Raw genomic sequence first — 144,179 nt, forward strand, 5'->3', positions numbered from 1 at the left:
ACGGCTTGGGTCCTGGCTACCTGAACGAGCGCTTACGTCCGTATATGCCCGACCACCCTTTGAGATCTGCAGGAGAGTCCCTTCTCCGGGAACCCTCCATGAAAGAAATTAGGAGAGTAAGTACCCGGAGGAGGGCTTTCTCTGCGGTGGCGCCCAACCTATGGAATTCACTCCCCAAAGAGGTCCGCCTGGCACCGTCGTTACGGGTTTTTCGGCGCCAGGTCAAGACCTTTTTATTTAAACATCATTTGAATTGTTAAAACATATGATCTGGCCAGGGCAACTTCTTTTTCCTTCTCTTTCTCCTCCTATATTTTTATTTACTTAATTTATACTGATAATTTTAATCTTATATTTGTAAACCAATGTATTTTTTGTATTTTGTATTTAATGGTAATTTATTATGTGCTATTGTATTTCATTGTATTTTATTGTGTTGTAAGGGGCGGCATAGAAATGTTATAATAATAATAATAATCCAGCAGCAAATACGTGATACTGAGCTGCAAAATCAACCAGCCCTGGCTATGGCATATCCTGGTTTCTGCCTGCAAATTATTTGGTGAATCTATCTGTTCCTAAAATTAGAAAGGGATTTACACTAACCAGATTTAATGTTCTACAATCTGTACCTCTAGATGGAAGATTTAGGAAGGGTGCCCCACCAAGAACAAAGACGTCCTCAGGAGACATGGCCCCTCTACAAGCTTATAACTAAGTACAATTTAAAACCCAAGGAAAGACCACAGGAGGGATGCTGGAGCATCAATCAACAGGAAAAACAAGAAGGCTTCTGTGGGTATCATACACAAACTGAGGAATGTGGCGACCTCATTGGACCTATTTCTATGATCCTCTAGATAAAGGCCGATTGAGGCTCTGATCCATATAGATTGTTGAAGAAGTAACCATCCTGATTTCATTCCAACCCTTTTCCTTTTTCTCTTTTTTATTCCTGGTTTTGCAATAGCTACCTTGCCATTACAATACTGTCAGATGGAGATCAGCCAGGCCAATTATTGTTCATTGACTATATTGCACTAAATTAAGAAATGATACATAAAGAAGAGAACAGCAGGTGGTGCTACAGACTGAAGAATGTGGGAGTGAGAAATGCAGGAGGATTGAATGTCTCCTCTTTTCAAAGAGAAGAACAGATCACACCAAAATGGGCTTAATAAGTGTTTGGTACCATATTTAGATGGTTGATGAAAAGCATTCTATATGTGTTGTGTCTCCAGCCATGGATAACAGAAGCACAAGGGTGGAAAGGACCAGAAGGACCATTCACACCACACAGAGGAACCCAAAAAAGCAAATCATTTTTTCACTGGGTGCCAAACAGGTGAAATTTATCCAGGACCAACAAATGGTTTTAGGTTCCAGGCAGGTCTTGAAGAGTCCTTGGGCAAGGATTCTGAATGGTTCCCCTCCCTCAGTGAATCTGCCTCCTCCATGGCTCTTACTTCATCTCTTCTTTCTCAGCATTGTTAGTACTTGTTTGTTCCACAGGCAGACAGCCAGCAAACAGACTTCTCCTCCTCCTCCTCCTCCTCAGCATCACCGTTGTCTGGACCAAAGCAAGGGGAAGGTAAAGCAGGTTGCAGTGCTTCAGAGGGCTTGTCAGTGAGTCCCTCCTGGAGTATAGGCCCTTAGCAAGTGCCCCTCCATGCCTACCATGATGGTGGCTGACCAAAAGCCATAAGCCTCAGTGCAAGCTTCTCCTCTACTGTCACATTGTGTGGTCAGCCTTTCTGTTGACTCAGGAATAGAAGCCTGTTGTTAACATTTATTTTCTGAGGTTGCATGCTCAAATTGGTTTAGCCATTAGAGTTTAGACATCAACTAAAGCTTTATTGATTAAGAGATCAGTTACAACTAAAGAAGGCAAACTGATGGAACTGAGAACTTAAAGGAGACAGATTTATTCTGGTTATGCATATAACAAAGTTAGGTCATTAAAATAAAGATGCTCTTTCCTTTTAACAACAAGTGGAAGTATTTGTCTGTTAATTAGTACTGTTTCTTATGTTTCCGATGTCTTTTTAAAAGCAGTTGCACTGAAGTTTGGGCAATATGCGTAAGTCTTAAGGCCTTCTCGAAGATATTTGGAAGCATGGGATGAAGTGAAGTCTTGAATTGTTCTTGTTGAGTGTTAAGAATTGCTTTAGATCTATGTGTATTTCTCCCTGTGTTGTTTGTTTCTATGTTTGTCTGTGTATGGGTTTTGCAAAATATTTTAAAAGTTTTAATCTTTATGACCAGCTAGAGAACTTTGGCTTTTCAGTGGCATAAAAATGTAATCAGTTAAGCAAATTGAGAAATCATTCCTTGATGGAGGCTCCATCTTCTCTATAGTCATTGCTGTAGCAACTTTTCTATCATCCTAGCATTTCATGGAATTAAATCACTTCTAAGCAATCTATTTGGGTTCATGGATCAGGCTGGGCAACGAGAGAGCAAACATTGGAGTTATGTCAGCCCGACCTACCTGGTCTACTTTCTTTCTGGTTTTGGTATAGTCTTGAAGCTTTCAGCACTTGCAACCTGTTTTCAGTGCCAGCTTCTCACTTCATCAAAGCTTGCATTTAGACAAGATGATCAGGGGCACAAGTGTTTGTGTGATCGAGGCAGATTCCTTGGAGCCTTTTGTTTAACTCTAACATTAAAGAGAAGGAAAAAGACAACTATGTTTTGAATTTGTTAAGAGAATCGTTAAATACTGAAGACACTGGAGAAGTCCTCTCTCTATGAATAAAGCATATGATAGTTCCTTGTGCATCTAGGAAATTGCAGTGGCAGATGCTGCCTTTTTATCCTCCTTCTGCCAATATAAACCAAATGCTGTACAAAAAAAAGTAACCACGTATCTGTGAGCTATGCAGCTCCATTATGCTCTAAGAATTTGATGCAACTTATACCATTTAAAGAATCTGACCTGTTTTGTTTAAAATTCATGTTTGTCTATAAGGGACATTCCGTTCCTGTTCTTGTTTCTTATGGTGCCTTTCAGTTCATATTTTTAAAAATAAAATAATAAAATAAAACGGGAAGATTCTCAATGCCACCACCTCAATGAACGTTAGATAACTATGGCTACAGTCCTAAGCTCACATACTAGAGAGTAAAACCTGTTGAACAATCCACTGCCAAATTACCAAAACACCGCCAAATAATTGTTCGTAGGATTGAACTTTCAGGATGTGTGTTTCAGCCCAAATGTTTTGGAACCGAGTAACTTCTCAGGTATATGCATATGAAACAGGAATAAATAAAATATTTATTATCAATGAAATTATATTACGCATTTATTTAAGCACTTCCATTTACCAGCACAATTCTGTGCAGGTCTACTCAAGGCTTATTCTCAGGTTAGTGGACATACAATTTGCAGCCGAAATCCACCTGGCAGCTTGGGTTTCCGTTAGGATTTGCAGGCCTGACTTCAGGGATCAGTATGACTGGGCAGTTGTTTGTTTATTTAGTTATTTAAAGCTTTTATAGACCGTCCTTCTACTGGCATCTTGGGTCTGTTTACAACAAGCAACAGATAAAATAGGGCAGAGCATCCAGTAATTCAATAATATAAAACCACATTAAAACCAGTTAAACATTAAAATAGCAGGAAAATAAAAAGGTTTTCACCTGATATTGAAAAGAAAAAAGCATTGGTGCTAGGAGAACCTCTCTGGGGAGCATATTCCATAATCAGGGTGTCACCACAGAGAAGGACCTCCTAATCTCCTAAACCATCCTCCTAATCTCTTTCAAGGAGGCTTCCTGAAGAAATATCTCCGCCTCAGATCTCAAGGGTGCGAGGGCATATAGGGAAGGAGGTGCTCCTTCAGCGATCCAGGACCCAAGCTGTTTGTTGAAGGCTCTATGGGGCCTGGGCATGATGCTTCCATTAGTGCTGGAGCACAGGTGGTTGTTGCTCATGCCTGTCATGGGACTCAGCCACATGGCCACTTCCTAGCATCACTCCAGACCAAAGCTATAGCAAGTCACAGCCGCTCCAGGGAAATGGAAAAGGTGGGCCCCAACAGTGCCTTTGGATGCTGCCCCCAAGCTAAGGGCCTCTGCCACCAAAGGGCCCACCCAGCATGGCACCCAACACCATGCCAATCCTGTGCCAGCCTGAGGCCTTCTTATTTAGCCTACCTGTACACTGCTAGATATCCTAATATTTCTAAGCAGTTCACATGAAAAAGAAACATACAGTACAATATAAATGCATTATACCCTTATGCAACCTTAACTATTCAAGGTTCAAATCATGTCATAAAAACAAATCCAGAGTCCATCCATGCAGGTCAGTTCTGGAACAGGTAGATATGAGTCTCCAGCATCCTGTGCGTGGGAAGCAATATTTTCATAGACATATCTAGTGGCGCCCGTTAGACTCCCTGTCCCTGCTGATTTTTATTTTATTCCCAAACATTTTAATTGCTTTTCTAACTGGAGAGCTGAATGATGACAAGTAGAATGAGGCCGTCTAGTGCCATGTTCATTTGGGTTCAAAAGAGTAGCTTTGTGTTTTGCCATTCAGACTCCACTCTGCTTCATCCTCAGGATCTTAGACAAGTGCCCTGGCTCTCAGCCTTCCCAGTTGTCTTCTGCAAAATGAATGTATTATGACTGCCCATGACTACCATGGTAGCCACTCCTGAGTGGGTAAGAGCACCTATACCATTTTGTGAGAGCACCCTTGGTACCTCCAAATTCCAAATGTGGCCACACAGATGTTCAAGCGAGGAAGTCCTTCGTGCATGTAAAAGACCGTTCCTCTTGCTCACAATGCCAGGCTTTTCCAGAACTGGATTAATTTGATGTTCAAAACTATTTTAGCTCCTAGAGAAACTAAAGAGAGCCGCAGGCCCCAGGTGTACTAAACCCCATATACTCTTTGAGTTACACTTTAACTGCTACTTGAAAGTAGGGGCCAACAGGTGAAGCGTGTAGGCTGAAGAGCAACAGTCCCTCGAAACGGAATGCCATTAGTAGGCATGCTACATAAACCGGCATTCTTCTCTGAATGAAAGCTTACGGCCTGCGACGCACAATATGGCAAGTGGCAAATGACATCCCTTGGGCATGACAGTACAAAATATGTCCTCTACTAATTCCAGATTGATGGGTGATTTCATCTTTAACAGCGCCAGGTAGGTGCTTGCATTTAAAAAACAACAACCTTTATTTCTTCCTCCCTTCTTTCATTTGTGTTTCCTTTAAGACACTGTCCTGGAGCTATGATCAGCTGAACTGAACCTTAAGTTTAGGGTTGTCTGATATCATTAGGCTGCAGTTAGAATCACAGAATAGTAGAGTTGGAAGGGGTCAGAAGGTCACTGGGTCCAACCCACTGCTCAGTGTAGGACGCCAGGTAAAACCATCCTTCTCAGCTGTCCAGGTGCATCTTGAATGCCTCTAGCATCTGCCTCCCTAGGTAATTGGTTCCATTGTCGTACTGTTCTAACAGTCAGAAACTTTTTCTTGATTTCTACTCAGAACCTGGTTGCCTGTAACTTGAGCCCATTATTCCATGTCCTGCACTCTGGGATGATCAAGAAGAGGTCCTGGCCTTCCTCACTTTTAGCATAAAAAATGGGTTATGAGGCAAACTGCATCTGATTAAAGAGTGCTACTTGTTTGTATTGTTTCCAAGACCATATTGATCCTCTTGGTACTGGAAAATATAATGGGAAAATGTGACTGCTAGAGGATGATGCGCATTATGCCAATGCTAGAGTCTTGTTAGGAGATTGGTGCTTGCACACTACATGCATGGAGGTATGAGTGGAATTGGGAAAAAGTAGCAGGTGGGATGGACAGCAAGGATGTTTCAGGCCCAGTCCAGAAGTATTGAGTTGGGAGGGACCTCAAAGGCCATCTAGTCCAACCCAATAGAGGTGTAAGAAATCCTAGTGATTCCCTCATGGGTGACCACCCAACCTCTGCATTAAAACTTCTAATGAAGGACAGCCTACAACCTTTTATTGTCAGCCATCCAGAGACCTTCTGTAGGGGATGGGATAGAAAAGCTTTTAATAAATAAAAATAAATAAATAAAACCTCAGAGGCCATCTGTTTGACTATCAAAAAGCTCCCACCACCAAGAAGTTCTTCCTAAAGGTTATGCAAAATTATCTTTCTTGTAATTTGAACCCTTTGGTTCAAGTCCTACTCTCTGGAGCAAAATTTGCTCCATTAACCACACAATAGCCCTTCAGATAACCGTATTGCTTCTTAATCGACACCACTCCAGGCTAAACAGGCTCAGTTCTTCGACCCTTTCTCAGAGGACATGGTCTCCAGGCCCCTTAACATCTTTGCCTCATGTTCCAGTTTGTTAAGTTCTTTCTCCTAAAAGGGTTGCATTTCTTTCAATGGAGGAGGGTTCTGCATATGAAAAGTCCACTTTTAAGTGCTTGGCATCATGCAGCTTTTGGCTACAATCTGATGCACACCTGCACATTTTTAAGTCCCTTTGAAATTAATGGGGCTTAGGCATGTCCACCTCCATGCAAAATTATAACCACTGGTCTCTTAAGGCTGGCAGTCAAACCTGATTTGCATAGAAGTCAGGCAGAAGCTGACCTACTAGGTGTTTCTCCATATATCCCAGCAGACATTGTTCTGTCTGGAACCAAGCCAAAGCACCTAGCTGAGGTATAACATTCCCATAATTCACCTTTTCTTTTTAAAAGAAATCCACAGGCCACCTTCAAGTTGTGTTGAAGATTCAAGGCTCCAGTAAGACTAATCAATAAGATAATGGAGGTTAGGCTGCAAGGGCACCAACATGAATATAATGTATCAGGTGGACAGGAATCAAAGCAATATGAGCTTTTGTATTATTTTCTTCCTAAAAGACATAATTAATCAGATTTCCAACTTAGCAAAGAAACAGCCAGTTGCTGCTTTGCTCAGATGCACAGTACAGTCAGCAGACCAGACTGGGAGACTCCGTAGCCTGACACATTTGAGCACATTCAGTTTTTCATTTGTACTGGCAGGGCAGAAGAGAGTCAGAGGTGTGTTACCCTGATGAGTGGAAGCCAGCAGACTCTGTTTTGCTGTGGTTTTGTACAACAGCTTCCGAGTAGGTGACTGGATGACGCTGTGGGAAGAACAGGAAAAATCAGCCCCAGTTCCCTTAAAGACACTGCTGTCCTTCCTGCTACAGGTTCTGGGAGGGGCATAGAAGGGAATTGGGAGCTACCCCCATGTAGGTATGGCAAGTCAGAGCACTGAACGTGATAGAGCAGTACCACTGGGGCGGCTGGATTTGAGACGGAGGGTTTTGTCTGTGAAATATGTCCTTTAAAATTCAAGCATGGGAGATTCTCAGAAATTGGTTACCACAGTCATTGCTGAGAAAGTGACTTTAGCCCATGTGATGTGATCTTACTAAGTTATTTGAACTCAAGGCAAAACCAAATGCATCTTGATGACCTATAAAACTCTCAGGAAAGTTATCTTCATATAAGTAATGGCATGCGCTAATTATATCTACTTGCCTTTCCCTTGCCTACAGCTGTCAAAAAGTTTGCAGGCTGCTGAGGTTTGAAAGGCAGAGATGATAGCAGATCTGACTGCAGGGTTTCTTTTCTTAAAATAGGTGAACACTTCAGGAAGTCGCGTCCTTTCTTTGCCCCCTTCAGCAATAATGATGGTCTTATACACCGGATCTGCTTTCATCTGACATTTCAACCTTTTCTTCAGAAAGGAGATTCCATAAGTAACAAATAAAAAACCTCCTTATCCACCCTCACTGTTTCTCTCTGACACACATAACGAACAATTGCTGCTGTTTCAGAAACCCAAAGTTCTTACCTGATGCAGTCAGTTCCTCAGATCTAGGGGAAGTGGTATGTTTCAATCTACATCACTGGTCTTCACATTGGACCCACTACTGAGTCTGGACCTGCTACTGGAGTCCAGGCTAACCATACAAATATATGGCTGCATTATTCCTTTCCCAAATTGTACCCTTAGGCTAAAGGTGGGTTGAGAAAGGTTGAAGGTGGTTATCTAAACTGATGGGCTGCTAAATCCCATGATTTATTTATCTGCTTTATTATCACTGATGGTACTGTATCAAATAAATACATGCCCAGCATATGGCTAGCCATCAAGAGAAAAGCTGTAATGAGTGTAATTGGCAAGTCATGGAAGATCAGGTGGAACAAAGGAACTGGATTCTTCAGCTCAGGGGGCTGAACTTAATTTCACTCTGCTTCCACCAGACCCCTCAGTTCCTGGCTTTTTCCTCCCGCTCCTGAAAAGCCCTCTCCAATAATCCATCTGTTCATTTCCCTTCATCCTGCTGCATCCCTGTATAAAATTCTGAATGCTCTATGCCGTCAAAGGTTGCATGTAAACTCATATCTCCATTTGGAACCTTGATTCATCCATGTGGCTGACTGAGAAAGTATGAAAAAGCAAGGGAGCAGAATTAGACTTATAGGTGCTAAGATAAGGCTGTGGCTACTAGTCATGATGGCTACATATTACTGCCAATATCAGGGCAGCAGGGCTTGTATGTATGTATGTATGTATGTATGTATGTATGTATACTTAAAACTTTTGAACCCCGTTCACCACTGACATCTCGGGATGGCTCGTACAACAAGCTTGCATGCTCTCTGCTGCTAGAAACAAAGGTGGGAGGGTGTGTTGCCCCATACCAGCTCCAGAGGTGTGGGGTCCCCTGGGCAAGCCCCCTTCCCTCCATGAGTCGGCTCCCTCACTACCACTGCCACCAGCTGCTATTGCTCTGTCCTATCATTGCTGCTGTTTGCTCGCTTGGCAGGCCAAGAACCAAGGACCTGCAGGCAGGTACCTCCACCTCTTCCTTCTCCCCAGCATGGCCGCCTGGGCCAGAGCTGGAGGCAGGTGAGCAAGCGGATTATAAGGGTGAAGAGGGGAGAAAGGCCAGGGACTGTGCTCCGTGGAGCTGGGATGTGCTTCCTCAACAGATGCTCGGTCTTGATGCTGGCCCTGCTGTTGCACTCGCGTTCTGCCTGCAGGCTTCCCAGCGGCATCAGTTGGCCAACGTGCAAGCAGAGTGCTGGAGAAATGGGCCTTTGCTCGGAAGCAGCATGGCCCTTTTGATGTTTTCTGTCTTGCGAAAGAAAAACCGGGAGAAGCAAATTGACCCCCCAAAGCCTGCCCCTCCCTCAGGTAAACATGGGGCCAGCACATGGATGCTACCGGTGGGCGACCCGGAAGCAGAGGCTGATGAAGGAAGGCGTGAAGAGGTTCGTGAGTCATGCCAGTGGAGAAGGAAGGAGAGGGAACACGCATGTCAGGCTGAGGGGAAAGGGAGCTGTCGCCCAGTGAGCCAGTTCGATGCCTGGCAGGGGAATGCTCCTGTTGTGTTGGCAACAACAACTACTGGGTCCCTCTGGGAGCAGATGCAGCGGGAGAGCTTGCGCCCATCTTTCTCAACCCAGTGTCCTCCAGGTGTTTTGGATTACAGCTCCCATCAGTCCTGGGAAGGCGCCAGCTGGGGAAAGGCTGGACCAGCAACTCTTGCTGCGATGATTCTGTGTCCCAGGAGCTCCTGAGGCAAGGCAGGATCAACCTGGCTTCCTCAGGTCCTTCTGCCTCCTGACTCCAGGAAGCTAGTGCACACAAGGACTGGCTACGGCCGGAAGGCTGCAGCACCTGCAGTGACCGCGGAGGTTATTGTCAGAACCCCCCTGAGCACGGGCCTCTGATCCTTATTGCCACCCCCGTTGCCACAATCTCCCTTAATACATGCCTGTTTTTTTTCCCTAGAAGAGCTGAGAATTCACTCCCTCGGCAGACCAATGTGGAATGTAGCATAAAGACTGCAGCATTGTATGTGGAAGGGGAGACTGGCACATTTCTTCCCCAGACTGCTCATTACTGGCACAGTCCAACGTTGCCTAAGAGCGCCACTTCACCCGGCTTTCCTGGAATCCACTCAGCTCTGGAGAAACTTGCCCAGGCCTTTGCCATAAGGCAATCATTCCTGTGCACTGGGCCACTGAATGCCTCAAGGCCCTGGCAAAAGGAAGAGGCGCACGCATGCGAATGGTGTGCCAGAGGCCTTCCTCATCTGCTGCTTCTTCAAAGTTGGCCCGGGCCCCTTACTTTGAGGGGAAGCAAAAATCGGTTATTTGCAAGGAAGAGCTGAAGGAGCAGCAATCCCTGAGTTGCAGGCCAAGGAATGTGTGAGCGTGCAGCTTGCTTGAGCGTGTCTGCAGCTTTTGGGCTCTGCAGTCCTCTTTCTGGAGTACACCTGCTTTTTGCATGATCCGTGTGGCTATATTCTGATGGGTGCAGTATCCTCCTTGGCACAAGGGGTTTGCACTAGGGTAGAAAAAAGGTGAATCGATGTGGGAGGATGATAGGAGCATCTTGCTTCCCCCGCTTCCCCCTTCCTTCCTTCCTTCCTTCCTTCCTTCCTTCCTTCCTTCCTTCCTTCCTTCTTTCTTATTTATTTCACTGAAAAGCCACACCATCGTCTGGCACACTGAAGACATAGAACTGCTTGTGACATAATAAGCATTTGTGGGCAGGAGTCTACTATCCAGAACATCATGTTGATAGTTGTTGCTTTTATGTTACTGGAAAAAATGATACTTTCTGAAATAAAGGTACCTGGACCCTGTTGCATCTGACACCCCCCCCTCCCCGATGTGCTTACTTTTCACCCACAAGCACTTCCCCTCCTACTGCCTCCCTTAAAACTTTCCACCTGAGGCATTTCTCTGAAGTCAAGCAAAGAACAGGTGGGGCTTGCACAAGGGGCTTGCACATCTCTGAGCAAGCAGATGATCAGAGAAGTAAAGAACGGTTTGAGGAGCACATGCTAACAATACCAAGGCTAACAGTAAAGAATTCTTTAAATATTTGAAAGAATATTAATATTAATATATATTAAAGAAAATGGCTATGGAAGCAGTTGGGCCATCGGACAATGGTGGACTTAAAGGAGCGCTCAGTGGGGACAAGGGGATTGCAGAGAAGCTGGATGAATTCTTCTCATCGGTCTTCACAGCAGAGGATGATGAGCACGTGACTGTCCCTGGCCTTCTGTATTCCGGAAGGGAGTCCGAGAAATTAGGGCAGATAGTAGTGACAAAAGATGAAACCGACAACCCTACTGACAAACTGAAAGTCATCAAGTCTCCCTTTGGTGGCAGCTCTCTCTATCTCCTCACCTGGTCTGGGCCCCAGGAGCAGCAGAGCAATGTTGTAAGCCGCCCCGAGGCTTCGGCGAATGGGGCGGCATAAAAATGTTTTAATAAATAAATAAATAAAATAAATGCTCTCTTCTCCCAAAGTCTCTGTCCACTGCTTTTGTGCTTGTTCATGATAGGAGGGGGAGAGGAAGTGGGAATTCACTAAGAAAGAAATCCCACCATGTTTTATGGGGATTCCTTCCCAATAGCTGTGAAAGTTTGCAGCACTTTCCCATGCTCTGGTTTGCCACTGTGCTGTTTTCATTCAGTAATTAACAGGGATGTTTGAAGTCCCATGCAGTGCTTTGCTGGTCCCAGGCACTCCACATCTGGATTTCGCTTGAGAAACTAAGAAAAGACCATTAATCAAGGGCAACTTTTGAGGAAGCAAAACTTGGGACATTCCACAGTTATGTCTTGAAAGATAAGAAGAGGTTAATTAATTTGTCTGGTATAAAATTAAAAGGGGTGTGTCTGAAAAATCAGTGTAAGCTTTATTTATTCTTCTCCTACCATTTTGTATTCTGACTTAACTTTCGCCCAACAGAATTAGTTTTCACTGTGTTAGTGGTGCATAGGAGGCAAGGTCAGCCGATCTCTTGTGTCGGTTTTCATGACTCCATGGCTCCAAATACATGTCTTAAGAAGGACCACATTTTTCCATGCACAAGGTTATCAGCCACAGTGGGGGAAAGCTAACACAGAAAAGGCCCCCATTTCTACATAAAGATTCTGATTGATGTGGAAATTCTCTAATGAAGAGGTTACAACCCTGCCAAGATTCTCAATCAGCTTACATTCTAGCACTCATTTAGGCCTGGAATGCAAAAGAACCAGTTACGGGAAGGCCGCTGGAGGACATTTTGGTCCCCTGAACCAAGAAATGGCACAGAGAAGGAATGCCAGTCACCAGATAGATATCTCTGAATGGGGGAGCTGATGCAAGTAGACTTCTTAGAAAAATACATTCCCAGGGTTTAGGGAGCATCTTGTTGGAGTTTGCTAGAGGATGCACTAACAAATGTGTACTAACAAATGACAGTCACTTCTCCATATGATCATGGAAGCACAGTCACAGTTGCAGGCTAAACCATGCTATAGCTCTTGATGGACTAACACCAAGTGACTGCTAGAGGTAAGTTGCTGTTCTGCTTGTGTGTGGATTGTCATTGTTGTCTATGAAAGAGAAATACAATATTCCCCCAGGTACAGTTGCTGCCAGAGAAATTTTTTCCCATGCTTGCAATCAGTGCTTTTGTGTCTGTACAGAGAGGGGAAGGGAGATGACAGAACTCTTCCATTTGCACTTTGAAAATAAAGTTGCTCAGATACGTCATGAAATGGACGACACAATTAATGCCATTCCACAAGCAGAGACATCCAGAGCACTGTCCGGTCCAGTTTTATTGGATAAGCTTCAGTTACTGAGGTCCAAGGATATGGACAAGGCACTTGGTCAAGTCCAGCCCACCGCTTGTGTGCTCAGCCCTTGCCCCTCATGGCTATTGCAACAATCAAGGAAGGGATTTCTACCTTGGTCCAGGAGGCTGTAGACACTTCCTTGAGAGAGGGAGTGGTGCCAGCCTCTGTGAAAGAGGCTGTAATTAAGCCACTCCTGAAAAAGCCTGACCTAGACCCAGAGAATATTAATAACTACACGCCAGTGGCCAACATCCCCTTCTTGAGCAGGTGATGGCTGAACAGCTCCAGGTACTCTTGAATGAAATCTATTTCAGTCAGGCTTCAGGCCTGGTTTTGGAACTGAAACTGCCTTGGTTGCTTGTGTGGTGACCTTTGCCAGGCAAGAGACAAGGCGAGTATAACCCTGTTGATTCCGCCAGACCAGTGGCTTTGATACCATTGACCTGGTATCCTTCTGGATAGGCTGGCAGGCTTGGAGTCGGAGGAACTGCATTGGTACCACAGGGTTCTGTTTTATCCCCTATGCTATTAACTTCCACATATATCTGCTGAGGGAGGTCATTCAGAGGTGTGGGCTGAGGTACCACCAATATGCAGCTCACACTCAGCAGTACAACTCTTCTTCATCAGACCCAGATAAGGCAGTGGCCGCTCTGAATCAGTGTCTTGAGCAGTTGAAGCTCAGGCCCAATTCAGGGTGCTAACACTGACCTTCAGATCCCTAAATGGCCAGGTTGCCTGAAGGGTAGCCTGCTTCTATATATATCTACTTCTTCTCTGAAGTCATCTTTGGGGGACCTTCTCCAGAAGCCTCTTCCAAAGGTCTGAGACAGGTGGTGACCAGAAGCGGGGCCTTTTCAGTTGTGGCACCTGGGTTTTGGAATGAGGTGCTTCTGGCATCTACTTTAGATTCTTTTCAGCACCAGTTAAAGACCTTTTTTATTTTACCAGTATTTTAATAGTTCAACTTTTAGACTCTGTTTTTATATGTTCTATTTTATTATGTACCACTGTTATGCTTCTTTGCTGAATCACAGTGATTGCAATTGCTAATATGGTGCTGTTCTTTTAAATTAATTTGTGTGTTTTTTAAAACTGTTGTTGAATGTTAACTTTAGTTAAACACCCAGAGATCCTCAGCTATTAGGTTGTATAAACATGAAATAAATATTTCATTTTTTGCCACATATTCATAGCAAAGTTGGCAGTGGTCTGTTCAAATTGCAGGTAAATGGACATGAACATACAGGTAGAAGCAGTCCAACCAAACACTATTCTTCAGGTGTGTAGAAGGGCTGGAATCAACATCAAGCATCCAGGGGAAGTGGAGCCCATCCCAATTTCCCAGCAGAACTGCACAGCTAACAACTACCTGACCCCTCCTGCTGAACATTTCCGGTGCTCTGATTGAGCTGCCCAACTAATTTCCCATAACACCCCATCGGTGGGAATGTGAGCTTTAAAATGTCCACTAGACCTAGAGACTTGAAGCTGCTTGGAGCACTATTGCCTCCACTGAAAGGCGCTCCCACCAAAGAGTTCTTTTCCAGACACCTTCAGACCTGGAGTTGACCATAAAGATGAACAAAGCCTCTTTCATGGCAATCAGTGTTGGAAGAATATAGATGACCGGTCCCTTAGAGCTTTTGTGCGCTAGGCTGTTCATCCATAGTATGTGTTTCATCACAGCACTAACCTCAAAGTGTGCTTGCTTTTCTGCCAAATAACCTCTCTGTGACACTTCGATGTGGGGAAAGTGGGGATAGCATTTATAGTGCATAATAGTGGGGAAAGCATTTTCTTTTGCTTGCATTTGCCAGAGGAGAGGAGAGGAGAGGAGAGGAGAGGAGAGGAGAGGAGAGGAGAGGAGAGGAGAGGGAAAATCTCATCAGAAGTGTTCTTAGGCACAGAAGCAAAACTGAAGGGCCACTATCTCATATCAAGATGAGTGAACAATAAATGCTTCATGTACTTATTTGTGTGTGTGTGTGCCAGTACATAATTCTAGCCAAAAAGATGCATCCTCCCAGAAAATAAGCCACACTTGCAGGAGTGATCTGATGATAGAATTGATATTGCACAATGTCTGATCGAGCTTCTGCCTTTCCTCTGACTAATCTAGAGCATTCCCATTTCCTTCTCTCCTCTGCCACAGAACGGGTAGTATATCCTGCCTCCCCTTGCAGCAGCGGGGGCAGGGGGGTGGGCACCTGGCAAGGCAATGGTCCTCTTCAGTCATTCTCCATCTGTGCAGAGGCAGCACATGAGGAGGAGAAGCTCTCCAGCCTCTCCTCCCTGCATTACGTTTCTCATCACCTTGCGTGTGTGTGGGATTTTGGCCCAGAGAGGAGGGCTCCCACAGCCATCCAGACTCTCCAAATGGCTAGGAAGGGTGACCCTCCTGGGGACTGCAGAGCATTTTCCTCTGCCACAACAGGGAAGATCAGGGCTGGGGCTCTGCTTTTTCTTATTCTTCACAGACCGATTCCTCCACGGATGAAGGCTGGCCAAATAGGGTTAAGGTGCTGCATGAAAATGACAGAAGTGATTATTCATCTCCATGGCGGTGGCCATGGGCAGTTACACACCAGGACGACTGGCATGATGGAGCATAATTAACTTTTTATAGGAGAATTCTTTCAACTGTAGTCGTAGATTGCCCAGGTGCAAAAATAGATCACCTGCCTCAATGTACTTGTATAAAAATGTTTAAAGGTGCATTAAATTCCCATAAAAGGCAATGCTTCTAAGGGAAACCTTTGCATGTTCCCTAAGCAGATTGATTAAGAATGATGGACAGCTTGTTTAAGTTTTATGGCCTTTGGCTTGGAAGACAATGTTCAGGAAACTTTTTAACAAGGCAATAGCAACACACGAACCTTGGCAATCAATATCCAATGCAAATACAGTTTCAAGCACCTCCAGATGATAATTTTCTCAGTGTTTGTTCTGTTTCTAGAATACACTGATCTGTGAAGTTTCCTGGAAGTACATACTTCCTGGAGCTTGCCCTCTTCCAACCCTTTACTCAGACATGTGCTCTGGTCTTCCATACATTAGAAACAGAGTTCATGTGTGATAAATTGCCCTGAACTCTCCTCTAACATCAAAAGGGCCTGCCCTGCTGCAACTTTGTGGCAGCCTTCAGATGTAATTTATGAGGCTGGGGTTTGAAGAATGGAGAGTTTGCATCAAACTGCAAACTTTGTTCATCACCACCGAGAAAGGAACTGAGGGCTACCAACTTGCCCTCTTGCAAACTAAATGACTTTTAACAGAAGGAAAGAGAACCCTGATTGATTCGGGTGTCAAGAATTCCCACCCCTCTGATTTGCAGGGATTGCTTCCAGATGCAATTTTGTTGTGTAGTTGCACTGCATCGTATTACAACAAGGAACAGGTGACACCTTCCCCCTGTAACCTTCCCCTATTTCTCCCCCTCTCTTTCTGTCTTTCTTTTTCTTTCCATCAGCAGACAGACAAACATATGAAGGCAGAAACAATGCAATCACTGCGCGTTGTCTCTTGAGAGGAAGCCCCGCAGTTTTCCATTGCAAAGCACACCCTTGTTCCAATGGGACAAGTCCAGGGGGAGCCTGGAACTGTCCAGCCTGGGGGCAGAGTTGGCAGACAGAAGGGAATTCCCTGAAGCATAGTAAAAGTATATGAAAAGGATGAAATGCAGGGAGGATGAGAAGGGTTACATTTTCATCCTCCTTTTTCTCCTCTTCAAGGAATGGGGGTGGCATGGGGGGATACATGGTTCAGTCGCCAAAGAGCCACGCAGGATCACCCAATGCAGCACTTCACTTAGATGGAGTTCCTTCCTGCCCAAGCTCCCCAGATGCTGGTGTACCCAGGCATGCTTGCTGCTCCTGGTACCTTCGGCAGCAGGTAGCCATTGGGACTAGTAGCCACTGATAGCCTCCTGCTCCATGGATTTTTCCAATCCTCTTTTTAAGCCACCCAAATTGGTGTCCATCTCTACTTCCTACGGCAGGAAATTTCATCATTTAACTAAGTGCTGTGTGAAGAGGTGCTTCCTTTTATCTGTCCTGAAACTCCCACTGATCAACTTCATGGTCTGACTCCTTTGGGTTCTAATATTATGAGAGAGGGAACAAAATGTCTGCATTTCCTCCACACCATGCATAATTTTGAACACCTCTGTCATGTTTCCCCATACTCACCATTTTTCTAAGCTAAACAATCCCTGCTGTTGTGACTGTTCCTCTTAAGGGAATTGCTCCAACCCACTGAGTATTTTAGTTGCCCTTCTCTGCACTTACCCCAGTGATATAATGTCCTTTTTCAGGTGCAGCAACCAGAACCGTACATAATATTCCAAGCGTGGTCACACCAAAGATTTATCTATGGGAGTCCAATCTTGACGGCTTTATTTTCAATGCCTTTCCTAATTGTCTCTAACTTGAAGTTTGTCTTTTTCATAGCAGCTGCACACGGTTCTGTGCACTGCCAAGATTCTCATTGAGCTGTCAACCACAATCCCAAGATCCCTTTCTTGACTGGCCAGAGCTGCCTCGGTTCCCATCAGCCTATACTTGAAGCCGGGATTGTCCAATATGCATTACTTTAAATTGCTTGCACTGAACTGCATTTGCCATTTTGATGAGGAAACTTCTCAAAGGGGTCGAATTCTGCACAACCCAGTAGAGAGGCCTGTCTTTGCATTCTGTCATAATTCTGGAACGGCTTCCTAAGGGATGGTCCTCACCCCACCCACTCCAGCACCATTTCCCCAGCTGGAAATATGGTGCACTCCCCAGTGTGGCTACTTTATTGGCTCCTGCAGGACAACTGTAATTCCATAGCATGAATCGCACACACACTCAAGTGAGACCTGGCTGTAGGCTCTGGACGAACAATGAGCTGAATATGATTTACTGCACACACGCTTAGAGTTAATTTCCCTCACAAATTCCTTGGAAATGCCTACTATATCTGGGATGTACTAGATATGCCCTGGGCAGTTTAAAGAAGCAGCCAAGTGGCAGCCTTGAACTTTTTGAGATTCAGATGAAAGAAGGCTCAAGGTAAATGTGGCCAGAAAAGTCTGTGTGTATTTTTCATGCAACTTGCAAGAAACAATGGCATCCTGGTCAGGAGAGTAGCAGGACCTTTACCTTGTCTGCCCACTTCCTGCTTGCCAAATGGTAGAGTCTATCCTAAATCCCGTTTGTAGTTTTGTCCCAAACTTCTTTCCTCCTGCCTGCTTTGTCCACCTCCTTTAGGCACCACGTCTCCCTTCACCAACCTGCCCAGCCCTCTCTCATTATCTTTTTCTAGCCTCAGTGCTCTCTCTCTTTTTTCTCAAGCTTCATTCTCCAGCACCCTTCCTGCAACCTCCAGTCCTTGCTTCTGGACTACCTGTCCCTTATCCAAGATCTCATTTCTCAGCTTTTACTTCCCACCAAACTGATCAATTTCACTGCACAGCAGCTACTGTGATTTGCTTTGTCCTGACCTATTACATCAGCTTGTTCAATCGGTGCCGGAGATTGTACTGTTGCAAAAACAATACAATAAAAAAGGTTCTTGCAGCGTACTGAGTCACACTGTTAACAGTGCATTTTTATCTGTCCACAATTATACATTTACACTGATCTCATAGGTCCTCTCTACCTTCCAAGAAAAGAAAAGAAAAGAAAAGAAAAGAAAAGAAAAGAAAAGAAAACTAACCTAACAGCACTCAGTTTTAAATTATCATCTTTGTGTTGTTCCATGTTATCTTTATTTGGTTACTATGTGTTTGTTGTTGTTACGTGCCATCGAGTCATTTCAGACTTACAGTGATCTATGAGTGAAAGCCCCGAAACGTCCTGTCCTGGACAACCCTGTTCAGCTCTTGTAAATTCAAGGCTGTGGCTTCCCTGATGGAGTCAATCCATATTTAATATTTACCTCTGATCACCCATTATCTGTGAATACGTGAGCTGCCTTGGAGGACTTTGCCCTGAAAAGGGACATTTAAATATCAGAAGGAACAAACAAACAAACAAACAATCCAAATTGTCAAATCATAAAAGGAAAATCATGGCAACAGTTCCATACCCATTGAAACAGAGGCGTGCGATCCACGGTCCTTGGCAACTTTCCATGTACTGTAACATTTCCCCATCAACATTTCCCAGCTGCCCAGTTTAGCAGCCATCAGTGGGCTGATGGGCATCAGACTGCCTTTCTGGGACAGCTGGTAGCCACAAAGAAACAGCATTGTGGAGAGAAGCTTTCGCCTTCCCCCATGCAGCTTTCCCAGTGTATCCAGTAGCAGTGGAGAAACAGCCCTTTTTATTTGGATTATGGAAGGCGGGAGGAAGCTGAACTCTCCCATATATATTTAAAGCAAATATTTAAGAAGAACTGATTTAGGTTCGTAGGAACATAACAAGAGCCATGCTGAATCAAAGCAAGCCCACAAGGAGGTTATGGGCGAGCCTGGTGACAGCAGTCATACTGTATACTGACCGAATTGTTTTCAAACGCCCATGCAAATTTCAAGTGTGTGTACCCATAAATCTCTTTCACACCCCACCTTAGCAGCTTTTGCACTGTGGAATTTACGCTGCATGCTGTTCCCTAAGAGTCCATAAAATGGTTTTATGATGGGGCATTTGCAAGCGGCATTTGCTGTCTGTGATACGTGTTTGCAAACCCAGCAGAGGCGCTTGGCATTTGACCTGGTCTCTTTACTGAATCAGCACCTTTGTGGAATCAGCGATCTGTTCCATAGGTGAACTGCAGCTGGGGGATGCGAACTTTGGAGCACCACAGAGCAATTTCTTGGGCAGAATTGTTTTATCTTCAGTGGGGGCGGACCGCCGCCTGGTCCAAATGCTAATCTGCCTTTCCAAACAGATTGCCAAAAATTGCCCAGGTGGCCTCAGCCTTTTACCAGCTTCAGCTGGTTTGCCAGCTATGGTCATTCCAGGGCCATCATGGTTTAGGCACTGGAAACCTCAGGACTGGAGCCTTGTAGTGTCCGAAATCCTGGAGCTTCAGCTAGTACAGAAGGCAGCTGAGCCTCTGCTGCAAAGGGGCCTCTTGGCTGCAGCATGTGGCACCTCTGCCAAAAGAAGGGCTCGGGCTGCCAATAGGCCACTGGGGCAATTTGAAGCGCCCGCTGTTCAACTGTAAAGCCCTACATGACTTGGAACCAGGTTATTTGAGGGATCACCTGCCTCCTTCTGGCCTGGACTAGTCCTTGTGGCCCTCAGAAGGAGAACCTGGGGCAAGGCCATGTGCCTGAAGTTGCCTCAGGAGTAACAGAGCATTTAGTGCTGCAGCACCAGGCCTGGAACAGCACCCCCCCCCCCCCCCCCGCCCGGCCCATTTTCAGCTTTGAGCTTTAGAAACCGGATAAGACCCACCTCTTTTTTATTTTGTTATTGTTTTGATAACAGTTATATTTAAAGACAAGCAAGAAGAGCGAATAGGAGGAAAAGAAAGGAAAAAGAAAAAATAGCAAAGAAACACCAAGGGATCTTAAACAAATATTACATAGAATGTCAAAAATAAAAGATTTCTCTGCAAATGAGTGGTTATTATCCTTTCATTTCAATCACATTTTTTGAAATTCAATTAAAATTCATTGAAAATTTCTTCTAAATTGCAATTCTTTAACTTATTCTCTTTTCTTTTTGACTGAACTTACTAGAATAGCACATTAATATAAACATTAATCTATGACATATTCTCAGAAGTTCTATTCCATTTATATGCCTATTTTCCCCATTAAAAAGTAAGTTATGTAAGATATGATTTCCACTTATCATTAGATTCTTTGGCTATTACCTTCTTTACATAATTAATCAGACTTGCCCTTACATTTATTTACCACATAGTCAGCTAACTTATTTTTCCAATCTTCCATAAATGATTTTTCTTCTGCTTTCCATTCTGAAACAATTTTAACTTTAGCCGCAATTATCATGTACTTAAATAATTGTATTCATTAACTCAACTTACTATAACAATGAACATCAGTGCAAGAGTTTATCTCTAACAATATTTTCAAAAATTCTATTCCATTTGTATAACTTTACTTGCTATAACAGTGAAGGATTTGTGTAAACATTAATTTCTGATAGTATTTTCAAAAATTCTACTCTATGTATAGATTTTTCTCTTAATATTATAGAAAAATATTATAGTTTCCACTTATCATTGAATTCTTTGGCTGGTTTTCTATTTACATAATTAGTAAACTTTGGCATTACTGCATAATCAGAATAAGACCCACCCTCTTCATGCAGGTTCTCTCAGCAAACTTGGTTACCATATTACTGATTAGTGATTGTTTTATTGCACCTCTATTATTGTATTTTTGATTACATTTTCACTGTGAACCACCTTGATAGTTCACTAGGAAGCTGTATATATACCTTGATCATTAATTTTTTTATCATATAGGAAATCATTCTTGCCTGCCCACCCCAAAGGAGAACCATCAGTTGACATGGAGTGCATTTCATTGTCATGGCAGCTTCCTGCTTACTTTTGCTCACAAGAGACTCTCCCAATTTACCTTCCATGGGACCATTTTGGGTCGAATATGCCAGCACAGAACCATGGGCACGGGGAATCAGAGCTCCTCCATTCTGTGCACTTTTTTTAGCAAAACTAATTCCTAGTCAGGGGCATTGTAGCAACTGTATCATTCTTTTCGATTCAATTACAAAGCCTCAAGTCCTGGCTCTGGCTGTACAGCTGAACAAATATGCTCAGGCCTCAGCAGTGACGCCACACTATACTTTGAAGAACAGGCACTCTTGCACAGATATATGCATTTGCATACACACAGATGCACACCTGAACAAGCAGCAGTACATGTCGCAATCGCCTGTGTTTTAGGACCAGCGGGCAACCATCAGGTGGTGAGCTGGCCAAGTGCAGTGTCAGGGCTAGCTTGCTGGCCCCCTTGGCTAGCAAAAGAACAATATAGCATGTTCCCAAACACCTAAAGATCTCTAGTTCTATTTTTGGTTGGAGCTCCATTTGCCACTGCCAGAGAGAAACATTTGATCTCAATGCCAATGAAGCATTCTAACCATTTTATTCTCCACCAGGAGCAGGTCTTTTGAACATTTTATGGAACCTGGTGGCCCACTCAAGACCAAGCTGCCACCCTTCCCTGAATCACCAAGTGGCATATTAATTATACTAAGCAGTGTGTAAGTATTTCCAATAAATAAATAAATTGTATTTGCATTGCAATTGGCGAAGCTCATGGCAATAGGCTGCTGCTGGGAAAATCCATTTTCCCCCAGCGGCTGTGAGGATTGCAGCTAAACTCAGAGGAAGCAGGAAAGCTGGTGGGCAGAGGGTGAGGGGACAGATCATGACATCCTTCCTGCAAATCAAATGATCTTGGGGTTTCAAAACTTGCAAGCCTGGACCTGAGATAACAGAGATAACAAGCGCTAGCAAGGTAAGCCCTGCCATTGGCACAGTGAGGTGGCCAGACCAGGCAGTGGGCTCTGTGGACAGGGAATGGGTGTGAGAGACGTGGGAGACAGAGAATTATGTGCCGCGTGGCTTGCTCAGAGCCTTCGGAGCTATCCTGCTGGCTTTGGGTACAGAGGCTGACAATGTCCCTTGGTTGGTGTGGAAACAAGGCTCAGCTGCCAGGCCAGTCAGCTTCTGTGCATAAAACACAGAGCAGAGCTTCTGCCTTGCTTTTGGCTTCAAAAGCAAATGCCTTGATCCTGGGAACTATGGATAAAAGCTGCAGGCTGCAGCTTAGCCAGATTCAAATAATGAAGGAACTGGCCACTACTAGTTAGCAGGGGAGGCATTGAGTAAGAGGAAACGAATTACTCAGTGACTAGCTCAGAAATTCTAGGAAGCACTATGAGGAAGGGGCTTAAATGGCCCACCCTGTCCACAGCTTCAAGGTCTGAAGGACTATTATAGACTGCTGAGGCCAAAAAGAAACTCTTGAAATGCAGAAATGGAATAAATGCAATGAGCGTAAATGAAATAAAGAGTGTACAAGGTGATAGTGAAGGAATCGGAAACTAATAAAGAGCACCATCATGCAGAAGCATTAGCTCCAACACAGGGTGGGGGCTCGTGGGGGCAATGTCAGTGGGGTTGTGTATCCACACCAAAATCCATGCTGAGGAGGAGAGAGCTCAGCACCATGGATAGTGCTCAGCATGACTACGCTCAGCGTGACTACGCAGCCATGCTGACAGTGGAGCCACTGCTGCCAACAGAGACACTTTCTAGGCCCCCTCAGTGTATACCGAAAATTTGCAAGGAGGATCAGTGAAATATTCAGGAGATAGACATTCAGTTTGTAACATGATATTTTAAGCCGTTCCGCAGGCGCCCTGCATTACCCATGTGATAGGATGAGCTGAGAAGGTCCACCTGGCACATCCGGAGCCACTGTCCTCTTGGAACAGCAGAGTCGTGCCTCTGATTGCAAATTGCCGCTACACTTGATTCATTTAGGTGTCATTATGAATTATATATTATAATACAGAAATACGATTTCAGACAAAGAGGGGCTCTTCTCAGGCAACTCCCCACGGCGACTGAAGACACAGTGGTGGGATGGCATTCCCACTGACCCAGCCATCTGCACGTTCATCTGAACCTGTACACCAAGTCCATGAGCGAACAAGCTGTACAGACCCTGTAGATTCTGTCTGCACAACGCATACCCAGGATGCTCATTCACACAGACAAAGGAACTTGCCTTCCACTTGGGGGACGGGGTAGTAGCTCATAAGTCAGTGGGTTCGCTATCTATTTCAGCTTCTAGTTTGAGCCGTACAGGAGATAAGTGAACTCCATCCCCAGACTGAGTCACCAGCCTCCTCTGCAAGTCAGATCTTTGGTCCATCTAGCCCAGTATTGTCAGTACTGACTGGCAGCAGGTTTCCAAGGTTTCAGGGAGGGGTCTCCTGCAAAAGCTCCTCTCATGCACACTGCAGCCAGCTGGGGGAACTGAAGGGGAAGGAATAGGAGAACAAGCCGCAGCAAGTCCCATCCTCAGTCAAGCCCACTGTGATGGGGGTGGGGGGTGCTTATATCCAGGGTGGCTTAGGGAAATATGCCAGCCCTCCCAGAAACTAAGGCTTGGAGAGGCCTTCAGCCTTTTTGAACATGTGGAACCCTGCATGAAATCAGAGAGGCCACCCTGGGATCATTGGTGGGGAGAGAAGGGCTGACGCCTGCTGAGGGGACACAGCCACTGGAGAAGCACGGAGGCAAGACTGGGACCCCAGAAGGTCTAGGTTTGGCCCTGTGGGCCTGCCTGAGATCCCTCCCCCACTCCAAATACCCCCAATTAACCTTTCAGATCTTCCGAGGTGGCCTTCAAGGCCATTCCACCAGCAGGGGAATGTTGCTGGGCAGCCTTTCACCGCCGTGGCCCCCACCCTCTGGAACTTCCTCCCACCTACAGGTGAGAAAGGAGTTGCAAAGGGCTTCAGAAAAAGCATTGGTTTCCCAAGGCATTCCCTGGCTAGTAACTAATTATGGCATTGCTCTGTTTTATTATTCTTGCTGTGGGTTGTTAACTCTTTATTTTGCTGTATGGTATTAGGTACATTCTGACTTCGTCCTGACTTTATTGTGTGTAAACTGCTGTGGAATTTGATATGAGATGGCTTATTATACTTTAAACCAAGGAAGCGACAGTACTCAGGATCTTGCCATGCTCAAAGAAAGCCTTAGACAATAGCTTTCCTCTAGGAACAGATGAGCTGAAGTCCAGAGGAGAGCACTGCGGGGGATTCCACTCGGCCACGCAGCAAGTCCATAGTCCTCCTGGCCTGGGAAGTCAGGTGATTTCAAAGATCCTCCCATTGAAAAAGTTGCTCCCTGAGCTTTGGTTCTATCCATTTCTCCTTCTCTGCCATTAAGACTACGTACAACCTTCTAGGTTACTTTGATTCTGCCTCAGGCCTGAGCACCTAACAATTATTCCATGCCCTGTTGATGAATGTCCCTGCGGCACCTGCCAATCAGTAAAAAATGCTGAGCTAAGGAGGATAAGCCTGGACAGTAATTATCTCATTCATCTTCACAATAATGTTTTGAAATGGGGCATTAACATTCCCATTTTGCAGATAAGAAACTGAGCCTGCAAGCCACCAAGTTCAAGAAAATGACCCAGTTCATTGCTGCTGAAGCTGGATTTGAACCCAGATTTCCAAAATCAATGCTCATCATCCACAGGTTCTCACTGGTTGTTTTGTCCCACAGGAAGTGATGAAATGCATCGCCCTGTCCCATACTCCCCATGCAGTGGCACGCATTAGACTTAACAGGGTTTGCCTGCCCGTTGAATGAATAGCACAGAGTTTTTGCTTAGCTGCAGAGTTTTTCTAGACACTACGGCACCATTTAGGCCAGTCTTCCCCAACATACTGCCTGCCAGATCTTTTGGACTACAATTCCCAGGATTGCTGGTGATTGGGCATCCTGGTTTGGGTCAACAGGAGTTGGTTTTAAAATATCTGGAAGATACTAAGCTGAGGAATGCTGATCTAGGCAAGTGGAGTCCAAGCCAACTGGGCATCTGCAAGTTTGCTTATGAATCTTATTTTCAAATATTACTCCACTTGTCTTGCAAGTGTCCCCGAGATGATCTTGTATGCATGGGCTTAACACAGAGTGGCAAGCTGTGCTCAGAAACATGAATATAAGAAATGCCCAGACAAGGAGCTGCCCCATGTGGCATCTGGGTCCTTGCCGAACACAGTGACCCTGACTTTCTATGGCTGACCTATTCCAGCTTCTGTTTCCACACCCACAGTCTGAAATGAAACACAGCCCAGTATACAGACCACACCAAGCTTCTGCTAGCTTGTTTCAGATTTCAACCAACTACAAAAACAAATCTTGTGGAACTGAATTCAGTGAGATGCCATTTCCCTATGCTCTCCCCCACATAGTAAGTCTCTCCTCCTCTATCCCTCCTTCTCCTGGGAGCATACCATGCTTTCAAATTAGTGATTATGTGTGTAAAGAAACTGGTCCCATCTGGCTGAAGTTGGTTAAAATACAACTTTTCTATCAGAGCCATCAGCCTTTTGCAGGTTAAGCTGAAGGGAAATGATCCTTGAAAATGTCATTCTGGATGGCCATGAAAATTATTGAGGTGCTTTACTGTTCTCCAAAGAGTGACAATATGTAAAAATTACTTCTAGATAACCTTGTTCTGTTTCCTAAAATACTCCACTGTGGTGGGATTAATTGCTGTGTTTGGACACCACCTATCTTAAAATGTTGAAAGATGTAGAAATGAAATATCTGCAGAGGTGTTAAAGTAGAATGGTTGCTAAGGTTCATTTGCATACATTACCAGGGACAGAAAGTAACTCCCATGGCTTACATGGCAAGCTTCACTTGCTGAAATTCCCTTTTCTGGGCAACTATTAAAGGTATAGGAGCCCTGTGCTCTTTTGCATCTGCGATTAAGAAAAGAGATTGCTTTCTTCATCAATTAAAACCAAAGGAGGAAAAAGTCAGGAAAGAACTACAAATTTTTAACCTAAGATCAATACTATGCCTTTAAAAGTATTTATAAAGAATAGTTAAAATTCTATAAAATAAACAGTACAAAAATGGTAAATTGGTAAACATAAAAATGAAGTAATGTCAGTAGTCATAACAAAACATATCAAAAGTCTGCTTTAAAATTTCAGTCTCAGATTACAAGATTTAAGAGATCATAATCTATTTAGGTCAGTATTGTTACTCATCATCAAACACATGTTGACTGGATAGTCTTTTTCAATGACAGATTTGCAAAATGTCAGATACCTGCTTCAGCATGGATCCAGAGAACCAATATCCAAACTGGTACCACTTGGAACAGATGCATACAATTAGAGTGCATACTGTGAAATATTCCTCTATTTAGACAGGTTCATTCAACATTCAAAGATAGCAGCAGCAAGAGTCACTTATATTTCCTTCCTAAGAACAGCAGGTGGCTTGACGATGGACATCATTTCCCTGAATGAGGCACTATATGGTTCTCCTGCACAAAGTTTGAAGGACTGCCTTTCCTGATTTCTTCCTCCTTGTTTGCATCTGACCATTCTAGGTACAGATCAGAGAAGTGACATGATTCATGTCCAGAGGAACTTCAACTAACCTTTCCAAGACACCAAGTGGGAGGGGGGGGAATCAATGAGCAGCATACGGTGCTGGCAGAGGAACTTTAAATGACCTGGAGCATTTGCTGAAAAAGTCCTTCCAATTTGCTTGGAAGAGGAGATAGAAGGAGAGAAACCTGTTCAAAGGACAAGAAGCATGGCAGAAGAAAGAAAGATGTGATGCAGGGTGGGATGGGGAGAGGGGACAGACAAGAGAGCCAATTAGGGCAGAAGGATACGAAGTACTAAAAATATGGATGAGAAGCTTGAAGTTGACATATACAGAAGATGTAATGATACAGATGCGTGGAATCCTCTTTGGGAAACCCTTATTCTTAGCAAAACATTTTGCTTCCCTTTCAACAATTTCTCAGTTGTCAAGAGGGGAGGCCAACAAAGAAGAGATTTTTACTCTATAGTTGACATGAGAGATCAAATCATGAACCAGGGTTTAAAGGCAGGTTTAAAGCGTTTAAGTTAAATACAGATTTCGGTGGCTACGAAGAGATAAAGACAGAGCTTTGGAGGCTATGAAAAGAGGTAGAAGCAAGACACAGTGATCCCCTGAATGTGAAGTGGCAGACATCCGTAGCCCTAAATCTGCAGCAAAGATCACAGCTTACAGTGTTGGAGCATCTACTGTGTTTCACAACATCATGAGGAAGCATCCTAAACCTATTAAATCTGAGCTGTTAGCCAGGCAACAAGAAGAGTCGCCAAGCAACAGATTGTTCGGTTGTATAACTGCCTCTGTACTAAGACAGCACACACTGTCCCAGGTCATAAATTCCCACTATAAACTCTTTGTAGCTCATACACCCAGAGGGCCTTTGGGTATCTTTTTCCATTTTTAATATTGATTTCCAAACACCATTTTCACCAGTCACTGGTTCCAAACACCAGTCACTAGACATTTTGGATGTGAGCAGGGGGGAAGAACTTAACGATGAGCTCTGTAGGTGTCTATGGAAGCTTCAGTGAAGTTTACATTTCTCTGGTCACATTATTGACCACACAGTCTCTCCAGTCCACAGAGCACACGTGCAGTAACAATCATAGATCTCCACGCCACTGAGTACACAAGATTCAGTCGTGCTTAGGGCACACCACTGAAATCAGTAGGACTCAAGTTAGCCATGCCTAAGCTAAGTCCCATTCTTCCAAGTGGGTCTTCTTTAAGTCCGAATCCAAACAAAGGGGGCTTAGGATCACTCTTTCTTTTACTGAAGGAGGGAACCTTGCAGAAATAGGAAAAAGGGATGGTATGAGTACACAGAAGTGCCCAAGAAATATTTTCTGTTTGGCTGTATACTGGCTGTAGGGCTTCTAACACCACAGGTCAGAGAGATGCAAAATATCTCCTCCCCGCACTGCCACCAGCCATTGGCCAGGGAGGAGGATGGTAGAACAAATTGAAATCCGTTAGAGTTGCTGTTTTCCTCTGGATGCTTAGGAGGAAAATGACCTAAATAGAGGGTGTAAAATGACTTATTCCCCTGTTGTGGAATTGGGGGAGGGGTGTCCCAGCTGCAGGGATTCAAGCATTTGCAGTTTGAGAAATGCAAAATGAGGGGAGGGGAGGGGAGGGGAGGGGAGGGACAACAGGAAAAAGAAAGAGGAAGAGGAAGAAAGATCCCTTTTCATTTGAGGACGCAAGGCAAATAAACACTGGAGTTGGGTTCTGCTTTTCCTCCAAACAGGATGAATGCAGATATTGCTGCTTGTTAGCAAGAGGTGTCTTCAAATCTAGTGAACCAAGGTGAGAGCCAGGAGATGGTGGAGCACGTCGTGTCTCTGGGAAATTTACCAGAAGCAATGTAGCCCTCAAACTGAATAAGATCCCCTGCTCTTGATGCAGGGTATATGCAGGAAGAATCACACAGACACACACACACACACACCCTTCTTTAGGATTTCAGCATCCATAAGCATGCATGAATCTTTCTTGCCAGAAGTGGCAAGATAGGAATGTAACAAATACATTCTGGCTTGTGGTTGTTGAACTTAAACTCCCTGGGCTCTTTGTTAAAACAATAAACAAATATTGTTCCAGCCATCAAATCCATCAGGTATCATATTCTCCAGTGTCTTACTTTCACATTGGGGAATGTTTTTTCAATTTCATTATGTAAGTCCTTGACAAAAAGACATGGTATTATTTTTAACAAATAATTTTAACATACAAACAATACTTTTAATCTACTTTGTGGCCTAAATTATATTAATTCGAATCTCTTACATTTGTCAAAAGGAAAAGCTATTATGTTATTCAGTACAGGATCTCAAGCATAGCAACTATTTGCTAGTATTTACTTTCCATGGCTATGAAATAGCAAGTCATTATTTCAATTCCTAAGTCAGCAGATAAGGACATTTCAGCAGTCACATTCGCCTGTTTCAGTCATGGCATCCCTCCCTGACCCATTCGCTGGAGAACAATGATATGGAATGAATGAATCCAAACCTCCAGTTCAGAGGGCACAGGAGAATGGAGGATCACCAGAACAAACCAAGTCCTGTTTTCATGACCAGACGGCGTATTCTGGGCATTTAGAAGAGAGGCCCTTCCTCCGACTCTAGCCAGCAACTCAAATACCATTCGTTAATCTTGAGGAATACTGTGACCCTCACAACAGTCATGGTGCCACACAGCTGCTGCAAAAAGACCTGGCTTCTGGAACATGTATACTTTTCAAAGAGTCACGTACCCCATAATCACCTTCTCAGGCTCAGATCCTGAGGCATTTCAACCTGATTTTCAGTTTGCCCAGTTTTCCCACTACCACCAAAGACTTGCAAATCACTAGTTTTGTGTTACCAGCAGGGCTGCCAGTTTTGCCAATAAGCAGCGTAGGACAGTCATCTCAAGCAGCAGTTGCTGGCACCAGAGGAAGACAAGGGGTGTTGGGTTGGGGGACCCCATGCAGCTCACCCGGCAGGACAAAGCTAGTCACCTGTCCTCAGGTGCATTGTCTCATTGCCAGAGATGCAATAAGATTCATTTGCCAGTCTAGTGGGCTTCTGCAAGTGAAATTGTGAGTTGCATCTTGCCTTTCCTATCATGCAGCAGTATTTCTTGATGCTGCCCAGTTTATATTCTAAATGCTGTTATTCAGTTTGCGTAGTCCACCATGGGTTGCTGAAGCCACAGTGGGTGGTAGAATGTGCCATGTGTCATTTGAATAGTCAAGCTAAGGTTAGTTGTGTCATCCTAAACAGGATTGTGTGAGTGTTAAACAACCCTTGTAGAACAGCATGGCAAACCCAACCTGCCATGGCAGTGGCTTGAATATTCATAATGTCCCCACACACACACTGCGACCCACTGTGGCTTATCTGGACATGTGGACTGGGAGATTGCTGGGAGCCATCCTGTGAATTCAGTAACCTCCTGAGAAATGGCTTCTCCCATGAGCCTCTCCTGAAGGACCATTTCAAAACAATGCATAGAAATGCATATTGAGATGGATTGGCCTGCTGAAGCTGTGAGGCAAGCACCATACTTTGTCTTTTGCAGTCCAATGCTCCTACGAAGCCTATTGTCACTGATTGTGAGGAAACTATGGGAACAAAGGATTACTCTGGCACCAGAAGCTGGGACTGTCTTATGGGTATACACACGTGTCCTTGGCCACTCTTCAGCATCTGATATGCAAAGATGGCAAGTTGCCAAAAGGCAATAAGGAGTTCCCATACAGTCTCTGGCATCTGGACAAACATTTAATGTCCCTTCTGTAGCTGGGAAACATAACCTGGGCAGCCACTAGCTGTCCTCTTGGGCCTGGGAGGCGCATTCCTTCCCCACCCGGTCAGGAAATGTATCATACGACAGGACCCTGGTTTACTCACAGAATCCCCTGTCTCTCCTGGCCAGGATATCTAGATGGCACAAGTCTGCTTTTATTTAGTAGTTTCATTATATGTCAAATGTGCAGTTAACAGAGGTATTGTGGCACAACTGGGCAGCATACCAATGTTTTGGATGGATGGATGGATGGATGGACAGAAAGAGATGGATAAATGGATATAGAATTATAGATGGAAAGAACATAAAGTAAATTTAAACAAGTTTGGATGCCGCAACCAAAAATTTATTCCATTTCAGAAACTTAAAAAGTGAATAGTTCTATTTTTCTGAGAATATAAATTAAAAATGCATCAAGTAAGTTCTATCTTCACAGGATTACTTCTGATATTATGAATCTCTTCCTCCATTCTTGCTCTCATGCTACATTTTATTCAGCCAGCCTTTACCTGCGGGTCTTGTGGGAGTCAAGACAAGACCCATTTTCCCATTTACAGGCTGCTCATGTTGTAGCTGTAATAATCAGATTTGAGCTCAATTCTTATTTCCTTTTTGGCACTATATCTACAATAACTGAATAGAAATTCTGATATAGTCATTCCTTCAATGACTGTAAAAACCTCCTTTCAAAATATGTCTGTCCATCACAGATGAAAATAATCCTTTGCTCTTAATAAAGCACATCTCCAGTACTAGAGATATGTGGTTTTTGTTAAACATGTTCTGCCAGTGCTTTACAGATTGGCAGGCATCTTCTCATTGAGGGAATCAGATTTTCAAAAAGCAGGGTTTAATGTAGTTGCATTAATCTGCATTAATGCTAATTCACATTAACTAATGCATATTAGTGCTTACCCACATTAGCACATATCCCCTCAAAGATGTCGGTATGCAGAGCAAACTATCAGAGTGCCTTGAGGCAGGGTACCTTGGGTTCACACAACATAAGCCATGATGACTTATGAACCATGGCTGGCTTGTCATGTTGCCTGAACCCAGCTGGAAAAATCAGGAAGGAGAGGGAGATTGGCTGGCAACTCCCATGTCAGTGGGAGCTCTCCATGGTCCTTCATGGTTGGGGACCTATTTGGGGATAGGATGGAGTCTGGCACCATGGATAGCTCCTATAACGCTCAAAACGAAAACTGCAGTGGTTAAGGAGCCCACTGACATGGGAGTTGAGAGCAACCCCTGCAGGCATATTGGGGCCCACAAACACCACCTTGGAGTCCCCTGACATAGGGCTTTGGGAATATAACTCATCACCCCCAAACAGGCACAGTGTAGATGAGGGGAAGGGGCAGAGGCATGTGACTGTAAGGTATCTAAGGTAGTGGAGAGGATAATTACAGAAAAGAGGGTAAAGGAATCATGGATAATGGATTACTGTGGATCATGGGTTACCATGGATCATGGATTACAGGCCTAAGAGTGGAATCCTACACCCACTTACCTGGGAGTAGTTGAGCAATCAAGGAAATTTACCTATGAGTAAAATATTAATAGGATTGGGCTGATCTGATTTCCTTAATACGCAGCTTTCTAAAAGCTGATTCCACCCTTACACTCATAAAAAGGTTGGGTTTGTGATCACCACACTACACTACAGCCTAGTTAAGCCACAGTGGATTGTGGGACATGCCAGCAGCCACTGTGAATATTCAACCCCTGGCAGAATGCCATGGTTTGTCAAGCCATCTGAACCCAGGGGGCAGGGATTGTTTGAGGGGAAAACAGCCCTCCAATAAACCAAGGCACGTTGCAGGTTCTTGGAGGGTTGCTTTCCTCTCCGACCATCCATACCACCCAGGTTTGGATGGCCTGGCAAAGTATGACAACCTCTTGGCAACATCTGGGTGTTCAGAATGGTGGCTGGCACACACTATGATCCACCATGGCTTAAATATCCCCTGGTGGTCTGCAGTGATCATGCAACCTGCCCCAAAGAGTTCTGGCACAGTGGGAAATCAGTAGCAGCAAAAATGGTGCTGTATCTGAAAATTAATCTGTAGAACTGGCAGTGCATTGAAAGCATTTTTGAGATCTGAACTATTTGCAAGCATCTCTTTTTATTTTATTCTTGTGCTCTGCCACATCAGCAATTACACTGGAGACTCATAAGAGTTTCCCACCCTTGTGCCATTGTTCTTCAACAGCAGCACTTTGACTGATAACTTGGGAAAATAAAGAGTACTGCAAGGTGTGGGAATGGAAAGTAGAAAATACTGGCAAGTCTTATTACACTGTGAGCCAGAATAGCTCTGTCCCAGCAAGAGCATGATAAAATCATGTAAATGCATTCGAGAAGATTCAGGGTGATTATGTGGATTTGATTTCATATCTGAGATATATTCCTCATGGAATATTATTTCATTATCCATGAAATCTGGCCATCTTGTTATCCACTGAGAACTGTGAAAAAGTGGTGTCTTTGAGATTTTCAGGTCAGTAGGCAAATTGGCTCATGGGCAAGCTCAGGAAATGGCTGTCATGGGTTTTGGGGGAGGTTTGCCTCTTCATAAAATGGCTGCCATGGTGGATGTGGCCATTCACAAAATAGCCATTTCCCTCAATTGCCCAAGAAACTGAGTAAGAGGCAGAGATGTGGGATTGTGGAAACACAAAACCACTTTTTTGAACCCATGGTTTCCTGCTCTCATTTCTCCAAAAGCAAACTGATGAGCATGTGAGAGAAGTACCTTGGTCAAGAAACTGTCTAAACACTAATGCCAACTGACATTTTCTGCTCTACAGAACTACTAAAGATAGTCTAGTGGTGCTCTTTTCCCAGCTGCACCACAAGTAGGGATGACTGGGGCATTTGCACCAGCTGTGTGCCTTGCTGACAAGTGTGAGGTAGTTGTTTTTCAGCAATCTGACTTGGTTTAATTTTCACATTTTTTATGAGCCAATTCAATTATATAGACAACTGCAATACACAGTGGACCCTCCCAAAATAATGTGAAACGAGGCACTGGCAGTGGACATCAGAGGAGGGGAAAATCAGCCCAAACAGGGAAGAAAACATGAGTGCAGCTCCATTTGCACCAAGTGCCTCCATTCTACTTGGGGCGACACCCCCATCCTCCAGCAGCCACAGTGCTGCCTCATACGCCCTTCAAGAGGGTCTCCAAAACGTTTGCAGAGGCGTTTTGGAAGTTTGCAGGTAGACGCATGGAAGAAGGATGAGCCAGGGAAGCTCCTTTCCATGAACATCCTTGCATTCGCAATTCTTACATTTGTTCTTTCTGATCATTGACGAAGTTAATTATTCTTATTACGATATTGCATTTATATTCCACCTGTTTACCCTCACAACAACAAGCCTGTGAGGTAGAATAGGCTGAGAGCGAGTGACTGCCCAAAGTCTCCCAGTGAACTTCATGGGCAGGTAGGGACTTGCACCCAGATCTCTCAAGTTAATAATCAAGATCTCCCAAGTTAATAATTAACATGAGCTGATACATTTGACCACACTGTTTCTTGAGCAATTTAAGAGAGTTGCTTTTATTAGAAATTGAGGTGCCACTCATAAGCCATGGTACCAGAGCAACCTAAGAATTATAACCTCTGAAGGGGGCCCAAAGCATTGGCTCTAAATCCAAGAGTATTAATAGAGGGAAAAGACCATGAGTCTCCCCATGGCACAAGTATGAAATGGCCAGGCGACAGCTGTGCTTTTCTTCTCCAGTCCCACCCACTGTTCTGTTCTGGTGGTTGAAGAAATTGATGTTCATATGACTGAGCATATGACCACCTTGTAACAAGCACAACATGAAGCCGTTTCAGTGAACAGACGTACCCAAACGAATCAGGATTTGTCATAGATTAACTGTGAAACTGGGTCACTTCCTTCCTTATCACTGTGAGGCTTGTCCACCTTACGCAATGCAATCCTTCTTTGTGATACTGGGATGGCGCCCTGCCACCTTATGCAACTGGATGGAATGCCAGCATCCGGCAGTGTCTTCTGCTCTCAGACATCTCCTGAATCCCACACCAAAGGACAAGGCACACAGTCAAGAGTCAGACTTCGACAAGCTTAGAGCTCTAAGAGCAGGCAATTTGGAGCTTATCCTGTTTGTTTGCTTGAATGATATCTCACCTTTCTTTCACTGTGGAATTCCAAGATAGCTGCAAAGAGGTTTGCATGCGCTTTTCCTGCCAAGTACCGGCCAGGCCCAGCAACACGTAGCAGACACAGAAATGGCTCGTGCCTCCGGATTGCTCAAACATGCTAACAATCTTCCCAGAGTTCACTCTGGTTCATGTCTCCTTTGCTATTTTCTTCCATGTCTTCCATTGCCTACTTGTTTAATATTCTGGATTTCCTTTAGTTGCCCTCCATCCACCAAGTACCAGGGTGGACTTCATCAGTGGGGTTGTAAGGTTTGCCAGAGTGATAACAGTGAGTAGGACTGGCCTAAGACTTTTTAGTGCCTGAGAAAAGGGATGAGGTGGCACCTCCCTTGACCCTCCACATGGACGTCTACTGGGACTGGCCCTTGAATCAGCACAGGGACTTGACAGCAGTAGGTCAACTTACGGCGTACTCTGCAGGCTGTGTGGCTCCAGTGTGTCCTCCAATAGCTCACAGCTGTTCCCACCCCACCAAGATGTTCCACCTGAGGCAATGGCCTTACTGTGTGTCTTATGGTAGGACTATTCCTGACAGGAAATGAATGGAGTGGCCTTCACAAAAGAATGTAATTGTTTCTGTACTACTGTAGATGGTTTCTTGCAGAAAACCTGCAGGTTTGGGATCTGCAGACCAAAATAGACACAGTGCTAAACACAATGTTAAAAGCTGCTGCTGCTGCTGCTGCTGCTGCTTTTTGCAGAACTTTTTAATTAAATTTTAAAACAGTACTAAAAACATCAATCATCACAAACATCGGAACTACTGAGTCAGCCCCTTACCACATATCTTTTAACATTCTGTAATCATATTCAGATCCATTTATGGAATCTTAAAAAACATTTTTAGATCTAAACCAAGTCCTGTTTCTCCAGCCAATAAAAAAAAAGATTCCAAATTTGACAGAAATCACTACCTTCTTTCTCCTTCTGCGGTAAAATCAATCCATCCATTTCTTACAGAGTCCCGTTTTCCTTGACCAATATTAAAAGAAAGACTCTCCAAATTTGATAAAAGTCAGTATCTTCTTTCTTCTTTGATAGTAGCTTCAATCTAAGCAACTCTACACAATTCCAGATCCTTTCATTTTTCTAATATTAAACAGATAAAATCCTCATTATAATAGTTACAAATATGATCAAATACAATTTTTGCTTACTAGTATTCCAGTCTAATATCCACTAAAAAGGAAAGTGAAAGAGAAGAAAAGTTCCAAGCTTAAAAAAGAACTAAAGACTTTTAACCGAATTTATGTTCACATGTCTAGCATCCATTTAGCATCTTTAAGGACATCTTATCTAATCTATTTAACAACAACAACAATTATTTATTTATTTATTAAAACATTTTTATGCCGCCCCATTCGCTGAAGCCTTGGGGCGGCTTACAACAATAAATTAAAATACCATCTATGATATCTTTTAAACAAATTTTCTTTAAGCTAATTTATTAAAGTTTCATCTAGCTTACACTTCACTTAATCACATACAATTAACTCCTTATAGGAGTCCAGCTCCTTACTATCTTTAATATATCTCACTTGTAAAAAGAAATCTATTTAGTACAGCTCCTTCTACTCCCATAATAGTCATTTGCTAGTATAGCAATTCAAAGACAAAAGAGTCATACAACTTAGCTTTTGGTCATTCATTTTTAAGACAAAAAAAAGAAAGAAAAAGAAAAGAATCTGTCATTTTCCCTTATATCACCCACAAAGGAGAGAAAAAAAGAGGGGGGGACTCCACTCCTATTCTTCTCCTTCTTAGTTCAGTTTAAATCTTCTCTTATAATCTCTTCATAATTGAACACATTTAAATGTAGAAAAGCTTCCACAGTTGAAATCATATACCTTAGCCTTTCCATACCACAATAAACATGCCAACCCATTTATACCATACCTTTTTAAGATTTCTTTTTTACACCTCTTCCAAACCGCTTTTGTTTTAATAGGGTTTGTTGAAAATCAATATTTTTAAAGTTTACATCTCCAGCCCATCTTTCTCCCCTTGGTGTTATTTGTTGAAAATCAACCCACTTCAAAGTCTGTATTTCAATCTTCACTATTTCTTGCTTTATCTTCAGTGATTGTAGCATTTGTTGTAGGTCAATATTTATTCCCAATGGCTGTGTTTTTTGCGGCAAATAAACCTTCACTGTTTCTTCTTCCTCAGAATCAATTTTAGCTAATTCAGGATCCATCCATCCTTCAAAAAAATTCCTTCCTTTAGTGGCCAAATTTGTTTCTTTTTATCCACAGTTTCAAATTTTTCATATAATTGTTGCATTTCTTGTATATTCTGTTCAGTTTTGGATTCTACATCAATCACCGTCTCCTTAAAAGAAGCATCAAGCTTATCAAAGCGCTTTTTTTGTACAATTGAAAAGATTTTCTGTTGTCTCAACATCACCTCTTGGGATATTTGTAAAATTGTTAAAGATTCTTGTATTTCCAAAAAAAATCTCTTCAGCTCTACCATCGTTGCAATAATTCCAATAGCCACAAAGTGGCAGCCAAGAACAGTTCCACTTTTCCAAGGGTTCAGGTAAGGTGACTGGTAAGCTCTGGTCAGCTCCATGCGTTCTCACAAGCTGCCCCTTGTGGTTAATTACAAGTGGCATGGAAGAGACAACTGCATGGGCCCACAATGTACTCCACTCCTGCTTAAGAGAGGAAGTGACCCCAACATCCTTAAAGGAAGCAATAATGCAAGCACTCCTGAAGAAACGGTCACTAGACCCAGAAGATCTTAACTGGCATAGGCCAGTGGCAATGATTCCCTTTCTTGGGCAAGCTGCTCAAGTACATAGTTGCTGATCAGAGTCAGGCTCAGACTGATCTTCTGCATCCACTTCAAATAGAATTGAGATGGGTGGGGCAGAGACTTGGCCTTCAGAGTCCCAGTTCTGAGGCCACAGGATCTTGGAAATGAGGCTTGGGATATTCTAGTGCATCCCTTCCCCTGGAAAGTTGGAAGGTCATAAGATTGCACCTTTAGTTTTACAATGACCTCAGCTGGGAGAGAGATGGGGGATCCTTGATGGAGAAGTCAAGGAAGATCAACACTATTGATCCTCCTTAACTTCTCCACTACTTTTCAGTACTCCCAGCTGTTTTGATGCAGTTCCATTCTTACCTGTGTGGGCATTTGCAGAAGGTGGTACTGAGGGATTTCTATCGGGCTCCATGATGTCTTTGCTTTGGGGACAGTCCCAACACTGTCATTAGAGAGTCAAGTAGCTTCTGTGGCATCAGCTTTTTATCAGCTTTGGTTGGTATGCCAGCTATGATCCTAGCTACAGGAGGATACTTTAGCAGTAGTGATCCATGCCTTAGTAAACCTCCATGTGGATTACTTACAGGAAGACTTCAGCTAGTGCAAATTAGAAGGCTAACTGGAGCCTGGTGTTACCATATTGTGCCAGTTCCCAATTGCTTGCATCAGCTCCAATTCATCTTCAGGCCCAGTTCAAACTTTTGACCTATAAAGCTCTACCTGGCTTTGTACCTTACTGCTTGATGGCGTGCCTCTTCCTTTATTACCTTAAGGCCATCCACAGAAGCCTATCTTCCAGTTCTCCTTAATTCTGAGGCTCAAGGTGTGGTTTCTTTTGGTGGCTTCCCAACTTGAATGCTCTTCCTAGTGAAGCTCACCATGTGCCCATACTACTGTCCTCGTAATGCTAGGCTGTCTTTTTCTGCTTTTCTAGACTTTGAAAGAATTTAAATATCTAAGCTCAACAACTTTTGTCCCTGCAATAGGGCTCAACTCTTGTACCTGATGGTGACTTTAGATTTTTATATCCATTCAATATGTTTGCTTTGCCTATACGTCTATTCATTTTATATGGTGCTATTTTTCTTATAATCTTATTGTATTTTATTATCATGCTATTTTAAATTATATTCTGCAAGGCTCAGAGAAGTCTATTTTATGAGGCGTTTTAATAACAAAATAATAATCAAATCAATCCTTAAAGGTGCTTGATTTTTTTAAATAATGTGCCTGGGGTTGATAACCACAGGGAACACAGCATAGGGAGGCAGGATCTAACCCTTTCCTGCAAAATGGCTCATTTGAAGCTACAGTTTACCTTGGAAAGGCTCTCCCCCATGGCTGTAAACCAGAGAATTATCATTCCCCCAGATCCCTATAGCTATAATTTTCATTTTTAAAAAAAAAAAATGAAATGTATACAAGCAGCCTGGAATGGAAGCTTTTAAATGCACAGATGCATTTAACATGATACCTAGTTTGGCCCTGAGACTAGTTTGCTGAAAAGTGTGTGAGGGAAATCAATTTTGGAAATTTGAATGAGAGTTAAGAGTGCTCTGGTTTGTACAACCCATGGTTAATTATAATCTATGGTTTGTTGCTGTACCCAGGATTTGCCTGGCAGATGATCAGACAAACCATGATTTGCGTATTCTGAATTCTTTAAGTTCTTCCTCTTTTGCCTGCTCCCTCCCTATATCACAAACGGCAGCTGTTATTTACTGCTCTTACCTGCCACCTCTGCAGCCTGGCAAAACAACCCATGACCAACCTATCGTCTTCGGTTCACATATACCAACAAAACATAGTCTAAACAACCCAGAGTTCATAACCCAACCATGTCATGGGTTTTCTTTCTAAGTTGTTGATGATCAACACACCATTATTTGTTAATGTAGCTGTATTCACACATCATGACCACTCCAATTTCAACAACCCCCTAGATTTGTATTCTGTGCAAATACAAACTTCTAGCTGGAGTTTACTGAAACTGGGAGTGCAGCTGGAGAACAGTGGCTTTCTCTTTTAGGAATGTGCTGGTTCCAAAGTGCTCTGACTGTTTATTTGTGCAGAGACGTTGGGCTTCAGTGACCTCTGCTCCAGGGGAAATGAAAGCCTTTAGTCCTGGCTGTAGAACTCCTTGCCTGGAGGTGTGGTGGAGGCACGCCACAATATTGTCATTCTCACTTAATATGATTGAGGTGACACTCCTAGGGCTCTGCATCTAGCTCCCTGTCGCCCCTTTTCCCTCCCAGAGCCCTGAGTGTCCATTGGTCCTGATGGGAGGTTTTCTCCTCAGTTTAATTGCCATGCTGGATAACATTTTTGAGGGCAGTCTAGCTGACCAAGGAGGCTGCAAGCTCTTCTAAGCCTCCACTACTTAGAAGTTATACTTAGAAGGGTGAAGATCTTCCAATGGCACCAGTGGAAACTTTTGCATCCTGCACATATGCATGAGTGTGAAAAGGCCCATGGAATAACTTACTAGTCACCCTTTTCTATGTGTTTTTCACACCTGTTCACAACCAGTGCAAATTCATTGCAATTGAAGAGGAATGACTGATTTAGCATGATCTGGGAATGGGGTGCAAGCCAACTGAAGGTTTTATTTTTTCTGCTGTTGATTTGGATGGGAAATTCATTGGCTGGCTTGTATCTTCTGTGAAATTTAAACAAATTCTAGTAAATATTTCTAAAATGGGTGTGTAAATGCTGATTTGTGTTGTTTCAGCCTGGCCCCAATTTTTTAAATTGCGTATGAATACTCCTAGTCTTTAAGGAATACAGATCCTTTTATGATTATCAACAAGGCAATAACAAGCAAACAGGAAGTAATTTCAGGGATGCAAAGGGTGACATTAAAAGCTAGATATCTTGTTTGTATAAAAATTAACAAAAGGAACACAATTGCAGTGGTGCAGTGTCTTGGTTTTTATGATTCCTTGGTCTTTTAGGACACAAAAAGGCCTTCATATCCACCCATGTCCAAAACTATCCATCTTCAAGCCCGAGCTGGTACAACTAGTAAACCAAGTATGTCAGGCACTCTCCAGGTCAAGACACAGGGTCAGCTCCATTTTCAAGGAAGACAGAGAGACAGTTTGCATTGGGAGAGCAACAGGAACAAAATGTACAGATTAAATAACTTACTAAACAAAAATGTTCCTTAGGCAATCGGTGTTCTATGCTGCTTCACTACCCTTCAGGTGAACAATAAATTAAATTATGTCTTGCTTGCCAGGAAAAAAAAACCCTGATGTATTGTAATTTCCCACTTAGAAACAAAACAGTGAGAAGGGTGGGGAAATGGATTACAAATAAAATGGGTCAATTTCATCCATGGAGGGCCACCTGCATCCAGTGCAGGGGTGGGGCAGCAGTGGCTATCTCTGCTTCCCTGCACCTCAAACCTTGCATCTCACCCACACGGCCATTTTTGGTTATCTAGATGGAATGCTGCAGGCAGGAGCTGAGACAATATTGGGGTATTGTGCAAGCCACCACCAGCAGCTTCCTCTGCTCCCAACCCCACACCCCTTCCCTGCGGCAAGCTTGGAGTGGCAGCAAGTGTGGTTCTTTCTATACCAGCTGTGGGGCAGGACCTCAGATCTGGTTCCCTGAATAAGCCTATGATTTCCACCCCAGACAATGTCAGGGGGCCATGGCACTGTGCCCTTAGAGGATCTTGTATGGTGCTCTGGCAAGCTCCTTCTAAATGCCTGAGTGCTACAAAAGCTATTTTGTAAAATCAGTTCCTGAAATCTTCTGAGTTACCTCTATAAAAAATCAGGAGGTAGGCAGTTTAAGCTTTTGCAACCAAAAGTGTTGTTCTGCTATTATAAAGTAAATTTCTGTGAAGCTGCTTCACAGGAAGATTGAAAAGTGCCCCTTAATCTCACTGAGATACATTCATATGTAAGATGCATTCATAAATATATGGACAATTAATGTTATATGATATAACCTGTGGTTGTCTTTCTTTCCCCACCCCCTCCCATCCTTTGGAACTGAAGAGTTAACGAAGATGTAGGTCAGCAAGGATAGGCAACTTGAGGGCCCTGCTGAAGGCCCTCATAATCCCTCACCAGTGGCTACGCTGGCTAGGGCTGAGGGGGCAGCCAGGAGCTGAGGCTGGTGGGGCACTGTGCTGATGGGAAGGAAGCTGTCCATGGTGCTGAAGCTCTTTGAGGAGTCCTGGTCCAGCACCATGAACCCCACAGTCGATTCTCCCTCACTGACACGGGAGCCACCCACCTCCATGGCTGGTAGGCAAAACGTGTGGAAGGCTACAAATTGTCCCGCATTGAAGAGGCACCCAGGGAAAGTTACCTCAGAAAATGCCACTAAATAAACCTTAACTCAACAGGAATTTAACTTATAATCTTAAACCTACTTATCTCCCACTCAACCTGGCCAAACTTGTTTCTCAATAAACAGTCAGGATAAATGATGATTAACAGGATTATCTGCAAGTTTCCACGTCTTACTAAGTTTGCAAGCATCACGGCTGAGAGCCAGTGTGGTGAATGATTTAGAGTGTTGGACTGGGACTCAAAGAATCTGGGGTTTGGTTCCCCACTTGGCCATGCAGCTCACTGGGTGACTTCAGGCCAGAATCTGATTCACAGCCTAACCTGCGTCACAAGAGTTGTTGCGAAGATAAGATGGAGAGTAAAATGAGGGTAATATAGACCAGCTTGGTTCTTCACGAGAGGCAAAAGGCAGGATATAAACAAACAAACACAATCCATTTCCATTAGCAATATACATTAAGGGAAAGTCATATGGGAGGTGCATATGATTTTTTTTTCCAAGGAACAGCCAATAAGTGGCAACCCTTACTTGTCCTTTGTCCCCAGCCTCTGGCACTTAGTGGTAGAAGCATGACCTGCAGCTAAATGTTGCAGTGAGAAGTCCTCCTGTTCAGAGTTCAGCCAAGCCTTTCCAGAACACTGCATGCTACTCTTTTTCTTTGCTAGGAAATAGGAGATAGGAAAAGGAATAAACACCCCCCCCCCCCCGCAAAGTAATCTGACTGTTTTCTGCACCTGTTAAGTATGTTCAGCCCTAGTTGGGTGTTTCTGTCCCCACTCCAAACCTCAGGTCAGAGATTTGTTACCCCCAAAAGATGCTTTGTACTTCTGCAAATCTTAGGGTTCTCCCAGGCCTGTTAATTAATTGTAACTGCCTAGGAAGGCCTTGGCAATTATAAGCAGCCTATAAATATATGTAAATAAATAAATATTCCTTCTTGTGCTATCATATAGACTACATAACCACTGGCACTCAGAGAACACACTATATATGAGGGAGTAATTGTTGATATCTAATTGGCATACTGTGGTTCCTGTTGCATAGCATTGCCAACTGTTATTATCAGATACATTCACAAAGAAGTTTTCTAATGCTTTTCCCTTGAAAATAGGAAGACCAGTCAACACCTCCAGTAGCATTTTCTCAGATATCACTGCAATATGATTATTCTTGTCAGTCTTTTGAACTGCATGTGTTTCTTCCGATCTATGATCAGATATATTGAAATGAGACAGAAACCTGACCTTTGCTGAAAAAACGGAAAAGATATGGGTCACATTGAAAATTAAGAATTTGCACATGCAGGCACACATACCAAATACATTTTACTCTGCTAGATAAAATGTCCCAAAGCTTTAACAACTGGAGTGCCCCAATACCACTGGATAGTTCAAAATGCCTCCTCCTTTTTTCAGGTTTCTGAGCATGCAAATAGTACCTGCTTTGCTCTTCAATATTTCACTGATATAGGTTAAAATTGCCTTAGGAAAGGCCCTTCATCAGATCAAGCGCGAAAGACACAAAGATGCTTTAAGTTCCAAGCTTACAACATATTTCCAAGGCAGGGTGGGCCCTCCAGATGTTTTGGCTGGCATTTATCCCTTCCCATTGGCTGTGTTGGCAAGGGCTCAAGAGAGCATGCAGACCAAACCATCTGAGAGGGGCACCTCTGCCCTAGCATAGGTTACCCATTAAGCATAGCCAGCATGCAGTGTTGCGCTGACCGACACCGCAGGGTGCGAAGTCCTGAGGAATGAAGGCTTCTTCTAGCTCTACACGGTTTGCAGTTCAGAGCCCTCACTCCATTGCACGCCAGTCTCTGAAGGCCTTCCAAGCAGTTCCCAGGTGGCTTTCATGTAAGGCTTTCATCACAACACCACCTTGCTTCATTCACACCATTTTATTTATTTTACTGGAATCCAGTCGATGGTTTGCACCTGTGGTCTTCCCATGTTTTTCACTGTGCCTTTCATTGTTTCTTATTGCATAAATCTCCATTTTAGTGCAGGTCCCTCTCCCCCCCCCCCCCATGCCACTCCTGAGGAATTTCGGTTCCCTGCAGTAAGGGCTGCATGCTGAGTGTTTCAGGCTCACCCATTTATTTATGACGTTGCTGCCTCTGGCCTCCCCCTCCATTCTCAGAAAGGAACCTCCCCCACCCCCCAAGTTCCTCCAAAATGGAGCTCAGCCTTCAGGCTGAAAGAGGTTCCACACCCTTGTAGGAATGTCTTTATTAGGCCAGCCAAAATACTGCAGAATAATAAGCACGCTTCTGAGTTCTCCAGAAAGTCTGCTCTTGTTCTTAGAACCGTGTGGTTAGCCTCATAAAGTATTTCCCTGCTGCAGATTTTTGAGATTTTTCTTATGGGTCAACACAACTAACTTGGCTTTCCATGTAGCTCATTCTGTGCGAAAAAGCAACATTGTTTTATTACACAGTGGAAAATCAATTTAAAAAACCAGTTTGCTTGTTTTAAGAGGCTAAAGCAGATTTATGAAAAGATATGACCAAGTTATTCTAAGCTTAGCCTTCATCTTTCCTCAGTTAATGAAGGATTCTTCTTTAAAAGGTGGACAACTTTAAGCCAGTTACAGCCATTAGTTTCTGTAGATTTTAATGGACATTATCATAAGCCTGTTTCACAAAGGCTTTGAATTTACTTCCATTACAACTTGAATAATTTCTAATTTATCACCACCACCGCCTGGTATAAAAAGCTGTGAAATATATTTTTGTTGAATGAAAATGAGCATACATGTTTGACCTGACAGAAATATAGTATTTGCTTAATGCTTGATAAAATTACTGAAAACAAATTTATTCCAGTAAGCATTTTTCAGGATACTCCTGAAAGTTTTGGGGCAGATTTCTGTTGCTGCTGTGGACGTTTACTGATTTGGTCCTTTGTTCTTTTTAACCTTTCATTGAGCTGTTATCTTTCCGTGAAGGCTGTGTTGTTACTCATATTTATATTGGCTGGGCTTCGAAGATCAGGAATGGAAAAGAAGCTTATAGTGACTGGGGTGCTGTCACACCATGCCATCCGGAGCCAGCAAGAGCAGTGGCAAGGATGGCTTCTAATCACCGCAAAACCTTAGAACAAGCCAGAGTTTGTGGGGTGATTTGGAAACCATCACTTTGGTGGGTTCGGACAGCAACCCATGCACAGTGCAGCGAATGATGGAAATGTGGTAGTACACAACTAGTGTGGGTATGAAAGGGAAAAGAGGCCAGGCCAAGGTTTCACCTGTCAATGCAGCCCTTCCATGCTTAGGCAAATTGCTCATTAATGGTCCATAAAAAGTCACTTGATGTTTCAGGAATGAGAGGTAATGTTCTGAAAGCTGGGGATCTCTTGGTTTTTAATGTATAACATATCAGAGCTTGATGGAGGCAACATACAGGGTCTTTATCCAGGGATCTGATGTGGCCAGGCCAATCTGCCATTGGACTGCCATTTCTTTGTGATCAACTGTATATATATATGTGTTGTTCTTAGTCGCAAAGTCGTGTCCGGCCCATTGCGATCCCAGGGACAACATTCCTCCAGGCCTTCCTGTCCTCCACCAACCCCCGGAGTCCACTCAAGCTCACACCAACTGCTTCAGTGACTCCATCCAGCCACCTCATTCTCTGCTGTCCCCTTCTTCTTTTGCCATCAATTGTGCCCAGCATTATATTACAATATATATTTATAATATCAAGCAAACCTTACTGAGACATGCCAAGTTTCCATTACTCTCACTGCAGGGAAACTAACACTAACCATACCATCAAATTGCAGCCCTTTCCATTACTCTTAAACATATAGGACTGCAGTTATTCTGTGGTGAAGAACTACATTCTGTGCATGGTTTTCCTTTTACATCCATGACCCCAGATAGTCTCCATCCAAACACTGCTCAGGATAGGCCTCATTTTATTCAGCCACTGAACCATGCCATGCCTTCCCACTGGTCACAAAGCGTTCTTTGCCCTCTACTGCACATGCGCTTGTCCAAGTCCAGCACTGAAGAGACTCTGGGACACCGAAGCAGAATTTCAGACAACAGAGCAGTAGTAAACATGAAGCCTTTGACCTGCCCTGCATTTATTTATTAATTTATATCCTGCTTTTTTCTTATCACAAACTCAAAATGGCTTCCTCCTCCTGATCTCAATCTTATCCCCACAATAACAACCATGTTAGGTTTACAAATGCACACACTCCCATCAAAAATAAAAAGTACATCTCAGTCATCAGTGCATTAATAATGTCAGCTTGCATTTAAAGTGTTGCAGTTTTTTAAATTCAAACTACCTCTCATCCTTTTGTTCTTGTCCATTTCTCCAAAATAGGAAGATACAGTTGTAAAGTCGGTTAAGATATGTCAGTTTGTGTCCAGTTGTGTCCAAAGGCTCCCTTCTGATAAAGCCTTCTAGAGCACTGACTGTGAGGGCCATGTGAGAACCCTGTCTTGGTTCTGAAACAGTAATACAGTGGAGCCACCTGGGTGATTTTGAACCAGGCATAGACTCTCATCCCAGACTCTCATCTCCCAATATTGAGATTATTCTGTGAGAGCAGCAGCAGAAGAATGATGTCAGCTGCTTTGAATTTATTGTAAGAAAAAAAGCGGGATATAAATCTAATAAATAAAGACAAGCAGGAACCACTACAAATGTTGATGTAGCCTCATAAGGCTGAAATAAATAGTCCACTCACTCCAAAAGCATGTATTTCTTAAAAACAAGTTTATTTGCATTTTTTACTGGAGCACAGAGTCTAAATACAGCAGTGTCTTTTCTTCTGTACAACAGTAGAACGGCCAGTGCAAAATATGCATTAAAAAACTTTTTAAAATATATAAAAAATGTCAGGCAGTATTACTCACAATTCTTATACTCGGCCTCCCTTCCATCCCCCTCTATTCATCCTTCATTTGAATCACAATTTAAATGGTTGTCGCATTATATAGGTGGAAAGAAGTAAACACCCATAGCCCTTTTGAAAGACAGAAACATCTACCCCAATCAATTGGAAAAAAAATAAACATCAAAACTAGATTAGGAGCGCCCCCCTCCCCCCAGACAAAAGTGGGTGCAAAACCAAAACACACATATTAATTTGACATACATAAAAAGGGTTAGGCACTCATTTAACGCTACTTTTCCTGAGAAACAAGCCTATTAAGAAGTATTACAGCCCATTTATCTTTCTTGCGCATACTGAAGGCTTCAGTCCCAATACCAAGTTCACATGGTTTCTCCCAAACTACGACAAGTAAAACAGAGTATTGGTGTGTTGGTAAATAACATTTTTCAATGTAGGTTTAGAGGCACTTAAAGCATCAATGCCAACACCACCCAATCAACCTCTGCCATCTTCCTTTGGAGGGCTATAGGAATTCAAGCTCAGCAGTTAAGAGGTACAAATAAGCTTGGGAAAAGGCTTTGCTACTGTCACAGATAGCTTTGCATTTGTTTACTTGAGATACCAAGGCTAATCCAGCCTATTTCTTCAAACTACATTTAACTACCCATCTGCTAAGAAGCAATAATTGAAAAAGCAGATAGAAGCCAGGATTATCTTTACCAAGAGTACAGCATTCATATTTCTGTGAAATGCAACACACCCAAGCCGTTACAAATGTGCTAAATATAATTTTGAATCATGGATACACTCTTTTGTGACATCAGTACCTGTCAAAACTGTTCAGGGAGTGTAGCCATTTTAAAGTTTCTTTCACTCTTTAAGAGCCAGCAGAAGGCAACACACGAAGGCTCCCACCTAAGGGGCTCCACGCACTGCTGCACTGCACATGCAGGTCTGACTATCTGCACCCCAGGAACAGATGCCAGGAAGCGACAGACGGGGCAATTAGACCTCTGGGCTGCTCTACGTACACAAGTCCTAATCTGGAGAGCAGCTCTATAGGACACAGGTGCTCCACCCAGGTCTCCAGCCACAGGTCCTACATGCCCAGTGCGCTTTCATGTGCACAGTTCCTGATCCAGCAAGAAATCTATGCACAGAAGCCTGCTTCTGCACACTCACCGCGCACATTGGATCAGTTCACGTACACACAGCACCTTGTGCGCATCTGTCCAGCTTCATGGCATTTTCAAAGTAACTAAGAAATATTTTAACATGAAGAGTTCATGCTGTTTAATGCCTGCTTTGTGACAAAGGAGGTGAAAAGGCACAACCGTGTCATTCAGAAAGCCTTCAAGATTAGCAAAGACGGCTTATTTTGCCAATAGGGCAGATGACTGCTGTTCCAACTTCCTAGTTGAAAAAAAATGGTTGGGTCTTGTGAGATCCTATTCATGCTCTGAAGTTCCTTAGGAGGTCATTTGGGTAAGAGAAATGTCCATACCCAACAGCTGAATTAGAGTGTGACTGAGCATGATAGTATGTTTCTGTATTTAGCCTCAGGTTCCTATACCTTCTAGTGAAAGAATACAAATCATAGAAGTATATTCACTCTTTGGCTTTAATGTTAACTATACTTCTGAAAAATCTCTGAGATAGACATAATTTCACTGACAGCTTCACAGCTATGCTGAAACAGTTCCTGAAGTTATGGGAGACTTCAAATTCAGACTGCTGGCATCTTTTTTATGCTATCCACACACATATTTTTACTCAAAGAGAGCAAATGGTAACAGAAGAGGTACAATCTCACCCTCACAAGAATAGACAGTATCTAATGCATACATGTTGCTGGAAACAGCATATGCCCTGTTAGCTTAGGAGCTTTAGGAGACACGTTTGCAGGACAGATAGAACCCAAGGCTTGCCAAGTTGCTCCCCCACCTTTCCGTCTCTTCTTAGCAGCACTACTATTTTTGAGCTTAGGAAGAGAAGCAAGGGGCCACTTCCACAGGGATGTGTGTGGGGAAAAGTGAGACTCTGCAGTAAGACCCTGAGTGGAAACCCCATCCAAACTTGTAGCTTTTTGCTCTACATTTAAATGGAGCCAATTCATCCCTCAAGGGAAAAGTAAGCCACAGCTCTTGAGCAAATCCCTAGTCAGACCATTCCCTGATCAGCCGTCATATCAGTCTGCATGAGGAGACTGCCGCACCCCCACATGCAACCTGCTCATTTTCTTCCAGAGGCAAATTTCGCTCCCGAGTCCCACGGGCAACAGCAACCTGGGATGCAGGGAAGAGGAAGCCTTTGCTACTCCTGCCTGCTCAGGACAGCCCCCTTTCTTTCTCTGGGAGATCACAGGGCACTTTGGGGGGCAAACAGGACCATAATTCAGCCAAGGAGAAAACCTGCCCTGTTTTCAGTTAGAAGCCCTTTAGTCATGAGAAGCAGGCGGGAGGGGGGATAGTTAAAATGCAAAAGTAGGTTCTAGTTATATAGGAGAAAACCCCAAAAAGATGGTGAGGGAGGGAGTAGTTTTCTGCCTGATGTTTTGTCAAAGTCAACAGGGAACAATTATCTCATGGAAGGATCTTAAGAGAATGATAGTTTTGTTTTCAGAGGGAACACAAACAATACAAATTAACTATAAGCATTCAAAGCTGACTGGATGCTCTACACCACCTGGAAAAAGAGAGGAAAGCATAAGGGGAAACAATATTTTAACTGGGGAAGGTAAAATAACATCTGTTTCCAGAATGAGTAGCCCTCAACTCTGGACCCTGGTAGTTTGGGAGACGTGCTTTTACACTTGCTTGTATTAAGATCTTCTTAACAAGGCACATGATTTTGAATAATGAACCAAAATACCATAAAGCTAATAAGCCCTGAAAGGGAAGAAGAAAACTAGACTTTCTCTACTTCCCAGCAATTTGAAATCTACACACTTTAAATTTTTCATTAGGGCATTCAGTTAGAAGGTACACTTTGTCCAACTGAGTTTTCAATATTTCCAGTCTGGGTCACAGTAACGTGGGGTGAGGCATCGGATTGTAAAGCTGTTCAAAGTCCCCTTATATAGAGAGATGGGTCATTTCAGAATGATATGGTAGCCATCATTACTTTCAGCTGTAAGAGAAGAAAAATTACATCAGTGTTTTAGTGCGGTCTTTGGAGTCTGCTCTCACAGGTGATGAAAAATGTTTGACTGCACAACAGGAGACTGCACAAGAGACTATAAAAACACCCCCTTTGCATATACAGGAAGGTCATCTTTGCATTCCACAGCTCTGGGATGTAGAATGCCTCATAATGCAAATGATTTTAGTGAAATGACAGGAATCAGTAGTTTGGCATGATGTGTGGGAGAGAGGGAACATGACAACAGTGAACATGAAAAGGTTAATAAACATTTTTACTGTCAGTCACAAAGGATACTCTGGGATGCTTGAATGAACATTTGAGGAGTTTCATAATTTGGCCAAGAAAAATCAGACATTGAGGATCTCAGATGATGTCCATGTGTGTGACAACAGAATAGGGTGGTTCTCAAATTGTCCTTTCAGTAGTATAAGAAGATGGCAGGCCGGCCAGCCAGCCAACTGGCTGACCAGCTGCCCTCTGCTCTAGTGTCCCCAAAGGTGACACAAAGTGCAGAGCTTGGTGTACACACATTTATTTATTTAAAACATTTCCATGCTGCCCCCATCGCAACAAAGCCTCAGGGCGGCTCACAACATAATTAAAACATATAAACAACAAATTAATACAATTAAAAATTTAAAAAACCTGGTAACATCTTGGCTGAAAAATTTAAAACCTATAAATACATAATAAATTAACAATAAAATAAGTTTTAAATAAAAAGGAATAAATAAAACATGAATATGAAAGATTTCTAGCCATTGCTTTCTCTTTTCCCACCACATGCAATAGATCTGGAACCTGCCGGGGGACACATATCAGTCTTGAACAAGAAGCGCTCTGCTATCATGTCATTTTCTCAACAAGTCACTTGCAGCTCCCTCTCACCTGAAGCAGACTACAAACTCAACCCACTTAGGAACCATTTTGTGTTTGAAACATTGTGTATGATCTGGTTCATATGTTATCACCAATTCATGGGGTGTTTCACCCATGAAACATGGGTTGTCCTGTCCATGAATTGCCAGAATGTCTTCTGCTTTCATAAAAAGCCCAAGGATGCAACAGTCTTAGTTTGTCTGATCCAATGTGCAAACTCAGAACTCTGAGTAGTTGAGGGGCAAGTATCCCAGAATTTTAATAATAAATCAAAAATTGAAAGTCTGGGCTGTTCTTTCCTTATCAACCTGGACTTTTCAGTTCACACATCATGTCAAGCTGCCCAAAATGTTCCTGGGTTGTTTCTGATGCAAAGTGGAAGGGGTGTGCAGGCAAAAAGCAGGGAGCTTATTTGCTCAAGCATGGCCTTAACTCACAATGGGTGATTTAATCCATAGTGTTTGAACCAGGTTTACACATCCTTAGGTGGCTAAGTGACCAGATGTGCATTTGGGCACTGCAAGACTCCATCATTCTTCCTGATCCAGCTTGCACAAAGATGGAATCCTCTTCAAAAAGCAGTAACATTTGCAGTAACATGTGCTCTTCCACTCACCTCTACAAATAATTATTATTGCTTTCTGAAGAGGGTTCTGCAGCTGCCATCCGGCTGCTGTGCATTCACACTGTTGAACTACAGCCCAAGTAGTACTGCTACTCAAAGTAAAGCATCTGTGGGAAGCTAACCCCATTTGCTTTCAGAAGTTTCATTCCACACTTTGAGCCAGATGAACATCACCTTCTATTCTACAATCAAACAGGCACCATTCTGTTTATCTCTTTAAGTATTTTTAAAATATCTGTCAAAATTGATCTCCTTACTCTGGTGAAATCATGGAAAAAACAATAAAGTGTGGCAAGATATGTATGTGGATATACCTTTTAATGTAGAGATGACGAAACAAGATTCATCGTGGAAGTTTTGTACCATCTGGATGGAGACACAAATTAAGTGCACTGTTAAAAACAAGATACATTTTCCCACCACCAAAAATCCACATTGTCCTCCCAAGCTTCATTCAATATGATGAAAGTGATTAAAAATGCAAGAAGCTATAAATTATACCATGTTAGAGACCGAGAAACATCCATGCAACTTTCTTATCCTATGTGTGAATCACACATTCCTGAAGATCTGGTGTTGGTAATGCAGTAACACATCCAAAAAGTGTATATTGGGGTATGCGAGTGGTTGATCCTAAGAAGTACGAAGCCTTTATTTCTTTTATTGCAGCACCTCACTATAAGCATGTTATATCCAAGATAGTTAAGTTACAAGCGAACTGCTACAATAGGACAGTCGAAAGAACTGTGTAAGCTTTTATACAGTTCTTCAGACTAGTGGCCAGGAATGCAGTGGAAATGTGATCATTTACCTGTGATCATCTCAGCAACATATGCTTAGGCTCCATCCCACTCAGCCACCTTTTCAGAGGCGTTTCCCCCCCTTCTATTTTACAACAGACCCATCAGGAAACCATGGTGACTAACATTCAGTTCTCCGAAAGCAACCAGGGCTGGGGGGGGCGGTAGGGGCATTTCTACAATTTCTGGTGGAGCTGGGGACATGAAAAAGTGTCTGCATAATACTTGAACTGTCAGTATAACACCTGAAATTAAGAGGATTGTTTTCCTGTGGGAGGGAGCTTGTCACCGCCCTTTTTCTGGTATATTATTTCTCCAGCTTTTTTCCACCTCCACGGGTGATTTTCAATTGACATCTCTGCAACAATGTATAAATTTGCTTATATTCAGTCTTGTCCTCCCAATTTTCCTCTGTGTTGCTCCTGACAGCTAAAACTTCCAAGGATGCCAATCAGGCAAGGCTGTTGATGCCAGAAAGCCCTAAGTGCACGCTTGCAAAAAAGACCATTCCCCCCCCCCAAAAAAATATTACAAGGACATTTGCACACATTCGCGGGGCTCAACAAATGAAAATAAAATGGTCATTCCAAAGGGCAGCTGGGACATTGGTGGAAGAGTTGTCACTGGTGGAGGTACAAGATTGATGCTTTTGCAAAGTAGCTCGCCAGTTCTTCCATAATCTATGATGAAAGTAGTGTCCAGAGTTCAGATAACGCAACAACCCATCAAAGGTTGAACAACCTCTAAAACAAGCCACAGGTTGTCAAGATGTCTTATTGTCCTGGAATAAGCTTCCCCAAAGGAAGCACTCTCAGCCAGATGACACGAACCCCCATCATGTCTAATTACCCACAACAGGTTGTTGTGTCATGCAAACCCAGTCCACTTTAGGCCTTGAAGTACAGAGGCAGGACATCTATGGGGAAATTGCTCCTTCACTGGGCAACCTTACCTATGGAAATTTTTGTTTTCCTAGCAAAAGCTTATTTTCCAGGGATACCCTGTTACAGTAACTCAGAGCTCTGCAAGCCAACCCTTTTCTGCTGCTATCAGTTCTCTTAGAGTACTTTCAAACCACCTAGCAGCTTGGTATCAGCTGCTTCGGCATGAGATGGGCACCAACACTAGAGACAGGGTGCGCTATTACATGGTTTATTAAGGGAATATTTGATGCATAAGAGTGTACCACAACTGACTTGGGGATTTTCAAAAGAATGCTGCTGACACTGCTTGAGGAATCAAGGGACACAGTGGCTAATATACACCTTTAATCACTTTATTCCCCTCAGGCCAAATTCTTTAAGCATCCAGCCCAGTCAAACATACCCCAAACCAGGTCCAGCTGTTGGGTACAGTCCTTCTCTCACTCCAGAGCTACTCCTAGATAGTTTATCTGGTCAATTAACACCTCCTTCTTGGCCCTGCCTTGGTAAGCTTTCTGTTCCCTTTTCTTGACTGTCACCAGCAATGCAGAGTCAAGAAACAGCTTATTATTCAGCTGTAGCCATTCACTTTCCCCTCAGCTCTTCCCAAGTCCCCTTCTCACACAACCAGCCATCTCACTGACCACCAACTGACTCCCTGTTAACTGACATTTTCCAACCATTTCTTAACTGTCCATTGTCATTTTGTTTTCCACCTAACTGGAAATCACTACCAGTCAGAATCTGATATTTCTCAGATCAATAAACAATGTATTTACCCAAACCCATCTATAAAAATTAAAAGCTATCAATCTATCTCTTCCCCTTCTCAACAAGTCACCCTGAATTAAACACATTATAGACTCACAGAGGTTATGTAGAGTCTTTAAACATTATAAGACATCAACAGTGACATTTCTTCACAACATTCCCAAACAATATTCTGATTTGGGGCATCATTTAATGATGTCGTTTGCCATGGAGCAAATATATAATGCAGCTACCTGGACCTAAAAGTAATAGCTCATAAATGCTTGGAAATACAAGCCAAGCTAGTATCTAACCCATGACAAAATATGTTCAACCCAAGGTTTTGCTATGTGTTATGTGGATCGCAGGCAACAGGAGCTGCCATCTCTATTTTTATATTAAATTTTCTTTGCCACAATAGTGTGCTTAAGCATTTGAAGTTTTTCCTCCCACAACCACTTCCATACGCAGAAATAGCCACCATATTAAGGTCAACAATGCTGCCCTACACACATACACACACTACTAATGATGCATGAAGAACACTCATTTGGTGCCTCTTGTTTGCATCATTTTCACTGCCCTGCCACTAGAACACAGAAATTGGGCAATCGCCGTGGTTAATCAGTAACTCGAGTATTTAATGAAGGGCCTCCTTCCACCAAACCTGGTCGAGGTAATTCCCTTTTCCTGAGGCTGCCTTAAAGCAGTTCATGACTATTCAAACGTTGAAGGTTTCAGATTCATCAGGGCGAAACAGTGGGGAGACTTTCAGAATAATGAAAGCTGCGCTGGGAGTTTCACTCTTCACTTTAACTCTTCTCCAGAGGTCATATGTAATGAGGTTTCTTAAGTGATTCTATAGCAGGCAGCAGACTGGGGATACGTGGAAGAGAGTGGGGGTATGAACATATGAAGAAACAAAACGAGGTATTTGTGGAAAATGTTGAAAGGAAACAAATGGGAGTCTTGAGCTCATTTGACCCAAAGAGAATGGTGCCTTCAAGAAAATGCATGGATTATCAGGGTTCAAAATGTTTAGTAAATGCCTCATTATTTCAGTTCTTTAGATATTTTAGTCTTTACATATTGCCATCCAAAATCAGATCTTTCCTTCTCCCTACTCTACACCTAGTAAAAGGGGCAAAATTAAACAATGGCGTAGATTTTGTAACTGAAATTAGTTTCCTTAATAGGGATTTATCTATTTTGCAAACTGATCATTCCCATAAAATAACAGCAGCAACAGCAATTATTATTTTAGGATACCCAGATTTGGAGTATGATTGAATATTGTGATAGCTCAAATAAATATTAGATTTTCATTATCATTATTCATTTTAAAATTTGGACTAGTTACTATGTGATAAAGGAAATGATCTACACTTTTCATCAAGTAGTTCCAAAAGTTACATCACCAACCTATGAAGTGCTGCCATTTGTTTTCACATTCCTTTAGAAAATGCTTTCATTTTGTAAAGCTAGAACATCTTCCTTTTGTTTTACATGACATAGAAAATGCTTTCATTTTGTAAAGCTAGAACATCTTCCTTTTGTTTTACATGACATACACAGACAGTTAGGGCAACTGTTCAATTCTGATCTTAAAATTGGTAAGACGGAAAAATCAAGCTAGAGTCACACTTGGCACACATCAAGATAGAGATCACAGAAATTCATAAAAATATCAGTATGAATAAGGAAGTTTAGTCTTTTGCAATAAAATTAGTTGTGAGCATAAGTTGTAGGATATTACTTTTACCATGAAAAATATGGCTGCACTGAGCAATTGATGTATTTTATGTGCACGAGCTACATCTACTATTTTTGATCTTTAGGCAATGGAAACTATGGTGGTAAATGTACAAACTGAAAATGGGAGGGGGGACCTATTGCAGGAATCATAAGGTCAAAGGCAGGAGGAACTGTTCGTGGTGCTGAAGTCTGTTGACCACTAGAAGTTGGACCCAGCAAAATCCTACTCACTTAAGCCAAACACAAGCTTTCAAACTAGTCAATTTTAAATTCAATGGAGGCTTCAGAATTGTACTTTATAGGCTGATAATGATTAGATGACCAAAAGTAACTAGGGATAAGCATGCTATTTGCCTCTCGTTCCAATCTGTCATTGGCTATAGATTTAGCCAACTTTTCTTTGCCAATTCAAATAAAGATCTGCATAAGTTAAAAAAAATAGAAAAAATGATTTACATTAAGTGCTTGTCTCATTGCAAAGTTAACATGTGGCAAACTTCTTAGCCTTAAATTAGTCTCTTGAAACCAAAACAGATAAATTCTGGATCCCTACAAGCTATTTTTCTTTCTCTCCTATCCATTTCTACCTTAAGGAATTATAGATAGGAAAACAGAACAAGCTTTACAAATATCCATATAACAATCCCCATTTCTAACACACACACACACACAAATAAATGCAAGACATATTCAAAATAATGTCCAATTTAATTTAATTAAATGGACTGTACCTTCTGGAAACTGGGAATAGGATTGTAGTTTAGAATTTCAATGCTCAACAATCCTGAGCAGAGAGAACATACAATCCACTATGCTAAAAGGTTATTCTGTTTAATACAAAAAAGGACAAATGGATGCATTTTAGTTGCATTCTTACCTCATTGCTCACTAATACATGGATCCCTGTAGGGCCCTGCCGATAGATCCGGTTTATCTGCTGCGGGGAAATACTGTACAAGTTTGCAATCTTCTCCATCAGTTCCAGGGTTGTCAGCTCTTCTAAGAAGATAGCGTGGTATACTGCAATGGTATTGTAGAGAAGGTAAACTTTTAGACTTGCCCCTAGGATATCCACACATCCAAGGCAGATGTAAACTGCCTCCATTCACCTCATGCATTTGTTTTAGCACAAGCCAGGAACCCAGGCCAGGGGCAGTATGAATTCCCCTTCTGTTTTAAGCTCACACTGATGATAGAAAGAAGCCATCCCACTCAGAGTATCTACTGCATTTTAATGAGGTAGTCAATAGCCCAGTGCACATGTCATAAAATGAGATGTTTACCCCAGGAATCATCAGAGGCAAGCAACAAGAACAGGTTGCTTACCTGTAACTGATGTTCTTCGAGTGGCCATCTGTGCAGTCACACATATGGGTTCGGCGCCTGCACAGTGCCTTTGGCCGGAAGATTGACAGCTAACGGGTTTTGGCGGGAACTCTGCTCCCCCTCCCCCCTAGCATTATATAAGGAGCGGAGTGTCCGCCATTTTCCAGTCTTTGAAAGACTGGCATTTGTTGCATAATAAAAGGTCCGTCAGAATGACAAGAAATCCAAATTCAGTAGTGGTACGACACATAGGAAAAAAGATATCATAGTATCGCAGAAAATAATCGGACCACCCATGACACCAAGCGGGGCCGGCGGGTGGGTTGTGTGACTGCACAGATGGCCACTCGAAGAACATCAGTTACAGGTAAGCAACCTGTTCTTCTTCGTCGTGGCCTCTGTGCATCACACATATGGGTAGAATAGCAAGCTTACCCGAAATGGAGGAGGGAGGTGTCATCAACGAAGGACAGAAGAAAGAACAGCTCTGCCAAAAGAGCAATCCTGTCTGGCACGGACATCGAGTCTATAGTGTCTGGCGAAGGTACACGGAGTAGCCCAAATGGCCGCTCTGCACACGTCTTCTATCGGGACTTCTGATGCAAAGGCCGAAGAAGCAGCGACAGCTCTTGTAGAATGGCCTCTTGGAGTAGATGGTAAGTCCAACTTAGCCAACTGATAAGATAGGACAATTGTATTTACTATCCATTTCGAAAGACGTGAGGTGACTGGGCAACCCCGATCATGTTCCGAATATTTCACAAAAAGTCTATTGGAACGCCGAACAGACTCAGTCCTGGACCTATAAAAAGCTAAGCAACGACGAACGTCCAGCATATGCAGAGATCGTTCCATCAGATTCGAAGGGGTCGGAAAGAATGCCGGTAAAACAGTCTCCTGTTACATGTGAAACGAAGTAGCGACCTTCGGAAGGAAAGACGGATCCATTCGAAGAACCACCTTTTCTTTATGAAAATTTAGGAAGGGGGGGGGTCTACCCGAAGGGCGCAGAGTTCAGATGATCTACGGGCTGAAGTTACTGCAACAAGGAAGGCCGTCTTCCATGAAGCAAGGCATAGATCGATCGTCACCATGGGTTCGAAAGGTGGTCAAGTCAGTGCTTGTAAAACCACCGAAAGACTCCAGGTGGGCATTGGAGGTCTTATAGTTGGATGTGGATTACTCAATCCTCTTAAAAATCTTTTAATCAGAGGTTGAGCAAAGATGGAGAGGCCATGTATAGTTCCTCGATAATGTGAAATTGCTGCTGTATAAACCTTTATGAACGAGGGTTTGAGTCCAGACTGATGCAATTCAAAGAGAAACTGAAGTATCTGTGAAACAGAAGCTGAAGGGGCCAGAAAAGAGTGTAAATTGGCCAAGTTAGAGAATCTCTGCCATTTTGCCGCGTACGACTTCCTAGTAGATGGTCGTAGCGCAGATTCGAGGATATACTGTAGGTCTGGGTGTAGACTCTGCTGAGCAGGAATAGTTGGAACAGTTTGTGGTGTCGATACCATTGTATCAGAGGCGATCATTGTATCCTCCATGCAGTCAGTTTCAGCGATAGCATATCCGGGTGATGGATTGCACCCTCCCTCTGGGTAATGAGATAAGGAAGAAGAGGGAGTTGAAGAAACTCTTCTCTGGAGAAGTGAAGGAGAGTTGGGAACCATGGTTGGTGTGGCCACCAGGGGGTGATCAGTATCCCTGTGGCCCCTTCGTGAATGATCTTTGCCAACACTCTCATGATGAGTGGGATCGGAGGGAAAGCATAAAAAATCATGTTTGTCCAGGGAATCATGAAAGCGTCCCCGAGGGAGTCCTGACCCACTCCCGCTCTGGAACAATATGCCGTGCATGCCCTGTTCCGTTGTGTGGCAAACAGATTGATGTCTGGCTGGCCCCATCGGTGAAATAGCATGTCGCGAACCCGATGGTCTAGCTCCCATTCGTGGGACCGCGACATATGTCTGCTCAAGAGATCGGCGTCTGTATTTTCCGTGCCCGCTAGGTGAACTGCTACAAGAGTGATACCTCTCGGTATGCACCAGTCCCAAATCTGCATGGCCAGGTGGGCTAGTTTCCGGGATCGGGTTCCCCCTTGTTTGTTTAAATAAAAGACTGTCGCCATGTTGTCTGAGGTCACCTGGACGACCTGGTGCAGAAGCACATCCTCGAATGATTGAAGGGCTTTGAAAACGGCAAGAAGTTCCAGGAAATTGATATGGTTCCTGCAATCCCGCTGACTCCATATCCCTTGGGTACGTAGATCGGAACAGATTGCTCCCCATCCCAGTAGAGATGCATCAGTACTGAGGGTTATTGTAGGGTACCGGGGTCGGAATGGAACGCCTACGGTTAGATTGGCTGGGTCTATCCACCATAACAGGGACTGAAGGATGGAAGCCAGGAGTCGAATCCGTTTGGTAGGGGGATCCATCTGTGGTCGAAACGCCCCGTTGAAGAACAGTTGAAGGGGACGTAGCCTGAGTTTGGCGTGTGGAACCACAGCAATGGAAGCAGACATGTGACCCAACAGACTCTGAATAGACCGGGCGGGAGCAGTTCTTGTTTGTCGAATCCGAGCGATGCAATGAGCAATCGCATGTCGTCTGTCCTGAGGAAGGAAGGCTCTTGCCAACGTTGAATCCAGTCGGGCTCTGATAAAGTTGATCACCTGTGTAGGGAGAGGGAAGATTTCCGTTGATTAATACAGAGTCCAAAATCGTGCAATAGAGCACACGTAAACTCAGCAGCAGACGAAAGTCCTGCTTCTCTGTCGGCGACCAGCAACCAATCATCAAGGTACGGGTATATCCAAATTCCACGTAATCAAAGGTGTGCACAGACAGGGGCCATACACTTCGTAAAAACTCTTGGTGCAGTGGCCAATCCAAACGGTAGCACATTGAATTGTAGATTTCAGAGTCCACCGCAAAACGAAGGAAACACCTATAACTTGGATGTATTGAAATATGAAAATAGGCATCCTTCAGATCCAATGAGGTGAACCAATCCCCTCTTCCCAGCAACGGAAGAATACTTTGAAGTGTAGTCACCCGAAACTTCTTTGGTGTTATAAATGTATTGAGAGCTCTCAAGTCCAATATTGGTCTTAGACCCCCATCTTGTTTCGGAACTGTAAAGTGTCTGGAATAGAATCCATGGAATCCTTCCGATAATGACAGGCGACGAATAGCTCCTTTAGCGAGGAGTTGGTGAATCTCGTCTAACAGTACCAAATAAGTCGGAGTATCTCGAATAGGATTCGGTGATGGTACAACGTCGAATTCAATTCCATATCCGTGCTGGATGATAGATAACACCCATCCATCAGATGTGATGGACTCCCAAATGGAGAGTCGACTCTTCAGTCAATCCCCAAATGAGAGGGGGGAGGGGGAAGTTGGAATGAGAGGAAAGGTTCGCTCGTCACATAAGCGCTGTCGCCTGTCCGTATCGAAACGGCGGTGGCCCTGTTGGAAGTGCTGTGGCGGTTGTTGCCTGCGACGCTGCTGACGTTGATGCGGTTGCTGCTGCCAAGGTGGAAACTGTTGACGGTACTGTGGACGTGACCATGACCACTTACGTCGGGGTAGAGATTGGAATTCCATACAATGGGCGGTCATCCTTGATTCATGGATTTTCTTCAATTTGCTGTCCGTCCTTGCATGGAAGAGGCTGGAACCGTCGAACGGCATCTCTTCAATTCTCCGCTTCATCTCATCCGGAAAATTGCAATTATGCAACCAGGCGTGCCTGTGGAGGGAAATTGCACCGACCAGCGACCTCGAATCAGAGTCCACGTGGTGCCTTGCGGTAGAAAGTTGTTGCACCGCCACTTGCATAGGTTCCTTAACAAAAGTCTTAGCAAGTTCACCCTGGTTTCCCGGAAAAGTATTGATCCAGGCGTTGCATCAGGAAATACTGGTAATGCGCCAGGGTTGCTTTGTAATTGGAGATTCTTAAACCAAGGCCCAAAGCTGTGTATACCCGGCAGGCGAGAATCAACCTTTCTACCCTCTTTGTCACGAGGTGAGGTGTGTCCACGGGCTTCCCGACCCTGCGAGGATTCTACAACAACCGAATTCGACTTCAGAATTCAACCGAATGTCCTCTTCCCGCACCCGATACATGGACTCGTATTTACGAGAGGTCGGTTGTGGATTAGCTGGGAGGTCCCATTGCTGGGTCATTGCCTGCCGTAAGGTTGTAATAACGGCAAGGCAATAGATGTGGATCGTTCACCTCTAACCACATCATAAAAACTATCGGTGCTTGGTCCCGGCTGTTGGTGGGCTTCTATATCGAGCGATCTCACTAGTCTGGCCATCAGATCGTTAAACGATATGTACGGTTCCTCGGGCGACCCCGGGCCCTGGGAAGCAACTACAGCATCCGGAGAGGTTTAGTCAGCCTCAGACTCTTCGGATTCCATCCAGTAGGGGGGCAGTATACTGGAGGAAGAATCTCCTGGAGACTCCAATCTACCACTCTCTCTAGATGGTGCCCTTGGGGCGTCTCTGGGCGTTGAATGGAAACGCTGCCGAGGTGCTAATGGTGAAGATTGTCCCCTAGAGGTTGGATAGTAGGCTGTAGAGTGGTACTCTTCCCGTCTCGGAGCAGAGGAGTACCTGGAGTGGTACCAATCATCAGACCTCACATCCAAGGAACGGCTTCTACGGCTTCTCGGAGGGGAGATGGCAATCTCAGTATCCATTGGGATCGGAGGCATCGGGGTTGGTGATCGAGCCCTAGGTGGGGAGTCTCGTATTTCCCCATCAGAGATAGAACTCCTCCACGAATCCATAACGGGTTCGGCTGCCGGCCGGCGCGGTGAGCCCGGTGGGGTAACCCTCATAGCCGCCTGGATGGTCAGGACTGAGGGGGTCAGTTATGAAGTAGGTATTGGAATCGAGGAAGAGGCCAAGCCCGAGTGATGGTGTTTTGCCCGCTCAGGATTCTTCAGCTTCTTAACCGGTTTGCCCGTCATATCTTTCTTGGCCTTCTTCTGCACAGGATATTTATCTGAGTCGATGTGCTTTCTCTTTTCCTTTTGCTTCTTCGGCAAGGAAACAGACTGATCGGCCATAGCCTTAGCGCCTTCTTCAGAAGGGCGTGAGGGTGGAGCAATGGAGGAAGAGGCCAAACGTTGCGGCAGGTCAGCCGAAGTTGGACGGCCTTCAGGTGGGGCCACAACAGTGGAAGGCTTAGCCACCAGCCGATCAGATTGGAGGAGAGCCTGATCCCAACGGAGTTTGTGGAGGCAGTTCTCCCTGTTCTTCCTCGCCTGTTTAGAGAAGGCCAAACAATGACCGCACTTATCGGTTCTGTGCCCTTCTCCCAAACAAAGGAGGCACAGAACATGCGGGTCCGCGGCGGACATTTTGGAACTGCATTTTCCGCACTTGCGGAATGCTGCCTGTTGCGCCATTGTAGAAAGAAGAAGAAAAGGAGATAGTAAAGTGGGAAAGTAATATTTTTGGGTTTTTTTTTTTATAGGAACGATAAAGAAGAAAAAATGGTGCAAAGTTAAAGAAATATAAGTGAAATACTAACAAGAACAAGGGATATAAACACTTGGTAAGAGAAAAAAGGAGATTTTTGAACGAGCAAGAAGGTAAATAACAATCTGAGCGAGAGCGAAGCGGCACTAGGCACAACAAACGGCGGTCGCAAAGACTGGAAAATGGCGGACACTCCGCTCCTTATATAATGCTAGGGAGGAGGGGGAGTGGAGTTCCCACCAAAAACCGTTAGCTGTTAATCTTCCGGCCAAAGGCACTGCGCAGGCGCAGAACCCATATGTGTGATGCACAGAGGCCACGACGAAAAACTATTGAGTGCATTGCCTCTTGCACACTTGTCACTTTCAGTCCGTACCCCAGGAATGGGGCATTCCTGGGTTATCATCATAATGTCTGAACACAACACTCAGTTAACAGCAAACCATCGAAGACTGCTGAGAGATTTCTGAGTTGCTTAACCCAGAAATCAATGCAGAGTTCCAGATCTGGACTTCATAACACTGTACACGTTTGCTGTACAGACCTTACTAGCAGTGGGAGAAAAGGTGTCCTGCTGAAAAGTAGCTGGGAGAAAGCCCATTCCCCAACAGGGATGCTTGGGGCAGAGCAGTCCTTGGAGGGAGCTGGACTTCCTCCCTGCTTCAGCTGTTTTCTGAGGAGGGAGGCTTCCCATGCAGCAAATTCACTGCCCTGATGCTCCAACTTCAAAAAAAAAAAAAGTCTGTGATGGAGGCAAGAAAAGTGAATATCCTCAGAAGGAGGAACTCCCAACCTCTTACTTCCTATTGCAATTTGGACTGGTAAGGTACTTTTGCGAAAAGTTGAATTGGCCCAGAAAATGTTGCCTGCCCAGGGTTAGACTCACATAATGGTGGACAACACATCCCCTCGTATCTCCTCATTCCTGAGGAGCAAAACAGGCAGTTCTTAGGCCGGAGCCACATGATCACTGCAGCTGGTTTGCAGAACTTGCCAGAGGCCCTTTTACATTATTAAATTACTCAATCCCCAGGGGGAGGCTATAACAAGCCTACAGCAAACCATGGATTACTGGACTGGGTTGATTGTGTGAACCACCCCTTTCAATCTGCATCAAAGGATGTCTTTTCATTGTTCCTCTAGGTAGGAAGAAGGCCTCCAATCTGAATCATGACCCTGGCACTGGGGTGGGGGCAACTGAGTCCCCAATTGCCCCCTTGCACCCGCTCTAGTGTAAAAAGGCAACTGCTAGATAAGGATTTAAAGTAATGCCTGTTTTAGCCCAGGCAAAACTGACTCATCAGAATCAGCCCATAAACAATGTACTGCTTGTGTGGCAGAAAATGTTATTTGACTTTGGGTTTACTCTTGGAGGAGGTGAACATTTTGAAACACATCACTTAACAAAGAGAAAGGTCTTCGCTCAGAGGTATAGCACATAGTTGGTCTGCTGAAGGTCCCAGTTCCAATTCCTGGAATTTCCAGACAGGACTGGGAACTATGTGGCTGAATCCCTTGTGAACGACTGCAGTTCATGGTCAATAATGCTGTGTGAGACAGACCCACTACCTGACCAGTACATGGCAGGTTCCCATATTTCTAGGATTAGATACATTTAATTAAAGCAACTAGATCTGCTCAGAGCTTGTTGTGTACTTCACAAAAGGCTTGCAAACCTTGTCAAAAGAACAAGACACTTACTACACAGGTTACTGTCTCCATTCTCTCGTTTCTGATGAAGATGAGACCGATTTTGCTCAGGTTCTTGACAGACATAAATGGTCATCTTAGGCCTTACATTCCTGCAAGCAAAACAAGATTCTCTCTTGGGCATCGGCACTGCAAGCAGACACACAGCATCCCACCCTTGCAAAAGTGCTTTCTGTGTTGCTGGACAGGTTATTGTCACTACCTCCCCAAGAATTTCTGATGCAGCTGAGCCTTCAAGTCTTTCTTTTGTGCACTGCTCAAAAATCATAGCTTTAGCAAGTGGCACTGTAACAGCCACAAAGTTACATACCTTCCTTTAATGGCATTAAAAAGTCGAATGCCATCAGCTGGACCACAGATCTGAACAAAATCTTCTTTGGACATCTTCAGTAAGTCAGCACCTACACATGTCAAGGAAAGTGTTTTTGGTTTTTTCTTTTTTTGGCTTTTGTTTTGCCCCCCAGAAAATTTATTAAGAAGCCTCTATATAGAGCAGTAGTAATACAGCCTGTAAAGACAGGCACTGGGTTACCATCAATAAAAATTAGAAAAGGAGAGGAGATAGAAGAGGAGACACACTGCAAGTAGTCACCTGAAAATATTTCATGAAAATCTACATATGCATGTAATAGCATTCCTCCCATGCAAGAGGAAGACATACTTCCTAAAGGTTTTTGGTTCTTTTTTAAAGCATCTATACAAAACCTGAGAAAAACTGGGGGCATTATTACTGAGATTAACTATATTCCCAGTTGCTAAGTACTGCACAATGACAACAGATGTCCTATCTTCAGTGATTGATAGGGAGAAATACTACATTTTCTTTGGTCCAGAAATGCTGTTGCTCAAGTACAGGGAGTATGTAGCATTCCCACAAAGAAAGTACAACTGAGAGAAAACACTATCAATTTCATGTGCAGCTACTTCACAATAAAACTGGTTATGTTTTGTTGGTTGGTTTGTATTACTCAAAGAATGGATTCATCACACATACCTGAGAAACTTGAAAAGAGTCTACAGAACTGAGAAAACCTATTTCGATGAAGCCACTGCTGAGCATCTTGAATAGAAGCAGAGGGAAGGAGATGCTACATTGCAAAAAGAATAAGAAGGTCTTGAAATGAACTGTTCACCAGTGTCCTAAAAAAGAAAAGCATCACATTAACATGATCTCAAATACTTACGTCATTGCTGGGAGGCAGGAGCTCCACCTGATGAGTTGGAGAACTGTTGCTAAAAATTGCACAGAGTTGGGAAAGAAAAAAGGATTTTAAGTCTTTCATCAGCAATGTTAGCAATTCCCCCCCCCCCCCCCCCAGCTCTCAACCATCTGGTTGGGTTTGCTGAACAATTCCAAATCTAGTTTTCCAGAATGTTGTTAGCTTCCTCTGAACTAAAAATTCCAGGGTGTTACTATGTTTGGATTAGTTTTTCCAGGAATACACACCCAATTGGGGACAGTAGTTATAAACTAAGCAAGTGCCAAGTAAAATTCACCTATCAATATTTCAAAGGTAAGAGACAATGTAAAAATGCCTTGCCTGGTAAAACAACTCCATTAAAAGCAGTCAAAAATGTGCTGCCTTTTTAAAAGGAGACAAATATGTTATGTATAGAAGGGCAATCCTTACAAATAAGATTTGCCTATCAATTCAGTAACAGCTACTTTCCCAAATGTCACAGGGATACTTTTACTGTAGCACTGGTGTAATATAGCTAAACAGTAGCCAGCTATTAGCATTTACTCTTGGTACGCATGGGTGCAGTTGAGCCTTTCCAGTTGCCCTGCATTTAATTAATAGGTTCAGAGTCTAGTAGGTCACCTACAACCCCACCAGTTCTTTCTGCCCTACCAACTCCTTTCCACAAATCATGGGTCTTTCCAATTCGACTACACAAGTGGGACCTGCTGCTTCCCCAGGAAGATAGAGCATTTCTTAGGTAAAGCTCCACACGGTGCAGAAAACTGCCTTCTGGAAGGAGGCAGGCCTGTGCAGTTCCCTTCTGTGTCAAGCTGCTGTTTCAGGGTGCCCTGGAAGCCTACACAGCTGTTGCGCAAGTGGTGGGAGTTGCCTCTGCAGTGGAAGTGGTGGGGCATAAAAGAACCAGCAAGAGCGTAAACAGCCCATTGAACTCTTCCAAGGCTGAATCGCTGCTTAGTTGCAGAAAAGATTTTGTGCAGAATCTGTGCAAGAATTAAAAACAAAGTCGCTAAACCCACTTCTTGCTTCACATTTTCTACATGTACAATTTTTAATTTTGCTTCACATACGCTTCTTGTTACTAATAACCTTTCCTGACATCCCAGTATTTGACAGGTTCAATCACATTTTGATCATTATCATAAAATCCCTTCAAAGACCTTGCTGTGAGTCATGACTCATCAGGAAGCTTATGGAAGCCAATCTCACCGAAAGATCCTATGGGGTTTGGCTCATGTTTTTGCTTCTTACTACAAAACCTGTTTTGACAAGGCTTTATTTTAAGATCTAATCCTCTGTTAGTCTAATCCTCTGTTAGTTTAATCAAAATTGTGTGAATGGACCAGGACTGAGCAGACACAGGTCCAAATACTCAGGCATGATGCTTTCTCAAAGACCTTGAACTACTCAAAATCTCTCACCCTAACCTACCTAACAAGCCTATTGTGATATGAATTCATGTGAGTGGGGTGCATGAGAGCATTAATATGCTGTTCTGATCCTCCAGAAGGAAGAACATATAAAAATATAATAATAAGCATAAAACCAAAAGACTTTCTCCAGGCAGCACTGGGCACAAACTGTCAGGAACTGTTCCATATGCAAGTACCTTTCACTTGAGCAGGAATAGTACAGGAGCAGAGATGCATCTGGATCTTGTACATCATCTTAAGCTGGGCCTAAATGCCAGGCTAAGCTGTCTAAATCTTTTATACATGGAAGCATTAAGAACCACACACACACACACACACACACACACACACACACACACACACACAAAATTAGAGCTCTGCTCTCAGCTGAACAGATAAAAATATTTATCACGTACCCATCTCCAAGGCTGAAACTGTTTGGAGAGCTGTTGTAACTTGGAGACGGAGCGTTGTTCACTTGATAAGGCACATCTGGCCATGGGGAACACTGTTTAAACAAATCCAAATTAGGAACACTGAGAAAGAACATGTTTTGAAAGAATCAGAAACTGCAAACTAATTCTCTTTCCAAACCAGTTTTTACTGCATTGTCAGAAGCAAAATGCATGTATTTATCACTACCAATAACATACACCCTGGTTCAGGAATTTTCTGCTTTTTCTAGTATAGGCTCATACACACATCAGAATCCAAAAGCCTATTCAAATGTTATGCATAAAGCCATAAAGATTTAGCCCGCTTCATTCGTAATAGCAGTTCTAAAGAGCAGCATCTTCAAGGGCTCTCTTTTTGAATGTCTCTAATGGGCTCTCCCTCTGGACAGCCACCTGACTGGGATGATGTAACATGGAGTCCTGCAACAGCAGCGGGTTGGACTCGAGGGCCTTCATGGCCCCTTCCCATTCTACTATTCTATGAGTCTATGATTGTAAGGATCCTTAAAATATTACAAATCAAACAGAACCGAAACACTTCTGATTTGCAAACACCTAGCACATTTATGCCAAGTGTAATATCCAACATGATCTCTCACACTCTTAGGAACATAGGGAGCTGCCAGACCATTGGTCCTTCTAGCCCAGAAACTTCAACACTGACTGGCAGCAGCTCCTCAGGCTTTCAACCTTCGCACTAACCCTACTCAGAGAGGTAAGGAATCAGTCCTGCAGCCTTCTACATGCAAAGCAGCCGCTCTACCACTGAGCTACCGCCCTTCCTCTGTTTTAAGCTCAAATTCCCTTGAATATATAGCCATTTCATCAAAGGAATACCAGATGAGGTTTGCAGAAAAGCTGATGAAACTGTATCATTCCCCCTTTTCAAAACACAACCTTTTTCTTCTTCTACTCTTCTTTAGAACCAACGTAATATTGGCAGTGAAGAGTACCAAGACTACACAAATGACCTTTTGGCCCACAAAGGCCCAGGAACATTCTGCCTACTGGTCCTGTTTGGACACAACACGAATATTTTGTGGGTTAATTAGCCCACAGACTGCTAATGTACATTACCGTTTCCCAGTTTCCAGGAACAACTTATGAATGTAGCATTCATGGGTCATTTCACTAACATTCAAGCCTGCGTACTTGAGGTTATTTGTAGATTAAACAAGTTCTAGCTAATCTATGCTTTTTTCTCAGGTTAACTTTGGTTTAATTTATAAATAATCCCAAGTACTCAGATTTGGACATCACAGAAACAACCTACAAATGTTAGAAACTGCAAGCACCCTCACAATTCATTAATTCACTCATAAATTGCAGTCAAAAGCGCCACTATGTCTGAATATGGTCAATTAGTTGGTTCCAGATTTACCCTTAGAGAAACTCATTGAAATCACTCAGACTTAAGTTAGTCATGACACAGTTCATGACTTATTTCAACAGGTTTACTTCAAGAATTACTAAATCTGGAACCAACTCAACACCTCTTTTACAACTCATGGAAAAGATGCAATCTGTGGCATATCCCAAGATCTCTCTCCTTAGCAAATATTTAACTCTTTAGTAACAAAGACCATATCATTTCCTGCTTCCAAATGCTAAAGGTTATTCCTGTCAAGAGTGGGTCACTTAATCTGGCAGTCCCTTAAAAATCAGGTCACATGTAAAATCTCACTGCCCTGAACTGCTAAGACACAATATTTTACAGCTGCATAAGCTATATAAAAATATAAACAGGTTTTATAAATGAAGTAGCAAGGCTGTTTCTGCTCCTATTTTAAAAACTAATGTGAAGTTAAAGTTACTGTTTAATCCGTATTTTGCAGTGGTATGCCCTTTAAGACTAAAATGATAAATTGCAGAGCCAGTGTGGTGTAGTGGTTAAGAGCATGGGACTGGGACTCAGAGGATCTGGGTTCGAGTCCCCGCTCAGCCATGGAGCCAACTGGGTGACTTTGGGCCAGTCACAGACTCTCAGCCCAACCTACCTCACAGGGTTATTGTTGTGGGGATAAGATGGAGGAAGAGATGTAAGCTGCCTTGAGCCCTTTGTAGGAAAAAGGCAGGATATAAATCGGAAAATAAATAAAAAAAAATAAAAACAAGGATGATACCAGAACTTCCTAGCAGACACACAGGAGTGAACATATTTATTTTACATACTTCATTTTCATGCTACCCAATAGCCAAAGATTTACAAAGTTTGTGTTAATGTAGTAAAACATGCAAATGAAGCTTGATGTAAAATCTGGGGCAGATTAGAATACTTGCAGAAGAAATCTAAGGTAAAGTCAGTATCAGTGCAAGGAGCTAAAGCAAAACAGTTAAAAGCGTGAACCAATAGGTGATAAGGAGCTACCCTGTAGGTCTCTCTGGGGTCCACACAATGTAAGCCTCTCTGGAAAGGCATTTCAAGAGCCAGGCTGCCACCTCTGAGAAGGGCCTCTCTCAGGTAGCCATTCAGCTCATTTGCGGAGGCATCTGGAGGAAAACCTCAACAGAACTTTGGGTCTGAGTAGGTATGTGCAAGGCCTGCCTCTAGGCCATTTGGGGTTCTAAATGTTCATACCCGCATTTCTGAGCTGGGCTCAGAAATTTTCCAGGCATAAGGCAATTTGAAATCATTCTATGAATAGGTTCCCTACCAATGTGGTGAGCCAAACATTCATATTGCCTTAAACCATATATTTGTGCTGGCATGAAAGACAGTTTCGTTCTGCTCGCGATGGCAGCTACAAACAACCAAAGGCTCCTGTTCAGAGTGACATGTGTACGCTACTTCTCAGATACCTCCGAGCACCAATTCTGTTGTTCTCTAATGTCCCTGTGCCACAATAGCACACCATTTTTTAAGAGGATATCTCTCTTATTCCAAAACCACCACATTGGAAAGCATTAGGGTATCCACGTCTGGGAAAGGTAGCTGAGGGTTTCAAAAACACCCTGCAGCAGCTTTTACCACAGAAATCAGATAAGTGGCCAGTCAGAACATGCAACAAGGTATGCCAAGCTTCAGACAAATGATCAGCCTCCAGCTGGTCCAAGTCTGCAACAATATGGAGACAGTTTCATAGAATGTGGAGATAAATATGCTGACAGCTACATGGGATTGAAGTAGCAGTCATGACCCTGCAGCTCTCAGAGCTGATAATACCACAGCGATGGCAGGAATCCTGAATGCACTTTTGATTCACAGAGTCCTGCCGCCACGTCAAGGTATGTATGCACGGGCTGGATGTAAACATCATCATATGGAGAGATATGCTCTCTGCACTGTCCCCTCCCATAAATTTGAACATGTAGCCCATCATGCCAAACAACCACATGGCATTGCAGCTTGAAGACAATTTTACCTCCGTGAGAATGGTTGTATCATAGGATGGTTGATATTTCTCTCTTTCTTGAGTTGTTTTCTTCTCCATTTTTTCCCGGTCTGTTTTCTGTTTTCTATCTGCTCCCTTGGGCTATACAAAGACACAGACGATACAGTTTAAACTTATTACAAAGACCACTGAAGAAAGAGTTCTCTTGATTCCTGAACAAACACAACACTGAGGTGTAATCTAATAGATACCCTTCACTGGGAAGAATGCATTTTCCATACTGCTGTGGGAAGTGGTGGCAGTGAGGAGATCTATTTCTGCACAGTATAGCCTATCACCACTGCCATTACAGGTACACACCCTATTCATGTTGAGCAGTCATTATCTGAATAGTATTTAGGAAAAGAAAAAGGCCCACAGAAGCATCTTTTCCTTCTTTTTTTTCCTCTTTGTTTCTTTTCTTTTGGTGCGGTTTGGTTGTTTTCGTATCACACAATAAAAATTAAAGCAATTTTAAATTAAGAAAATTTTCTAAAAATATAAATCAAATTTTGAGCAATCATTAGTTGCCAGGATCATTTGCCTAAGCTTATTTAAATGTAGCTTCTACAAAACTCCGCTTTAGCCTCACAGCAAACCTACAAGGCTGAAAGAGCAAGACACCTAGTGAACTTCATCCCCAAGGGACATTTTATTACTACTGTGGGTAAAATCTTGAACATGTCAGTTGTGTTTCTAATTTTCAACATATACTATGCTGGCAGCTACAATTGTATAGGCCACTATTTTAGTTTTTCTTTAATCCCACTCTTTCCCCAAGGAGTTCATGGTGGCATGCATCATTAGGATTCCACAATCATACTGTACAATAGGCTGGACTGACTGACCAGACCCTGTGGCCAACTAGGGAGCTCTCCAGCTTAAGCCTAACACCTCTCAAGACCTATGATGAAGACTTATGGATCCTGTATTTCTCAACAGAACATAGTAAGGAATCTACTTGGATATCAGTTTTGAACATATCCAGCATAGATGGAAAGTGCCACCTTGCCATGGACATTTCCAGTACACTGGATTATAAATTCCCATGTGTCTGTTACATACCATAGACTCACTGGGTTGCATCCACTTTAGTGCTTCTTAAACAGACCCACCAAAATAAATGGAACTAAACATAGACTAATTTTGAATATAGTTCATTAAGTCAAAACCACCCATCCATTAAATTTACAGAATGAGAAACAAAGGCCTTTTTCCCAAAGTTTTCAAGTTTCAAAAGTAGTGTGGGCCTAGACAGTAATACATTTAGTCCTATGTATTCCCACATAATGCATAGAATTCTGCTTATTAAAGCAAAGACTGACTGCCTTCTCCTGCATATTATACGGCATGTACTGTCAACCAAATTATATTTTAGTATTTATTTTCATTGAACAAGCAAGAAATCCCTTCCTCACAGTGCACTGCTTTTTAAAACATATACCAATTCAAACTGTACAAATTGTTCCTTTTTTAATAGACTGCAGTTCCACTCAAACCCATTGACAAGCCACCACTCCGCAATGAGAAGGTAAAAAAACAAATGCCATTTGTGGCTGCATCAGGTGTCCCAAGGTCTCCATAGCAAATTTCCAGAAATCACAAGCCCCTGTACCTTAAACACTTTGATCTGGCAGCTTGCAGAATGCAAGTGTTCAGTGTATTCGCCATTGTCATTCTGCTTGAATGTGTCCATTTGTATCCGGAAGGGCACTCCCTTTTCTCCTCCATGCTTTCTTGGAGTAAATTCTGTACTAATACAATGTACCTGGATAAAAGAGAAGTGTTGAGGATTCAAGTCCCACTTGGAAGTATTTATTTGTACAGGGGTTTAACAATTCCCATGTAGGGCCAGCAGAAATCTTAAAATGCAGCCAGTCCCTTAACTACTGTCAAGGAATTAGTCATGTTCTCCCTCCACCCACTCCTCCACCCAAGCACAGTTTTCCTGTTTCCAGCCTTTTTAAATAAACCACAGTTTAGGATTACATTTGCACCACTAATACCTGCCAAACTTTTTATTTTTTTACTTTTATCAAATGTATAAGCAATTTGGCTATTAAGTAAGAAGCAAAAAACATAAATAGTGTACCCAGTAGTGGAACCAGAAATGGATTGAACGTTGAGGAAGAAATAGCATCAGCTACTTCTACACTGAGCTGATGGAGCTTTTGAAAAAGAATGCATACTGCCTGTTAATAGGCACCTACCATCTGTACAATTTTCCATTTCAAACAACATTCCCACTTGAATGTGAAGGTGAATGCTTATTTGGGTGGCTGTGCTCCGTGAGTCAGGTTGGCAGAAGGTAAATCCCTAGAGAGTTTGGATTTCCAGCTTTCAGCATTCCTGACCATCGGTCATACTAGCAGGGGCTTCTGGGAGCTGGCAACCCTACATCTGAATATTTGCCTTTTACAACCCCCTCCAACACGATAGGTTATATCCACAGCTATTCTCAGATACTGATAATTAGGGAAACACTTTTGTACTCTCTGCTTGCAGAAAAATAAAAATAGTGTTATTTTAATTTGAGCTTAATTTCTCACTGTATCTTGGGAACTGGTAAGTTTACTCATCTTAATCACATTAGACTTATGTGCAAGACAGGTTATTAGGTCACAAAAATGACATTTTTTAAAAAAAGATATTTACTTCTGCACTACTTATTCTCCTTACCTGAATGAATGCAGATGCTCTCTTAGACGGATCCCACAAAAATTCTACAGTATTCAGCTGTGTTGGACTGGCTCTGGGGTCTAAGATACCAACTGACAGTGGGATATCTGTAGAAGAAAACCCCTAAAATTTTAAAAAAATTAAAATTGAAGAGCAGAAACATTGCAATATAATCACCAGATGCATTTGAAAAGCCGACTGAACCAAAACACACCCAGTTCAATAATATGAAAGATTCTGTGGTTTTTTTGTTTTTTTCTTATTTTGCTTTCTTTGCAATGACTTTCCTAACAGTGTAAAAGCAAGCAAACAAATCAAGAACCAAAGTGGACGTGCTGACATGCAAGCTGACTTTGTAAAGAATTTGGCTAAAATGGAAAATATACTAGTAGGAGAATGATGCATACTAGAAAAATCTAGGATCTGTTACCTATTCTTTCAAGAATTATTCAACTGAACTATTGTTCAGTGAGATGTATGACTCTAGGATGCAAGCTGGCTCAAAAAGTTATACATTAATGCAGGAAGGATATAATAATGAAATGTTCTCACCTATGTCAAGGATGCGATCTCCAGGCCGACTCCATCTCCAGCCTTCCAACTGTTGGTGCTCCGTATACTGCAAACGTCGGTCATGGAAAACCACACGAATGATGCTCTGTTGAGAGGAGAAGAAGGTGGTACAGGTAGCCATGATTCAGCTGCATTCTTGGAATGCAGATATTTTCACTGCTAACAAGAGCAATGGAATGCCTGTAGTCTGTGCCTAAATCAAGGCAATGCAGGTCTTTTCAGAGGTTATCCATCGCTATATATACCAAATATTTATAAAAATGATGAGAAATGTAAAAAAAATCTTGAGAAATACAGAAATACAATACATCCTAGCTAAACTATTTTCCTATCTTAGTTAACACCTGGGAAACCTCTACTGAAAATCCATGGATAACCAATCATCTGGAACTGAGGAATTGTACTTTTGATATGACTGAAACCTAGCACATGGACATTTTAAACTATATATATCAATGTGAGCTACTTAGACTTCACATCTTACTTTGTGAATCTTCACTATCCATGAAGGTAGAGGTTTAAAATAGTTTTAAACATATATCTGAACATCTAAGAATCAAGGCATTGGATGATTTGGAGGAAACATCAACAACAAAATGCAGATCTGTATCCTGGACTTTGGGATGACTGAGGAATCCAAACAGTCTTAAATCTTCAGAAATCTTCAAAATATAAATCAAACCACTTTTGCAGTACAAATATCAGCTTTTCAAATAAACCCCTTCTTTTAAAGCAAAGTAATTTAACCAGAGCATCTGTTATGTGTGAAGACAATGGAAGCTGGAACCAAAATCTATACCCTAATGAAGAACGTAGGAAAAAAAGTCCAAAGCAATTCCACCTGATAACCAGTTTGCAATTTATGAACTTAACCAACTTCATTCCTTTCAAGTTCCCATTGCATTTTATAGTCTGTGTCTATGATTTCCAAGGTGTGCATGTGCACTTCTTCAGTTAGGTTTGTGAAGCTTGCTACAGTTTTGTTTGGGCAAGGTGGGAATCCAGCCTGATTACTAAAAGTGCTTGTTCACATGGTATATTTTAGAGGTCCAAGACTGACTTTTCAAGACATAGAGAAGCTACAAATTAGTAAATCCTTTTAAAATCACAAATTGACTGTTTTAAGGCTGTGCTGTATAGACAGCTACCCAACAAGCCCTTTACCTTGTACCTGAGAATATAGGAAGCAATGAATGCTGTGGAAGGCTCTATCTTACCCTTCTCAACCAAGAGCCCTCCAGATGTTTCAGACTTCAACTCCCACTGAAGTGCAACACCAGCCAGCACTGCTAATGAGAAGGAATGCTAGAAAAGTAGCCGTCTAAAACATTTGGAGAGCACCATGTTGGAGAAGACTGAAGAAATATTATGAATGGCAAGCAGCAGTGAAAGGCAGATCATTATTAACACCCTTAAGAGGTCCCATATTTACAAGCTTTTGGAAATTTGATAAGCTATAAATTACTTTTAAACACAGAGATGAAACCATTCCAACTAATATCTGAGCAAGCATTAAGTCCAGGGGCTATTCTGATCTAGAACATTCTTGCCTTTGAAAAGGTCTACACCTCTGGTTTTCAAACAACGTTCTTAAGATTGCTGTTTTCCTGGAAAGCTCATTTGGGGATTCCCCAACAATTATGATGGTAGACAAGGTTCACCAAAGACAGTTTACCATTGCCAACTTTTCCCTGTAACCTACAGCTACAGGGAATCTTGGGCTTATTCAGGCTCTAGAAGGCAGCCTTGGAACTTAATAGGTCTGGCCAGCAGTAAGTCATGCCCCAAAATTGTTTCCTAGAACAGACCCCAGAACCTTCTAACAGATGGAGAGGAACCGTGGCAGATATGCACTGAATTCTCAGCAGATAATCGATGTGGAAAAGATCCATAAAAGTCAGAAATGAGAAAGTGGCCATTTCCACAAAGCTCTAGAAACCAAGCTGCCAAGTCTTGCTTCTATCAAATGCGTTCAGGAGAAGGAACGTGACTACCCCACCACTCTGCCCTCTCATTTGTACCCTCTCTTACAGAAGCATGACCATCTTATTATAGCATGCCTATGTGTCGCAGGAGGAAGAAAATCTCCTTACCTTTACATATTTTGTGTTTAAATCTTGAAACTCTCCCAATTTCCTATTCTCAAGTAGACGGATTTCATAAGACTGACCTAGGATTTCAAGGAAACATTTCCAAGGTGTTTAAGCATGCTGCAGCAAGAACAGAGAGAGACAGTTGCACTGGCATCAATCATGCTTTTGGGAGGGGGCTTTCTTCTCTCCCTCCCTCCCTCTTTCTCTCTTTGGACAATACTGCAAGTTTCCCTCAATAAATGGTCAGGCGTTAAGTAAAGGACTGAGCATTAGTTTCAAAATTTGGAGAGCGCAGGGCCTTCAAATTCTGCAACCCTTTGTATAAAAGTGCCACATACAAGAATCTGAAGCATATTACCTAATTCAGCAAATTCTGCAGCCCTAACAAGTGGCAGATCTTGAAGCATAGACCACTGGTGCTTTGCTAGCCCATTAAACTTTCTGTAACCAGCATTTACTTTTGGCTTCAGGCTGAATCTCAGGAAAATGAAATTTTATGCTACTGGTAGCACAGGGAAAATTCTCTCAAAAGACCTTTCTGAACAACTATCAGGACAGTTGCTAATATTCAGGCAACACTCCTGCAACACAGTTTCAAGTACCCCACTGAATACAGGTGCTATTTTCCTTCTTCCTGAGGTAATTATACACAGGACTGCACTCTCACCATCCTTTACAATAAGGTATTTTAGCGGCCGACTGCTCCAAAAAAGATGGTGGCTACCAAGCACTGTGGAAATTTGAAGCAAGAACCTAAAAGAAAGGTCTAAAACAATGGACACTGTGTGTGTATACACAACGACTTGCAAATGGCTTCTTCATACAGCACTGCAATGAAAGAATAACAGAAGAGTAATTGTGGTGACACCATTTGGTCTAGTCCTTGTCCTTTTCATTCTTAGGATCCCAAGGGTGAACAAATTGGTAAAAAGACTTGCTCCTTCAAATGGCTTCAACAGTGCAACCTTCCAATGGACAAGCCCTTAGCATGAAAATGAGTGCTAAGTAGTGCTAACACAGTGAGAGCTAACACAGTCCTTCAAGTAATTCTCGAAGCAGATGCAAATATTTGTTGTGCTTTCAGACATGCCAAGCGTTATTTGAAACACAGTTGGTCTGGTAAATAGTCTTTCAAGATGGTGCCAACAGTATGATAATAAATTTGCAATACACTGAATATGCATTCAGTCTATTCTCCTTACAAAGTATAGATAAGCTAAAGCAGCCAATGGCAACTAGAATCCATTTCTATGAAACCCAACCAGTGATATAAATCCTTTGTATTTTGGATACAGATGTTTGTTTACTAATCAAATGTTGGGAACAAGAGCAGGATTATAAAGTCAGTAAAATCTAGGAACAACCACACAGGAACTGGTTTTTCGTGTTCCTCTTGCAGCCACCTCCGCTCCTTGCATAAGCATGCAGATAAATGTAAAACAAAGCAATCTAAAATGATGATCAGATTTTCGTTCTTGTTTGACCAGTGGTAGGGTTGATCCTCCAAAGAAAATGATATAACAGATAGATCTCCCTCCTGCAGAGAAGAAAAATGTGACACCTCTGGAATTCAGTCCAGAGACAGATTGATACCAAGAGTCCAAGTATGGTAAAAGGTTTGCTCTGAGGTCCTAAAACTGGGGTGCAACCATAGGAATTATAGGACATTCACTGTGACTGAATAAAGAATTCAGAAACAAGATGAATTCTTGTTTCTGAATTTTTATTTCCCTCTTTGAATTTTTTGCATCTTTGTTGCAAAAGAAGGAAATAAGAAATCCAACAGTATAAATTAGCATTTTTCTTCTAATTTAAAATCAACCAGGAAGCAGAAATCTTAATTTCCCAGTAATAGCAGTAAAGGATCCAAACTTTGTGAGCAAGAACAGGTTAGGGACAAGTTGGTAAATGCATCCTACTCCTACATTTTCACTTAAGAAGAGTCAGAAATGTTCACAGAAGATATTTTTCTTCAGGTAAATCCTGCTGTAATTAAGGAGATTAGTACCCTGGTCCTAGAGTCATTCCCCCTCACCCATAGCTATATATGTACTATACAATTGTATAGTGGCCTTCAATCTGACATACAGCCAGCAGGATTCTTCAATATCATGTATTTAAAGCCAGTGGAAGCAATTCAGAGAACATCAAGCAGGTACTAAGGTCAAGGAAATACCAGTGTCCCTTTAAGATACCAGCATCTGCCAAGTAGAATGGGAGTTTGTAGACTGCTTCTGATGTAATGTTGCATTCTCAGTTTTATTTTGTTTTGAGGAAACTGCATTACATGGAATTAATCAACCACATTTTTTTCCAGTGAAAGGCCCTGACAGATGAGCCAGAGCTAGTTCACAGGTCTACTCTGGAGTGCATTGCCCAGTCACTTTTTCAGCTTTCAGAGATTTTACTTACAAGTGCTCCAGTTCTCTCTAGCTTGAGAACTCCCTCAGCCTCAGCTGAGTCTCATGAGTGCCATTCAATAGTACCAAGTTGTCTATTTTCATTTTGCTGATGGTAGTTTTAGCAGCCAGAAAAGCGGGGAGAAGCAGAGTAAGGGTACTGCTTGTCTTCATTTGACCCATCTCTTGGTCTGCAGCAATACAGATACAGCCTATGGAATAGCATCCTTTGTAAAGATGCAGCCACCACCCTTACCCAAGCTAAGCAGGTCTGAGTCTGAGTTTTGTGAAAGGCAGGCTAAGAAATGTTCTAATGCTAGGATCTCCGAAATACTGCTTCCTTGCCACCTGTCCTCTTGTTTTTAGATCATTAAAAAGTGAAGAAACTGGGAGGCCGCCATGTGAGTGTTGATCCCCAGTGCCAACTTTACTTCCAAGAGGGCCTCTGAGTGCGTGGCTGCAGCACCATCCTTCATTCTGAGGTGTGCCCAGCTGCCCATAGACAAGGAAAGGGTACCGTGTGTCTGGGTGATGAGGGTGCTAACAGGGGTGGTAAGATTTTGTGCTTGTGCTAATTACTGTTTTGCCTTTGAATGTGTGTTATATAACAGCATTTTTGCTTCATATGTAGTACTCTGAGCATCAACAGTTTTATTTATTATACCTTGTGGAAGTAAAGATGTGTGATTTGGCATTCAGGGTTCAGACACCACCTCTGGCTTGTACCTCTGTGGTATCTTGGAAAAGTTACTTGGTCCCTGAACCCCAAAATGGATGCTGGAGCAGAAAACACCACTGAAGGAGTGATTTTGTGTTGTGTGCTTATTTGTGAATTGGTTACTTTTCTTCTAGCCTTAGCAATTTTGTGGTTGCCAATGCCCAACATGGTAGTCATTGTGTGATGCTGCCAGTGATGTTGTGAGATTTCCAGAAAGAGGTGAGAACCTCTGGAATCCAAATGGTTTTAATTTTTTGTTATGGTTAGTAAATGCTTGTTTTCCAGAGTTAAAGCCATTACAATTTGGATGTTTATTTTATTCAGTGGGAAAGGACAAATAACTTCTCTCCTGTCCCATCAAATTCTTAGCAGTTCTCATACTTCAGTGAAAAGACATTTACCCAGTGGATGGGCATCTTTATTAATATACATTGGTTTTCCAACCAAACTAAGTGCTCCAGTAAAAGGGACTGACAGTCTGTGGTTGAGAATTTAAATGATATCTGTCACTAAGCTTTGCTAGAAGAAAGTCTTATCTACAACTGCTGCTTGGAAGGGGTTATCTCTAAAGCGGACCAGTACATTTTAGACTAGAATACCTGGTAAATTTACCTTTCCATTACAACTGTTGAGTGGCAAGGGACAGGATAAGTAGATCTGGTGAATGATAATCCAGGGAAGGTTATGTCAGACCTGGAGGCTCAATTAAACTTGCCTCTTTACCTAAGAAAATGTCCCTCGATGTTGTTATGAGTAATATGCATTCTCTAAATCCACCCAATAATTAAGACTTACAACTCAATTCAGTTAAATGGTGTTTCTATGAATCGGCTTTACAGCAATGTGACAGTTAACTATGTTACTTTCCTAATACTAGAGCTAATGGGACAAATACTAACAGCTAGAGGCATCGCATTCCTTTAGTAACAACCTCTTAAGTCTTTGTAAGTATGTCACTCAGTTTAAATGGAAGCCAGAAAAAAAAGATAGGCACAAGAAACATGTCCCTGAAACTGGATTTGGGCAAAGGACAGCAAAACTATTAAATAAGAATTACACTGTTGTAGTGCACAATTGCCTACAGAGGTTACTGAGCTAATTCACATAAACCAAGCACTTAACTGTGTCCTCATTTGTAGCACGACTTCCTGTGCAGTGTCTTCAGACCAATCTAGATCTGAGCTAAAAACCTGTATTCTTCAAAGGTGTCTTTCTCCACTCAACTCGTTTGTTGGTTTGTTTACTTAAGGTTTTTTTTATAAACCATTCAATTAGCAAAAGGCTCTCAGAACGGTGTTCACCTTCGTCTGCCCCTGGCACATCTGCCAAGGAAACCCAGTGCACGCAGACAATTGTGTGTTCAGAGGGCAGACAATTGTGTGTTCAGAGGGCACACACTCAGTTTGCGCTGGGAACTAGCCAAGCCTTCTTAACCGCCACTTGTTTGTCCACATGGACTTGTTTATCCAAAGCCCAGCCTGAAACACACAGAACCCCTTCTGCAGGTATACAATGCAGGGTAAGATCCAAAACTGGAAGCTGGCTGTCTAAAAAATGTTGTAGGTCATCACCAAGGTCTGTGCTGAAGAACCCTGAAGATTCATACAGAGCTGTCCAACACACCGTTTGGAAAGCCACTGAGATGAGTAAGTCCATGTGCCTGTACCCTCTTGGAATGGAGAGCATAATAAATGCCAGATCATTGCATGATTGCCACTATCAGAAGGGTAGAAATATATACTGGATCGTAATTGATTATGCCCTGGAAGGCACCACAGAGTACATTTGGGCAAACACTTCACCACACAATTACGTATGAACTTTCTTTCACCCCCTTGACCATAACTCTTGATAGTGAGAGCAGTAACTTTTTAATATTTATGTGTGAACTATATCCTTACAAAATGGCTTTTAAGATGTAGCAGAGAAGGATGCCCCTGGAGCAACAGATGTTTACATCATACTTATTGAGCAGGCTATAATATATAATACATGTGCTGCTGCTGCTGCTGCTGTTGCTGTTCTGTGTGTGTGTGTGTGTGTGAGGGGGGGGGGCATGGCAGTAAAAACTGCTAAATTCACCATGTTCCTAGATTAGAGAATGTTAAGCGATTCCATCCATGTTTTAAAAAGACCTTTTATGAGCCTGTTGTATATAATAAGGTTATTTTCCCATTATTAAAAGCCACATATATGTAATAGTGCTATGTCTGAACATGATGACTTTCTCAAGCATGGGAAAGCTACATCCTATGGCGAAAAGCCAGGCTAAAATATTTCCTTGCCCTAAAGCTCCAACCTTCCTCCCATTCTTGAAGCTGCAGAGCTGGGCAAGGGTCATCCTGATCCACAGAAAAGTAACCGTGTCAAAAAACTGTGGTCACCAGGGCTTTCCCCTTCCCCCATCACTGATCCGCTTTACAGAAGTGGCACATGGCTGGTAGCAATGTCCCATCCCTCTTCATAAACTTGAAGCTTAGCTCTGGAGAGGGCACCCCACAACCCAGCTACTCTGGGTGTCCTCTAGCAAGGTCACACCATTTGCCAGTTCTCCTTCTCCCTCACTCTTGTCTTGCCCAAAATCTACTGAGAAATAGAATGCTCAGTGTTACGATTTACTCTTGCATAAACTACTTGCCAGTTAGTGCTTCTAACAAATACACTTTTACTTATCATGTTACCCCGTTGTCACTACTGGGCCTTAGTCAGTTTACATGCAGAGGCAGTAACTCCTGAGAGCAGGGCCTACATGATCTTTTCGTGCAAAGTGTGTTTTCCAAATCAGTATGATCCTTCTCAGTTTGAACATGAGTAACTAAAGTTGCCATGTGCTGTCATGCCAATTATAACTTCACAACTTCAGCAAGTAAGAGGTCAGGAAGTCAGCAGGAGGTGCTAGATGCTGTCTATGCTTTCTTCTACAATAAAAGGCCCTACTAGAAAAGAAATAAAGCCCTCAGACAAGCAAAATAGACACACACAGAGGAAACCCTGACCAATGGTCAGACCTCATGAACCACAAAAGGTATGTGTTGAGAAAAGGGCTCAATCAGTGAGCTCTGAGGAAGGTCTGTGAAGTCAGCATCAAAATGGTTTCTCGTTCATCTCCTTCCTTCCCTCCATCCCATCACCACCACCGCCACCTCCTGGGTGCTTTCTCTTGCGCAAGTGGAGCACCATTAACAAAAGAAGGAAGGAAGGAAAAACCTACAGGGCTGCTTGCTGCAAGGTGCCCCTGTCAGCCAAGCCCACTGTGCTTCTCTGGCTGCAGAAGAAACACTTTATTTATTTATTTATTTATTTATTTATCGATTTATATGCTGCCTTTTTCCTACAAAGGGCTCAAGGCAGCTTACATCATTCTCCTCCTCCATCTTATCTCCACAACAACAACCCTGTGAGGTAGGTTGGGCTGAGAGTCTGCGACTGGCCCAAAGTCACCCAGTTGGCTCCATGGCTGAGCGGGGACTAGAACCCAGGTGGTCTGAGTCCCAGTCCCGTGCTCTTAACCACTACACCACACTGGCTCTCCATGCAGACTGGACTCACCTGGCCCTAGACAATTCAACACTCTTGGGCCATCTAAGCAGGCCTGTTGCTGGGTGGAGACCTGCCAGTGGTGCCCCCAAAGGGCTTCTCTGCAGTTGTCTCCCCCGCACTCCTCCCCCCCCCCCGGATGCCATGTGGGTGAGGTTGCCTCTTATTGTTCCCCTACTCACTCCTGAATCTGGAACCACTAAGTGTGCCTATGTCAGTATAAGCCTGGAAACATGCCTGGAAGGAGAATGGGGGCCAAGTGGGGAGGCTGCAGGGGACCCAATCTGTGTAGTCATGTGTAGACAGTGATATTCATTTATTCATTCATTCCTTTACTGCCCAATACCAGAGGCTGTCTGAAGGAAGAGGTTTCAGACTTAGTTGCATTAGGCCAAGCATAAACATGGTGCCCGTTGGGACAAGTGTGCCCCAGGCACCTTTCTTGGGGTCTGCTGAAATACTCTACCCTTTTGACTTTTTTTTACTAGAATTCATTTGTTTACCAGGACTGGGAAGCACCAAAGCAAAGTGACCACCTCCTGAAGCTACAATCTTCATTTCCCAAGGAAGGTGTCTGGACTACAGGTGAGTAATGATTTGGCTGGCAGAGGGTGCAGGGAGAAAAGGAGTCTGCCTTCTGTGAAACAGGTTTCTGTTGGTGCTGAAAACAGTGGACCTGTTTAGTTTCTGGGGCTCGACCCCACCTGTGCCTTGTACTCAGTCTTTTGGGCAGGTTGCTACTTCCTTGTTACTGGCCACGCTTTCCATGGTAGCTTACCTGTGGTGGCGCTCAGGATAATCTCTCAAATTGCCAGATGTGCTTACAGGTCAGAAAAGGTAACAGACTCCTGGATTGGGCTGTTATACAGGTTTCTGGTTACACTTACAGGTGGTGGGACAAGAGAAGACAAAATGCCCATTTTTGAAAGTGCATCCAGACCTGTCATCAGCTTTAGGGAAAATGCATAGGTTCTTTACTAGGTAGAGAACATAAGTTAAGAAAAACATGGCAGTTTTTATACCAGCAAATTTATATGTTTCATATGCTTCTAGGGACAGATCCAGATAATTTCTAGGTTTTATATTTTCAAAAATGGGGAACACACAATCACTCATTCATTCAGCTCTGTAGCATCTCTAGGGGCTGGAAGAGCAGGGATCCCTAAAACTGGATCCAAGGAAATAACTCTATTTGCAATATTTCATTTTTTACAAGATGTATGTTTTGTATAATGCAGATTGGCAAAGACAAAGAAAATTAAAGCATTTTTTCAGGCAAATATGCAATAGAGAAAGCACTGAGTTGATTCAATAAATGCAAACAAGGCATGAATTCTTTCAAATATTGTTGGTTGTGTAAATATGTATATGTATGTAACTGTGACACACCTTCCCACCCACTCCCCATGCACACAAACTTTCAGGTTCCAATTACCCTATATTCATTCAGTCATTTCACATGTTAACTTTTCAGCATTGTTCCATTTCCAGACCCAGGGCCTTTGTCCTTTTTCAGAGTGTTGCTGTTACTAGTCTTGCCTATCTTTAAAGAGATGTGGAATTTCAGCCCCAGGTCCCAGTCTGGTCCTCTGGGCTGCCCCAGACAGCCACGCCCCCTCTCCTGCTCCGTTTGTCTGCCCACCTATTGTCTGCCTGTTTCCTGCCTTCTGTATAGCCCCCATACGGAATGATCAAAATGTTTCCTCTAAGGCCCAGATGCCAACAGCATTTAGGGCATCTTGCACCTCCCCATTGCCCTTCTTTCCCAAAACGGAATTCAGTCTTCACGCTGAAAGAGGTTCAAGCAACTCTGCTTTAGGATTAGGCAACTTTATTATATCTCTGTAATAACTAAATGGAAGTAGAGTAAGGGAGGGAAATGGGCATGCTCCTGTACTTCCCTCTCAACCCTGCTGGTGAACTTCTGAAAGCATCTGTCGATCTGACTGGCGGAAACAGAGAGCTGGATTAGGTGGAACTTCGTCCAATCCAACAGGGCACTCCTTGTGTTATTTCTGTTCTGCTTTAATTGACCTATCCGCGTTCATGTTTTGGCAATACTTGTAATGTTGTTGAGAACTCTTGCTGGCGCAGCAGACCCTGCTCGTATGATTATGCTGATTTCTGAGCCAAAAGGTCCATGAGGGCCAAAACTTGTAATTCTTAAATGTGCCGTTGAGCCATAGTTATGTATAGGAAGTTTGGCGATGGGAAAGAGCTGGCCACTATGGTAGTGACTGCTCATGTAAGCGTTCTAGATAGGAATTACATTACAGGTATCTTAAATGGTGTATCACTGAACACACTGTACATAGTAGTGTGCTCCTTTAAAAAAGTGAAATTCTTTTGAAATTTGTAGTTCCTTACTTGTGGAAGATTAAAATTTTTGACAATCCAAAAGGCATGTTTTACTGGGCACCAGAGATTTTCTCACAACAAGGTGTAGGCAGTACAGGGAAAATTCTTCATTTTTTTTTTTGTAATTGTAGATACTAGGTTTCATTGAAGAATTGTACTGTTGGAATGGTCCACCTAGGCCTTTGAGTTCACCTTCCTGGTCAGTGCAGGAATCCAGGTTATAGCTTCCCTGATAGATGTCCATCCAGTATTTTCTTGATGAATAGTAAGTAGAATATGAGTGTGTTAGACCTAAATTAATCTCTAAACTGAAGCAATTGTTGTTAGTCACAAAGCTGTGCCTGATCCATCGCAAGCCCATGGACAACATTCCTCCAGGCTCTCCTGTCCTCCATCGTCCCTCAGAGTCCACCCAAGCTCACACCCAACACCTTCAGCTAGATACACTGGGCTGCTAAAGCTAGCATACCAGCTTATACTGGGAATGATAATGGGAATGAGGGAAGTTCTTACTCCCCGGTCCCACCACCTACCATTCACACCTTCCTACCACCACAACCTTGAACAGATTGGAAACTATCACTTCTGCTTTTCCCTGCCCTTTTTGGCTCTTCTTCTCCTAACTATGCAGAGCAGCTTTCTACAATGCTGTTTAATTGCCAAAGCGGCACCTGTAAAAGAGGCTTCAAATAGTATGGAAGGCAGTGATGGTGTGGCAGGGGGAGACGGTAGGAAGTATCTGCAACATCCAGAATCTCTCACCTGATGTTGAGAGATTCAGCATAAACTCCCTGAAACATTGCATCTCATTTTGGAGAAGATGTGAAGCTTCTACTTCAGAGGTTGCAAAAGTGCATGGACAGGAAGCTTGATTTACTTGAGCTTCCTGTTCCTCATGTATTATGTAACTCCCAAACTCAGTAAGAGCAGTTGTAGGGAAATGTTAATATGAGGCATAAAAAAAATCATTCCATCTGTGGTTACAGGTTTGTAGAAATGCATGCAGCTCTGATGAAATGGAGACACAGCTATGTACGAGACAGATTTGTTCTCAACAAAATAACAATGTGTTACTATTCATTGTTTATACAATCAACAAGGGATAAGTCCCCAGGATTTCTTTTGCATGATGCCATGACACTTCCATGTACCATGCCAAGTTACCTGAAAAATAGCTCGTGGCTCTACTAGAAGCAGTTCTCACTGGAATGGCTACCTGGAAGGCAGAACTCACTTTATGCCCCTCGCTGATTCTTGTACAGCTCCCAGATGTTCTCATGCAAGAGGACCCTACTGCTTGTGCAGTGGCAATTTAGCATTTCTGGGGAGAAACATCAAATGAATGGAAACACTCATTTCTAGAAGAGGGGCAGAGCTTGCGTAACGGACATTAAGAGTTGACTCTGATGCAGAAATATTAATGCAGGCCTTCCACTCCCAAGCAGGACTAGTCCTACTACCATCCAACTTTTCTTCTGAACAGAGGACATTAATTCCTGAAGCCTCCCATTCATGAATGGGCCACGCTTGGTTTCAGCAACTCTCCAAGCAAATACGACTTAATGCAGCATGTAGTTTGGAAACCACTGAAGAACAATTGCCTGTTAAATTTTGTGCTGGTCCTACCTTGGTTGAGATATGTCAGGGTTTCTTCGTGAAGCTTCACAGCAGGAGATGTAGCTGCACACAGCACATATTGAAATGGAGGGAGTTTTGTGTCATTTTCAGGGGAAAGTTGAGGCTCTTCCTGTTTAAATATTGGTAGTGCGAGGACATCACTGAAACAAACATAACGCACACCAGATTAGCAATAGAACATGCTCTTGTGTTACAGAAATAATACTGCTACAGCAGGGATGAAAGAAGGATCTACAGGATCCATCTCTGATGAGTATTTTCACTGTGTAAAATTGAACTCCTGGGAATATTACTTATTACAAACATGTAGAGAGGACAAGGGCAGCTGACAGCCTAATCCAATCCAGAGAGAAAAGGCAGGGGATGTAGGCATATAGGGAACTTGCTTGTGCAGCACCTTCCCCACTGGGTAAGCTGTCGCCCAGGCGAAGTCCCCCGACTGAGCTGACAACCAGAGCAGTGTTCCTCAGCCACTGGTGCTGTCCCACAGGCTTTGCCAAGGCCCTGGGGAAGGCATGGCGTGGGCAAAGCCACTCGGCTGAGGAGCCTGAGGAGTGCTTGTCCAGGTCAGTTCAACCAGGTAGTTTCACCTGCCTCACATTCTGTTCCCAATAGCAGAAGGCATGATGCAGGTGAATGGGCTTTGCGCTTCACAGGCTTTCTCCAATGGTAGAACATCCCTGCATACTGAAGCTGATTCCAAGTAAATACTCTGGGAGGATCACCCTTCCAACACATCCACAAGGAACTGAACAAGGGCCATGCCCACTGAGAGTGAGGTCACCCTGGTCCCAACTACTTTGGATTGCACCCCCATGAGGCAGGGATTAAGAATGAATTCAGTAGATATGCATTCAGTTTCAGCAGATATAAATTCAAGAAATTTAATTTTAGCTGACGAGTGACCCATCTTGCAATATGAAAATAAGGATTTAGGTTGGATGAAAAGTCTGTTTCTTTCTTAACCCATTTCCAAGCACACAGTTCAATCTTTTCTGCTGTCCTTGGCAAGTAAGCATAAGGAACTTCAGCTTCCTCTGTGTCACAACGCTTCTCCTACCTAGCTTCTCCCAGCTAGAACTATGAAACTCCTGCTAATCTCCCCCAGGAATGACCACTTCCCAGAAACTATTTCCAGACTCAAAACAGCAGTTCCCAACTTAAAGCAGTCTATCTCACACACCAGAAATTGCACAAGGGATGAGGGGGTGGAGGGAGAAGGAGAGAGATTACAACAGCTCCAGTTTTCTGTGCAAGAGAGGAGTTTCATCTTCCTTGGATATTATTTGCTTTCTTGTACATCAATAGACATTCTAGATTCCTACTAGATAGCTGCACTCTGTGCTAACTACTGTAAAAGGACTTAGTACTTGCTTTGTATTGAGAACATGGTTTGCATACGTAGTTGGCAGGTAAAGACAGACAACAAAAAATGATCAGGAGAGAGAGATGCCAGCCATTTTAATTAGCCTCATAAAAGTGATGCTGAAACCAGCTTAGAGTAAATGCATCTGTCTTTTTGAGGCAGAAAATTAGCTTGCAGGGGGAATGGATTAGGGAAGACGCAAAAGACGACTAGCAGTGAGTGAGTCAGTACAGCAGCTTGGGTAGCGGGGGAAGTTACCGCCATGGTAAAGCTGCAAAAGCACATGCACAGGCATGGCAGAAGAAGAGAAAGCTCTTGCTACTTGCTACTCCAGGTGCAGGCAATGTCTATCCCTTCTCCCAAATGTTTTGGCCTATAATACCAGCCAGCACAGTCACTGATGAGAGACGGCAGGAACTGCAGCCCCAAGCATCTATTCCAGTGCTACCTAAGGGCAAGGAGTGCAGCGTGCAAAGTCCATGCAAAGCATATGTGAATCCCATGTGCTATGAATGATAACATGGAGCACATTATACACTCTGACAAGCTTTTTCTTCCTGTGACGCTTACACTGAAAAACTAATATATGTAGTTTGCATTGTCTGTAGACCCAGTAGCTTCCAAGACTCCAGAACAGTTGTAAGACAGGGAAAATAGCATGCATGTCATGAGTTAATTTTCGTAGAAATGTCTTACCATGTGGTAGAAAGATGAGCCACATTTGTGTAATAAGCATACCACATTAAGTGTCTAGAAGTAATTATATATTATTAAAACTAAGAACAGCACACCAGTAGTTATTTTGCATCTAAACCAATCCTTAGAGGAATCCCTCATTTCTTAACCGAATACAGACCAGACCAGAATATTTCTAAGATAAAGAACCAAGGGACAATTCCTACCTTAGTTTGCTCACCTGGGTTGATAGTCATTTTTAATCCTGAATGATCCAAGAAGTGCAGTACTAATGTGATCACCTTCCATACACATTGCTGTCCAATCACATGAAACGTGTTGGCCTTCCAGTTACTGAAAGGCAACTGCCAGCTGCATGAAATCAATGTTATGCCATGCACACCAATAAGCATTGAGGCAGTTTATAAACATGAACTGGAAATGAGGGCAAGAAGATGTTTGCCCTGTTTCTGTACAGCTTAATGATTCACTTGTTCCACTTTCTCATCACTAAACTGGGTGATAAGAGGAAGATTTCTGAGCCCATTAAAAGAAATATGCTTGTTAGATAATTAAAAATATTTTGACTACCATTGCATTTTATGGAGAAATCAAGCCAATGAGCACTTGAACTGTAGTGTTAAGTATGGACAGCAGACAGGTCTAATACTGTAAAAATATATTATTATATTACATTTATAACCCACCTTTCTTCCTCTTGCGAGGACTCAAGGAAGATTACAGGGTTCTCTTCCTCCCCATTTTATCTTCACAACAACAACCCTGTGAGGTAGGTTGAGTTGAGAGTCAGTGACTGACTCAAAGTCACCCAGTAGGCTCTATGGAACCAGAATGCAGACCTTCTAAGTCCCAGTTTAGCTTAACCACTGTACCATACTGGCTCTTCTAAGGGCACAGTCCTGTGCATATTTAAAACAGATGTAAGTCCTTCCATTCTCATCATTCCTCACCCAGTTCTGCCGGCTAGCAATTTCCAGGAGTTCTGGGACTTTATTTTTCTTGTCCAAAAATGCACAGGTTTTTTCCTTATTTTATATGATAAGACACTTGAGCAACCCAATGCCCAATCTACCTCCAGTGCAGTTGTACCCAATTTCTCCCCATACCACACACAATTTTGCAAAATTGGTACTCAGCCCAATGTGGAAGGGGAGGTGCTTAACCCTCATGTGGCTTTCTCTGCTCCCCAGTTGGGTGATTTTTGGAAGAGAAGAAAACACTTGAAAAGGAAAGGAACCTACCCACAGCAATCTCTCACAACAGACTACAGATCCAACAGCTGCTGCATTTTGCAAACAGAACAAAAGTCTGGGGAAAAGCGACATGAATCTCAGCATCATGAGTTCGGTCCAACAGGCTGCTCTTAAGTGATTTGAGGATAGCAAACTATTGTTCTGGCGTTTGCTTTGTAAGTTTCGTGTATAATAGAATTCCAACAGTGTAAACCCCTAAAAGCAACAATGGCTTTTACAACATCACTGGGGCTGTAAAAGGCTCAGTCACCACAGTGGCCTGGAGTGTATACTAGGAAGTCCTCAGTTCAAATTTCATTTTTAATCATTAACTCAAGTTGATGGCTTCAGGAACACCACCATTGTGCTCAGCCTGAGATTTGCAATATAGAGGTAGTACTGCCCAACTTACAAGTTTACTGAGAATTTCTGTTAAATGCTTTGAGCATCAGGAAAAGCACAAATCACATTTAATAGTATGACTACAATAATCTTAATATAAATGACTCATGAACAGACTGGAGAGCACAGAGTGTTACACACCTACAGATCCCCTCAGCCTTGTTAAGCCAAGACAGTTTAGAGTGGTTAACTAGAAAAGACACAGACAATTCATTTGGATGTTTTGGACTACAACACCCATCAGTCTGACCCAGTGTGACCAATAGTAAAGTAATATGGGGGCTGTGCACCAAAGGATCTGTAGGGTAGCTAAGCTACCTCTCTCTGGGCTAGAAGGTTGCCACAAGGATGGTGGCCAGATTGCAGGGAAAGTCGTATGAGGCGAGACTGAGGGAACTGGGTCTCTTCAGCCTGGAGAAGAAAAGAGTCCAAGGGGGTCTGTTGGCGACATACAGGTACATGAGGGGGTGTCACACGGAGGTGGGTAGAGACCTGTTTTCCCCTGTGGAGGAGGAGAGGACACGTTCCAATGGAGCAAAGCTCAGGGAACCCAGGTTCAATTTGGATGCCAGGAAGTACTTCCTGATAGTCAGGACCCTGAGGGTATGGAATGGGCTTCCACGGGAGATGGCGGAAGCCCCATTGGTGAGGGAGTTCAAGGACAGGCTGGACATGCATATGGTAGGCATGTCACGAGCAGAACCAGCTGGAGCCGGGGGTCAGACTAGATGACCCATGAGCCCCCTTCTGATTTGCTCTTAGAGCACCTGTCACCCCCGCTCTGTTCCCCTCAATGCTCGTACCATGTCCCCTGCAACACCCATGGGAGGACTAAGGAGTGAAGAGGCAGCACATAACCCCACTCATGGTTGGGCAACCAGAGCTCGACTTTCTCAAGCTGTCTAGCCACCCTGGGCTTACATGATTCTTTGAATGCAGCCTATGCCTTCTGGCTTTTCACCCTTGAATCTCCTGTCTTTGATCTTTAAAGTATGAATGGGCCATTTACATGTTACACAGAGTCATCACTCTGGGTGCTATAGAGTGTACATGACTGTTCTATGTAATAATGATGTGTAAGAAGGGATTCAAGTGTAAACCAAGATTAAGGCTAACTTTAAACCTCTGAGGTTTGTTTTACTTCTGGAAAGCTCTTCTTCAGCATCCAGCTTGAAGAAGAACACAGTGTAACTTACTAGTGTGTTAATAGCAATGTATGTCTTGAGTCTTTTGAGTTCTGTTCTAACTGTTGAACACTGCTCCTGAATCTTATCAGTACAGTAGACAGTTAACCAGGAAATGTTCACATGGACTCCAGTTTATTTACCATCCTTGTGTGCTCAAAGTGCCCCCAAGACAGTTAACAAGACTCAAATGAACACATGCATGCACAGTTTAATTTACACTTCTGCAAAATGCATAGCAAGACTACAGAATAAACCTGCGCGTGTTTATTCAGTTTACTGCTTCATAAATGGCAAAGGGACTGAAAGCCAGTGGGGTGAAGTGTTTAGAGTGCCCGAATGGACTCAGGAGACCTGGGTTGTCCTTTTGGACATGAAGCTCACTGGGTGACTTTTGGGCTGGTCACTTATTTTCAGAATAATCCACTTCTCAAGGTTGTGGCAGTGGTGGGAGTGAGGATGAAACAGTGAGGAATACAGCCTTGTAAGCCACCGTGAGTTAACTTGCAAGAGGAAGAAAAGTGGGGGAAGAAATGCAATGCAATGCAATAATAATTCAAACAATAAGACTTAAGTAAGAGAAACAGAATGTGTTGTTTTGCAAAGAAGCAACAAAGCTTTCCTTGAAAATGCCAAAGTGCTAATTTTGGGAAGGCTTAAGGATTTGCCTCTCCCTTGCCTTAAGGAGATGGGACTCAGGTTTTCCAGTGCTATTATCACCTGGGCAGGCACCATGAAAAATGGTCAGCATGCATTCAAATGCTCACCCTAAGGCAACACCTCTCTTGGCATACCTCAGGGATAAATCAGAGCAGGTTGCTCCAAAAGGACAAAATGCTTCTTACAAGTGGCTGAACTTCCCCGAGGGCAGCCCACAGCTATTTGCCACAGCATTTTTACTTCCTTTTTGTGAGGATCCCTTAGAGGACACCACTTCCTTTGTTTCAGGTATATTTAGGTTTACAGCCTTTGCCCATCCCAGGGGCTGGGCTGCTGATAGAATTGCACAACACCACATTACACAGTTTTCCATCAAAGAAGGTTACCATCTACTCTGGGTGGAGGAAGAGGTAAAGAAAAGGAAGAAAAGCCCTCGAGGCATGGTGCTCCTTCCAGAATCAATCCACCCAAATTCCTTCACTTCAGTGCTTTCTAGCAACAGCAATGCAAGCCCAAGTATTGCTACCCCAGGCAAGGTGGGGGAGGCTTTCCTTCTGAGTTCCCAAAAAAGGGCCTACCCGCTTCCCCAGACCTAACCCCAGCCACTGCCTGTTTAGTGCTCAACTGGCAACTGTGCAGTTTTTCCTCCTCCTAAGGCTTAGTTATCAGCAGTACCAGCTTCAAACTAGAATATGCCGGCTTTTTCCTCCTCCTCCTCCTCTTCGCATTCCCCCACACCCCTCCCCTCCCCTCCCCTCCCCTCCCGCCTTTGACTCTGCCTTCCAGCAGAATGCAACCCCCAAGAGCTTCTCTGAAACAGAATTTGGCCCTTGGGCTGAAAATCGCTCCCAAGCCCTGCCCTGCATCACAGCCAGTTGCTAGACCTTTGAAGTTCTCGGGCTTGTTTCCCTAGCCCCCATCTACATGGATCTTGCTGGTTACCTCCACCTGAATCACACAGCAAAAAATGGTCTCACCTGACCAATTCCCCCTAATCTTGAAGAGTCAGAATTCCATTTACCTAATTTCCAATAGTAGGCAGTTATCATTGTTTTTTTACAATGTGTGTGTTATAGTCTCTCACTTCTGAAAAAAACACTGAAAGATTGAGCTACATTGGACAAACACAGTTCGGTGTGTTTCAATATGCTACTTTGGTTAACGGAGCAGCATCAGGAGTTCCATGTCAAGTCCAGGTACAAAGGTAAATTATGCAGATCAATATGAGCTTAGTTTTTCAGTGTTTTCTTAACACCACAGAATCAGACTGTGCTAGAGAATGTCTTGGACAAAAAGAGCAGTAAATGAGGCTCAGATCAAAAAAGAGGTAATTGATACCCTGTTCTAGGAGACCAAAAGAGCAGCAGCTCTCTGATCTTTTTGGATTTACACTGGTGACCAATAATGAACCCATTGCTCAGAATCTGATGCTCACTCTTACAAACTGCTTCTGTAGTTAACACAAGCAGATAATAATTTAGTGCACAGGTGCTAACACTAGAAAGAGGATTAAGAATACAGAAATTTACTTACACAAACATTAGTCTTCTTTCTATAGAACTCTTTAAAGAATCTGGAAATTTACTTTTGCAGTCCCAGTTCTAAGTACGACTTAATTCATTTTTTGTTTTGTTTCATTTTTGTGTCTAATTTTTTCCTAAGAATTTCTCTTTTTTCCTTTCTCAGAAATTTTAAGATAATGACTAGCAATGCCATCCTACCCATTTCTTTTCATAAGAAAGTCTCACTGAGTACAATAGGACTTACTCCAAGGTAACTATAGAATTGCAGCCTCAGCTGCTTAGGAGACTTGAAAAAGGAAATATTTTTGTCAACTTGAAAGAAATATATTTTGACTGTAAAGAACACAAGAATACACCCTCTGTGCACCCTTGCATACCTCGTCAACTTATAAAAACTAGTTTATGCCAGACAAAAAGAAAGTGGTACAGAGATATAAATGCAAAAGTGTAGCTGCAATTAATATTAGCAACACTGTGGTTAGGATTGCTGTCATATTCAAGTACATGAAATGTAAAAGCATTAACATTCCCTGGAAAACCATACGTAGAACTAAACTAAGCAATTGCTACAAATTGCCACTAAGTCTACTTTAACTTTCCTCAATTATGTTTTCCAGAGAATAGGTATACTGAGTCTATTCCGGGAAAAGCAAATGAGAAGAAATTCTTGTAGCATCTTGAAACTAATAAATTTATTCCAGGATGAGACCTCATGGACCACAGTCACTTCATGCAGTGCTGTGGAGAGTTTCAGGCAGATGTATAGCACATTTTAGGGGGAGGAATTGTAAATAGTGAGGTCAGAAGGAAATTAAGTTAAAAGTACTGACAGTGACAATATCCATTCACAAAACAGTTGTTGCTGATAACAAACATCTGGAAGCTAGCTAATACAATTAATACCTGTGATGTGGTTTTTAACCATCTTTATCCACACCCAAGCCTTCACAGGAAGAGTAGAATTTGATTTGTTACATAGTATCATTCTTTCCACTCTTATTATTTTATGCTTAGTGATATGTTAACTATAATTTTGCTTTACCATCTTAAAATACAGAGATGAAAAGCAATGCTTATTTTCTGCCCCAGTCAATTATAGCTCACAGCCCTGGCTGCCTTGTCAGCCCTTGGAGTGCCTATGGAAGCGACACAGAATTGAGAAATTGTGGCATTTCTTATGAACGAGCGACCGTGATAGGCAACGATTTTTTTAAATATTTACAATTTTTATTTGATTTTTGCAGGCTTTCAGCAAAACAAAACACCAAGAATACAAAACAAAGAACCAAAAACACATATACAGTCGTGGGGGGGGGGGGACAAAACAAGCAAACAGGAACAAATATATAGCCACAACACTCATTCCAACATTTGTTCAACCAACCTCAACCTATACTAGTGATGGGGAACAGGAATTTTGAACATTTGTGTACATTTGTGTATGTGTGAGCATATATGTATACATATATATTATTAGCAATACTTTCATGCCAGTGCTAGGCAAAGTTGCAGCTCACAGAATCCTCACAGGGCCAGAAACTCTACTAACAACAGGCTCAAAACATCAACAGATTAAATTATAGTATCCTTACCCCAGCACTCACCTAGAATTAGATATCAACAATAGATATTTATGTACCAAGGACGCACTCAAATGTGTATCAATGCACAATTTTGTGCATTAAATGGTTTGTCTCTTTTTGGACAATTCACTGGAATGAAGACTTCTTCCTAATCCAAACAAGTTCTACTTTATAATGGTTTGGTAAGTGAATGTATGAAAACATGCTTTTCTTGAATACGACTCCACTAGGAGCTATGCTAATCTCAGGTAGCACCTAGGTTATGTATCTTCCAGCCACTAGGCAATGCTGCCAGTTTGGCTCCCATCAAGACCTCCAGCTTTGCTGAAATAAAAATAGCCCAAGTTTTAATCATGTGACAGATCCAGCTTCTGGGTTGTATATGTTGAAAATGGGAACCACCACTAGTTGCTTCTTTGTCCCAGAAGCCCTGGGGACCAGGAGGTATCTGCACCTAGTGAAGCCTAACCCAATAAGGTCTGCAATCGCCTCCCACATTCAAAACAGACAACATGCAGGCTTCGCGGCTGCAACAGCATCTATCCATCTCTCTCCCCCACCCCTTTTTGTTCCATCATTTCTAGAACTTGTTCATTACTTTGTGACATTTTGGTTGGTCCGAAGAAAGGGCATTGCTCAACTGTGGATTTTGAAACAGCATGTTAGACATTGTTAATAGCAGACAGATAAAAATCACACTATTTTAAAGCAAAGAGCCCTCCCAACTGCACAGGTATAGCTTTGATTGGGAAAGGCTGGAAGGTAGTCTTTCATTTGTGCTCTTACCTGCCCATTGACCTTTTTACTTACAGGCATTTAAAATGTGACTGGTGTGGAAGTAAAGCAGGAAAAAACTGGATTAAACAAGCTCAGCAACTAAAGTGAATGAAAAGGATCTAGTGGTCATTCAAATGACTGGGGGTGCTGGTCACACACCTCACTCAAACCCTGAGATAGAGTGCCTTCCTCATCAGCAGGGTACTTGCCAGTACTTTACAGATACCTTGAAAAGTTCTCTTTTCAACTTCCCAAATTTGTTCATAAGATCATAAATTTAGATGATAGATGCACCTGATAGTCAAAAAAATGTCTATGCTCTAGTCAAAAAAATGTCCATGCTAATGAATCTGTTATGCTCCCAGACATGATCCGAAAATTTCCAGAAGGATAACTATATTAGTCTGTGGCAGCAAAAACCAAGCCCAGAGGCATCTTTACCAAAGTGAATGTTAAACAAAATGAGCTACGCTGTCCAGAAGAAAGGTTCCAAACTCCACTGTCAGGCAATATCTTTATCCGGACATGTCTTGATCAGGCAAGAGGATGCAACAGTGGAAGGAAGAAAATGCAAGCACTGGTTCATCCCAGCCAGCCTGGGTATGATCTGGAACCTGCAAGACATCCAGCAGAATCTAATCTGTTCAGATCCGTGCCTCTGTCTCCATTCCATCTTATGATTAGGACCACTTTCATGAGCTCAACATCCAATCGACCTTTCTATTTCCTCCTCTTCTCCCTTCTGCAGCAGCTTGCCTGCTGGAGAGATGCTGAAAGTTTGCCTAGTTGTTGCTGGTTACATAATTAGTCCAAATAAAGTTAATGCCCAACTGTAGATTTTGACATTATTCCAATAAACTAGAATCCACTTCAAACGCATAAAGTATTAACCTAAACTGACAGACACTGCCCTTCCTGCACAACTGCATGTCTTTCTGCCACCTTTGCATAACACTTCATACATCCTCAAATGAATGGTGCACAGTGGAAGTTTATGCTAAGTTTGTTGGCCTTTAAGCCACAAGATTCTACTGCATAGTTATAATGTCACTGACAAAGAGTATCCTTACCCCCCCATAATCTGCATTAGCAGAAAATGTATACAAATTTACGTGCCATAGCTGTATACACACAAACAATACCTCCCTTTGTGTTAATTAATCCAGACTAAACACTATCCATAATCAATCACCAGCGCCAATTTAAAACCACCGCTTCTCCCGCAGCTGGGATCCTTTTTTAGCCATAATTAAAATGATAAATTAGTGGAAGGAAATCACAGGGTATTTAGCCCACATCAAATGACCTGGGTTAGATACTGCCGCTGTCGTGCCCTTTTCTGGTTTGTGTAATTTCCACTGGCTCAAATATATCACAAATACATCAACGAAACTGAAGCAACAAAACTGATCTCTAGACACAATACATCCCCCCCATACACACACAAAAGCCATAATTCTTCTCCAGCATTCAAATAATTGAAACAGATTCTCAAAAACAACAACGCAACTACCTAAATGAACTTCGTTATTGGGACGCATCTGTTTGTTGAGAGTAAATTCGCACCCACCAAAGTCCTCATTATCTTTCTTCCCGTCTTCAGTTGATGCTCTCCTGGCTTGTTTCTCAAATTGTGAGCTCTGCGAAACAGAGAACTCTTTATGTTTCCTATGATATTCTGAAACGCGCCATGGTAGAGTTTAGCCAACTAACCACACACACACACACACACACACAGCACAGGTGCCATCGAGCCTGTTCTGTGAGGCTCTGGCGGTTTGGACCGCGCCGTCAGCACGCAGCGCCTCACGGACTGTTACAGGAACACGGGATCGCATCCACAGGACACAACCCACAAGGACCTCTCTGCGCCTGCATGAGAGCGCAGGAAGCGCGGGCTCCAGTCCGCCAAGCCCTCGCTGCGGGCGCTGCGGAGCGGCCCTTTCCGGGGCTTGCTCAGCCTGCCTGCAAACGTCAGAGGGCAAACCTGGTGCCTGCCGCCCGTGAAGCGTGCGAGCGGCCGAAGCCGCAGCTCACCCCGTCCTCGATACTCCGCAACGCCTGCTCCGCTCCGGGGCCCGCGCTCCGCTTCCCCAGCACCGCGCGGCGTGCAGACAGCACGGCCGCCAGGTCCGTGCAAGGCGCTGCAGCCGGCATGCACGCTTAGCCGAGCAAGCCCGGTGACCACGCTGGCGCCGGCTTCCGACTAAGCACGCGGCGGAGGCGGCCGGCCCGGATCAAGCAGGGGGCTCGCCACGGCGCCCGGGTTGATCGCCCTCCTGGTGCGCGGCCCGAGGCACCCCCAGGGTCCCGCGAAAGGCTCACTGGGCCCCCACAGCCCGACCCGGTGCTCGGCCGGCGTGCGGGGCTCACTCACCGCAGGTAGCTGCCCGTCGAGTGCTGGTTGTAATGCTCCGGCTGCGTGTGCCAAAACAGCATCTTCGCCTCCCCTGACTCCGTGCAGCGGCCCCGGGTGCGGCAAGCTCCCCACGCGAGGCGGGCGGCGGCGGCGGCGGGCGACCTCGGGCGCGAAGACACCGCAGGAACCGCGGCGGCAGCGGCGCAGGCGGCGGCAAGGCGCGCTCCGTGCTCTTTTATTGGAGAGCCGCGTGATCCGCGCCGTAGCCGCTCCCCGGCGCTGAGGTCAGCCACCGGCCTCTTTCCCGGGCTGCTCCACCCCGTCCGGGCGCCGGTCCCGTCGCGGGTTGCCCGCGGCGGAGGTGGCAGGGCCGAGGAGGAGCCACGCGGAAGCGGAGCCGCGAGGCAAGGCTACCTCCGCAGAAGCGGGGCGGCGGCGGCCACCCCACCCCGGGCGCCTCCCGCCCGCGGAGGCTGCCCCGGCTCCAGCGGAGGGGCGGGGAGCGCGCCATGTCGCCCCGGGACAGCCGCCCCGCAGTCGGGAAGTGTAGCCCAGAGAGTGCCTCTCCATGCGGGCGGGGGCGTTTTAGCCTGAGCCTAGCAAGGCCCGAGTCACCGCTGGCCACTGCAACACACCGGCTCCGTCTGCTTTAAAGAAGTTCTTCCTGGGCTGGCCTGCGAACACGGGTGTCCCGAGACATTTTGCAGCCCTAGGCCAAGGGCAGGTTGGCATAGCTTTCCATGCCCCTGCGGAATCCAGCTGGAGGGGCAGTTGGTTGTTCCTTTAACACTGGCAACAGGATGGGGCCCCCGATCACACCTGAGTGTGGCAGGCAGGCTGAGGGATCGTGCCACACAAACTGCTTAATACCCCAAAGAAGCAGAGTGACAGGGGGACCAGCCCTTTCGCCTCCCTTGCATCTGCTGAGTTGCCCCACTTTGCCTAATGATGGGGCCAGGCCTGTCCTCAGCCACGCTCCCGAGGCAGCTTGGTCACACTGGTGAGGAACACAGAGGCAGATCATGTCGGCCTAGTGAACAGCCCCAGCCTTCGGTGGGTGCAAATGCCCGGGGTCGTTTGAAACAGTGAAAACTTCAAGGGAACCTACTTGCTGTCAGAGAGCTGGACACATTCAAACCACGTCATCACCCACCCTCAGGAATGAGTATGGGTTGTTGCTGAATTGTGAGTTGTTGAAATGCGGGTTTATCAGGTTGTCTGAAGCCAACTGGGGAAACAAAACCATAATTCACAGCCTCATCACAAACCATGGGTTCTCTTCCTGGATTTTTGTGGCTAATAAGTCATGGCTTCTTAGGACAGTTGGGTTCAGACAACTTAATGCGCCCTGCCCATGCTCTGTGGTGCTCCATTATTCAGCAGCAATTAATCAGGGAGCTGAGGTTGGCGGACTGGTAGTCGCAATGAGGTGCTGGGGACAGATCTATGTGTACGCCATGGAGCCTTCCCTGTGCGCTCTAGGCGTTCCCCATCCACACTGTTAATATTCAAATACCAGTCTGATCCATTTCTATAAAAGTGGCCATTTTGCCCATCCCTGTGGAAACCCCCAAAGAGTTTGTTACATTGCATATATTCAGGCAAAAGTGGACACAGAGTCCTGTGGAGAATCCTAGAGAGGGAAGCTTACTGATAAACTTGTTGGGTCTGTTATGCAATGTTACGGGGCACGTTACGACCTTCCGGACAAGCTCTATGTCACAACCTTTTGCTGTCAGAGGTGAGTACACAGGCCAGGGCCTTCTCAGTAGGCCCTGCCTCTGGAATGCCATCCTGTACGACTGTCTACGCCAGGGGTCTCCAACTCAACTTACCTGGGGGCCGCTGGAAGTAGAGTCTGGGTGAGGCTGGGCCGCAGCAAGCGGTGGTGGTGGGCCGCTCATCCCACGGCCGGCCCAGGTGCCGCCAGCGCTTTGAAGCCCGCAGGGCCCCTCCCCCGTGCCCCGCCCGTCCCAGAAAGTGGCCCGCGGGCCGCGAGTTTGAGACCCCTGCTGTACGCCCATTCCTGGTGCTTTCAGGAAGACTGTTCAAATGGTCTTTAGGCTTGTTTTTGATATTTCCTGATAGAGAGGGGGATTTGTTTTCATGCTCTTCATAATTTTGGTTTGTCCTTTTGATACTTTAATTATTGTATTATGCTTTATGAACTGCTTTGAAGGGCTGAAAGGATACACGTGAGGACTGTACAGCTAGTGCCCAGATTCTCAGTAACCAAGTGACCACAGTACCAAGGCACAATGTCAAGAGCCAGTCTGGTGAACTGCTCCGGGTGTTGAAATGGCTTGGGGAAGATCCGAGATTAAGTCCCCATTATGTCACGAGGCTGGGTGACTTTCAGCATGACCTACCTTACAAGTTCATTGTGAACATAAAAAAGGGAGGCTCATGCAAATGTAGCAAATACATAATAGGCAATAAATAAATAAAATTCATGTTCTAAGTTTCAAAAGGGATATACAGATCTATGTTTACCCAAAGACAAGTGTTAAATGCTGGAAGCATTTGGTTGTGTTTTGCTCATTTTCTTCTATTCTTTTCCCTTTAAAGACCGGATCAGGTGCTGAGTGCAGAAGCAGCAAGCTGAGCATTAGGCTGATCCACTGCAGCTGCCACCACCTCTTTTCTTCCAAAACCTTCTAGGCTTGCAAGAGGGTCAGCTTATTGGAGTATGGGCTACTCAAGACAGCACTCTGGGGCAAGGCAGAAGGCAACAAGGCCAGCCCCCCACCCCCGCCCCCCAACATAGTGGGTTTGCCAACATAGCTTTGCTTCTGGCAAAGAAATTAAAGTGACAGCCACTGGGCCAGCCCTGTAGCCAGGGTGGGACAAAGGGTACACCGCTGTTCCAAGAGCAGTACTTTGCTCCCTTCCCATCCCTGGATTTGTTTGGGAAATTGACTTTTTAATTTGTGACATGACTAGACGGACAATGGCAACCTCCATTAGCACAATGGCAACTTGTTTTAAGAGCAAATGTAAGAATAGGGCCTTCTGGAAAATTCAGTAGATGTAGCAGGACAAATGCACAACAGAAGCCTTATCTGAAAGAGCCCTCCCCCACCCCCAAAATTTGCTCATCCAGGACCTTTCCTGACTGGTTGGATTTTCATGATCACAGGCACCCTAAAATTGCTTAATGGGTCCTGAATAAACAGCCGGTATAAGTAACATGCTCCTTGAAGAGCTGGAAGATTGCTCCAACATTGTAGCTGGACTCCAACCATGCAGTTATGTTTGGATTCACTGCCTTCCTGAAGCTGGTGCAGAAATAACCATGCCAGCGGCTTTTCCAAAGTCAGGAGAGATTAGAGGGCATGCCAGGGGAATGAGGGGGGAGATGAGGGCAGAGCCACTAAGATAGACCTGTAGCTGGTACTGCCTGAGCATCTTTCCCTCCTGCTCCAAAGCGCCACACTTAATAGTCCAGATGCGTCCTCCTGCAATGCTCCAAGTTTGGAGGGTTATGGGAATCCCAAGAGGATTGTACTCTTGGAAAGCAGTAATCATACTCACAGCCATGATAGGTCCTTTTCTTTCTTTTTCTTGAGTACTTGATGTTCAATGAGAAGAGCCCTGAAGGAACAGAAACACCACTGTGGACATTATAGTTGGCTGGCTGGTTACCTTTACTTATGATTTTCCCAATGTGTGCAGCTCCACATGAGATCTTTTCATGCCTTTTTTCTGAAAGGATTTTGCAGTTTTGTGCTTCAGAAAGGTTTCTTCCATGTTCATCAAGCATTTTATAAACATATGAAATGAAGTCTTTTATTCAGTAAATACAAAGTTAGAGACTCAGTCACACAGTCTTCAGCAAGAAATTTATAAATGTTGCTCTCAGTCCCACTCTCTCTATATGCTTGGTTATGGCTCCATTCTAATGCACTCTTCCTCTGTTTTGAAGCCTGTTTTAAATATAGGTGTTGAGATACAAGTTTAAAACGGATTTTTTGAGGTAACAAACTCCGCACTAGTTCTTAGTTAGCATGAGGTATTTCCTTGTTCACTGTGTCTTTGACAGCCCTTTTTTAATGAAACAAAACATGTTGTCAGTCATTTTATTCCCAGTGTTCATGCTACATTTTCTGTCCATTTGGCCTCTCTATAACCTATTGAGTGCATTGACACACTCTCTGCATCCAGGACCAAGAGAGAAGATCACTGCCCTTCCCTTCCAGTCACCAGACCCTGCTTTCCTCTGCACCCATCAGCAGAGGGTGGACTAGAGTGCTGTTCCCCCCTGCTGCCAAAATGCCTCGCTGGAAATGTGGCGGCCCTGCCCTACAAGGAGGGCCGTCTGCAGGGCTGCCTCGACCCAGCCAGCACTGCACAGGGTAGCTCCGTAGCTCCTTGCTGCCTCACCAGAGCTCACTGGTGATCGAACTCACCGCAGCCAGCCCTGAAACGTTGTGCACGCTGAATAATCAGAAAGCTACGTGGAAGGAGCGATGGCAGGGCAAACTTGTCCTGCTGCTGCTCTCTTCTGCCATGGTTTGGCTGGACAATAGCCTTTTGCAGCACTCGTAAGCATCAAGGCCTCTTCGCCTTAGATATCTTCTGCCAAATGAAGGGGATCCAAGTAACGAGAGAGGCAAACTGCATGCCGCATTGGATATCCAGCACAACCAAACAGTAAAAACACAGCACAGCCTTTTCATATAGAATTGTGACTGCTGGATCAAAATACTGTGCTTTGTTTTCATCTCTCTGTTGGAAAATAAATAAATAAAGGTTTATACAATTGGTTTGTGTGTGTGTACATTAAAGCATGCTAGTAGGACAGCACTTGATGGGAGGGTATGAATGCCAAATTTCATTTGCTGCATACAAGCAATCACCATTTCCGATGTAAATACAATATTTACATTTACAATGCTGCATCAGTGGTTACTGAAGTTGGCACAACTCACAGGAAAAAGAATTATTTAAGGATGAAGAACAAATACTGTTATTGCCTTAAGCAATTTCTTTCTCTGATGTTCTCTAATGCCTTGACCAAACTTAATGCAGGGCAGAAACAGAAAATTGCAAATTGGCACATGACATCAATGAAGGTCAAAGCGCTTGCTGAGATACATGCTTGAGCATGTGCTTCCTGTTTCTTTCAAATACATTTAATAAAACAGCCGTGCCCCGAGAGTACTGGCATGAGAGAAGGCATTTGCCCACATATTTGTGGAAGAACACAAGATAACTGCAAAACACTAAATGCCAAGAAGCTGTTTCAATTTAATGATTCAAAGTAGTACACTTTAATTAAATTTAAATTTCGTAACATTAGGAAGTGTCCAGTGCGCAAATGCTTCTCAGCGCAAGAGCACTCAAGGAGCAGAATCTATTTGCACACTGTCTACCCAAATTATAAGTGGAAATCTTATTCAGCCACCTCTCTGGGTTATGAGATTAAATTAGGGCCTTGGGCACATGTGGCAGTTTGAGAAACAGTCCTGGGCCCCACATGGGAGGCGCAGCAAAGGCTGGCACTGGAAGACTGAGCATGAGGAAGAAGTGGAGTTTGAGCCGCAGCTCAGTAAAGGTCCAGTCCTGTTGACTGGGGCCCTGATGACCATGACCCCTGGACTTGGAGGCTCACAAGCATTCAGTGCAGAGCAGGAGAAGGACAGAAGCGAGCTGCTTCCCAGCTCCTTGTGTTCTGCGTCTTAGCTGTATAACCAGTTTTGGCTTCAGAGGGGGAAGGAAGGAGGTCAGAGTGCCATCACGAATCCCGGTAGTCCCAGGCGTCTCCTGTCCTCACTCCCCAGACTGCCCCCTTTACTTCCTCACTGAAGTTGGTCTCCTGAGCTTGGAGAGGAAGCAGACACTGTTCTTTCCACACAGGCTGCAAAGCGGGGAGGGGGAATCAGTGTGGATTCCCATCTCTGAGGTTGTCTCCCACCTTGCGTCTAGGACTCCAGATTATCCTGCAGCCCTGATGTCTTAGGGGCATGAGATTGCTCTCTAAAGAACTCCTTGGAACCCAAAGTTTTCCGTACCAACAGAAACCCATTTCAAGTGAGAGGAGTCAGGCACCTGAAAAAGATGTCTGTGCATGGTGTTGCCTCCCTTGCATTAGGGTACTTCTCATGCTCTTCAATGCCTTTTTGCCTGTTATATGTGCAGGAAGCCATTCTATGCCCAGTACAATAATCAATCGAAATCATGGTATATCTGCACCTCCAGCTATACATGCTATGTATCACCAGCCACACAGGAGTAGCAATACTTATGAAGTACAGCTCCACACCCAGGCCTCTGTGCTTGCTCAGCTTAAGTGACTGAGTCAGGCATAAGGGCAGCGCACGTCTCTAATGCGGTTCTCTAAGGCAGGGTGGATCCGAGTGAGGTGGCTCCGGATCTACTCAGGCAGGGTGTGTGAATGCAGCCCTTCGGAAGCTTTAGCCTACAACTCCCACCATCTTTCACCATTGTCTATCATGGTTAGATGAGGAGAGCCAAAACATTGGGGGCAGGGGTGGGGGTGGGGGGCATGCACAGGATGCCCATTTCTTTGGGTACTTTGTAATAGATTGGCAAGGATTTCAAGTTGCCAGGTGTTTGACAATAGCAGCAACAAAATGAACCTCTGTCTTAAATGATTCCAGTGAAATGGACAAAGTGTGAAGTAACTAGGAGCAGATTTTTATGAGGAAGGACTGTAAACTTCATTCCATTCTGGTACTCAAATACATTCCTAGCTCAGAATTTCTTTAATTTAATAATCCACAGCCCTGACTCTGGATCCCAGAATTCTAAGTTAAAAAATACACAGATCTCACAAGCCTGAAGTGCAGCCACCCAGACCTTCCAGGTTAACCCAAAATGAATGCACACAATTGTCTTGGGAGCTCATAACAACTTCTGGAACAACTTCTTTTGTCAACCAAGATCACCTCAGCACCCCCACAAGGGTAGGTCTGGACATGGCTGTGCTGAGATGGTTGAAAAGCCTGCAGCTTTCCTGAGTGCAGAGCTCTGTCACAGATCCGCTCAGCATGAAGAGAGGGACCCATGCAGAACGCACCATTGGCATCAATCACGGAGCAGGTCCTAAGAGTTACAATCATCATGCCATTAAAAAGAACGAGTCTTCTGGCACCTTAAAAACTAACACATTTATTCTGGCTTAAGCTTTTGCAGACTATAGCATACAGCTGTGTGACGTGTTCTCAAGAGTTTTAGGTATATAAATAGTATATATGATGGAGGGAGAGGTAAATGCTACAGTGAGAAGGAAATAAAATGCAGTTAGTACTGAGATTTGCAATGGCAATACTAACAGAAGCCTTTCACAAAATGGCCACCGCTAACACCAACGTCCTGGGACTAGGTGAGCCAATCAGTCTAGTAAGGGAGCCATCCTGTGCAGGCTTGGACAGATGGAAAGATGCTGGGAATTGTAGGACTTTTTACGTCTAAACTTGAACAAGACTGCACCCTGTGTATGATAACAATCCTTTATCCTGATTAAAGCCTCTGCCAATAGAATTAAACCTGTTGATGAATTCTGACTCAGCCTTTTCTCACCTTAATCTTACTTTGAAGTTTCTATGTACACAACAGCCATTTTAAGGTCAGTGAAAGAGTGTCCTGGAAGGCTAAAGTGTTCTCCTACCAGTTTTTAATTAATGCCATTTCTGATGTAAGAACCTTTTTCCATAGAGGCTGGCTTGTTTGTCCTATGTAAAATGCAGAAGGGCATTGCTGACAGCAGATGGGATAGACTGCAGTGGACGATGCGCAAGTAGATGAACCTCTAATGTTCATTAGGGCTCCATCATTAGGTATTGTAATTGAGCTTTCAGGAAAGATGTTGCAACAGAGTTGGCATCTGGGTTTCTTGCATGATCTAGTCCTTCCATTTATATCTTTGTTCTGCAATCTATTGTTGCTGGTAAAGAGCTGTTTATGTTGAGGGTGGGGGTGCTGTCTATAAACAAGTACAGGCTAATGACTGTCATTTTCCCCAAGCCAACACAAATAAATATTCTGTTGGCCAACAAGAAAGATATGTCATGGAGGGAAAATGTCACCACCACTTCATCCTGTTTCTGCTACAAGTAGGAATACAGAGGAGTGATTAGAGGGGGGATTTGGCAGTGTGTGGAAGTCCGAAGTGAAAAAAAAAAGCATGGTCAGAGGAAATGTTTCAGAGTTATGAATCCGGCTGTAATTCAGAAAGAGACGGCAACTTCACATGGACCCTGCTACATTGCATAACCTCAAATAATGGTATTTCCAATAATTTGCCTTGGACTGTATCCCCAGTTTGGACTGAACAAAACCTGATAACCTCTTGGAGTTGTAGATGTGTTTATCATACCACCTCTAAAAACACATTGTTCCAAACCAAAAGAAAAAAAAGTGGGAAGAATTTCCCACTTCTCCTTCCCATCCCAAGGAGCCCCTGGGAACATCTGGTGGAGCAGGACCGGAAACTGTGTCCTTGTGCCTGTGGACTTCCTTTGGTGCCTTATGTGCACGCACAGACACGCAGAGTGGGCAGACGTGCTGTGGTGGCTTGCATGTTTCTGCCCCATCCTTCGGGCCCATCAGGGTGGCATGGCAGTGGCCGGTAATACTACAAACAAAGACGGAAAGAGAGGAGGACAGAAAGAGGGAAAGACAGAAAGAGAGGAGGACAGAAACACAGAAAGAAAGAGAACTAATAGTACTCTGGCATTTGTTGTTGTTGTTAGTTGCAAAGTTGTGTCTGACCCATCGCAACCCCGTGGACAACATTCCTCCAGCCTTCCTGTCCTCCGTCATCCCCAGGTGTCCACCTAGGCTCACGCTGACTGCTTCAGTGACTCCATCTAGTCACCTCATTCTCTGGCGTCCCCTTCTTCTTTTGCCATCTATTGTTCTCCAGCATTAGACTCTTCTCCAGACTCTTCTTGGCTCATTGGTGACCAAAGTTTCATCTTCAGTATCTGGCCTTCTAAAGAGCAGTCAGGGTTGATCTCCTCTAGGACTGACCGGTTTGATCACCTTGCAGTCCAAGGGACTTGCAGGAGTCTCCTCCAGCCCCACAATTCAAAGGCCTCAATCCTTTGGCACTCAGCCTTCCTTATGGTCCAACTTTCACGGCCATACATTGCAACTGGGAAAACCATAGCCTTGACTATACGCACTTTGTTGGCAGGGTGATGTCTCTGCTTTTTAGTATGCTGTCTAGATTTGCCATAGCTTTCCTCCCCAGGAGCAAGTGTCTTTTAATTTCAGGGCTGCAGTCCCTATTTGCGGTGATCTTGGAGCCCAGGAAAATAAAATCTGTCACTACCTCCACTTCTTCCCCATCTATTTGCCAGGAAGTGAGAGGACCGGATGCCATGATTTTAGTTTTCTTAATCTTGAGTTTCAAGCCAACTTTTGCACTCTCCTCCTTCACCCGCATCACTTTGTTGGACAACCAATTTCTGAAAGCATCTGGAGGGTCACAGAAACAATTGTCCTATCCATACACACACACGCACCTTCCCAGGTGCATCTTCCTGGGAAGATGAAGTGCATTTTAGTTATGCTATTTTTTTCTTTTAATAGCTTTATTTGGCTTTTAAAGTTTATATAATAACTGCATGTTCTGGAGAATCAACAAATCATCCAAACTACAATATGTACAAGCTAATACACCACCACTTCCTCCAGTGTTCCCTAATTCTTCCTATTGTTCTGTCAACAGTGTATACCAATCTTGTTTGAGCTGCTATTTATACAACTGCACACAAAAGGGGGAACATGTTGGGATCAATGTTGTTATGCTCAAAATGTTCTCTGTCGAAGGATATGTGCATGCCCATTCCACATGCATACCAGCTCACACTGATGGTGCTGAAGGCTGACTTAACATCCCTGTGTTTCTTTTGAGTCTGGCAGGAATTTAATAATGTCCCACCTTAATTTCACAATTGAAAAGCACTTTATAATGCTTAGCACAAATATCTGAGTCAATGTTTAACATTTGCACAAATATGAAGCTGAAATATAGACAGTACACCTACAGTGATCAGGGTTGATCTCACTTTATAGCAGCTTGATTTATGTCTTCAACTCCTTCAGAGCTGAAGAAAAGTACTTTAGAATAACAAATTCCCCAGTGTCTCAGAAGGACCCACACTGTATATCAGACAATGATATATGAATGGAAAAGACCGCACATATATATACCTGAAATACTCCTCTGTCTTTTTTCAATTCCTTATTTCTTCTTCCTTCCCTATTCTTCTACTCCCTTGGAGACTTAAAGTACACTTAAGCTACTATTTCTAATTTATTAAAATCTCATCCACCCTAAAAAATACATTCTCTCTTTCAGGTTGCTCTAACCTGATGAAACACAGATTACGTCAGTAGATAAGCATTAGAGATTCTCAAGGACAACTCTATGAATACAATCAGCCATTTTGCACTAATATCTATAGATGGGTGGGAAACAGATAGCAAGGATTTTAAAATTGAGGTGTACCCTTCCTGTTATCGCAGTTTTCCTACCCAGGTTTAAATAGACTGTGGGTGTTATTGAGGGGAAGGGAGTGAGTGATGCCAACACAGGCTTTCCAGCTTCTTAAGGGGAAGCATCACTTGCCACATAAAGGCCAGTGTTGGCACTAGGACAGTGGAGAGGGTGGCATCTGGAGGCCTAAGCAGAGGTCTAGTGGCAGGTATGTAAGGGCCTCCAGCGAGACATGCTGAATGAGACCCCTCTGCCAGTGAACCTGCCTCCTCACCGCAGCGGTCACTGCCTCATGTCACTGCTGCTCCTCTCTTGCATCATTGCTGCCACAGGTGTGCTGCACAGACAGGTAAAGATCCCATGAACAGCTAGGCAGAGGTAGTCTGTGCTTCTTCTTACCACCACCGCTATCTGGGCCGGAGCAAGAGGCAGGTGAGCAAGCAGGTTGCACACTTGAGGAGGAGGAGGACACGTCCAGAACACTCTTGCCCAGAGAACACTGCTGCGGTTTTGCCAGGCAAAGCAGGGAAAACTCAGATTCCTGTGGCATAGAGTTGGGCAGGCAAGGGGCAGAACAGATGGACCTATCAAGAGAAGGTTAAATGAAGCTAAAGCAGAGAGATATGCATATCTTAGCATGGTGGGAAAAGAGAAGGTGTGACTTCTTTTATTCATAATCACTTGAAATTCACCAAGGGCAGTAGTTATCTGGGTCTCTCAGACTTATGACCATTATCACAGAGTGAGGCTAATCACCTGTATGAGGACGAATGTCACAGGATGCCCAGCAGTTTCTGTTCCATACAGGCAAAGGCAATGATGAGGACCGATAGCAGGCTAAGTTGTTTGGCGACTTCTTGAAACAGTACCAAGTACCATTGCAAAATTAGGCCTTGAAATGGCAGGCAGTCAAAAGTGCTTCCCCATGACTCTAATTCTATGAAAGAAAAGAACAAACACAGACAATGGCAGGGGAACTAGAAGAAAGAGGGAAGGCAGGGAAGCCAATTAAATGTTGGGCATCTTTTGCTTGAGACTATAGGCCAGAAAATGCCCCTGGCTTTTAGCTTGGCTGCAGGACAAAGACAAACCATGGTGCTTGCAGCCCAATGATTTTCACAGTCCCACCACTGCTCTCACTACAAGGCACTGGCCTCCCAGATCTCCAAGCAACGTGCAAAGATATATAGCAGCACTGCTTCAATGCACACGACATCGAAGTCCTCCAAGTGTTTCAGGCAGATAGCCAAGTGGTTTGCATCACCACTGGATTGGGCGTTGCCGAAATGCATCAAGGGATGGGTTCACACATCCTGACAACCAGCCCTGCAAGTAAGTGTGCAGGGAATGGCTTGTGAAACAATCCGTGGTACACTTGATGGATGATCCGGCTGACTGAGCTTCCCCCATCCTTCCCCTCAGTTCTTCAGGTTGTTCTGCAGCAGGACCTTTCTTGCCTGCCCTCGTGGTCCTGACTGCAAGCACTTTTGAGCCAAAGCATCCTTCCCCCTTTTACTTTTCCGGGTGTAAAAAGCTCCTTAGAGCCCCTTTGCACAACCAGAGGAACAGAAGAAGCTGTTTCATAGCAAGCCATTGGTCCATCCAGCCCAGAACTCTCAGTAAGATTAGCAGCAGCAATCCAGAGGAATTGTTTCAGTCCTGCCAGCTTGGAGTTGCCAAGGATCAAGCCTGGAACTTTCTGCAGGCAAAGCGTGTGCTCTCCCACTGAGCCAGGCTGTTGTTACATTGCATTGAAATCATACTTCCTTTTCTTCTTCTAAGGAACCCAAGGGCACTTGCATAGTCCCATTGATCCTCACAACAACAACCCTGTGAGGTAGGTTGGGCTGAGTGTCTGTGACTGGCCCAAAGCCACCTGATGAGCTTCATGGCTGAGTGAGGACTACAAGTTTGACACTCAAAGCAAGATTTCTAGTCTTTGCTGCCAGGCCTGATCAAGTTGCTTGCTGCCTCTTTCTCCCTCTGCCCTTAAGAAAAACCTCCTCATGTCAGTGTCCTTCAGACAAACCCTCCAAGGAACATATCTCTGGTTGGCTCCTCAGTTCTTTCTAGTGTGGCTGCAGCTGTGGCTGTTACCTTGGAAGCCATATACCGAGTGGAGCTGGTGGTTTTTAAAGTGTGGGGACTAGATCATATACAAATGCTACACAAGATAGTACTAGCACAGTATTCACAAAAAAGCACTTTGTCTGCATGTGGAAGCACCCTATGTTCCTATAACTAGTTCTGTTCATGGTGAGTGGAATGTGTGCCTGTAAATCAATTTTAGCATATGGTATGAGTGGTTTTCAAACTTGTATAATTCCACTTGCAGAATAAGCTATTCCAAGCAGCATAATGTCCGTCTTTCACTTGCAGTAGGCGAGACTCCCAGACAGGCGGGCAGATGTTTATCCAGGCACAAAGATTGTTTTGTGTTGTGAATACATCAGATGGGAGTCTCTCCCTTCTTACAAACAGTCTCTTTCAAATTAAGATTACTTTGTTTGTTAGGAAATTAACCCAGAAATATTTTGTAAGAAGCAGATGCAATTCTCTCTGCAAAGATATAAAATCTACCCAGTTAATTTTGAGAGAAGACATCTTCTGTTACTCATCATTTTTTGCCTTTTGTAGTGTCTTGGCATCATTAACACTAAATTGCAGTCAGGTAAATGATCTAACCTAAAATTCTGTCAGATTGAATGCCGATAAGACAAAAGAAGCTGAGATAGCTTTGGTTGTCCTTCATCTCCCATTAAACTGGACATGGCTGAGAAGCTGAAAAGTCTGTGTCAACATCATTCACTCACTTCCTCCATCTCAGTAATCCCAAAAGTCAACTTAAACTGGGCAGCCTCCAACAGTGATATACGGTGGAGCTGAGATCAGCTGTTCCTTCTGACAGACAATCAACTGGCTTGGATCTAGCATAGCATCACGTGAATTCACTCAGAGGTAATGAAACTGCTGAGGAACCTGCTTCACTCTCTGACAAACACATCAAAGGGCATCTGGGCAGCCATTCATTTTGAAAACTTCATCTTCCTTGCCCTGCTAAGGACTTGGAGTAATTTGGATTAGATGCATAGAAGTCCTTTGTCTGCTTTATATTTGCCAGCCGTGATGAGGAGTGAACTATACAATGTATTTGCAAGTAGACCCAAATGATTTAATTCCAGAGGCCTATTCTGGATGATGTTGGAATCAGAAGTAGTAGCTACATCATCAGTCGTCGTAACAGAAGCTATGTCATCAATTGTCAACATTATCTCAGAGTTACCTCAGGAGTGCAGCAGCTCCGGTATGGGTGCCACCAAGGTAACATTGCAACAAGCCCCTGTGAGCGTAGGGGTGTTAGGTAAGAAGGGCTAGTAACTCTTCTTTCTCTTTGCCATTCCACAGAACAGAGGTGGGAAGCTTGTGGTGCTCCAGATGTTTTGACCTACAAGTCTTACTAGCTCTAACCAGCATAGCCAAAAGTGAGATATAATGGGGGTTGGAGGCCAAAACTTCTGGAGAGTCACAAGCTGCCCATCCCTGTGTAGAACAAGTACGGTTTATAAGAACACAGGAGGTGAATACACCTGCCTATAACAGAAACGTTCAGGAACATTATGTTAAGACCCAATGTTAAGGTTCGGTCAAAATAATATCTTCCAGATACAGAATCTTCTGAAGTCATGATGCATAAAAATGTTTTAGGTTGTGGTATCTTATGCCCCCTTTGTCTTTATCCCCTCAGAGCTATGCAGGAGGAAGTCCAAGTATCTAGACACTTGAGGCAGGTAATTCATGTTTATACTCACGAAGAGGTGCAATCTCTTGTCATTGTGTCTGGCTAGATGGTCTCTGCATTGCCTCTTCCCCTTGACTTATTATGTACGGGGAATGAAGCTGGGGAACTTCAAAGTGAAAGGGAACCCTTTGAGCCAGTTCATTTCACAACCCACCATGGCTTTTTGGCATATGGCAAGCACAATCTGCATCATCACTACCAGACCACGGCTTCCCATGTTATCTGAACCCGGGCAGCATGGCTTGTTGGGGGATTGCCACCTTTAAATAACACATGGGCTCTTATAGGGTTATTTGAAGGATGCTTAACTTTCCAACAAACAATGCTACTTGGGTTCAGATGACCTGAAAAGTCCTGGCTGGGTGGTAATTATGTGAACTGTGCTTAGCAAGCATTGAGACTTGTACCAGGTAACTGTGGGTTGTTTTGTTTGTGCAAATGGACCCAGAGTGGTTTAGTGCAGGAATGGGGAGATGAGATGGGCCTCAATTTCCCACTGATCTGGTCACCAGGTAGCTTTGAGTAAGTAAACTAGTACCTTACAAAATGTTGACAAGATACCTGAACTCTTCAATGGCCAGGTGATATCCAGTTGTAATAAACAAAGAAAGCAGCTTGTCCTTTGTGAATCTGTAGAGCAAGACTGATGGAGGAATTCCCATTTCCTTTAATATTATTCTTTGTCCAGTCCATTTTCTTTCAGGGCTCATTCAAGAATCAACATTGCTCTTATTTTATTCTAGCTGTTCTTGAAGGTTATCCCTGCTTACTTGTGGAGACTCGCCCTGCATTTACATGGGAATGCCCAGGTTTAGTTAACTGGTTTCCATTTCTACCACAGGCATCTAATGATATGTCTTTAAAGCAAACACACAAATCCAATAACTTATTTTACTCTGCTGAAACACACAAAACCCATAGATAGGTTATGGTTTCTAAACAGTTGGGCTAAGAAAGCTTTGAAGTTCTGGCAATCATTCTAGAAGCTTAGGGGTCATAGACAGTTCTGGGTTGCAGATGCCCCTCTGCAAGAAAAAGCAGGAAAAAACTGGCAGGGAGTGGAAATTAGTGGCAAGGAGATTAGAAAACTAGTCTCCTATTTTTAGAATAGCAACAAAATCATCAAGAGTATTAGCCCCTGGGGCATGTCAGTGATGACTTAACCCTTTGGAGTCCAGACTTCACATGGCTTAGAAGTGGAAGTTTGAAAAAAAGACTGATGTGAACAAACGTCTGTTGAATAAATTTACACTCCCATGTAGCATTTCTTTGCAGTACTTATAACCAGAACAAGGAATCGTGTTCAGCTCAGGCAGTGTTGCAAGCAAACAGAGCTTTAAATACGGCAACTTTTATATGCTCATCCACATGTTTATGAAGAAATAAGTTTTATGTGTACAGTGGCAGGTTCCCCACTGTCCCAAGATGTGATAAATTTAGGTGCTAGTTTCCTTTGGAGAAAAGTTCACAAAGTAGTTATGGAGTCTTTGTCTTATTGTATTTACAAAAATACAGGTAATGCTGATGCAGTCCCCCAAACAGAGGGAGGTAAACCGTGAGGGCCCAAAAGGGTAAATGCTAGGACCAATGCTTATTCATATTATTCATAAATAACTTATTCATAAATAATATGGAATTATGAATGAGCAGTGAACTAGCCAAATTTTGTGATACCAAATCATATAGGGTGGTTGAAATAAAAAGGGACTGTGAGGAACCAAAAAGGATATCTCCAAACTGAGAAAATAGGCCTAAAAAAAACAGAAGAAGAAAAGTGATTCAATGTAAACAAGGGTAAAGCAGTGCATGTTGGGATGAAAATCCCATTTTCAAGTATAAGCTGATGGGATCTGAGCTTTCCCCTAAGAAAGAGATCCTGGGGAACAGCTTAATGAAAACATCAGCCTAGTGTATGGTTGCTGTGAAGCAGGTGACTCCAATTAAGAAAGAACTGAAAATAAAACTGTCAAGATCCTCTTATGCATTTTTATGGTATGACAATTCTAGTCATTCAACCTAAAAGAAAGCATAGTGTAAGGTTGGAAAAGCGCAATCAAAATGATCAAGAAGCTCGAGTAGCTACCCTGTGAGGTAAGGTTACAACATCTGGAACTAGTCAGCTTAGAAAAGGGGAACTATAGTGTGGAGAAAATGGATAGGGAGGCATTTTTCTCCTCCTCCTTATACACCAGAATGCAGGCTCATCCCATAAAACTGATTGGTGTGAGATTTAGGACAGAAAAAAAGGAAGTACCTCTTCACATGGTACATGATTCAAGTGCAGAATTTCCTTCCACAAGATGTGGGGGTGGCTAATAATTTGAATGGCTTTCCAAGGGGACTGGGCAAATTCATGAAGAAGGCTATCGAAAGCTCAGGTATCCGAGGCAGCGTGTCTATTGCTGGGGAACTGTGTATTAGCCATAAACCTGTTTGATGAAATTGGAAGGAGGAGGCACAATCCGACAAAAAGCTGGTTGTGAGCGGTAGCTCACTCTCATGTGTGCTTGGCTAGAACGAGACTCTCTGCTGAGGTCAACGGGACAAACTCCCGTGGAGGTGCGCTAAAGCTCCAGTCCCGAGCATGCCAGCAGCCAGTCAGTGTATTCAGATGCTGGGGCTCAGAACAGCAGCTCTAGGAGCTGCATCCTCCAGCAATGCTCACAGTCGTGTTGCCAGGATGCGATGATACAGACTGCTAAAGGCTTTTCTGTTGCTGTACGAAAAGGCGCCAACGCGCTGGTTAAAATACTCATTGCAAAGTGCCGTCATCCAAAACAAAAAACCCACTAGCAAGAGATCACCATTCGGTTTACAGGATATGAACACCATCGTAGGTGTAGTTACCTGAATTAAGATCCATTCAGCCCTGCGGTTACTTCTACTGCAGTGGTTCAATGTGGAAAATACATTGCACTTTAAGAAAATACTTTCAGCTAGTGGAAGCATAAGCCTGCCACTTTTAATTAGAAATGCAAATAATCCTGCAAAGGTTACCATTTAATCTGTTTGCATGAAGTAGGAATTCCATGAAGGAAAAGGAAAGAACTAAGTAGCCAGCCTCTGGTCGACGATTGTCCTCATACTTCCTTTATACTAGTCTGTTACAAACAATAGTAGAACGGGCAAGCCTTATTATCCCAAGAAGGTTTCATCTGTTATGCTGACTTTCCAACAGATGATTGGCACTGAAGCTCCAGAGGAGCACAGTACTAGAAGCTTGTTGTTTTCCCCTCCACTAAACCACTGCGCCAACCCTGCGCCTCAGAAGGGAGCCCTGCTGAGCTAACTCTCTTATTCTCAGGGTCAAGTCAGTGGTTTCCTGGTGCATTCAGGGCAAGACTTCAAGGAACAGGTCCAGAGCCCCATTCAGCAGGTGTGAGGAAGAGAGCTTCATGTCAAGCAATAAACCCATTACCATTTAAGAGGGGCTCCTGAAGAACCATTAAGTCCGGTGTCAAAAATTGTATGTCTGTACAACTGAAAGGATTGCATCCCTGAGGATGAATGGGGTTTACTTCTGAGTAAGGCCATTTAAGGATTTCTACTTTCTTGTAGAATAGTATGATGGCCAGCTCCAGAGTTTTAAGTATATTTTACAGTACTTTTTGTTACCACTTAATTGATCCAAATCCTTTTCCCCTTCATTTTTTCTTGTTAAAACTGGATTTAAAAGAGAGTTCATTATCTCACCCCTTACTGGTCCACTCTTTCCTCACTAATTACTCATTACTACTTTCTCTTTAGTGCTCTTTCGCCTCCAGATATATTTGTAAACAGCCTGGTTTCCAACCCTTAATCCTTTTGACCATCCTTAAGTCATTCTGGTTTGGACTGCTTTTAATGTTTTCTGTTTGCAAGTCTTAATTGACTTTTCACATTCTCAGTGTTTAATTTCCTACTTTATTAATACTGCGAATACTAAGATGTACTGCAGCCCCCATTATTGGGATGCTTCAGGAAGATATAATTGGCCTAGAGCCGGAGGTGACTGGACTGGAAGAGGAAAATGAAGCTTGTAGCAGTGGAAACATTAAGCAGGAACTGGTGTACTAAAGAATGCACATACGGAGCACACAAAGATGCCCTCCACCCTGCCAGTGTCCTTAGCACCTCCATGCTAGGAAGAAGGTCAACAGGGTGCATTTCCTAGCACCATCTCCATATCGATCAGGCAAATCTGTTGCATTTCTTCCCTTCATGCTCTTCAAGCTACAGAGCCCTTGCCTGAGAGAAGGCAGAGTGTGACCTTGCTCAGCTAGAAATGCAAAATCCAGACGCTTCCTTGTTCCCATGTGCTTACACCTTTAAGAGCTGCCTAAAAGGCAGAATGTTATCAGCTGTGGCTCCTCCACCTGCTGAAGCAGCAGTGGGGGGGGGGGTTATTGCACCTACTCGAAAGGGGGAAGCCAACGCAACCAAAGGTGAATGTTTTCAAAGCCTAACTCTATGCATGTTTAGATAGAAAAAGTCCTACTGCTCCCAACACAGTAGGTACACTTAATAATATGCATAGTTTATTTCCTCATAACAATGTGAATAAGAACACAGACGTTGTGATAATTAACCTCTGTGTTTGTGTGCATGCTTGCCACTAGAACAGCTATGTGGTTAGGAACACACCAACAGTACTAGGTGAACTGTCAAACCTTTGCTCAGTGAGTAAGCCTTTCACAAGTTCTGCCTCCAAATTAAGTCATATTTTAAAACATTTCTGCCTGCACCTTTTAACATCTCATCGTTATGTTTCCTTCTTTTGATTGATGCTTTGTTGATGATTTGCTTCTCTGATGGACTGGTGTGTGAAACCTCCAGTGCAACTCGACCAATGGCATTAGCTTAATATGATATGATTTTCCTGCCAAATCTGTCCAAGGATTGTATAATTATATTCGATCCAGGAGAAGCTCAGTAGGAGTCCAATCCTGAAATCAATTACTTATGTCTCATGTCTGTGTGTATTCCAGTATACTTTCTCATAGAAGCATATGGGATCTAAGGTGGTCTTCCTGAGGTGTGTTCAGAGTTTAGGGGGAGAGCTTTCTGGGGCAGATGCAAACTTTCCCATGCCCTCACCACCAGGGTTGATGAGGCAGCTGCCATAGTCTTCAAGGAAAAGATACCCTTGTCCTGAGACACCAAGGCATGTCGGGCCATTAAGTTCTCCTTCCCAAAACCTCAACAATGATCATTAGGGCTGTACAAATGCAGGAGTGAAGACTCTCAGATCCAGGGCCTAAGTCTGGCCCAGCTGGGTCCCAAACGGATCCTCTAGCTTTTCCAGATGGCCCCACCTCTTCCCCTGGCCTCTTTCCTTTCACACAACTGCCCAAGGCTTGGATGTTGCCCATTTTTCTTCCATTCCAACAGCTTGGGATGCCTCACATAAAGCTTCACTAGTGGCAGGAAAAGCTGCAAGCTAAACTATTCCATCAGGTTTAGTCCCATCCGTTTTTCCTTAGAATGTGGTACCTGAGAGCTTCTCCGGAACTGCACCTGGTCCTCTGGCTGAAAAAGGTTCAGTAGCCTTGCAGGTCCCTTGGTGTGACAGTTCCCACCTCCACTGTGCTTAGAGAGAGCCCGTGATATGTGGGAGTGTTGCAGGACAGGGAGAGGCAAACAGTAGCTGATCTGGGATTGAAGGTAAATTGTAAAGCTATACATGTCTATGGTGCACACCTTAATGTGGGTATGTACATTATGTCCTATGGTTTGTTTCTCTTTGAGTTTCTTAGACATGACCATTTTTGCTCTTCTTCTTCGTATGCTTCCTTGGATCAGCTGTGGACATGATGGATTAGAGTAATTTATTGACCAATTCTGTGGCTGTTTCTTGTTGACTCCATTCCCTTGCTGCTGGTGTGTTTTTTCCCAAGGCACAAGAAGATGCATTTCTACCTCTTACAACAAGTACACTGACTTGATGCTTCTTTAACTGAACAAGTCAAGTACATTAGTTTGGAGTCCTCTGCCTATCCTGTGCCTATCCAGGCAAGCGGGGGATGGAGATAATTTCATTTCTGCTTCTCTATTTAAAACACAATTGTGTTTAAAATGGTTCCTATCTAGCTGAATTACCTTTGAGGGTGCAAGAGGAGGAATGGAAAGGCCGTAGGCTATGGATACTGGATACCGAATATTGTGGGCTTTCCCCGGCACTCAGCACTGAAACTTTCCTCATCTGTCTTCTTTTACGAAGCTGCAATCAGGGTGTACAAGAGACACATTCAGTGATGGCTGGGAGGGGGTGGGAGGGAAAATCCATGACTGGGTCTTCTTTTTCATGATTGTAGTTCTGTCTCTGAAAAGAGGAAGAAATTCACAGCATCCTATGACAACAGACATTTCTAGGGGCCATAAGTTTCCTTTCTTAGTGACCTTTTGGGTTGGAACAACTAATAGTTACCAATAAATTTACTACATCAGTGGCTAAGAATGAGGGACTGGGACTCTGGAGATCTGGGTTCTTGTCCCCACTCAGCCATGGAAGTCACCGGGTAATTTGGGGCTAGACACAGACTCTCAGACCAACCTACTTAACAGGGTTGTTGTTGTGAGGATAAGAATGGGAGAATTATTTAAACCATCTTGAGTTTCTTGGATGGAAAATAGGGGGAATATAAATATAATAAATAAATCCAAGCATAATGTTAAAATAATGAATGAAATATGAGACTGTTTCCTACAGAAATTTCATGACATGATCAATTTTTTAAGAAAGGCTTTGCTGCAAATTTATTTTAGTATGTTTTATAATATGTGAGCATCACCATAAGGAGAAAAAAGCTATGGCTATTCATTATATTCCTTGTCCAAATCACTGTTTACCCACACAAGAATGTAACAGCAGCAGTGTAGTAAAAATAGCTGTTTCTTTGTATTTTGTGACTTAACAAGTATTTTCTCTGAGCTATCTTGAATAGCCATTTGACTGACTGGGACATAAAAGTGATTGTGAAAGCTGCATTCAGAATCTGCATTTCTATCATGTTTTGCCTAACGTGCAATTTGCAATGCTGGAAACTTCAGAGCTTTCTGCAGTGCTTCGGGGTAAAAACCAATCTAACCCAGTATAGGCAGATCCCATCAAGACACTTTTGGCACTGTGCCTCTACACATCAGTTGCTGGGACATCTACAAACCAGGATGAGAAACACCCCAGGCATTTTTTTTAATGGATGCATCCCGTCCCATCCCCACATACACTTGATTGTATACATTTAAAGATGCTTTCCTTGACTAACAGAGTTATGACAATCATCTGGTTGCAAATATTTGTGGATATGCTTAGAAGATCATCTGGTACTATCTTCCATTGTTGCCGCTCAATGAAGTACCCATGGTGGTGTCACCTGCCACCTGCTCCCTCAAGTCATTGTCCATCTTGGCTACTTCCATGAAGCAGGCGGGGGCTGCTTGGTTGGCTATGCAGCCATTCTTGAGAGAGGGAGTATTACCTTGAAATCTGCAATTGTGTGGCTAGTCCTTAAGACATCCTCCCCTATCCCCATTGGTGGCCATGAATTTCCAGTCTCTCTTGGATGAGGCAACTTACCTAGGATTTACATTCTGGGCCCATTTCATTCCATTTTCTGGCTTGGCTTTTGCACAGAAACCGCTTTGGTCCCCCTTTGAGATGATCTATGTTTGGAAAGAGATTGTGGAACTAGGACCCATTTATTATTCTGAACCCTTCAACAGTTTTTGATATAATTGACCACATTAGCTTTCTGGACTGGATTAGGAGCTAGAGGTGCAGTGTTACTGTGATGCCTCAGCTTGGCAGGGCAAAGTGATGCTGGGAGAGTTCTCCATCGTTCAATTTCATGTTTGCTATGGGGCCCTGCATCTATATAGGGCTGCTTCACCAGCAGCCTTAGTTGAGAAGTGAAAGGATATGACAGTTTTCTGCTCAGAAGTGTGAATCAACTATAGGCTAAATAAGGACCAATAAACTGAAACATGGTCCTGACAAGGTAGAGGCTCTGTGGGTGATAGTTCCCTGGTACAGCGATAGGTGTCTCCTTGGATGATTAAGTGCTTCTGGATCAAGGATGGGGAATCATTTTTGGCCTGAACCCAGCCTTGCTGCACCCCAGCAATCGGTAGGGCCGCTGCCAGCATTTGCACCTGCACATTTTTAACAGGTGTCTACACACAGCCATCTTCTCTCAAACCTACTCCTTCAGTTGGTCCACAGAGATGAACTAGGGGAAAGGCATTTTCTTGGTTTCTCTTCCTCTGGCAAGGGGAAAGGACAGGTCTCTGGTCTGCAGTGAAGCTCAGACAAACCCTTTCTGCTCTCTCAGTGCTGCTGCAGAGCAAGTGTTTGTTTCTGACTGGCTACTGATCACAGAAATCAGATGAGTGCAGGGTTCACATATCCAAGTGCTTGAATGGACAGTTGGTCTCAGGTTGCCACACCTGTTGTAAAACCTCAGTCTAATTTCAGATGCCTTCTGTTCAGGCCTCTGCCAAGAATGGTCCTCTCCCTCCACCAGCAACCTCCCGGCTAGAGAGACAAGAAAGTGGGGATGGGGGTGAAACTGGTATGGCCTCACCCATGGCAGGCTTCAGCCCCACCTACCCCTGGCATGCATCCCTGGCGGGAAAGCAGCCCTCAACAGAAACAAAACAAACAAACAAACACATTCTGACCATTAAAGGTAGGAATCCATTAAAGGCTGTAATCCATTAAAGGAGCTCTGGGATAAAATGGGTTGTCTAGACCGATTTCAGTCTGGTTCTCACCTGCTGTTGGCACAGAAAGAACTGAAGGATGGAATCCACTGCTGAAAGAGCCAGGGAGGATACCTTGGATGCTGTGTACCCCACTGCCTTGCTGTGGATGGTGGTCCTCCACTAGAAATGCTTCCAGTGCAGAGCTCCAGCATGGCTGCAGTCCTTCTGACCATCTGCCCAACGATGCTGGGACAGTGATTTCTGGGAGGGTGACCAGAAGTGCTTGTTCCAGGACATCCCCAGAGAGGCTCTAGAACTACACCAATCCAGAAGCTGTCATTCTCGTCTGTTGACCACAGTAGGGAGGAAAATGCTTCCACCCAGTTGCCGGAAAGACTCTTAATGTGGTGGCGTTTCTGCCACTAATTTCTCCTCTACTGCCCACAGTGTTGCACTGCTCTTTATTAGAACTCTAAATCCCACATTGTTTTCATTACCTGGACAGAATGCCGATTCGTCACTGGCAGACAACATACATTCACTTGTGTGTTCAATATTTACATTATCCCATGGGATTTAGAAGTAATGGATACTGATTGGTCACGGAGCAAATCACTTGTACCTCTTGCCTGTATGTACATGGTATCAACTCTGTCGGTTAAATGTATACAGTGACCACATTACATGCATTTTCAATTCATCTCATACTGAGGTGAATACATTCCACATCAACTCATTAAAAATAATATCACTGGTTCCTTAGCACTAGTGCTATTTGGTCACATATATAGGACCTTATACTAGAAAACACTATCCCCTATGTGAGACATAATGAAACATCTTTTTGATGCACAAGAGCAGAATTGTTTGATTCCACCCACTCCATGGGAACATGTTTCCAATTACAGCTATTTCCCCATTTCATTTTCTATCTCTGGCTAAAAAATAATCTCCTCAAAGGTCTGTGTAGTTACAAGTACTCATTTCTATCTCTTCACCTCAGCCCAGTATTTTAAAACAAATGAGAACACTGCCTTCCTGGTGGACTTTTGGAAGGATTGACTGCAAGTCCAGGCTTCTATTGATATTTAACCAACTGTTTCGTAAGGCATTGTTCCCAACATATATACCTTGATTGCAAGAACCAAGTGTTAAAACATTCACTCCCTCTGCAAAGAAAGTCTGGGCTGCTATTATGTTTGTATTTAAACTTAAGAGATACCTTAAATACTTTCGCCAAGAGGAATTTTCTGTGTATCTGATCTATAATTTGGGATCAGAAGTGTCACCTGACAGGTTATTCTATGATTTTTCCAACCTGTTCTTCCAGATTGGTTAACTAGAGATGCATACAGAGATTTGAGCTGTAGAGAGTATTAAAAAAGAGTCCTACTTGCATAGCAGAGTATACTGCGCTGAAGAGGCCTTGACAGAAACAAGTAAAGCTAACAAACTTTTAGGGTCAGAAAGTTCTCTAGTCTGAGATTTATAAGTACATACACATATGTAAAAATTAATAATTATTTCATACTTGGAGAATGTGGCAAAGGAAAAGATGCCAATTCTATGAGGTGCACAAAGATTAAAATTGTTCCGGACATACTGCTGTTTTTCCTCGACTCCAGTTGTTGTTTCTTCTTCATCTATCCTTAATTGCATGCACATGTATCAGCTTTCCAAGTTACTTCATACATCTGTTGAAGTGTGCTCTAGCCAGGAAAAGCCAGTGCCACCAAAAATCTGATTTTAGCCACAAACTGCCAAGTCCTGTGACACTTTAGAGCAGTGGTGCAGAACCTTCAGGTTGGGGGCCACATCTGGCCCTGCTAAGGTTCCTTAGGCAGCCGTGCCCCCTTCATCTGGCCCCATCACTGACTAATGAGCACTTGATGGTTCCTCAGCATTGCTGCAAGTTCCCCCCTTTCAAAAGGTTGAAGCACCTCTGCTAAGGCTGAACTGGGGGCAGTGAGAGTTCAGACATGTTGGTATTCCTTGGCTTTACCCCTTTTTGGCCTTTGGGCATGTTCCCTAGTAGAATGTGAACGCTCAAATCACCCTAAAACTGAAATTTGGCCCTTGGGCTAAAAAAGTTTTGGCACTGCTACTTAGGGTATAATCTTATGCATGTTTAGACAGGAAAGAAGTGTAACAGCCCCCATCATCCTTCCAGCCACTAATGTTGACTGGGGCATGCTGGGAATTGTAAGATTTTTTTCTTTCTAAACATGCATACCAATGCACACAATTGCACCCTTTAAGACTAACATGCGAATGCCTCTGGAATTTGCCTGCAAGACTAGATCTTCATTTGCAGCCATCATACTTAAATAGGTGGAGGACAAAAGTTGGATCCAACTAAAGCAGGTCTTAATGGCTAATGAAGAACAGTATTTGCAATATACCGTATTTTTCGCTCTATAAGATGCACTTTTTTCCCTCTCAGAAGGGGAAATATCTGTGCATCATATAGAGTGAATGTGTGTGTGCCCGACACCCGGGACGCTGCCGGCCCGCCTGCACCACGTGGCACCACCTGGCCGGCACGTGCTCGGCGCGCGCTGCTCCGCCCCCCCCCCGGCGCAGGTGAGAGCTGTGCCACTCAGGGGGAGGCGTGCAGAGGAGGAGCAGCCGCGGGCTTTAACCCACTGGCCACATGGAGAGATGGACTGCTCACCCCCACCGCCCGGGAAGACCACCGCCGCCGCCACGCCACCCGGAAGACCACCGTCGGCACGCTGCCGGCCTCATGTGGCACCACCTGGCCGGCACGCGCTCAGCGCGCCCTACTCCGCCCCCCTCCTCCGGTGCAGGTGAGAGCTGTTAATCGCAGGTCGGTGTGTGTTTTCAAATGGCAACCCGTCTTTTAATGAAGCCCATGGGGAAGTGATGGGGAATGTGCCTGTGATTATCAGGAAGCTTTCCATGGATCAGTTATCTGTTAGTTGATCAGACACATTTTTTTTAGGATCAGTGGATATTTGAACAGCATTACCTTCGTGTATGATGTTTATTCTTCAAAGGCTACTTAGTCCACTGTGTGTTTGATTTACCGTACAATATCTCATTTTTTGTCAGAAGTTTTTTTCTATTATTTACTAGTAGGGCAGCGAGGACATTACTGGCTTTTTTAGATTTGTTATTGAATAGTCTGCAGCAGCTCTTGTATAACTGGTGTAGATTGTGGTTTCCTTCAATAATTCCACTACTAAGAAAGTGACATCAGTGATTGTGAGCAACAGAGCTTCATAAATTCTGACTTTAGTGATGATGAGTTCTATGGGTTCAACAAAAACTAGAAGAGTACTCAAACTTTAAAGTCTTTCTTTTGTTAATGACAGTGATGATGGTTCTTAATGCCACTGTTGACTGCTGTTCACTTTACAAGGTTGAAATACGGTATTACTGTATTCTGTTATAGTTTATTAAATAGTTTAGTAAACCATTTGATTCAGAATATTTTTTTTGTTTTCCTCCTCTAAAAACTAGGTGTGTCTTATGGTCAGGTGCGTCTTATAGAGCGAAAAATACATTGGGAGGAGGAAGACGTAGCTTTGAACATTTAGTGTCAACATTAACTGAAACAAATACGAAGCTAAATTGAGCTTTATTTGAGGAACACATTTAACTCCAGTAAGTCTGAGTGCACTGAAGAACTCTCCCGGAGATAGTGAGTCAGTAATTCCAGGGTATCTGGGAGAGTGAGTAATCATCTTGTACTCTTGCTGGTGACAAAGGCACAGCACAGCATTTATGATTTGAAAGTTACACAGGAAGAGCGCTGTGCAGACATTCAAAACTATATGCAAGCTAGCAAGGGTGGGGACTGTAACCTTGACGGCACGTTAAGATACCTGTGACACACCCGGCCTGTATGTTTCAGAGATGATACTTGCATGCACATGCACCACCTCTGTTCCCCATTGCCTGATACATGGATGGCACGATTGGGGGGAGCCATACATGTCAGCCACTATGGAGACATGCCTTCCAATTCATGTTTGTATGTACTGTGAGGGCAGAACTGGTGCCTCAGTAATGCTTCTGTACCCTCTTACATATATTTTGAATAGCTGCAAGAGGAGTTATTACTGCGACGGTGGAATTCCTGGTCAGTGTTATATGTGGGCAAATTTGAAAAATTAATCTTCAGTGCATACCTTTAATTCAGATGACCTTGAAGGTCAATCAAATACGGCTAGCCAGCTGTGCAAAGACGCTCCCATGAGAACATAAATTTAACTTTCATTTAATTCTAGGGCAAACTCAAAAGGGTTTTTTTTATTATTTTTAGCAAATTCTATCATGTAAAGGTTAACATAAAAACATCTGTACATTTGCCATGATACACTCAAAAGTGAAACAAATAAGATATAAATACAGATATGGATGTAACATGACAAAAGCGCAAAAAATTAAAATAAAATAACCAACCCCAAAATAGAAATTAAATACATGCGCGTGAACACTGTGCCAACAAACTTGTTTCTGAAGGCTGACTGTTTTGAGCGGCTTTGTGAGCCTGCCCTTCCCATTTAGAACATTATTACTGTTAGCAAAGTCCTGCTGCATTCTACAAACATTTCTCTGTTCTCGTTTAATATGAACTATTACACTTGATAAATAAAGGGGCTGGAAGGGTAGTAGAAAGAAGATTTATATGACAATGTTGCAAGTTAGATTACTTATACAGGTTACTGAGAAGCTAGTAGGAAGCGATAGAAAAGTTTTGTTGTTGTTGTTGTTGTAATCCAGGCAAGCACACATAGTGTACCTTTTAAAAGAAAGCCACATGCCTCAGTTAATTCAGCACTACATGAGAGACCTACAGTACTTCAGAGGGTGAAGGGGTTGCAATGCTTTGCTTTGCTCGCTCATGCCCTGGCAACTCTGGTGCCCCACTGACACTATGGACGTCACCATCTAAGGCAACCCAACAGTAGGCAGGATGGTTCTGTGCGGATTCTCAGATATAAAGGCCTGGAAGGGGGAAGGGGTATGAGAAGATGAAGGAGGATACGAAGAAAAGAAACCTCTCTCTTTCAAAAAGTCTGAGAAGTTAAAGCCCTGCGAAAGGAGGCAGCAAGGAAAAAGGCAGCTGCAAACATTTGGACAGTGCTGGGAGAAGATGGAGCCCTCCCGATCTGGCAGCTGAAGCGCCAACAACATGCAGACTGATTTCCACCAGCATGTACGGATCGGTAGCCAGAGACCTTGTGCCTGGAATAGTTAAACGCACCCCACTACCCCAACTGTACAGCTTTAAAACAAACAAACAAGTTGGTGCAGATTGAGCTAGCCCTTTGAGTACTTCCTAAAAAAACAGGATCACATCTGATCACCGCGGGGGGGGGGGAGTGATTTGCTATGTACATTAAACACGAAACAGGATGATAAATAATCCAGACTGCATGGTGGCTGGAAGGGGTGGACATATTCCTGGAGTACTCAAAGGATGGGGAACTCTCGATGAACGTGGTGGGTGCTAACAGAACAAGCGCTGCACCAAGGAACATCTGCTGACAAACAAAAGCAGTATTTTATTAAGAAAGAAAGGCCTGGCTATCTGAGTTGCAGCTCCTAGAAAGCCAATCGAGCTCTGGAAAGCACAACTTTCTTACTGAAGACTGAAGCAGCAGTGATAGCATATTTCACATTTCTTAGGAGATGGGTTGTCAGTTCCTCTGATAGGGACAGATACTTCACCAGCTTAAAGACATTACAGTGCATTCACTCTCTCAGTGCATACTAACAGATGATGCTAGATAAAACGGTTACAGAAGGAATTCAATTCCCAGCAAATTCTGCAACAGAGCAGAGTTCCGTAAAGGAACAAAAAGCGGAGTAGGAACAAAATGAATAATGTAAGCAGAATTTCCTCTACATGAGAAGTGAGCATATTGCATTTTGCAATTGTTTTCAAATTTTCAAAAATACTGAAGAAACAAACAAGTTGAGGAGAAACAATTAACTGAATGGCTTTTCTGAGGCAGGTCTTCATTTAGCTATACAAATTGCTGAGGTTCCCAGGGAATTTCCATGACTTATCACATGCAGATTAAGGGATTATTAAATTAAAACCTAGTCTATTGGCCTGATCTTGTATCCTATACAGGTTTCTCCACATTGCAAATTTTAAGTTCACCTCTGGAATAATGTCTGAGATATTGGGGAAACCGGAGGAACTGTTAGTCAAAAGTCTGCCTAGTAGAGATGTCATCCAATATAAACCCAAACTCTCAGTACATAAAATCCCATTGATTAAATCACTGATGTGTTAAGGAGTTCAGGAAACTTCAGGTTTTAGAAATGCTAAGTAGATGATTGCAGTGTAAATGTTAACCATGGTTTTTTTACTGCCCTTTTTTGGAGGAGGACTGCAAATCCAGGCCTTGCTTCCTTTACATTCAATACCAAGAATATTCTACAATAAAAAGCTTTAAAAGGACTAAAAATACTGATTGCAATAAATATCTGCATGGCCTCCACTGGTGGAGGGAGCGTGCTGATGAAGGGAGGGTCTCTGAGAGGCACAGCTGATTGCTTCTGTGTCTACAGGTATGTCCAAAGATCTCCATTAACTGTGTGTGGAAACATCTGAAGATGAGCTGCTGTTGCTGTTGGTGGTCTGGGCCCTCTTTATGTACAAGTTCAGAAGCTTCATCTGAAAAGAGGGAAAAAGCAGTAGCATCCTTGTTTGATTGATTGCAGACTAAGTCATTCAGGTAACTGTCATGAATACCAAGGGATTAAGGGATCAGGGAGCCCCTGTTGTGGGTTTAGCATACTGCTGTTTACAGTATGGTAAAAGTTGCAGGTAGAGGAGCAGTACGATACAGACTATATTACTTTGGCTGATGTCATTCCACAGTCAAGAGATGCTCTGTACTTAGAGTGCACCAGATGGTTTGCTCATCAAGCATAAAGCCTCGTATGCTTTGGAGCTGGGACTCCAAAGTAGCCTGTAGCCCTTCAGATTGCTCCCAGATTCAGTTACATTTTTACACTAAATGTTTAGCCATAAACACACGCGTGCGCCCGCCCACCCCCACTCTGTTCCAGGCCTTGCATTGCCAGGCATGTTTGCGGGGAAGGGAATCCTGACAGATCAGGGATCGTGAAGGAGGTATGCAGGCCCTGCCCTGCCCTGAAAATGAGGCTTTTTCTGTGTGGGCTGGTTTAGTAATACTAGTCAGGCCTATTCTGAACCCAGTTAAGGATAATTTGGGCTAAGGTTGGGATGAACCTGAGCAGAAGCCATCACTGCAGCATTTGTGGACTTCCTCTCGTGCTCGGCCCGGTCTTCCACGGGAGCGGAGCTGAGAAGAAAGCTGCAAATGCTCGTAGAACAAAGGCTGTGCAAGTGGCAGCCTCCCTCCCCATCAGGCTGCTGTGAGTGGCATGGAAGAGCGCTGCTGCCCAGGAAGGGGTGGTGTGGGGCTCCATTCCTGGCAAGCCCCACTGACCCACCCACCCAACACAAAGGCTGCTGCAGGTGGCGCAGGAGGATGACCCTGCCGGTGCAGTGCATGGGGGGCAATTCCTGGTGAGTGCTCCACGAACGCTGAGCGTGCTCTCCAGAAACTCAGACTCAGGCCAGGAAGCTGAGGCCAGGGAACCCAACAGATTCTCACTCCCAGATTCCTCAAACATCCCTAATTTGGCCATAGTCAGTCTTCCTACAGTCCATAATGTTGGCTTCGTCAGATACAAAATGAGGAGAAACTTCCTATTAAACTTGTTTGCAGAAACGTATTTTTAAAAGAATTACTCTGAATGAAACACTCTTGATGTACTCATATCTCATCTCCTTATATTTGGAATATTTACAGCACTATTCCCAAAATTACTTGGTGCTGTGCCGTTTTGTGGCTATCACACCTGCATCTACTTGCATCTCCCCAAAAGTGCTGTGACACAGCAGAAGTCATAGCAGCGACACAGCTGGGAGCCCTTCTCCAGACATGAGCAAAAGTGGAAGATGTTCTCCATGTAGAAATCTAAGCATCTTCCAGAGTCAGCAACTAGTTGAGCTACAATCTTAGAATGTCTCGTGCCCTTCAGTAAGCAACTGCATATATGGGTGGGGCGTTCTGGCTGGGAGCTACCGTTGTTCTAAAGATGGCCTAATGATTGTGCTGAAAGTTACACGAACCCCCTCTGCATGCGGTTCAGATTCCAAAAGCCAGCTACACAGATCAGGGGATGCGCACATACCTTGCTCCCAGTGAGCTGTGCAAGGTGGGGTTTCAGCTCTTCACCGATAACTGAATAGATCGCTACGAGGCAAAAGACACTGGCTTTGCGAACACTGCTTTCTGTGTTGTCATAACCCTAGATGGAGGGGAGAGAAAGTGTCATGAGCCCTCATTTCTTCCAGTGCCATGAATGGGAAAGGTACTCACCTCCTACTCATCTCAAAAATGACTTATTGGACTATCTAGGTGTTAATGCATATAGGAAAAATCAGTGTATTGAATGCAAGGTGAAATTCAAATATTTCATTACAATAAATATTTATGAAATGAACATCAGTCTAACCCAAAGGAAAGTCAGACACATGATGAAGAAATGAAGCCTAGTTTTGTGCTGGTAAAATTAACATTTTGAAATGTTATCTTGCTACACTGACATAATCTTTCTTGCCCTGGAACTGGACAATGGCACCCTGTCTTTTCCCAGGAAACTTGCATCCTAGCTTCCCTGCAGCAGTGGCAGCACAATGAGATCTGTGGAATTTTGCCATAAATAATTAGTTTCTTTCTCTTTAATTTAAATTGGATGCCAGGCTTTTTTTCCCTTAAGATCAAAGAACAGTTGCCACAGTAGACAACATGTTAATTGGTAAGAAAGCACAAGACACTGTTTTTTTTTAAAAACTTAATGAACGACAAAAATGACCTATCTTGTATTCAAGAAAGGAAGACTCGGTGACATGTGGCAATACTTGGTGTTTCTAATTGCAGTAATTCCTGCATAATCACACCAATACCTGCAATGTCGGAGGGTCTTTCCAGAAAAAGTGAGCCATATCTTTACAGCCACATAATACCCAGAGATGGCAAAATGCCTGCCATGCTCAAGAGTAGGAGTAAAATGGCAGCCCCTGCACACAAGCACCTGTCTCCATATGTGCAAAATGCGCTGTTGCAAGGTTGCGGGCAGGGCTGGCAGTGGTCTGCTGTCTTCTAGTGGAGAAGCAGGTCATTCCACTTCAGAACTTTAGCTAAGGAATCTCCTGAAGGCCAAGTTATATTTGCCTGGGACAAAAGCTGCCCCTCTTTTTGCATTTCATAAAGAACATTCTCTTTGAGCACAGAAACCTCCACTTAAGAGCAACCACCCTGAAAAACCCTCCCAGCTCTGACGGACAGCAGTATTACTAATTCTAAGCTAATTAGTGCCCGGGAAAGGGAAAAGGAGCTAAAATGTGAGGCAGGAGCAAGTGCTGCAGGATGGCATTCCAGTTCAGTAGGCCAGCCAGCTGGGTCAGCCCCAGGGTACTTGATTCGGTTTCCCCACCCAGATTCTGCTACTGTCCCCACCACAAAGGCTCTCTCATTTGGTGAAAGTGGAACTTTTGTGGTCCTTAGTGGGCTGTTTTTGGCTTTTGTTTATACTTGTTCTGCTCCCTTGGGTGGTTTAAATGCTGGAAAATGTGGCATAAGAGTAAAGCTTCGAAGAAATATGTATTGATCACACATCGCAACCAATAGCTGTGCAATTATTGTATTGAAAATGCTTCCCAGAAAGGCCCTGAGAGAAAGAAAAGAGGAATGTGCTTGTGCCCTGGTTGAGAGTGACCTCTGCTGGGAGTATGTGACAAATGCCTCCAGCCTACAGACCCAGGAACTCTGCTGCTGTTGGCCACTAGGCCACACTCAGTGTGGGGTGGATGCCGTATTTATGAAGCAAGATGAGGAGAGGTCCATTTACAAATGGGAGAGAAGTATAAAATGTGCATGTTTTCTAAATTTGCATTTCTACGGCGGAAAACCATTAAGGGTCCAATTCTGGGCTTTGCTCCCAGGCTTCCATCTTTGAATGCTCTGAATTCCTGGCTTGACAACTACAATATTTCAATATGTTCTCTTAGTCTGTTAAGGCAGTACTATAGAAACAGATGAAAAGTCCTTATAATTAGGCACAAGAGCAGAACATGCCTTGCTAAAAAGGATAACTAAAAGGACCATGATAACTATGTCTTATTTTAATACATTTTTGACAAGTTTGATTTATACAGTCTCATGTCTTCCTTACACTATTTTTTATTTATAGGATTTCCCCATCCCTAAAATCTACGTACTATGTCAAAACTGCATTTTTAAATGACCAGGAAAAAGGCATCAATAATATTTTTAAAGGTGTGACACAATCCAGTGAGTCTCTCAAGTCCTGGTTTAACCTCGCCTTCTACTACAGGACTTGCAATGTTTGGAAACTTTGCCACTCCCCCTTTTTTCTCAGAGCTGAAACCCTCTGATGGCATGCGCCTCCATCAGTTCTCTGCTTCATTCTGTTAAGATGGCCTTTCATTGCTACTCTGATGTGTTGCGCTTCTGTTCTCAGAACGAAATACAGTCACATGCAATAGTGAGGCATTAGAGGGCCACAAAGCATGACTCTTGAATCTCAAGGGAAGGGGCACCTGTAAGAAAGTGACACTCCAGAAGCCACCTTCCCTTGCAGAAGCTTGTAGAGATGTCCTCCCGTTGACATTATTTCTTTCTGAGAGCAGAATTCCAGGTGTGGGCTGCACTTGCCAAACTGATGCATGGATAATTTGCACAGTGATTTTGAGAATGGGGCTGCGCTCATGTTCTGCCTGTGGATCCTGTGGCTGAAGGGTTGGCCAGTACGTGCGCATAATGCCAAGGAGGGGCTCTGATCCAGCATAGCTCTAATCTTCTTACAGCATGCCGTGCTTTTTATGTGTATTTGAATGTGAGCTCGTATTTTGGAATACGCAGACTTTTCTAGAAAGAAAGTGTTGCTTGTGTGCAGGATTGTTAAGAGGACACAGTTGCATGATGTGCTAACCAAATACGCATGTGCTCCCCACACAGTACTCAAAAGACAAGCCAGGTAGCCTGTGTCTCCAGACAGCCATCTTCCTCCAACAGGAAATTACTCAATCTATTTCTGCAGTTCTACTGAATGCAAAATATTGCAGACATCAGCCTGATAAAGTAGTTGCTTCAGGTTTCTTTATAATGCTGGAAATTTGCCGAATACATATAGAAACCAAGTGATGCTCAAAAACTGTATTTAAAAGCTTCCTCTCAGCCATGCTGGGAAAACAGTCAAGAAAAACTGATTGAATTAGTAGCTCAGGATAAATGCCATTCTCTACGCAAATGTGTATAACTCAGGGCCAAGATGTTTGGAAAAGCAGCCTCAGGAGGCTGTGATTTGAATGGTGTGTATCAGGGGGAAGGGATGCTTAACTGTTTCACCAGTAGGCAATTTTCTGCTTACAATTATCTGCTTGTAGAGTTTTTTTAAAGGTTGCTTTAGGGCCTCACTATGGTTCACTATGTGTAGCATGTACTATATAACTTTCCCTAGAGGTAGAGCCTGGAAAAGAACTACGAATTCCAAAGGGCACCAAGTTGTTTTGTTTTGCATCATCTGAACTGTAATCACTCACTCACGAAAACTAGGCAACTCGGCGGGGGTAACCAGCATTTACAAGGAGACAAACTTGTAGATGGCATCAGATTCAAAGTATGGATTGCCGTTGCAATTATATTTGTAGAACACACCAAAGCATTGATTCAGCGGACTGAGGGAGGAAGGGAGCCGGGACAGCAGTGTAAAAACAGCACATCTCCCTTCACTGCAGATTGTGAGTCCTGCGGAGTGCTGCCCGAGTGCATGAAGGTGTGGAAGATAGCTGCGTAAACCGTTTTAGGTGAGATTGATCTGGGCAGAGGAGAAGACCTGCTGCTTCTGAATGGCAAAGCTGCTTGGACATCACATGCTATTTCGGGCAAGGAGAGATGCTGGTGAGTCAGCTGGGACTCTGCCAGAGTTCCCTGTTATAGCATGGCTCTTGTCCACCCAACGCAGGGCTGTGCCTCCAAGGCATAACCTAGCTCTGACCTTGTACAATAAGATCTGTGTCTAGTAATTTTCAGAGGAAAGAGATCCAATAAAATGTAGCTGCCAAGTTCACCATGCTCTTTGAGGCACAGGTCAGGAGCATGCAATTCACTCTGGCTACTGTAGTCTGATTATACTCATAAAATCCACAAACAGTCTTTAAACCTTCATAATCTAGCACTGCCGATTCCAAGCATGATCAAAGTGAACAAACTGAGCATTATTTTCCATGGATATGGTACTAACCAGGATTGCTCAGATTGACGTCTGGCACCAAATCACAAGAGATCTTAAAAAAGTCTTGCCTGAAATGGAAATGTCCAAAAAGCCAATCTTTCAAAAGGTCTGTAGGCACAGATCTTTGTAGGTTTCCCGAGGCACAGTATGCCTATATATGTGTGTATGCCTATATATATGCCTATGGGGAACAGCAGAAGAGACCCTGTTTCATCCCCAGCTGATCTTATTTTGTGTTTTATTTCTTACTACTGAAAAACCAGCTTGCTCTGAGGAGAAAGCAAGCAAGTCAGAGCAGTCCTGGTGAGAGCAGACTTGCCATCCATTTTTCCCTCAGTGGCCCCTCCCTGCCTCTCCAGCCAGCTCAGGGCCACTGAGAACCAGCCTGCCCTGAGGCGGAAGAAGAACCTGTCCTCAAATAACCTGACTGAAAAGAAAACACAGTAAGATCAGGCCATGCCATATACTGAGACATTAAATTACTCCCTGAGAAGCATGAAAGAGAATTGGGTGCAAATGATTACATTTAATCCCAGAGATGTATGTCATTTAGTGTTTTTATGAACTTTAATGTAGGCTGCCTTAAGCACTTTACTGGATAGTTGATTCATAAAGCAATCACTCAATTACAGTTATGAGTATCTTCTAGATTTCAGGAAATCATTTCTAAGCAGGGACATCCAGCAGTTCTTAAAAGGCTGGGTCATACTTCTGAGTGCTGCCAGAGCTATGCAGGGCCTAGGCTCCCTCCCCACCAAACCCCCCCCACACCTTAAATTGCAGCTGGATGGATGAAAGCATAATTCAAGAATAGTCACAAGCATCACTACTGCAGTGCAGCTTCTCTCTGCCTTGGATCCATAACTATCTGGCAGTCTGAACTTTCTAGACTGTGTAACTTGGCATGCTTAGAATGCCTTTCCCTACCCTGAGAATACTGAAAGGATCCAGTTTTGTTTCCATCCTTCTCCTGAACAAGATAAAACTTCAATGAAATATCAGTGGAAGCCAGTAAAGGAAATGCAAGTTTCTTCTTGTACATTTGTTTCCCCATGCCAGGAAAGTGCAGGCATGACTAGGAACTCAAAGATTAGTGGGAAATGCATGCCCTGGAGGTTGTTCAAGGTAGCAGCAAGAAAAAGATGGCTTGTCCATTGCCCTTCCAACCAGGGTGAGTTGTATTAGCATTCTTCCTAAGAACAAACTGTGCCCTTTATACTGACCTGAACCAAGTTCCCATTGCCTTCTTTCATTCCATTCAGTTGAACAGCACTGGACAGCAGTCCACGCCAAGACATACTAGCTAGAAATGGTTATTCATGCAGCAGGCAGCAAGGTCATACCTGCAACAACCCAGGGATGATGTCTTGAAGGAGCTGATGCAAAGACTCCTTTGAGATCCTCTCAATGACTTTTGTCTGCATTTTAATAGCGGCCAGGTTGATTGGGTAGTCAGCTGTTTGAATGATGGGGCACAGCACTTTGATGCACTGTTCCGGGTGGATGGAGCTGGCCAGAGTAGAAGCGGCTTCCTCAGCAGCTCTCACAACCTGGATTGAGGGGGATGCAAAGGGGAAAAGGGAATTTATATAGTAAAAACATGTGCTTTAAAGAAAACGCACACACCTGCATGCCTAACTACGCGTATATAGTCATGGGCACGATCAGCAAGGTCAACACTAAGGCTTCCAAACCACGTTGTCTTATTGACAGCCACACAGCCTGGCTGTTTTGAATCGATTTTCTTGTGAAACCAGTGACAGTCACAATGTGCTGCTGCCTCTGTTAATAGCATGGAGCACAGGGGGACCTTTGGCTTACAAAACATGCCAAAACAAATAAACTGTGCAGGATAATGTACTGCTAAAGACAGCAGTAAAGAGAAGGTTGAACCTCAGTTCTTCAATGCCACTGATTTGTTGTAGGTTGGTTTATTCTGCATTTTGGGATCTTATGGAAGTTGCACAGATTTTCACAGATGCCTTTTACAGTAAATGGAAAATATTCACACTGTTATTTCTCTTAGAAAGTGAAAGGAGGATTAAAAATGTATTAGACAAAAAATTGTTTGTGCTGGAATTTGTCGATGGTGAATTCAAACCCAAAGCATTAGGCTGTATTCAAACATGTATCATAAAGTAACTCCCCATCCCCCAAATATTAACATATGTCTACTAGCTGTGTGGGTCAGGCATGGTTCTAAAGACTGTTTCACCAAAGGGATGAAACAACTTGAAAATGGGGATAATTTGCCTATCTCTGTACTTCACTCAAAAGATGGAAGGCCACAGAGAGGTTTAAAGCCGGAATATAAAACCTGCACCACACCAAGGGCTGCATGTGCTATTTGGAGGGGGGCCTCCCATCGCAGACCACAAGCTGCATGCTGCCCACCCCTGGTTTAAAACATACAGATGGTTTTGTGGGACTGCCTGTAAGTGCAAGATATTTCTCCACATATCTGAACATAAACAGATGTCTGGAGTGGGTACACGTCTTTACTGCAACTTGTCAAAAAACATAAACCAGAGGTAGATGAGAGCAAAAAGTTTTGAGGCAATGTAAGCACCATGCATAGTTTTAATAGACTGTCACAACTGCATAGCACCCCGCACCCCAGTGAAGAAATGTGGTTTGGGCAAGATGAAAAGTATTGGAGCTCTTGGAGAGGCAAGCTTTCCCATTCGCTGGCGGACTGCATTCAGAATGAAAATGACAAGGGCACAGAGTCAAGGTGAGGCAAGAAGAATGTACACTTGGGAGAAGTCTGCCAATAAAGGCACTCCTTTAGAACAAAATGTTTTGTCCAACTGCTTTATCTGGAAATCAGTTTACAACTGCTGCTAAATGCGGTTACAAAAAAACTAATGTCATAGGGAGACTCTGGTTCCAAGAAAGTATAGTACAGACATGCTGATTTATTAAACGGATTAAATATTTTCTAGCCCTTTTAAAAAAGACAATCTTTACACATTTTGTTCCCATGTTTGCTTGCTTAACCGGATAGTACCACCTTGCATTTCAAGCCATAAATCTGCACTGGCTACGCTGCTATACCCTGCAGCCTGGCTGTCTGTTGCTCCCATTTTGTGGCCAAGAATTCTCCCATTTTCTGTTTTAGACTCAAAGGGTCTCACCATTTACTTTGAAGTTACCATACTGCGCTCAGTGGTGTAAGATTAATTCCAACAACTTGAGTGAGCTAAAGGTGATAAACCTACACAGGCCCCAACGCAGGAGGAAACCTTGCTCAAAACTCTGAGAGTTATTTCTCCACTAATCCACATACTGTCATGCTGTATGTATATGAACCATGATGCAGGACTGAAGTTAATGACAAGATATATTGAGAGAAGATACATTGTAGGCTAAGGAGAAAAGATAGGGCACTTAGAAGAGGGAAGATTCCAGCGGCAAGTCTGCAGAGGTTTACCCTGTGTACCACCCATGCTCTGGACCTTTTATCAGTCCTGCTGGTTTTAGAAGGGCAGGGAACCATTTTCTCATGGAGGGCACCAAAACAGTTTATCAGAGAGTACAGCTGATGACTGGCCAGAACCCACACTAAGAAGGGTTTGCAGCAGTGCTGAGCTCTTCGTGTCTATCGATCCCATACTCCCCCTGCACTACCACTCTGATGTGAAAGAAGAGGAAAGAAGGAATTCCAAGAGTGGGCCACAACCGGGGATGTGAAGGCTCAGGGGAAGAAAAAAGAAAAATCTGTGGAGGGGAACTTCTTTTCCCCATCCCCTCCCAAAAAATCCCCCCCCCCAAAAAACCTTTTCGGTTTTTTCTGTTTTCACATCTTTAGCCACAGCATCTTAAGAATAACATGAGGTTGAGAACCATACACAATTGCACAAAAGCAAAAACTCTATAGTGCAATGTTAGCAAAAGTGCTGTCAGCTTGAATACACTGTCTGAAAATGGTCAGCTGACCTCTTGTACCAACAGATACGTACCAGACCCTACAACGTTCTTCTCATCTAGATTAGTCTACCAGTCTGATCAACACTACAGATTCTCTAATCAGGGTCCACTTTAACAACAGGCAGAGATAATAACGTGCACAGAAAAAAAGTGTGTGCCAGAGACTGCTGAATAAAAATACATCAGTAACAAAGAGCATGACATCACAATGTCATGCTCAATGGAGACAGAGACCGAATAAATTCTGACTCTTTCCTGTGGCCATTTCCATATGTGCTTGACTTCTGTCCTAAGGAATTGATTATGTATTGGATGGCCCTATTTCCTGTTCATTGACTTGAAGCACCACAGCACAAATCCATATCTTTGTCATCTACACCATTTGTCATCCATTATCATTGGATCACAGTACAGTAGAGTTGGAAGGAGCCGGAGGGCCACTGGGTCCAACCCCCTGCTATTGCAGGATACTACATTAAACCATCTCTCTCAGATAGCTGTCCAGTTACATTTTGAATGCCTCGAGTATGGAAAAGCCCACAGTCTTGCTAGGTAATTGGTTCCACTGTCATACTGCTGTAATGGCTAGGGATTTTTTTCCTGATATCTAGCCAGAATCTGGTTGTCTGTAAATTGAATCCATAATTCTGTCTCCTGCACTCTGGGATGATCAAGAAGAGATCCTGTCCTTCCTCTCTGTGACAGCCTTTCAAGTACTTGTAGGGTACTAGCATATCTTCCTTCACTTTTCTAGAGAGTAAACATGCCCAGTTCTTTCATAGGGCTTTGTTTCCAATCCCCGAATCATCCTTGTTGTCCTCCTCTGAACCCTTTCTAGCTTGTCTGCATCCTTCTTATCCTGTGGTGCTCAGAACTGGACACACTACTCCAGATGAGGCCCAATCAGTGCTGAGTAAAGGGGAACTAGTACCTCATGGAATTTGGAAGTGATACTTGTATTAATGCAGCCTAAAATAGCCTTTGCCCTTTTTGCAGCCATATCACATTGTTGACTCATGCAGTTTCCATCCCAGTCCATGGACATCAACATAAACAGACAGGGCCTTAATACACCTTTTATCACAGTCTTAGACCAATGCTGTTTGTAGGGAATGACTACATTCTGCTTTCTTTCTCAGGATGAAAGAACAGTAGAGCATGGTCTACACACCTATATTATATTTTAATAGTATTCCTTAGCACAGAACATGTTTGCTGCAACATGTTTCATTTAGGGCAGCCAAAAAACTGTATCTTTCAATCTTTGACCTCTGAGTACCAAAAGGGTCAAGAGAATCCTCTTGACAACAAACCCTGGAGAACAGAGTCTTGCTTGGGGTTGCTGCGACACTGTCCACACCCCAAGCAGCAACAGCAGAACCTGAATTACCTCTTTGTGAGAATCTTTATGTGCTTCCAGAGTCTTCATGATAGTCAGTTCAGCATAGTTCTTAAATCTTGCAGGCTGATTCCTCAAGATTTCTCGCAACACTCTCAATGCCAAGGCTCTTATCGAATGCTAAACCAAAAGAAACAGCACATGTTGAAGTAGAGATTATATAGTCTGTCAGAATCACAAACACAAGATGTCTGTTGCTTGGACTGGAAGCAACACCAGCACACAATTTATATTTTGGTAAAAACAATCCTCTAGATCATGGAAGGGGAGGGTTAGGATTGCGAGAACCTGCACAGCAATGAGAACCCAGCATCCGTGCATCACGGGTCTTGCCTTCAAAATGCAATAATGTATTTGCATGAGAAGCAGAGAGATGCTAATAAGCAACGTGCAACCTTCCAGTCCTATTTTTCTGCTGTGGATCTGTTAATCCCACAAGTGAAAGGTTTACTCCTCCAAACAAAAACAGAAAAAGCTTGTGGTGTGCAACATTTTCAGGTAGCAGAAATAACTTGGTTCTTCTTTTCATGTGCCACATGGTTTCTGGTCTTTCAGGGTATCTTACCATCATGTTCTTACATGTATTATTTCAGCTATGAGGGGAGAGGTTGCAACTTTCATTTTAAAATACAGGGTAGAATTTCCTAGTTTCTAGCAATGCCACATTAGCCCTTGATCTAAGAGAATTGTAAAGAATTGTGGAGAATCTTGAGAGAAAAGCCAGAAGCAATCTATCATATATGAAGTTCTGATATATTCTGCAAACACAGCTGAATGCAAAATAATCCATTCGATTTCTTTGATAAGGATACTGAAGCTCTGTAAAGATCAATTCAAACTCCTTTGAATTTTTTCTGAATTCTGACCAATGATTGTAATTCATATAGCAAACTCAACAAGTAGTCCACATATAATTCTAGATTTCTTTTGGAAATCACTACTGCAGTTCTCATAATTCAGTTTATTGGCACCCCAGCCCTAACTTTCACCAACGCCTTTACACTGGAAGGTTATTATTAGTGAGAATATGAGAACAACTTCTTAGGTTATGTAACTGGTGGATTGTGTTTCTGGATGACAGCCATTCCAAACAGCGCCTGCAGTTTCAACAGAGGAGTATTTAGCTTAACTCACTCCAGTCGGAACTTTTTAAGTACATCCTGATGTTTTTGTATTCACCTGTGCAAGTCATGTGCTAGCACATGACTTGTCTCCTGATTAAATCTCCCAATGCTTCATCGATAGTAACAGCTATTTAGAAACGAATACAACAAATTCTGTTGGTGGCTTTCAGAATCCTGTTTTACTATTTAATGGCATTTCCATGTTATAAATGGATGAAATATGAAAAACCTCAGAAGTATTGAGTCAATAAAGCATCCATTGATAAGAGGTTACTTTTTCAGTTGTTTTCCTTTTAGGGAATGGAGGGTAAAAACTGATTAAATATTGATTACAATCAGTGATTTTCTCATGCAATATAAGCCAATTCAATCAGGGTTTTTGTTGCATCTAAGAGGGATCTAATAATCTGTTCAAACTACATCTGCAGGTGTAACAAGGTAAGGTCTGGCTGAAACTCCATATCTAACCTACAGAATATCTAGTATCTGCAGTGAATAAGTAGGGCAGGGAATATAATACTTGTTGGCTTGACACCACTACTTCTTGTACTTGTGGGATGACCCATACCAAAAGCTCCAGAAGCAAGAATGTCCACTTCCTCTCAGAAGACAAGAAAAGAAAATGATAAATAATACACTTGCTCTGATTTACTATATTTCATTTTTGTATTTTGTCTTATGTTATGAACTGCCTGGAGAGCGTAGCTGAAGAAGTAAGCAAACAAAACAGTGTTAAAGTAGGTCTGACTTACTTAAATAAACAGACAGAAGTCAGAGCAGGAATGACTGCATTTATCCAAAGGGCAATTATAATCAAAGAGTTTAAAAATGGTGCAGTTATTCTTTAATATTAATATTCATCATACCACCAATCCAGATCTACCACTGTACTGCTAGACCTTTAGCTATTGGCATAACCTCATCCAGAGCCAGCTCCCCATTTGAAAGTCCAGGCAAAACTGCCTGGGCTCCTCCCTCTGCTGCTGGACCAGAAAGACTTACCTGGCAGCACTATTTATTTATTATTTATTATATTTATACCCCACCTTTTTCCTTTCAAGGAACTCAAGGTGGCTTACATGTTCCTGCTTTCAATCTTATCCCCACAACAGCCACCCTGTGAGGTCGGCTGTTCTGAGAGTCTGTGACTGGCCCAAACTCACCCAGTGAGTTCATGGCTGAGTGGGGATGAGCACCCCAGTCTCCCAAGCCCCAGACCCACTCTCTTAACCACTACACTGCTAGATGGGTGGGGACTGCCAGTCTGATTCTCCACATGCTACTTTGGGTGCATGTAGGGAATGAAAACGACAGCTTTACCAAGCAGCCACTACTGTTTGGAGCACTGGGCCAGAGGTTTATTTTATGTTTTAAGAGAAGTCTGTGGCAAACCTCACCAGTGGGCCACGGTACAGCTTTGGGGTTCTAGCAGCTACTCAAGGACTCTACCTGCGAATGCCAGCCTTACAGCCAGCAAAGGTTTTGGACAGTGTGCGTATGCAGTGTTCGCATCACACAGATTTAGCAGGTTTGGGAACAATATATGCTGCAGAAAGCATATGTCCCTGTCCCTCCTGTCCCTCCTTCTGATCCTGCCCCCAACCAGAGGGCGCCAGGTAGCCTTGTCAACCACCCCTCGGGTCTGACGGTGCTGCTGCTCAATGCCAGGTCGATCAATAATAAATCTTCCCTCATCCATGACTTGATTGTGGATGAGGGGGCCGACCTGGCTTGCATAACGGAGACCTGGGCGGGAGAGGGAGGGGATGTTGCCCTCTCCCAGTTGTGCCCGCCCGGGTATCTGGTTCAACACTGTTCACGCCCAGAAGGGAGGGGAGGGGGAGTCGCGTTGGTTTACAGAGCCTCCATCTCTCTCACGGGTCTTCCGGTCCCTTTGAGACCAGGGCTGGAGTGCCTCTACTTGGTGTTGGGCGAACGAGACAGATTGGGGATTCTATTGGTGTACCGTGCACCTTTCTGCCCAGCAGTCTCCCTATCTGAGCTGACAGAGACCGTCTCGGACCTGGTGTTGAGGACCCCCAGGATGTTGGTCCTGGGGGACTTCAATCTCCATGCCGAGTCTGGACTGACCGGGGCGGCTCAGGACTTCATGGCCTCTATGACGGCCATGGGCCTGTCTCAAAACGTCACTGGCCCTACCCATGAACGTGGACACACTCTGGACCTGGTATTCACGACGGGGCAGGTAGAGGATGACCTGAGGGTGAAGAACTTATGTTTGACTCCCCTGTCATGGTCAGATCACCTCCTGGTGAAGTTTGTGCTCGAGAGCGGCCTCTCCCTCTATAAGAGTGCAGACCTGGTTGTATGGGCCCGCCCCCGGAGCCGGATGGATCCGGATGGATTCCTGGGGGCCCTGGGGGAATTTCCGGCTGACAAGACTGGTGCTCCTGTCGAGGCTCTGGTCGAACTGTGGAACGGAGAGATGACCAGGGCTGTGGACACAATCGCTCCTAAGCGTCCTCTCCCACCGGGCAGAGTCCGCTCTTCCCCTTGGTATACACCTGAATTACGGGCGATGAAGCGAGTTGGGAGACGGCTAGAGCGTAGGTGGAGGAAATCACGGGATGAATCTGACCGAACACACTTGAGAGCTCACTATCGGGCCTATGCTGTGGCGGTGAAGGCGGCGAAAAAGAAGGTTTTTTCTGCTTCCATTGCCTCCTCACAATGCCGTCCAGCGGAGCTTTTTCGAGTGGTGCAAGGCCTGGTTCGCCTGGGTCCTAAGGAAGATCCGATGCCACCCTCAAAGGCCCGCTGTGACGACTTTGCCAGGCATTTCAGGGAGAAAATCGCTCAGATTCGTCACGAGCTGGACTCCACTAATGAATCAGAGGTCTCTGAGGAGTCGCCAATGCCACCGTCTGGTCCAAAATTACTGGAGGAATTTCAATTATTGCGGCCCAATGATGTGGACAAGGTGCTTGGAAGAGTACGTCCCACCACGTGCCTATTGGATCCTTGCCCGTCTTGGTTAATAAATAACTCCAAGCACGGGATTGGGACCTGGATTTTGGAAGTGGTTAACGCTTCTCTGAGGGAGGGTCGAGTGCCTGCCCCTTTAAAGGAGGCGGTAATACGACCGGTCCTGAAGAAAGCGTCACTGGATCCAGAGATGGCCACTAACTATAGACCTGTGGCCAACATCCCGTTTCTGGGCAAGGTGCTGGAGCGAGTGGTGGCGGGACAACTCCAAGCACTCTTGGAGGAAACTGATTATCTGGATCCTTTTCAGTCCGGCTTCAGACCCGGGTACAGTACTGAATCTGCCTTGGTCGCCCTGTACGACGACCTGTGCAGGGAGAAGGACAGGGGGAGTACATCCCTGTTGGTTCTTCTGGACCTCTCGGCGGCTTTCGATACCATCGACCATGGTATCCTTCTGGATAGACTTGCGGGATTGGGGGTTGGAGGCACTGCTTTGCAGTGGTTCCGCTCCTATCTCGACGGTCGATTCCAGAAGGTAGTGCTGGGGGACCATGTCTCTACGTCATGGCAGCTATGCCATAGGGTACCACAGGGCTCCATTCTATCCCCTCTGCTATTTAACATCTATATGAAACCGCTGGGAGAGGTCATCAGGAGGTGTGGGCTGCGGAATCATCAATACGCTGATGATACCCAGCTTTACCTCTCATTCTCCACTAATCCAGGTGAGGCAGTGGCTGTGCTGAACCGGTGCTTGGCCGAGGTAAGGGAATGGATGAGGGCCAATAAACTGAAACTCAACCCAGACAAGACGGAGGTCCTGTTGGTTGGCGGATCGGGTTTCGGAGAGGGTGGATTTGACCTGGTCCTGAATGGTGCAACACTCCCTCTTAGGGATAAGGTCCGCAGCTTAGGTGTACTCCTCGACCCGGAGCTTTCTTTGGAAGCTCAGGTGACAGCGGTAGCGAGGAACGCCTTCCTTCAGCTTCGGCTGATTAATCAGCTGCGCCCCTACCTGGAATACGACTGCCTGGCGACGGTGACACACGCGCTGGTGACTTCCCGCCTAGACTTCTGTAACGTGCTTTACGTGGGGCTTCCCCTGAAGACAGTCCGAACACTCCAATTGGTGCAAAATAGAGCTGCCAGGTTGCTGACGGGGACGGGGCGTTATGCTC

General features: G+C 43.8%; 2 protein-coding genes across 10 annotated transcripts in view; both read right to left on the reverse strand.

Moving 5' to 3' along the window:
• Positions 1-46,427: 46,427 nt before the first annotated feature.
• Positions 46,428-98,504, reverse strand: TFCP2L1 (transcription factor CP2 like 1). The gene is made up of 15 exons (XM_044438321.1): positions 98,327-98,504; positions 86,515-86,666; positions 75,877-75,953; positions 73,763-73,868; positions 73,211-73,317; positions 72,147-72,299; positions 70,523-70,633; positions 67,122-67,213; positions 65,276-65,324; positions 65,086-65,179; positions 64,402-64,492; positions 64,083-64,183; positions 56,423-56,565; positions 51,632-51,683; positions 46,428-49,798 (listed from the first exon to the last, which is right to left on the reverse strand). Exons 1-15 carry the CDS (start codon positions 98,386-98,388, stop codon positions 49,761-49,763), a joined length of 1,428 nt encoding a protein of 475 aa, XP_044294256.1. The 5' UTR covers positions 98,389-98,504; the 3' UTR covers positions 46,428-49,760.
• A 26,341-nt stretch (positions 98,505-124,845) lies between these two features.
• Positions 124,846-144,179, reverse strand: part of CLASP1 (cytoplasmic linker associated protein 1) — a 222,703-nt gene continuing 203,369 nt past the window's right edge. For all 9 annotated transcript variants that reach the window (XM_044438058.1, XM_044438065.1, XM_044438064.1 and 6 more), the window contains 4 exons: positions 138,920-139,048; positions 134,943-135,149; positions 129,475-129,591; positions 124,846-127,921 (listed from right to left, as the gene is read on the reverse strand). In XM_044438058.1, the coding sequence (XP_044293993.1) occupies positions 127,835-127,921; positions 129,475-129,591; positions 134,943-135,149; positions 138,920-139,048 (540 nt within the window). In that variant the 3' untranslated portion in view covers positions 124,846-127,834. The remainder of the gene's footprint in view (positions 127,922-129,474; positions 129,592-134,942; positions 135,150-138,919; positions 139,049-144,179) is intronic.

This window comes from Varanus komodoensis, unplaced genomic scaffold (assembly GCF_004798865.1).
Source record: "Varanus komodoensis strain SLA01 unplaced genomic scaffold, ASM479886v1 scaffold32, whole genome shotgun sequence".
Taxonomy (NCBI): domain Eukaryota; kingdom Metazoa; phylum Chordata; class Lepidosauria; order Squamata; family Varanidae; genus Varanus; species Varanus komodoensis.

Excerpts from the sequence above, each read along its gene's own strand:
- TFCP2L1 (XM_044438321.1), bottom strand. The coding sequence starts at position 98,388 with ATGCTGTTTTGGCACACGCAGCCGGAGCATTACAACCAGCACTCGACG. Across the intron at positions 75,954-86,514 it reads CCTGACATATCTCAACCAAG|GTCAGTCTTATGAAATCCGT; the intron begins GTAGGACCAGCA and ends TTGAAATCCTAG. Across the intron at positions 64,184-64,401 it reads TTTAATGCCATTAAAGGAAG|GAATGTAAGGCCTAAGATGA; the intron begins GTATGTAACTTT and ends TTTTGCTTGCAG.